At 45.3% G+C, this 144,179-nt stretch overlaps 2 protein-coding genes, 1 long non-coding RNA gene and 1 pseudogene across 3 annotated transcripts; 1 reads left to right on the top strand and 3 right to left on the bottom strand.

Annotated features, from left to right (window-relative positions):
• Positions 1 to 56,262: 56,262 nt before the first annotated feature.
• Positions 56,263 to 62,405, bottom strand: MYC (MYC proto-oncogene, bHLH transcription factor). Its single transcript, XM_037802974.1, has 3 exons — positions 62,061 to 62,405; positions 59,631 to 60,402; positions 56,263 to 58,531 (listed from the first exon to the last, which is right to left on the bottom strand). Exons 2-3 carry the CDS (start codon positions 60,388 to 60,390, stop codon positions 57,969 to 57,971), a joined length of 1,323 nt encoding a protein of 440 aa, XP_037658902.1. The 5' UTR covers positions 60,391 to 60,402; positions 62,061 to 62,405; the 3' UTR covers positions 56,263 to 57,968.
• Positions 62,406 to 76,162: 13,757 nt separating this feature from the next.
• Positions 76,163 to 77,275, bottom strand: LOC119508900 (transcription factor Sp1-like). Its single transcript, XM_037802614.1, has one exon. The coding sequence runs from the start codon at positions 77,273 to 77,275 to the stop codon at positions 76,163 to 76,165; it is 1,113 nt and encodes a 370-aa protein (XP_037658542.1).
• Positions 77,276 to 86,786: 9,511 nt separating this feature from the next.
• Positions 86,787 to 117,364, top strand: LOC119509115. The gene is made up of 3 exons (XR_005211626.1): positions 86,787 to 86,910; positions 114,345 to 115,074; positions 115,905 to 117,364. It is a non-coding gene; the product is annotated as an uncharacterized LOC119509115 (long non-coding RNA).
• On the bottom strand, positions 110,880 to 112,250 carry LOC119509113 (annotated as a pseudogene).
• Positions 117,365 to 144,179: the final 26,815 nt, after the last annotated feature.

Genomic DNA, 144,179 nt, shown 5'->3' with positions numbered 1-144,179 from the left:
GTTACCCACACAAGGCCCCCTCTCCTGTTTCTGCTGGGTTTGGGGGCGACAACATCTAAGTTTTAAGAAGCCAGAGGCGAGGCAGGAAGCAAACCTGGGGTGACTGCCTCCCAGTGCCCTGCTGGGAGCTGTGCCGAGCTGAGAGGGTGGGACCCCAACCAGCTCTGTGGGAGGCTCCAAGCCCCCAGAGGGCAAGAACCCCATCCGGCTTATCTCTGAGCTCCCTGGGACCCCAAGAACAATGCCTTGGACATAATAAGCACACCCTAAATTTGTTGATCTGAACTCAAGTTTCCTCATCTGTCAATTGCAGATAATAATCCCCACTTCACAGCTTTGTTTTCAGACTAAAATGCAAATATTATTTTCACTCACTCACTCACTCAGCAAATGAATGCTGTGCCAACACAGGATGTAACAGACAAGGTGGACAAAATGCCCTGCCCTCAGGACCTTATTTCCTATGGGGGTTGGGGTGGGGAGATGATAGAAAAGCAGACTGATGTTAGACAGTGGTAGACACTAAAGAGGACTCTGAGGGTTGGGGCAGAAAAGTGATGTTTTAGACGGAGAAGCCTCAGGGGAAGGAAGCTTTGGGGTGAAGACCTGAAGGTGGGGAGGCCTGGGGAAGAGGGGACAGCAGTCACTGTAGAACAGTAAGGAGACCAGTGTGGCCAGAGCAGAATGACATGAGGGCAGAGCCAGGGTCTGGGGCCACAGCCATCTCCCGCAGGGTGCGGGGGGACGTAGGGCCCTGTGGAACCGTCCCCAGTGAGATGAGGAGCCACAGGGGGCTGTGAGCAGAGGAGTGTTGTGATCTGCCCCAGAATCCTCAGCTGCCATGACAACTTAACCAACAACAGGCAAACGTGCACAAGGATCATTTATAATAATTTGATCTCCCCCAAGAAAGCCGAGATTGACATTGAAGAGCAAAAGCCAGGGAAAGTCAGGTGCAAGCTGTGACTTCATGAACGAAATGGCTTTGAGGAACAGGGCTTTCTGTGAGTTTACTCATTTAATCCTCTCCTCGACCCTGTAACACAGGGACTGTTATTATTCCCATTTTACAGGTGGGGAAACTGAGGCAGGGAGTCGAAGGTCCCGCAGTTAGAGGGGAGATGTGCGCCAGGCAGTCTGGCATTACCATGAGATGTTAGCAGAGGACCCAGGATCAGTGACGGTGAAGGAAAGACCTGATGGCCGCTGTCACTGTCACCTGAGATGGCTGAAACAGAGCTGAATTTGGGGATCCGCTCGGCCCCCATGACCGGAAGGCAAACAGAGTGTGCACACCTTTCTCTAGATCCTAAATCAGGGTGAGAGCACAATGCAGGGCAGAGGCCTGGACCTTTTCCTCCCTGTTGGAGCCTGGTTATCAATCTTCCACCTCCACCGATTTCTTTTCATGTCTAAAACAAGCTTATGATGCAGAAAGTAAAGCTGTGAACCCTTTCTCTGTAGCTTGAACCCTTTCTCTGTAGCTCACATCACCCTAGGATAACTGCTATTGTAATTTTCCCCTTTTCTCTCTCCATCTCTATCCAGAAATTAATTCAAAGCCAGAGGCTTGGAGTAATGAAATGTAAAATTCTCAGCCAAATTCAGCCACTGCCCTGCCTTTGCAGGGTGGGGAAGCTGGAGGTGGGGGGAGAGAAATTGTGGGTGAGAATAAAGAGCAATTCACTATAGGGAGGAGAATTTTCATTTCCTGAGTATCTGGGAGATATCAGACCCAGAGTTAACAAAATGATCTGGTCTGTGCACTCTGACCTGGGTTCCAGTCCCGACTCAAGTCAGTTGACCTCTCTGAGCCTCAGTCTTCCCCATCTGTAAAATGGGGTTGAGAATGATTCCCACTGCACAAGGCATGGTAAGCAGTACATGAAGTAATGGAAGGGCGTGGCCTAGGGCTCACACAGTGTGCTCTCATGGACTATGAGCTGTGGTTACTAGTTATTAGTAATCATAACATTATTACTACTATTCAATCCCCACAACCACCCAGAGGCAGGTATTTGTGTGTCTGTTCACAGGTGAGCAACTGAGATGCACAGCCCCATCTCCTCCTACACTCCACCCCCCAACACTGTCCGTCAACACTGAGTCAACCTCCCTCCAAGAAGCCCCTCCAGCCCCCCCAAAGGACCCTCAGGTGCCCCTCCCCCACCTCCGGAGCCTTCCCTTGACTTCACCCAGCCCCCACGTCACCTGTCCTTCTCTCCAAGGCCCACTCCCTCACCACCTGCAAGGTCCTCTGTCTGGGTCCCCAAAACAGACATGGGGGGGTCTCAGAGAGAGTCCCAAGCTTTCCTCACCTTCGCAGCTGCAAGCCCAGCACACAAGACACTGTCAATGATGGGTGATTGAAACTCATTGTCCAATTGCCGTATTAACATGTAAAGAATTAATATTTTTATTGACATGAGTTAATGCAGGAAACATTCTTAAAACTGGCACACAATCAGAGCTTAACATCTAAATTATGCTATTTTGCCACAGCTGTGAATACTATTAAATGACATGAGACTATATTATAACCAAATTAATGCTACATTATCATTAGTGTCCTTTACTCTCACACTGCGTCTCTCAAAGACAAGGACAGATCTCTCCAACTACAAAATCCACAGTTCCTCTTTTTTATTCTCCTAGAGAGCCTGGCAGGTCCCAGATACACCTTAGTATCAAATCACATTTGTTTAATACAACAATGTCCCCAAACCCAATTAAGCTCATATTTTCAGCTTCTATAGCACCCAGTGAGCTGCCCTGATTGCATTTATCCCCACAATACTCAGAAAGCTATGGGGGGTGCTGCACAAAATGGGGTGGGCCATTTTTCATTCCGTAGCTGACTGGTTTGTTTCCTCAAGCAATTTTGCCCTGGTGGCTCACTGTCAAAGCAGGGAAATCGAAAAATCCCATTGGTTCCCCTGATGGAAATCAGCCATGGCCAAACACCCGAGAGAGCAGAAGTCAGCGACCGACCGGAAGCGGGGCCATGCCATGACAGCTGACCCACACGTTACAGCCGGTGTTGACCAGCAGGATGCCAGGGGACCGCTTCCTCCAAAACAGAAATGGAAAGGAAAACAGCAATCTAAAAGCCGGAAAATGATTACTTTTGCAGGCACACACCACCTATCCCTAAAGCACATGAGGGGCTGAAGAAACTTTTCAGAATGGCATTATGTGCAAACCGTTCTAAGGCGGAAAAAAATAACCATTAATGCCCTGTGGTGGGAGGCGCTGTCTCAGTCAATAATCACCTCGGCGTGGCAGCCAGGACATCCACGACATCTGGGCTGCAGGAGCCTGTGCGATGGGTGAGACACACACAGCCCGGCGCTGCAAACTGCTGGCCCGGAGGCCACATCAGGCCCACAGGTGTGTTCTGTTTGACCTCGGAGTGTTCTTAGGAATCTGATGTGGAGCATTTGATCATCAGGAGAGTTTGCATTTTAAAAAGTAGATTTCTGACTTATTTGAAACTGGAAGCTCTGGGGCACTGGACCTACCTTCTGGCGTGGGGCAACAGGGGCTGGACTCAAAGAGCAGCCACCCCCTGGAGAGGGGACTCTGTGTCTTGCCAGTCCCTGCCACTTCCCACTGTATTCTCTCAGGCCACCTGGTGCCTCCGTGGGAGCTGCTCATCCCCGGCAACTGAGTGAGGGACGCATGGTGGCAGCATAACAACGGGGTGCACACGGTGACACCTCGGGTGCCTGGGAGGGAATGGCACTGACACATCCCTCAGCTGGGGGGCCTGAATGCTTCCCAGAGGTGACCCCTAAGCAGGGCCATAAAACACAAGTAGGCACAGGTTAGAAGAAGAAGTGGGAAAAGGGACTGAACCCTGAACCATTTCCCCAGCTGGCTGCTGCTCCCACAGCCTAAGACATGGGAGCTTGGGGAAGGCAGACCCCCATCCTCCAAACTTCTGCCCCCATGAGCCATCTTTGACGAGTCACATCATTCCAAACTTTCAGAATCATTCAAACCCCATATTCGCCTTCTTGCCATATAACCCCTGCCTCTGAACTGACAACCTCACTCCTGACCTAGGCCAGTGACATCCCCAGAAAGCATGTCTTTAGGGTGGGTGAGGAGTGAGTTCTTAACCCAGCTCCCCCTTTCCTTCACCAATGCAATAAATACTTGCCGAAGCCTTTATGCACCAGGTACTCCAGGCCAGTGATGGGAAGCCATTAAAAGCTCTTAAGACACTGGGTTTCAGGAGCTAGCTTGCAATTTCAGAACCTTGCTCCAGCTGGGAGGGGAGCAAGACGGGAGCCAGGAGACAGGAGATTCTGCCCAGGGCAAGGCCAAGCTCAGAGGAGCTGGAGCCCAGAGGAGGGGCCTGAAGCAATGTCAGGTCTTCCTGGGGCCTGGCTCTCCGGAGGCTGCACCGTCAGGGCTCAGGAAGCCCGCGGCTGTAAAACGGGGACAGCCCTACTGCAGCACGGTGATGTGACGTTCAAGTGGTGGCTGCCAGGACAATGTCCATACTTTACAACTGGAAAAACTGTAATTCTTCTCTCCCCTTTTGTTCAGAGCTCCACTCTTCAAAGCCCTTTGCTTTTCTTTTTGAATGGAATAACTATGCAAGGAATGTCTACCTAATTGAGAGAGCATGTATGGAATGTCCAGAGTAATGACAGAGATAGATACCGCTTTGGGCCAACCTCAAAGGGAGGCCACTGAGGGTGGGGAGAGGACAGGAGACGGCTCCAGTCAGCCCAGAACTCGAGACAGGCACAAAGGCCGCAGGGCAGCCTCCACGCCCGGCTCCGGCTCCCATCCCATCCCATCCCATCACATCCCATCCCGGGAGGCCACCTCCCGCCATTTGTTCTGCAAGCAGATGTGACGTAAGAGGAAACCTCCCTCAAGGGCTGCCGCCTCCAAATGCAAACCAGGCTCAGATTTGAACGCCCAGGTTTAGCATGGACCAAATGCAATCATTTGTTTTGTAAAAAGTGAGGGACCATGTGGGTGGGTAGGATCTCTTTTTAAAATCTTTTAAGTGGGAAGATTGGCTGAAGTGACCTCAAGGCTATGGAACAAACCTTGTCACAATAATTGCCGGAAGGAGGCTGTATCTTCTACAGCAGCTCTCCTATAAATTCCAGAGGACTTTCCACACAGATGACCTTTTCTTTTTCCTATTTCCTTTGGAAAAAAAATGGAAAAAGCCAAGCATCCAGTAAGAAGCTAGCCGATGCACTCTCACTGCATTAACTAGAATGTTCTGCAGAGATTCCAGGCTGGTGAGTGCAGATCTTTCTGCAGTGCCACTCTACTCTCATCCCTGCCCCTGCTCAAAACCTTCAACAGCTCCCTATTGCTGGCAGCATCAAGTCCAAGCTCTTCTAAAAGGTTACAAGACCCCTCGGCTACCTCTCCAATTCCACAGCCAACCATGACCTTGAAACCCTCAAACTTCACCCTCCAAGCATAAGTCCCTTCTATTGCCAAAATAAATCTGGAATTCACACTCTTCACTCCCTCTCCAGTTCCATAGCCAGAGCCCAGGGTCACCAGACTCCTACATTACACCCTCCTAATGGGCCTCCTGCTTCTATGGTTGTCCCAGCCAATCCATCCTCTACCCTGACAAAAGAGCACTCACATCAGGCTGCGACCCATTTGGACCCCCAAAGGCTCCAAGTGGCTCATAAGGTGACCTGAGAGCCAACCCTGGACCTTGTCCTGTGCCCTCTTCCCTGGAGGTTCCCTCCCTGCCAGCCACAAGCCTCTCAAAGCTACTGCTTTGTCAGGTGTTTTTTTGCTTGGCTGATACTCTGCATACCCCAAACTCTTCCCTGTTTCAGTACCTTCACATGGGCTGTCCCGAATGGCCCATATATCCTGCCCTCGAACTTTTTTTTTTTTTTTGAGAAATTTAAAGAACCTCGAATTTACAACCATAAATAAATAGTCTGTCATGAGTGCTCCCTTTTGCTTTTCTTTTCCACATAATTTCACAGTTGTAGGTATTGTGTGTGCGGCTATATTCGTCTTTAAAGTAGCATTACAGATACAGAGCCCAGGTCCAGTCCCCTCCTGCTTCCCAGATTATCAGAAGTTTGACAGAGATCCTTCAAGTTTTATAACATTCACATACATCTCTAACTATCCTTAAGTAGCAAATCTAGCATGTGAATTCTCAGCTTTACCTAGGAGTGGGGCAGCTGGGTCAGAGGGCACAAGGTTTCGATTTTCCTCCCAAGCTACGATGAGCTTGCAAGCTCACTAGCTGAGTCAAAGGAGCTCCTCTGCCACTCAGTCCCGGAATGCTGGAGTCACATATCACATGTCCTATTTGTACAAAATCTTCATACACAAAAAATGTATCCCTTGGAAACAACCCAAATGTCCTGTAACTGGAGCACGGATAAGCAAACTGGTATAGCCATACAATAGATTACTACTCGGCCATAAAAACAACCAAAGGCTGATGCGGCGATGACCTGAAAGAATCTCAAGTGCATCATGCTTAGAGAAAGAAGCCAGACTCAAAAGGCCACATGCTGTAGGCTTTCATTCATAAGACAGTCTAAAAAAAGGCAAAACTATAAGAACAGAAAACAAATTAGTGGTTGGTAGAAGCTGGGGGGGGTGTCACTATAAAGGAGCAGGAGGGAATTTGAGGAAATGATGTAAACATACTGTATCTTAATTCTGGTGATTACATAGCTATGTTACATAGCTGTACACATTTTCCAAAACTCAGCATTATATATTAAAAAGAGTGAATTTTACTGTATGTAAATTATGCTTTCGTAAATCTGACTTTATTAGTAAATTTCAGAATCTTTTCACATTTATCCTCCATCTTGCTTTCCCCTTTTGAGTCCTGCTCGTTCATACCTGGTACTCCCTTTGCCATGGGGTTGTTTGTCTCTTTGTTATCAACTTTTGGGAATTCTTTATATATTTCTTTATATATTCCAGACAATACTACTTTGTCATGCATCATACGTATAGCAAATGTCTTCTGGTTCTTTTATTTGGCTTTTAACGTTAGTACAGCTTCTGTTGCTTAGATGCATTTTTTTCTTTTGATTAATAGTCGTATTGATCAATGCTGTCCTCTCTGGGGCATTGCTCCTTCTCTAGCTACCTTCTGCCAAATCATGTCACACTCACAGGGCAATTCCCCAGGATTTCAGTGTTAATCCCCACCCCCATCCCACATAAATCATTCTCTCACATTATTTTATTTCATATAAGCTCTATTCTTTCATATGCCTTACAACATTATTCTATGTTTTTTGTGTGCCCGTATTTTTTTTAATGTTTAGCTCCCCCACTAAAAGATAATCTCCTTAAGAAATGGTACCCTATCTGTTCTGGTCACTACTGAATATCCGTGTCCTAGGATTAGAGCTGGGCACACAGAAGGCATCCACAAATATGTGCAAAATAAATGAGAGTGAAGAAAAAACTACACAGATGTTTATGATGTAGATAAAGAAGTGTCTAAGAGTAGACATAAATGTTCATGACATTAATATACTGACAGTAACAAGCACCACATTCTCACCAGAAGACTGGGCTTCAATGCAAATTTCATAAGCTGCAAAATTTATCTAAAACTGCAAAAATATTGAGATGTTATGAATGCAATAAGGCCTGGGTTTTATCCAAAGAGGGAATTCAATTGAAAAATTGAAAATTTAACATATAAACAGTGTATTATGAAGCTAAGTATCCAAATCAAAGGAATGAGTAAGTACAGGCATACCTGTATATTCATAATAAAGTGAATATTTCAATAAAGCAAGTCACATGAATTTTTTGGTTTCCCAGTACATATAAAATTCATGCTCAATAAAACTGAATTTTTAAAAAAAAGTCATGCTTACACTATACTGTAGTCTAGTAAGTGTGCAATAGCATTATGTCTTAAAAAAACAATGTGCATAACTTAATTAAACATGTGACAGAGACACAAAGTGAGCACACGCTGTTGGAAAAATGGCACCGATATATGCTAGACGCGGGGTTGCCACAAACCTTCAATTTGTAAAAAGCGCATTATCTGCAAAGCACAATAAATCGATGCACAATAAAATGAGGTTTGCCTGTAAACAATGGAACAGTCACTGAACAGAAATATTATCTACCCAATAGGAACAATACGGTCAAAGTATATGTAATAGTATGCGAGAATGTTTATAACCTAACGGTAATTAGGAAAAAATACATACACTAGGATTACAACTATTTTTAAAAAGCAACAACAAAAAGACTAGACAGCGGTTGTATTTAACTGAAAAAATACTTATTCTTTTATAGATTTTCCCCAGGTTTTTAAAGAAAAGTTAGTATTTCTTTTGTTGGAGGAAAGATCCTTTGAATTTCCCAGTCGTAGCCCAGTCCACCTAGGGCCTGGAACCCCCAACCTTTTTCCTGAAGTACCTCCTCCAAGCAGTCTTGGTCATCTTTCTAAATGTAAACTCTGCGAAGTTGCTCCTTGCTTACGGTCCTTGAAAAGCGCCCGAGAGCTTGCAGGGCTGGGTTGAAATCACTTTTGCCTCGTCCTTAAGGCTTTGCAGAGCTCCTCCCCCCGGCCTCGCCCACCTCCGGGGCACCCCCCGCCACAGCGCAGGGTTCGCCCTGCACACGGTCCTGCCACGTCTGCACTCCTGGCCCCACTGTCCCCGGTTGGCAGCAACTTTGCTGAGACCAGAGACCCCCTATCATGCTACTCGGCCTTGGGCAAGGCTTTTCCGCCTCTCCTAGCAGTTTCCATCATTAACGTACCTCTCTCCCCCTCGGGGAGCTTCTAGAAGACATGGTTGGTTTTTTAACCATTTCAGAATCCCCTGTGTCTGGCACTCACTCACTTATTCATTCACCGAATGCCTACCTAGGGCAGTGCTGTCCAATAGAAATATAATGCAAGCATGGGTATAATTTTAGACTTCCTAGTAGCCATGTTAAAAAAAAGTTAAAAGAAATGGGTGAAATTAATTTTAATAATATACTCGTATTTAATCCAATATATTAAAAATATTATCATGCAATATTAATCGGCATTAAAGAAGTTGTTGATGAGATAGTTTGCATTCCTTTTTTTCCATACTACGCCTTCAAAATCTGGAGTGTGATTTGCATTTTCCATCCTTCTAAATTTGGGCATTATCTGGGCATATCCACCACTGCTGCCCTGGGCCAGGGAGACCTCAGTGCTAGACTCTGCTGGTAGCTCCTGGGGAGGGTTGAGATGGGGTTTCCCTTGCAGCCCCTGAGGGCTAGGCTGGGTGTTGAGGGTGGGATGCAGGCCAGGGGGTTGGGTGGGAGGGAGAGAGGCTGCCCTGGGCAGGTGGTCTGGTTGGCTGGGAGGAGGTAGGAGAGGGCTGGGGCATGGACTCGCAGGCGTAGGGGGCTGCCTGCCTGGAGGTGAGCTGCCTTTTGCTCCAGGGCTGGCCCTGAAGAGCTTCCCCAACTCTAGGGAGGATGGCATCTGGCCCTGTTTTGGTCTCCTCTCAGTTCAAGAGCATGACTGAGAGTTTTAAAGGCTAAATCACATCAAACCACTCTCCTGCTAAAAACCCTTCAGTGGCTCCCCATTTAGCCGCCCTGGGCTCCGCCTCCCACGACTCCCACCGGGCTCCGGCCACTCCCGTCTAGGCTTCTGCCGGCTGATCCTCCATTTCACCGCCCTCCCCGGCCCCAGGCCTTACCCAGGCGGTTCCCAGGGCCTGAACCACCCTTCCCCCAGGCTAGCTCCTTCCCCGTCTGCAAGGCTGCTCAAAAGCCAGCTCCTCAAGGGGACCTGCCCTGATCAAGCAACAGAACACAGCAGCCACCCAGCTCTCCAGGCCATTGACCTCGCGCTGCACCCCCATCCCCCACAGAACTTATTATTATTATTTAATATACTACATACGATCTTATTTATTATGGCTGCCATTCACATCTGTCTGCCCCAGCTACAACTGCAGCTCCGCAAGGACAGAAGTCTGCCTTTTTGGGTTCCTTTCTGTATCCCCAACACCTAGAAGAGTGCCTGGCACAGCACAGACACAATAAATAATCATTGAGTAAATGAAGGAATAAACGAGTGAATGGCTGTAAACCCTGGGCCTTACGAAGCTTACAATGTCATGGGAGGAGGCAGATATATGGCATATTGGATAATAAGTACTATAGAGAAAAATAAAACACAGGAAGGGGAATGAGAGAAAAGGGATTGCAGTTTTATGAAGCAGCCACCAAAGGAAAATAGTAACAATAATAAATATACCAACACCCACTTTCATAGTAACTTCCCCATGCCAGGCCCTTATGGAGCACCTGAGCCTATCAAAAGAGGGGCACCAGGGCCGCTCCGCACCGCAGTTGGTGTCATTTTTGTCTGTAGTGCCTGTCTGTTCCCCAACTGCCTCTGGGTCCCTCTGGGGACCTCGAGAATGGGGGCTCCACCAGGGCAGGGATTTTTGTCTTTTTTGCCTGGCACACAGCAAGTGCTCCATAGATGAATGAATCAATCAATCAATTTTGAACAACCATAGCAAACACAGGAAAATGTCAGAGCCAAGTAACCAGGGAAACAGAGTACTGAAGAATAATAAATAATAAAAATGGCTTTTATGGCTTGGGTGCTTCCTTGGCGCTAAGTGCTTTACAGCATCCCCAGGAGGAGGAAAGTAATCTCATCCTTGCTTGCAGCTGAGGAAAGAGAAGGATGGGGAGCTGAAGCAACCCAGAGGCCTCAACAGCACAGTCTCACACCCAAGAGTCCTGCCCTCTGAGCCCTGTCCTTCCCAAGACCTGTTTCTGCAGCTCTCTTGCTTGTTTTTTTTCATGCTTATATTAGCCAGCATTTCTTCCGGATGCTTGCAAAGAACCCTGTGGCAGGGAGCTAGTCACTGCCATCTTATAATCGATATAGCCAGAATACTACCTCTACCCCTTAAAATGTATTCAGAAACCACTAACTCTATGCAGCCACAGGAAGTAATAAAAAATAGTAATTGTGACAGTAATAATATCAAACTAACTTTTATCGAATGCCACTAGGAACCCAGGCACTCTGCTAAATACCCCTGTTCATCCTCATTTTATAGATGAGGAAACCAAGGCTGACAGAGGTGAAGTAACCCCAACCCACCCTGCCAGCTCCCACAGGTGTCCCCAGATGCCTTTTGCTACTGTCTGGTTTCTCTGTCTTCAATGTTCTTTCCTTCGGGGCAACCCTTCACTTCCCACCATGTCCAAGCTGCTTCATATTTAAAAAGACAATGAACATACACCCAGCAGCTGCTGGTTTCCTTGAAGACAAAGCAGTTCTGGACAGCCACCTGATCCAACAAAGCACCAGGCTGACGGACGCACAGGTTATGTGAAGAAGACTATGGCAGGGACCTGCTCTTGAGAAGTTCATGGTCAACTAGGGAAAAGAGGCTGGTAAACTAATGCTGGGGCTCAGATCACCCACCAAGCACCAGCAAAACCACACCCCATATACCCCCAAAAAGGGAGGAGGAGGAGAAAAAGAAAGCTAATTCCAAATCCTGCAATTAAGAAAATGTAGAATGAGTCCGTTTCAACATCATGTAAGGCTTGGGTTTCATGATCCGGCATTGTTTTTGTTTTTAATAACAGGATTGGGGGAGAGTGCCACCACAATCATTGTATAGGATCTCTATGGGACCTGAATGCACTCAGAATGGCTGGGAGCGGGGGTGCAGGGATGTGATCGTTTGCAAAAGAAAAAGCCCTACCTTTCATCTTCTGTGAACACTGATATTAATTAAATCCTGGAAAAGGGCCTGGAGTGGTTTTGGTCAGCTTTGCCTCAATGTGGCGGTTTGCAAATCGCCATGCAGGCCGCACCCAGACCCAGCTCCCGCTCTCACGGTGGCTCCAGCCCGGGCCACAGAAAAACCCTCTCTCAGACCCCCAGCCCCAGGTTTCCCAGCCCTGCAGCCCGCCCCCCCTCAGGCATCTCCCTCCCACCGTCTGCAGCCTGCTCCATCCAGCGGAAGCGGCCCACAGGCGGAGAAGCGTGTGCTGCCTTCAGGCAAGATGGCCGGGTTTCTGTTTGTGCCTGAGGTGGGAAGGACAAGGGACGTGCTCAAACCTCCAGCTCAAGGCCAAGGGGCATCCTTGGCTTGTTCTTCATTTCTCTCCTTTAACTTCCAACTCCTAGGCCCCGGAGTTCCAAATCCTGGCTCTGCCCATCCCTGGCTGTGTGACCTTGGGAGGTTTTTAGCATCTCTGAACTGTGGACTCCTCACCGGCATAACAAGGATAATAATAATAATCCTATTTTATTGTATTGTTGGGAGATGAAATAGGATACAGAACCCATCCTGGCCCACAGCAATGGGATTACAGGGAACATAAATTAGGAATGGGCCTGCATGATAAAGGAACTCACTGTTATTACAGGTGCTAGTATTTTTATTATCACTATTGTTATTACTGTTTTCAGGGCCTCAGATTACATGGGGCCAGAAGAACAGAAGAAACCAAGGAAGCTCTGACCAAAGGACCCGTTTCGGCAATATTTTCCTATAAGGCCTAGAAACTTCCAATGTTTCCAAGGAAAGGGGTGGAAGAGACTGCCAATGGGATCCGTCACTGGTTAAACTTATTTCACACGTTGTTGCTCTTCCAACCCAGGAACTGTGTACATAAAGGGGTGGCGGGGAGCGACGGTCCTGCCCTTCTAAAGAGATCCCAAACCAGCACCAGGAGAAAATAAGCCATGAATAGCACCATGTCCACAGACAAATTGAAAGAAAATCCGAAATAAGAAGCCTGAGCACTCAGAAGGGCCATCCGACATCGAAAACACACACAGTGACACACAACCACACACAGGCCCCAGGCTTCCACTCCACGGAGCACAGACCGGCCAGCAATGACCCGAAGTCCTCAGCTTCCCTGGGAAATGGTTACTCTGCCCTCGGTCTGAGCAAATTCAGAGCCACACACACGAGGAAGATAGGCAAGACCGTCTAGGGGGCTCCTTAGCCGAGGCTGATGGAGAACACTGTCCATCTCGGGCAGGCAGAAGGCCATGTGCTTTGGTAAAGCCAGTTCCAGAAGCCTGCCTGTTTGCCACTCAGGAGAAAAAAATCTTAAGTACAGGGAATGGGTGCAGACGGTGAGAATTCACGAGGTTTGGGACCAGCACCCACACAAACCAGCTTGGGTCAGATAGTCCAGAACTGAGAAAAAGAACTCCCTCTTTCCAACCCAGAAAAAGCTCTGGCAGCAACAGAAGGAGCAAAACAGTAGGGGGAAGGGAGGAGGGGGCGAAGAGAGGAAAGGATGCATAAGAGAAGGGGAAATCAATCGGAAATAGAAGCTGATTTCTTTCTTTTACTTTTCAGGAGAAGCCAGTTTTATGCAAAACGCTGCATTCAAAGCACGGAAACCAATAATGACAACAAAAGCCACCTTAGCCAAGCAAAACAACAATGTGACCGCATTACAAATCCCCTCTGGGAGTTCAAGGGGTCCAGCACTAGATCCCACCCGACCCTTTCCATCACCAAAGCCGTGCGTGGAATTCCAGCCAGGCCCACGTGCCAAGTCAGACCACGAGGCAGGTCCTCACCTCCAAGGAGTAGCTTCCATCTCATAGCACAGACCAGGCCACGAGGCTTTTCCCAGCCACCGATCCTCTGTTTGTCCTTCTGTTGCTTCCATCAAGGATTCCCCTTAACTCTTTCGGTAAGTGAAAACTCAGGGCTCCAAGAACCGATGCAGCTCCCTCTCCACGCATTAGAGCTTTAGAAGGATTCGCTGTGACCACAGGACTGTGTCAAGTGAACAAGTCTCAACTTGTCACCCCCAGTATGCAAAACAGGCCTGCAACATCCTATAACAACAGCACAGCAGACGCAGTCCTCGCGTCCACAAGGCCCCCGCCCACCCCCCACACACAAACACACCTTTCTCCATAGTTTCACCATGGTTTTCCAGTAGCCCCAATTCCCAGGGTTGCAGGGGCTGCCAGCCACTCTCTGGAAAACATAAGACCAGAAAGTAAACACCAAAACCTCACCCTCTTGGCCCTAAACCTTCACAAGTGATTTCCTCTCTTTGCTCATCTTCTAGAAGGGCCTGAAGTCAGGGGCTCCAGGGAAAAGAAAAAGAATACTCCATGCCTGCAAACTATCGGAAAAATCCATGATGTATCCACACACAGACACATGCAGCCTCATGGCCGCGCTTCCTGAAAGTCTACACCCAGACCACAAACGCTGGCATAAATAAGAGCACATTAGCCAAGGGAGGGCAAATCTAATGAAATCAACAACCCATCCAAAAGAAATGACCACGATAAGGGTGTCCGGACACCAAGCAAACCAATAAATGCAAAAGCAGAGAAAGTTTCAAAAAACAGAGTTGCTGAGTTTTCGGAAATCGCCTTCACCCAGTCCTGGTTGGGGTTTGGGGGGAGGGGGGAGATGGTCAAAGGATGGAAGGAGGATACTAAGGTTCACAGACCTCTAGTTTGGCAAAGGGGCCTCCAAACCACATCAGCCACCCCAAATCTGCACTGATTGGGAGTACCTATTTTTGGAGATTAGCTAATATCCCTTTGATCAAGTGCATAAATCCAGAATTATCTCCATGCATGGATCATATGGTGTCTCGCCCCTCTCCGCTCCCCACCCCCCTCACCAGACGCCCAAACTCGCTGCCAGTCGGGGATCTGGTGATGAGGAACGTGCGCGGTTAACACACACACATCAGAAGCGAAAGTCCCTTTCCTCTGTCCAGCTCCCCACTGCGCATCCCTACGAGCAAGGCCAAGGCTCGCGAGTTTCCAGAAAGGACAAAATTCTAACTTACTGGAGGGTGGATCCAGCCGCGTCTCCAAAGGTCACCGGGGCCGCGGACATCCTTTCCGTTTGCAAATCCACTAGGGGTCGGCCGAGGGGTGCCGGGGACCACCGTGTTCCCCCGGCTCCTCGCCAGTCTTCCTCGTCCAGGCCGCCCCGAGCCCGCCCGGCCCGCGGGCCCATGTGCTCGGCGGCCGCACGCGCTCTGCCCGGCGGAGCGCGGGGCTGGCGGGCGGCCCGTGACGTCACGGCGGCTCGCGCTCCGGGCCGCGGGGTGGGGTGGGGGGGGAATGGGGGAAGCGCGCGCCGCCCGGCCGGCCGCGTGCGTCCCGGTTCCCCGCGAGCCCGGCCCTCCCCCGCGTCGGGTGCGCTCGGCCCGCCGCTCCGCGCGCCCCTCTGGTCGCTGCCCCGGCGGCGCCGGGCACGGAACCGCGGAGGGCAGCGCGCAAAAGCGGGCCCGAAGCCGGGCCGCCACCGCAGCGGGCCCAGATGGCGCGGGGAGGCGCGCTCCGCCTCGGGCTGGGCTTTCCAGCTGCGATCGCGCCGGGCGGGACGCAGCCGGAGAGAACCCCTTCCCCACCCCGCCCCCCGCCGCCCCGGTAATGCCAGCTCGAGTGAGCGCGCCGCTTTCCGCAGTCCTGCTCTGCCCACATCCCTACCCTTCCTCCTTCCCTACCCCACCTCCACCCCCCAGCGTCCTGGATGCAGGGAATCCTCCCACTGCCAGATGGGGAAAGCAAGTCAGGTGAAATAGAAGGAAGGACCAAGATGCGATGAGATGAGCGCACTTCGCGCGGAAGACCCCTGGTTTAGCTCCATTCCCAGTCATCTGAGCGCTTACTTGACGCTTGGGTACCACCCAGCATCCGCGGGCCTGATGAGGGGCGCACGCACCTTCCCGCCGCCTTCCAAGTTCCCCGTTGTCCCCAAGGGCTGAGATTGGCAAACCCGTCCGGAAGGCCGGCTGTCTGCCCTGCTCCCTCTGATCGGGCAGAGTTGACCCACACAGTGTATTAAACCAGTCGCTTGAATACCCAGTAGTCCCAACAAAGAAACGAAATGGAACGCCGGGCTCCTGCGTGGGGTGTGCTTGTCTTGTCGCTACACACGCCGAACCCGTGCAAGGAGCTGCCTCGGTTTCAGATCAAGTAACATCTGCTGAGTACTTACACCGAGCCAGGCACCCTGCTAGGTGGCTGGGGTTGAAGATGCGCTAGATACAGACCCCCGAAGGTCACAGTCTGGTGAAGGGTTGGACACCCAAATGGATGATTTCGAAGTTAGGGAAGGGAAGCCGCCCTCCTCTCCCCCACCCGGTAACCCTGCATCCCATACCATTTCAACTCATGGGGGGTGGGGGGAGATTTTGTCCCTTCCCTCTTGCATCATGTTCAATTTCATCTCTTCCAATGGCTTCTGACCTCTGTGAAAAAGAAAAAAAAAAAAACAAAATCTTCAGCTGATGGTCCTGTTACCATGTACTTCACATATTCTAGACTCACAGAGCACCTGTTCTGTGCCGGCTCCCTGGCAGGGGCTGGAAGGCAGGTCTCTGGGCTTCAGTTGTTACCTACATTTTGGAATTTAAAATAATTTTTCAAGAAAACATACAAAGAAAAACTATATCCTAATATCCCTGTCCACTCAAAATGAATTCTCAACTACATTTTGGTATATCTGCTTCCAGTTTTATTTTGTTTTGTTTTTTAAGAAAAATCTTCTTGCAAAAATTATATAATGAATGGACATTGTAAAGACTTCAAACAATGTAGAAAAAAAGTACAGAAGTGAAAAGAAAAGAAAAACAAATTCTACCAACCAGAAATGACCTTCATGACCATTAGATAAATCATAGACAATATATACATATACATGGATGAATTCAGGATTGACAGAGATATTGTAAGAAATACATTTATTTTTAAATGCTGACAAATTTGTAGTTAACCAACTTACAGCTGCTATTTTTAAATTTAAGGTATTTTGGTAGAAGAAAAAGAAGCTAACCTGAAGCTGAAGGAATTGTTGAAAATTAAGTAAATATTTATTTGCCACATGAGAGATATTGTTTCTAAAGTAATCGTGCAAAGGTTCAGAAAGGAGATGAAAAACAAGAAGAGAATGATGAAACGGTGTTTTATTTTTAGAGGACTCCATTTTAGAGAGTAAACAACTCCTTGCTGGGAAAGTTGATATTAGCCCTCTCACATTTCCTCTCACTGTTTTTACATTGGCACTTTCATTCTGTAACTAACTCCTATGGTTTTTTACTGTTGGATCTATACTCAAACAATTTCATGCTCACTACCTGTCTTTTGCTTCTCTGCATCTGCTTCCATAACTATGAAATTCATTCATTCATGTATCAAATGTGGAGCTTCTGTTATGTGCCAGTCACTATACTAGATCTCAGGGCTGCTGAGGAATAAGACAGGCAAGGTTTCTGCTCTCAGGGGGCTTCCATTCTAGTAGAAGGAGGCAGGAAAATAAGTGAAAGAGCGAGGTAGTTTCATCAGTAATAAACGCTGGTAAGACAGGAAATCTGGGTAAAGAGCTAGAGGGGGCTGGGGCAAAGGGGAATGAACTCTAGACAACCCGAGCTACAAGAAGCAGCCAGCCATGCAGAGCCCAGAGAGAGTGTGCCAGGCAGAGCGAAGAGTCAGGGCAAAGGCCTCGAGGCTCATGAAAACAAGATCATCAGTCATCCGACAAAGGCTTATTGAATCAGGCAGGCAAACAGTTGCAATCATCATTTTCTATTGGATCAGGAATCACGTGTCTCGAGCTCACCGTTGTATCCCCAGGACGCACTCAGGGAGTGTATGCAGAACCCACGAGGGAGTCAACAAACAGACAACCTGGATCTTGTGATAGCACAACAAGAGGAGAGAGGCGCCAGGTGTGGCTGAAGCACAAGGGGAGGCATATGCTTGGCAAAAGCCAAGAAGGCTTCTCGGAGGAGAGTCTCAGCTGAAACCTGCATAGGTTGGAGTTGGCCAGTTTGACAAAAAGGAGAATGTGGGCATTTGGGCAAAGAGAACAGCAGTGCAAATATTGAGTTTGACAAAGTGTAGGCAATTCAGTATGACTGCAGTATAAAAGCCCTGTTGGAAAAGTGGACAGGACGGAGAAGGATAGAGCAGACTCAGGGAGGCCCTGAATTCCATGCTAAATAATTGAGCCTTTGTCCTGACGAGTGTAGGAAGCCACAGAAGACCTCTGAGCAGGACTGGAACACAAAGCTGTCTTGCTTGCTAAAAAGATCACGCTGACTGCAGTGCAAAGAAAGGATACCAGTGGAACCTGATAAGAAGCAAAGAGACTGATTAGGAGGTGGCAGCAGAAATCCTGGTGAGAAGCAGTAGGGGCCTGGACCAGAGTGATGGCCCTGAGAACAAAGAAGAAGCGATGTACACAAGGGGCATTTAGGAGAGTAAACCCATCAGCTAGATGAGACTGGGGGGAGAGAGGGAGGAACTGAGGATGCTTTCCAGGTTTTTGATTTCAGCAATTGGTGGGTTGGTGGCACTCTCATTGAGATGGGAACCCAGGCCAGGGAAGCAGGTATGAGTAGGGAATGGGATGCCTTGACGTGGACTGGTTGCATTGGCCAAACCTTTGGGCCTTTGCAGTGAAGCCCAGCAGGCAGGTAGCTATAGGTATTCCATGTTCATGGCAGGGGTCTTGGCTTGGATATATAAATCTAGCAGCCATCAGCATCTAGACAGTGATTGTTGCTTTGAGCTGTAATAAACCCACCCAGGTGGGGTGTATATGTTGACTGACGAGGTCAAGGATCAAACTCTGAAGAATGAACATTTATGGGGCAGACAGAGGCAGAGGCTCTTTCCATCCAGAATGTTCTCTGAAATCTATGGTGTGAGGGTTAGTCCTCTACTTTCTGTCTGACTTCATGGGTCTTAGTAGAAGTTATGACAAGTCCCACAACTTGCTGAGGCTCTAAACCTCAGAGTTCTCTTCTTCCAAAGGTTTATCCAAGGATTAGGTTCTGTGGTTTCTTCATACTCACTGTCATTGCCCCAGCAAAGGCTTTCTTCCCCCCTTTCTGGTTTCCACAACAACCTCATTCCTCTGCTTTTGTTTCAACACCCTCTGAATGTACTCTCCAGATTTACCTTAGGAAGACTCAGATTTCCGTCTTCCCATCGTAGCTGCCCTAGCTCCCCAGTATCTAACAGTCCCATCTCATTAACCTTCTCTCCTAGAATATCTTCCCTCCAACCTCTCCATCTTAAGGGCTCAGTTGTCTTCTCTGTCCATTGCAGCTCAACACATCTCGTCTCTTTCATGAGAACTTTCCAGAAAACTCTAGGCTACATCTCCTTCCCTCTCTAGGTCTTGTGATCAGTTGGCACCAGGCCCCATCTGGCAAATTCCCTCTTCAGTCTCTGAAAAGCCCTTGGGCAGAGAGTGTGTTAAAACCTTCAGTCATGAAGTCACACAGGCTGGCTGAGGCCCAGAAAGATCACTGGTCTTGGCTAAGTCAACTAGTCAACAAGGAGCAGAATCAAAACCTGACACCTAGTCATCTGTATCCTTATAACGCAGCTACCCTCCACCCCCCCCCATACCCAAAGTGAAATGAAGCCAGGCCTCATTGTGTTTTCAGGCAGCAGACACGAAGAAAGCTGGATCTCAATGAATTCACCATTCCTAGAACTTCACTGACCCTCACTAGCCTTCCACTATCCCAATATGGGGCACTGGAAAGAACATGTGGTTTGATATCCGACAGACCTTAGTTTGAATCTAGACGTTACTATGTGGACCTGGGCAAGTTACTTAACCAAAGTTTCAGATTAAAAAAAAACAAAACAAAACAAAAAAACAAACCTGTTTTATTTTGGAATAATTTTAGATTTACACAAAAGTTGCAAAGCTGACGCAGAGAGTTCCCATATACCCCTTATCCTGTTTCCCCTAATGTTAGCATCTTACGTGACCATGGCACATGGGTCAAAACTAAGAAACCAGCATTGGTATGTTACTACTAACTAAACTCCAGGCTTCATCGATATATCACCAGTTTCTCCATTCATGTCCTTTTTCTGTTCATTATTTTTTATTAGTAACATGACATTCCATCATAAGTTTGTATATTTTACTTAATTGTTACCTTATTACTGGAAAGTCAGCACCATGAAGTCTATTGGGCTACTACTAGGAAAGTTTAAACAATCCTAAGACAAAGACAGAAGAAAGATTTATATTTTTCATTAACCAGGAGTCTGGAGACTACTTGATATTGGTTCAATGGCTCAAGATAGAGCAATGTATCTGTGATTTTCTTGGCCTTTTCTTTGTAGCCGTCAGGTGACTGTTGCAGCCTGTGCGCATCACATACTTGGCCAAAGCAGGAAAAAGTGAAAGGAGCAGCATCAGCCAAGTCTGACCCTTTCTACAGGAACAGCAAAAGTCTTCCCAGAAGCCCTTGGTGGGCATCAAGTCTTATTGGCTGAACAGTGTCATGTGGTCTCTGCTAGCTGCAAGTGAAGCTGGGATAGCCGGTATCAGCTTTTCTGAGCTCTGTATCAAAGGCAGGAGGGGAGGAAAGTGATTAGGGAGTGGGGCTGTGTTATTCAATGAACAGTGCCTGCCTCGGCCTGAGTTGAGATTTCTGTTTGAAGAGCATCTTGAATGAAAGACCTGTGTATCTCCTTCTAGTTATTTTACTAGTTTCCTCTTTTACATCTAAGCTTCTTAATACATCTGAAATTTAGCCTCATTAGATTATGGAATGCTAGAAAATTTTTTCTCAGAGAGAACGGGAACCTCACTTGTGCCTTGAATATGAAAATGCAGAGAAAATCCTACAAAACAGTCTGAATGCTCAGGTTCAGAAGTCTATGCTGAAAAGCTGTCTCCCTGATCTTACCTGCCGCTTGAGGAGAACTTAGAGAGATGTGTTGCCTAATTTCATCCTGGACAGGGAATTTAGCATCTTTGGCCAGAGTGGATGGCTCGTGGATCCTAAGTTGTAGGCTCTACTTCCTACACACAGGAATTTCTGTTGTATAGCTGCAGCTCAGCTCCCACCCATCGACCAAGTCAGCTACCGTCCACACAAGTGATGTTCTTCAAAGGAGATACTGGGTTTGAGATAGGGAAGAAGACTCCAATAAACAGAGATGATAGCTGGGGGAAAATTAGCTACCAATTATCGAACACCTAATCTCAATCAGATACACTGCTAGATGCTTTACATGTTAGGAAAAAAAAATCCCTGCTAAGAATATAGGACGCAAGCATGAGTTTTGTGCCTGAGAGAGCTGAGCTGGGATCTGCAGTGACCCTTTACCAGTTATCTGATTTGGGTCAAGTCTTGGTCTCAGTTTCCTCCTCTGAACAATGAAACCTACTTCAAGACTTGTTTGTGGGATAAGCTAAGATAAACTCAGGGAGGACTGCTCTGTCCATCCGATGTAGTGTGAGGCCTGTAGCACTTATACGTTCTTGATGGCACATCTTGATATTTTTAAATTAATTAATTTATTTATGGCCTAGCGCTATTCCCATTTCTCCACTGGAGTGAGAGTTTCCAGAAAGGAGACACACTGACTGCCTTGTTCATCTCTGTGTCCCCAGCAGCTATCACATAGCAGGTCCTCAATAAAATTTATTAAATATTGTTGGACTGAGGGCTGGGGTATGGCACATAGTAAGTGCTCAATAAATGTTAATTCCCTTCTACTCTTATTCCAGGAATTAGGCAGTGGTTGTTGTGGAATAAGCCCCATACCCATCCTAATTCCAGCTTTGCTAGTGCAGAGCTGTGTGACTTTAGTAATGTGACTTTACTTTCCCTCTCTGTGTCTCTGTTTTCTCATCTGCTTAATGAGAGTATCCAGGGAGCTGGCCATTTCTAGCACTCAGGGTCAGCCACTATGTGATTCTCGGTGAGTTGCAGCATTTTTACATAAGATGCAGCATCTTACCTTTTCCTGCCAGAGGGAAGAGGGCCCCTAATAGAGGATCAGATACAGGGTACCTGGCTTAGGTAAACAACTGCCAATGACCAGACTGTCAGAGCTAAAAGAGACCTCAGAAATTTTCCAACCATCCCTTGGTTTGTTCAGGGGCTCTGCCAAAAGTCACATGGCTAGTTACAGGCCAAGCCAGGACAAGGACTAGTTTTCTTAACCACCCATGTCTCTTTCTTCTACTGCATATCTCTCCAGGGCACATCCTGACTTTTTTGGACATACGTCTTCTCTTTACCTTTCCACTGGGTCTCAACCTAGTTGTGCCAGTTTGAATGTATTGTGTCCTCCAAACGCCATTATCTTTGATGTAATCTTGTGTGGGCAGGCATAATCAGTGTTGATTAGATTGTAATTCTTTGAGTGTTTCCATGGAGATGTGCCCCACCCAACTGTGGGTAATGACTCTGATTGGATAATTTCCATGGAGGTGTAACCCCACCCATTCAGGGTGGGTCTAAATTCAATCACTGGAGCCATATAAAGGAGCTGACAAACAGAAGGAACTCAGTGCAGCTGTGAGTGATGTGTTGAAGAGGAGCTACAGCCAAGAGGGATGCTTTGAAGAAAGCACAGGAGCTGCAGATGAGAGACAGTTTGAAGATGGCCATTGAAAGCAGACTCTTGCTCCGGAGAAGCTGAGAGAGGACAAATATCCCAAGTGCAACTAAGAGTGACATTTTTGAGGAACTGCAGCCTAGAGACGAAAGTGCTGGGAGAAAGCCATTTTGAAACCAGAACTTTGGAGCAGTTGCCAGCCACGTGCCTTCCCGGCTAACAGAGGTTTTCCGGAACCATTGGCCATTCTCCAGTGAAGGTACCCTTTGTTGATGGACACTTTATGGCCTTAAGACTATAACTGTGTAACCAAATAAACCCCCTTTTATAAAAGCCAATCCATCTCTGGTAGTTTGTATTCTGGCAGCATTAGCAAACTAGAACACTAGTTTAAATGCATAGATATTTCTCTGTTTTGGAAAAAAAATGTGGGTACTACCATGTACACAGTTAAGGGAACTTAGATGAATGGTCTTGTATTACTCTCGTGACTTCATTCATGAGTAAACATTAACTGATCCTTTCTGGGCACGTGTGTCTCTTCCCACCAAGTTTCCCTGGCTGCTTGTCTGGCCCTGAATCCTGGGGTTACCATCTTTTTGTCTTTCTTGGTTCCTCTATAATGTATGAATTCCTATATCTAGACCCAATTGTCTCTCAGGCTGAAGGGGTCCTATAGAATTTTCCTTATAGTGTCCTAGGTCTTTGTACTTGAGTCACAGGTCAAAACTGTACCTGGCAACTACATGTCTTTCCAAATTTGCTGAATGCAAGAAATCAATGTTGCATAGTCACAGCCCTGAATTGGCAGCCAAAATGGTCGGGTCCAGCTCTGCTTCTGCCATTCGCCAGGTACGTGATCATAAATATGTTATTGAACGCTCAGAGCCTCGATTTGCTTATGTAAACAAGGGGAAGAATAACATCTACTTCACAGGGTTATAAAGAGAACTGATGAGGCTTTGATTGTAGGTGTGTGGTACAATGTTTGGCACATAGTAAGAGCTCGTTAAGCATTTGTTAAGAATTATCAATCATTAACCCCTTGACTTGTACCCATCTGTACCAGTGCCTCCTAGGTGTCATTTATAAACGAACAGAACAAAACCAAGAGAGGTAATGGTCCAAGGCAGGTGCTCAGATGGCAGGGGATGCCCTCCTCCAGGCAGTCATCCAGGGCTCTAGGCTGACAGATCCTAGATCATGCATTCTCAACATGTAGCTTCCAAGCTGCCGGGGGCAGTCACGTTCCAATCAGCCTAAAGAGGGAATGGGCATGGATGATTGAGCATGAGGTAGGGGTGGAGGGTTATAGGACAGTCCTAGAAGAGGTTCCTGTCACATCTCTCTACATTCCTATTGCCAGAACTCAGTGACCTGGAGGAAATGGACTGGGTACACAGCTGGTGGTCTCTGACACATTCCAATCAACTCCATTCTACCCCTATCTAACTCTCTTCGTCTGTCCTTACATTTGAAGTTTTTTTCCTAACAGTTTATATATTGTAGCAGTTCACTGCAAATTCTCTTGTTTTCTTCACGGTAAGCGAGAAGGGGAGAAACCAGTTATTGAGCATGAATTATGTGTCAGTGTATTAGCTTTTGCTGCAGCAACAAACAGCCCCCACATTTCAGTGGTTAACAATAACCAACATTTACTTTCTTGCTTATAGATGTGAGGTTTGACTGTGGCTCCATGTGCCCATTCCTGGGTGTGAAGTGACAGATGAGCCCCTCTCTGGGACATGTGTTCTCACAGCAGAATTCAAGAGCAGGGGAGACACTTCCAAACTCACATGTGTATTTAAAGATTCTGCTCAGACCTGGCATACATTAAACCCACACACTGACCATTAGCCAAAGTAATTAACATGGATAAGCCCCAAGTCAATGGGGCACAGAAGTATATTCTACCTATCGGCAAGCACAGCAAAAACGAGGAAGAAATGAATAATGGTGTACAAACAGTACAATCTATCAATCCATCATAACCACACACCAAATTGAAGACATACAAATATTATTTCATGAATCCCAATTTTGCATATGAGAAAACGGGTGTCAGAGAGACCAAAATTTGCCCAAGTTATCACAGCTGGTAAGTGACAGGGTCAAAATTTGAATCAAAAGCGCATGTTCTTTTCCTTTCCCTCTTTTAATAGAGGCAAATCACTAGAAGACTTGCTTATAACAGGGATTTAATGTTTCTTTGTTTGTGAGTTTGTTTTTCTTTCCAGACACCAGACAAAAATATGTCTGAGAGTCATTACATTCTCACCTCCATTTCCCCCACCTTCTCCAGGTATGTCTGCATTTCTGGTTTCCCCAATGAATGCAACAAGATGACATCACATGTTTGAGACAACCATCTCCCACATGAAGCCATAGCAGACACCTGCAGGCTTTGACTCTCTAGGAGGCCTTGTGCCTTATATGAACCACCAGTATAGCATCAGTTTTGTCTGTCTAATTTTCTGTTTCCATTTATAACAATGATGGTTCTTAACCAGTTTTTTAATTTGTTTAGGGTGGGCAGGTGGGTCATGCATCCTTTTAGGCAAATAATGAAAACTATGAAGTCTCCACTTTAGAAAAATGCACTTAGGCACACATGCACCACCATGTGCCCACAATTTCATGAGTCTGCAGATTCTCCATTAACAACATCTGCCATGGTGGGGACCGATTTTGCACTTCTGCATCTCCAACACTTGGCACAGAGCCTCGAAGCCAAAACAGGTCTTCAGCACATGCTGGTTCAATAAATGAGTGGGTGAAATAAAGGAGAAATTATCACTGAATTTACATAGAGCTTATTATGAGTCAGGTACTGTTTTAAGTGGTTTGTTTGTTTGTTTGTTTGCTTTTGTGGGTTACCACATTGAATTCTCACAACACAAGGTGTAAACACTTGTTATCCCCATTTTACAGAAGAGCAAACTGACACACAGAAAAGCTTCAGTATTTGTTCAGGGTTACTCAGCTAATAAGAGAGTCCATAATTATAACCACTGCATTGTGAGGAAAATGAGGCAAAACATTTTATAAAGGTGTTGTTTTTTTTTTTCTCCCTTAGATTCAGTTGATATGTTTTGAGGGCCTACTAGATATCAAGCACTGGTATTTCCAAAGGTCTAATTAGAGAATGATACCCCTTTTCCTCTTGCATTCTAGCTAATCCAAGCCAGACAGAAGATCTTATGAGCTTTGCCCCATTTTGAGGTCCAGGTGGACCAATTCTTGATCTAGAACCAGAAGCAAAGTGTATCCCTGTAAGTGACCAAGATTAATGAGACTCACTTTTCCTCTTTTTTTTTTTAATGCCCTGACACTAACCCTGAATATCACAAGCTGGTTGGACTGGCCCAGCAGGTATAAAGCCTTTGATATCTTGATCAGCTCACCTAGATTAAACAGAACCATGCACCCATTTATCATTGGTCAAACACAAAGAAGCTGATTGCTTTTCAATTGTCATCATGGAATTTCCTGGCTACTGGGAAACTTACAGGTAATAAAAACAGTATTTGTGGTTAGAAGTGCAAGGAAAAGGCTCCAGACCAAGAAACCAGTCATGTGGATTCGCTTCTGCTATGTATTGAATTAGATGCTTGCCTCCCTGCCAATGTCTCAGTTTCTCATAAGTGAAACAGGAGGACTGCACAGGATAATCTCTAGAGATCTTTAAAACTCTAATAGCTTTTCTCTGTGCTTCTATTTAGCATGGAGCTTCAGCTTCAGTCAAAAGTTGTAGAGAAACAGGTGAGAAATTGACTTTTCTTTCTTGGAATTCATTCATTCAACAAATATGTATTGAGCAACTACTATGTGCCAGGCCAGGTTTTAGGCACTGTGGATGTCACAGTAGAGAAAACAGACGAACATTCCTGCCTTCATGGAACTTATTCTCCATTGGTGGGAAGCAGACAATAAAGTCAAGTTATATCATATATGAGAAGGTGATGAATACTACAGAGGACAGTTGGGAAGGGAAATGGGGGCCATGTATCATGGATACTACAGAGAAAATGAAGCGCAGGGTAGGAGGTCTTGCAAAACTAAATAGGTAGGTCAAGTAAGACCTTACCAAGAGACTTTTAGGAGGTGAGGGAGTGAGTCAGGCAAACATCTGGTGGAAGAATGTTTCAGGCAGAACAAAGAGTGAGTACAAAGGCCCTGAGGTGGGAGCACGCCCAGCCTGTTCCAGGAGCAGCAAAGAGTCCAGTGTAAGAGATAGAGAATGATCAAGAGAGAGTAGGAGTCAAAATCAAGGAGGTAATGGAATGCTGCATTGTATAGGGCCAGCAGGCAACATCAGGGACCTTGGCCTTGTGTTATGAGTAAGGAGGAAACCTTTGAACGGTTATGAGCAAGGAGCAATATGCTGTGACTTAGCTTTTCAAAGGGTGCCCCTGGCTGCTCTGTGAATGTGGAAGCAGCCCTGCAGACATCTTAACTTGGACCAGAGAGGAGGATGGAGATAGAGGTGGTAAGAAGTGGCCAGATTTTGGAGGTTTTACATATAATTTTATGTATGCACATGACTCACAAAAGCATTCTCTTTATTAAAAAAAAAAATGAAACGTTACAGCTCAGGCTACGGTTCCGTCAACCATCTTTCCTCTAGATTAAATAAGCATGTTGCAGTTCAGGTTCTTGGGAAACAGACACTGATATGCAGATTTAGATGCAGGAGATTTATTGGGACTTGCCCTTGGGAACAACAGCCACATCAGAGCCCTAGGTGACCCCACAGGAGCTCTGCAGCTGAGAATGTCTTTCAGAGAGGCTTAGAGTTGAGACAAGGTGAGCTTTCCTTGGCACCCCTGTTTTGAGCAGTCATTGGGTGTGGTTGCCCCTGGGGAGGCCACATAACTTTGGAGGGATGATTGGAACAGAGCACCACTGCTTCCATTACAAATCTCCTACTCCCCAAAGGCAGCCATTGAATCCATTTGGATTGTATCTTTCCCTCCATTTTAAAAAAGAATTAATATATATATTGTGACATATTAATAACATATATATTAATTATTTATTAAATGGTGGGAAAGATACAATCCAAATGGATGACAATGTGCCAGGAAAGTCCCCTAGACCAAATGCCAATAAAGGAAATGCCTAAAGAAAATATATAGCCTAGTTGTATGTGTGTATTTTATTGTATTATTATAATGGTCTTTTCACTCAGTGTTTTACAACTGATCTCTTTGTGCTCTACAATATGTCTTAGAGAGCCATCATAAGGTCATCTAGATTTAACTCATTCTCCCCTCTCCCCTGTCCCTTCCCCACCCCCAGGCGAATGGCCCTGGTCCTATGCTACAAGTAGAACTGCACACAATTGAGATTTTGAAGGTTAAAAATATTGGCCACTTCATGTGGCTCAACCCAAAACCAATTTGCCTGAGGTAGAATTCATACCATCCCAGCAAAACGGGAGCTAGAAATGCAAGACGAGTTTTAGAAAAACAAAGTTGTATTTCTTGCACAGTAGATGGTTTGGGGACTGAGATTTACATCTCTGTCATGTCGGGTCTCATCCCGGAATGTTCAGCATCTATGTGGAATTCACTTTTGCAACTTGGTGGCTAATCTCCAACCTGAGAATTAGGATCAGTAAGGCACTGGCGTCCCAGGATGAGGGAGACTCTTGACAGTCACTGCTGATTCAGAATATTTTAACTTCTGTGGACAGATTTAGGGTTGTCAGCGGAAGGTGGAATCTTGCTCTTTGTAACTGTAGCATGATATTCTAGATCATCTAGAATATCACACTTTATTTAACCATTGTTTTGGGATGAATAGTTAGGTTGCATCCATGTTTTTCCTATTATTCATGATGTTGCAATGAACATCTGTGTGCAAATGTATGAGGTTATCTTTAGGAAAGGTTTTTTTTTCTTTTATTTTCACCTATGTACCTCTTTAGTTTCACATCTGTGCCAGTTTGAATGTATTATGTCCCCCAGAAAAAGCCATATTCTTTGATTCAGTCTTGTGGGGTAGACGTTTTGGTGCTGATTAGATTCGCATGGAAATCACCCAATTGTAGGTGATAACTCTGATGAGATATTTCCATGGAGGCGTGGCCCCACCCATTCAGGGAGGGCCTTGATCAGTGGAGCCATATAAATGAGCTGACGGACAGAGGGAACTCATTGTGCAGCTGTGAGTGACATTTTGAAGAGGAGCTACAGTCAAGAGGGACGCTTTGAAGAAAGCTCAGGAGCTGCAGATGACAGACATTTTGAAGATGGCCGTTGAAAGCAGACTTTTGCTCCAGAGAAGCTAAGAGAGGAAAAACACTCCAAGAGCAACTAAGAGTGACATTTTTGAGGAACTGCAGCCTAAAGAGGAACATCCTGGGAGAAAGCCATTTTGAAACCAGAACTTTGGAGCAGATGCCAGCCACGTGCCTTCGCAGCTAACAGAGGTTTTCCGGACACCACTGGCCATCCTCCAGTGAAGGTACCCGAATGTTGATAACTTACATTGGACATTTTATGGTCTTAAGACTGTAACTGTGTAACCAAATAAACCCCGTTTATAAAAGCCAATCCATTTCTCGTGTTTTGCATTCCGGCAGCATTAGCAAACTAGAACAACATCATTTTAATTAAGAAAAATTTTAAAAATACAGAAAACAATTTTCATAGAATGTCATGGAGATTCATTAATTATTAACAGTTTGCCATATTTGCCTACTTTTTATGGCTAAGCCAATTCGTAGTAAGCTAAAGGTATTATATTTCTTTTGCCCTTAACTATGTTAGCATATGTCTCCCCAAAACAAGGACATTCTCTTTATAACCACAATATCATTTCTGCATCTACAAACATTAACCAATAATTTCATATTCCACTTTTGCTTATTGTATCCAAATATCTTTTATAGCTATTTTTTTAAAAGCACATCCAATCAAGGTCAAGCACATTAGTCTCTTTTAATCTCTAACAGTTTTGCCTAGCTTCTTTCTTTAATGACCTTGACTTTTTGAAGAGATCAGAAGACCACTTATCGCATAGAATACCCTATATTCTAGATTTGCCTTGTTTGTGTGCTGTCTTTCTATAGCAACAGCCCTACCAATTCAGCCTCTGGATTTGGTATGTGTAAATCAACTCAGTACCTGTCAAAATGACATTTAAGCTGGATAGATTAACTGGCAACTGCACAACTTAACTTTCAGTCCAGTGGTTCTCTACTGGGGGCAATTTTACCCCCCAGGGGACATTTGGTAATGTCTGGGGGCAATTTTGGTTGTCACGGCTGGAAAGGGGGGTGTTACTGGCATTTAGTGGTAGAGGTTTGGGGTGCACCTAAACATCCCGCAATGCACAGGACAGTCCCCCACGACAAATAATGATCCAGCCCCAAGTGTCAATAGTGCCTAGGCTGAGAAGCCCTGTTCCAGTCTACCACTCTGCTATCACCTTGCTACATGACCTTGGGCATGAACCATCTGCTCTCTGAGCCTTTTTGCGAGTCCCTTCCAGCCCCAACTCAATTGGACAGAGGCAAGTTCTGCTTCACTCCTGGCATCTCTGCAGCCAGGTCTGACTTGTCAAACCCACGCAGGACTATCCCATGCCAGAACCTCCTGTTTGACTGACAGTAGGTCAGGTTCACATCCTGTCTTATCATTAACATCCTCTTTCACACACTGTAGACAAACTATTTTGGGGCCAAGCCATACAGTTTGGTTTGGAAAGACCCAGCCACCAGACAAAGGGGCTGTGGCTAAACAATGCCACACAGTATTGTCTGTCTCCGGAGAGTCTCATGACTGACCAAATAAGTGGGTTACAAACTGGCAAAAGAAGAGAGTAATCGGGAAGGCAAACTGTCAGGACAGATTTTCATATAACTACAAAAATCAGGTGACTACTACTTCATATTAAATGACAAAAGCCAACCACAAAATGAAATGTGCACGAAGCTCATGACAACATAAAGAGCACAGAGGAAAATAACATTTATTTGACATCTCCTAAGTTCCACGCACTGCATATATTATTCTTTAATTTCAGCTTTCTAACAACTCTGTGAGGATGGACTATTATCTTAGTTTTGCACATCGGGGAGCGGAGGCTCGGAGACATGAAGGGACTTGCCCCAAATCAAGTAGATAACACGTGGCTGAGCCAGGGATCAGACCAAGGAGATGAGGATGTGGAATCAAGGCTAGATAAGCTCATGGTGCTGGATTGAGGTGGGGTTGAAGGGAGGGCAGAGAAGATGAGAGCAGATAGGGCTGCCAAGGTGAGATCTGATGAGGTCAGGGAATCATTTTGCCATTGGTTTCATCGGCTTCTTTCAGCAGAAGCAGATTTGCCTTGTGGATTATGGTTTTTAATGTTCTTTCAAACTTATAAGCAACTGTTTAGCTGCTACTGAGCTGGCAAGATGTAAAGGCTTTTGGTGTCCAGAGATGAATATACCACCAGTTTTGGCCTGAAGGAACTCCCAGTTAGCTGAACCTTGTATAGGCTCTGTGCTTCATTGCTAGGGTTACTACAGGCCCTTTACGGGAAGGTGGCCAGGGGGTGAAAGAGGCCATGAGAGTGGGCGAGGCTCTGGCATCATCTCCGAGTGGACAGTCCAGAAGTAAAGATTCAGACAGGAAATGCCTCAGGCCATTCTCCCTGCTTAGTCCTACAGGTTATTTAGAATTCTTGAAAGAAAGGGCTTTTTGACAGCTAAAATGATGAGTGGTCAAGTAAGCAAAGATGGACATTCCTGTTAGGATGCTCCCTGGGGAAGATAAAGGACAAAACGTAAGGCTCCCTCTCATCTGAACAGCATTCAACACTTTCTGAGCATCTCTTCCTACATCTAATCATGGTAGCCAACCTCCAGGATGGTCCCCAATTATCCTCACCTCCTGGCATTTGTACCCTTGTGCGGTACCCTCCCACGCTGAGCAGGGTTGTCCTGTGCAACCAATAGGACATTGCAGAATTGATGAGGTGTGACTTCGAGACCAGGTCTTAAAAACTATTGTGGCTTCCACTTTGCTTCCTTTTGCATTACTGGGTCTGGGAGAAGCCTGACGCCATGTCATGAAGACGCTCAGTGGTCCTATGGAGAGGTCCTCGTGGCCAGGAATCAAGATCTATCACTAATAGCCAGCAACAATTTTAAGGTGACTGCAGCTGTGGACCACAGTTGCAACTTCTTGAAAGATCCTGAGCCAAACCACTCAGCTAAGCTATTCCTAAAATCTCAACCCGCACTTTTTTTTTTCTTTTTGACCTCTATGTCTCTTGCCTCTCTTTTTAAAATTAAAAAAAAAAATTTTTAATTAGAGAAGTTGTGGGTTACTGAACAGTCATGCATAAAATACATGATTCCCAGACCCTTTTTGAGATCATAAATGTTTATTGCTCTTTTAAGCCCCTAAGTGTTGGGGATGATTTGTCATACAGCAATAGGTAACTAATACAGTAATCTCAAAATTATTTTCAGCTTTTCAAAAACAAGACAATTTAAGCTAGTAGGTTGCTCTTTATTGTTTTAATTTATTGCATTGTTTTATTTTATTTCATGATTATAAGTTATGCCTACTTGTTGCAACTAATTTGGAAAATTCCAAAAAGTATAACAAAGGAAAAAAAAAAAAACTGCCTGGAATCTACAATGCAGAGACAACCACTGTGACAAATATGTCCTTATAGGCTTTCAAATACACACAAACACACATTTAAAAATTTTACTTATTTTTTATTAATTCAGTAATTATCAGGCAGAACATGCACAAGGTGAACATTTCAAACAATACCAGAAGATATTCAGTGAAAGAGTAATATCTCACAGATCCCCAGATCCACTTCTTAGAACCAACAACTGTATTCAGGTTCTTGGATAGCTAACCATAGGCCCTTGCCTATGTAATAATATCACCTATGTGATACATTTCTCACCTAACAAATGGAGGTCTGTTCTATTGTTTAAATGCCTACATGGATTTGTCATAATTACTCCATATAGACAGATGTTAGGTTCTTTCAAATTTTTCAATATTATAAACAATGGCTCAGGGAACAACTTTGGGCGTCTATCATTTTGTATACTTGTCTGAGCATTTCCTTTCGATAAATTTCTAGAAGTGGAATTTCTGGGCTCAGGTATATGAATTTTTAAATTCCTTCATCAACAGTAAGTGAAAGATGCTGGATATTACTATCTTCATTTTACTGAGGAAATGGACACTCAGAGAGGTTAAGTGACTTGTCCCAAGTTGCAGCTTTTTCATGGTGGGGTTGGCACCCCAAGCTACGTTTTGGGACTGGAAGTCTCACTGCTGTCCCTGCTATAGCAACAGGCTTAGAGAGGGAGAGCCACAAGACCAAGGGCCTCAAAGAAGAGCTAAGGACCTCTCAGTCTCTCAAGCCAGGGCTGCATTCTTGCTCCCTCCTCTGAGTTAGGGGCCAGGAGAGGCCTGACAGTCCCGGTTGTAATTAGAAAATGAAAGCACAGAAGAAGGTGGAGCTCCTAGAGTCTCAAGAATGGGAAGATAGAGTGGAATCAATAGCTGCTGGGGAATGCCCAGATTCCAATATCAAGAAATAGTGAAGGATGCCTTCTGAAATCAAACCCAGTCCAAATTATTATTCTTTTCGATTTTCTGTTACTACGTATCATCACAGCCGTGGTGCCTTCCCGATTGCTTGTTGGGTCTCTGGAGTTGAACACAGAGACAGAGGTGGGACTTTCCTACTGCTGCTAGCCAGGTGGGGAGTTGAATCCAGGCTACTGCCTACCCCATGGGCAGTTTCAAGGGTGCTCTTTTATCCTCAAGGAAAAGAATATAAGTCTCCAATTCTCTCCCATCTCTTTTTCACTCCCTTTGAGAGGTCGTGTAGTTTCATGGAAAGAACATGGGTTTTAGAGTAAGAGAGTGCTGGGTTAAAATCCCGATATGATGTTGGAGTTGACTGAGTTGTAGAGGGATATTGGAGATAGCACCTAAAACTTGAGCCTTAGTTTTCTCAGCTGTAAAATGGGAATATGAGTACCCATCTCTCAGGTTCCTGTGAAGAGTTTATGAGATCGTGTACATAGTCTTAACATAGGACAGGTAAGTGTCTAGAAATTGCAACTTTTTCTTTTTCCTTCTATTCCTGAAGGAGATCTTAGTAACCAGGTTATATTCTATGGAAAATTTCATTTCCAGGTGTTCTGAGGATTGTTAGCTTTTTCTAGGCTTAAATGAGGCAATACAAATAAAGTAATTATACTTTTCATATTCACATATGTGCCAACTTCCCACATACACCCACTCACTCAAACTCACACCCACTCACCCCACACACATGTAGTAACCAGGCTAGACTTCCCTCAATAACCTGCCCAAGCACCAGGGCCCTGTAGACTTATCTGAACAAATGATTTAGGTAATCATAACTGGAAGTCAAACACTGTGTGTAAGCGGTAATTAAAGCTATCCCCCTAAGACAGCCCATAAAGCATAGGTTTTACCAAAGACAGGATCAGAGAGCGTTTATGTGCACCTCGTGCCGTGGGCCGATAACAAATGGTCATGTTCACCAGGCACAACGCTGAGGAAAACTTGACCAGACTCTGAATGAGCCTCATAAGCAGAAACTTGGTCCACTTTCTGCCTTCTGCTAGCAGGCTTTCATCCAGAACTCCACACACTGTGGCTTTGTTTGGGCCTTGCTGAGCGTTCTAGTGAGCTTTCCACCAAGCACCGTGTCCTGCAGTATTTCTTAATATCAACATCGAACTTGGAAGCTCACACTTAGACGGGCTCTGTTCTCTTCTGGGAAAACGGCTGCATGTTAGAATACACGTTGTGGTTGCTGGAGGTCGCGGTGACCACCTCCTGCGGCCAGTGCGTGGACTGAGAGAGGTTAGCGCCACTTGACCACGATGGCCCCCAATGTTGGGGTCCCAGGGAGGGCTCCAGAGGCTGGGGCCAGCTGTATGGTTGCCTGGGAGCCCCTTCCTCAGAAGGCCCCTCACTTGGTTTAATCTTAGCGGTCTTGAAATTCTTAAGAATATTTGAACAAGAGGCCCCACATTTGCATTTTTTTAAAAAAAGCAGTTTTATTGAGGTAAATATCACCTACCATACCACATTTGCATTTTCCCTTGGACCCCACAAATTATATAGCCGGCCTCTTAACACCTCTGGGCCTTGGTACATGCTGTTCCCTGCCTGGAACACCTTCCTCACCTCACCTGCCTGAGGTTTTCTCCTCTCCCTCCCTCCCTCTCTTCCTCTCTCCTTACTCTTTCCCTTCAACCCTCCTTTCCTCCCTCCTCCCTTCCCTTCCCTCTGTCTTCTTTCTAGAAATACTTGCTGGGTTCCTGCTTTGGACTCTACCCCAGGCCAGGGGCCAGGCACACTGAGCTCAGCAAGGCCGACGCAGCCCATGTCCTCCTGGAGTGCACAGGCTGGTGAATGAGCAGATCAACAAAATCAAAAGGAAACTGGAAAAAAAAAAAAATCAATGACAAATTGTGGTCATTGCTATGAAGGAAACATATAGGGTGCTGAAAAGGAATTGTAGTGGGGCCAGGGGCCAGTAAGGGAGGTCAGGGAGGTCGAGGCGCCCCCCCAAGCATCCTTTACCCTTCACGCTCAGGCCGGCTGTTCACTCCCCCGTTGAGTTCAGTCCGTGCCTCCTTCCTTGTTCCTTTCTCTATTACAGCACCGGCCACACTCAGTGGCAATTATATGCAGACTTGTCTGTCTCCCCTCCTGGAGCACCAGCTACGTTGCTTAAGGGCCCAGACCCATGTCTTAAGCACTTTTGTCTCCCCAGACTCTTTGTGGGTGTTTGATAAGCACTGAATGAATGTCAGCATGCTTTGATCCTCTGCGCTAGTGGTTCTTAACAAACTGAGGGGGGCGGGGGGCTGGAACAGGAGGTGGCCACAGTTTTGCCCACCAGGGGACAGTTGGAAGTGAGTGGAGATACTTTTGATCATCACAGTGTGGGTGGCAGGTTGCTATGGGCATCTAATAGGCAGAGATCAGGGGTCCCAATAAACATCCTGCAGTGCACAGACAGCCCCCTGCAACAGAGTTATCCAGCCCAAAATACCAATACCAATAGTGTCAAAACCGACAAACCCTGTTCTGCACCCCATGCACCACTCAAAATGATATGCAGGGATATGTATATATTTTAATATGAACTGATATAGTCCATCCTCTACTTTCCAGCAGGACCATGCCGAAGAGGTTCTTCTTTAGAAAGGTGCTCAGAGGACAGTTCCATAGAAGCCTTTGGGACCCACTGCAGGGTCTCCCTGGATTTCTGTACTCTCTGTCCTCACTGCAGTTACACAAGCTAACATTGTTAGCTGCCATAGTCAGCACTTCACAGCCATGAGTTTTTTCTCTTATCCAGCCCTTTCTCCCCAGCTTCCTTCTGATCTAAGTTTATCCTGATGCAGCTGAAATCTATTTCCTCAACAGTGGATATTTCTGAGCTTATCAGGGTGCATGTCCTGTCACCCAGGAAAATGATTGAGCAAGTTCAAGAGCAAATAGCTACTCAAGGGATTTTGGGTTGAGGAAGGAAAAAACTAAAATTTAGTAAGAGCACTTACTAAGGGTGAAGCACTTTTCCCAAAATAATCCTTAACACAACGCTTCAAGGGAGGTAGTATTACTACCCCCTGCCGCTTCTAAAAAGAAGAAACCAAGGCCCAGTAATTCGTGCGAGATCACACAGCATCTAAGTGGTCATACTGGGATTGAAGCTTTCTGATATCAATGCCTGAGCTTGTTCTATGACTAATATTCACAAGCTATGTTGCTTATAATATTTTTATTATTTTACTTCCCCTCATTTCAAAATGGACATGAGGTACCTTATGGATATCTATTACAATAAGATAAAAATAAATAAAGAAATGAGGATAAGGAAAATAAAGAAAGAGAAGATTATGATAAGAAAAATGAAATGAAGTCAAGTACAAGATTTGTAGAGAAAATAAGTGTCATGAAGTCTTGTATGCTTGCTACAGATGGACTGGAATTCGACTCTGAGCTTCCTAGTAGTCAAGGCAAAGAGGGAACTATCATCATTTATTTGTTCATAATGCTTGAAGAGTTTAAAATAAAATAAAATAAATATATTAAAATTAAGGTTATAATCTCTGTTGCCAAAGAAAAATGCTATTCTTAGCACTGAGACAGGAGAGAAATTTCTCCCAAGGATTCTTATAGAGATGACTATGAGGAACTGATGGTCTTAATGGATATTCCTACTGTCTATCATGTGACCGAGGGCAAGATCTTATTTAGATGGGAATAATATTAATACCCTTGGGGAGCAAAATGGTAATGTGATCTGTTGATTAACTGAGGGTTGAATTAAATTGCAGTTGTCAAACAGACAACATATGTGGTATCACTCAAGGCTGTGGTGATGAACAATGCCCAAATCCCAGTGGCTGACAACCACAAGGGTTATTTCTTAAGCATATGCAGTATATGCCTGTCAGGCATTAGCTGACTGGTCCTGCTCTGGGTCATTCTCAGCAAAAGTCTGGCCAGGGAGGCTCTATCTCCATGCTACCAGGATTGCCACGCAGGGAAACAGGGACTTAGTGACTTGCACAATGGATCTTAAAACTTGTGCCCAGAGTGGCGCCTGTCATTTCCACTCACATTTCATTGGCCAAAGCAGATCATGTGACCACACCAACTCGGAGTAGGGAAGTTAATCTGACCATGTGCCCAGAAGGAGGAAGAACTGAGCCAATTTGGTGAACAGAACTGATGACTATATCAATGGAGTAATTAAAACAAAACAAAACAAAACATGATGTATTAGTTATCTACTGCTGTGTAACAAACCATTCCAAAACTGGCAGAAATTTATTATCTCAGTTTCCACTGGCCAGGAATCTGGGCTCACCTGATCTGGTGGTTCTGGCTCAGAGTCTCTCGCAAGGCTGTGCTCACAGTGTGGGTCAGAGCCAAGTTCACTTCGGGACTTGCCTGGGGGACAATCCTTTTCCAAGATCATGCTCATGGCTGTTGGCCATGAACCAACATGACTGTTGACTGGAGATACCGGTTCCTCGCTGTGTGGACCTCTCCACAATGCTGCTTCAATGGCATGGCAGCTGGCTTCCACCAGAATGAGAAAGTTCCCAAGATGGAAGCCACAGTCTTTTGTGACGTAACTCAGAAGTGGTGTCCCATCAACTTAAAGGCAAGTCACTAGGTCCAGCCCACACTGAAGGGGAGGGGGTTACACAGGATGTTGGTAACATTGGGGTCCCCTGGGGCCATCTTGGAGCTGCCCTCCACAATGGGATATGATGTCAGACACACCTAGTGCCAAACCCCATCCTTCTTCCCACTTATGGGATGACCTTGAGCAGGTACTTCAGTCTGCTCGAGTGTCTTCACACATAAAAGGGTGGTGGTAATAATAGCATCAGGTGGATGATTTAATTTAACCTAAAATAATACATATGGACATGTCTGGTCTGGCTGGTAGTAAACACTCACTAAGCATCTGTTTCTTGTTTGTTGTCTCTCTCCTCCTCTTTCCCTTCTCTTGACCCTATGCAGACCTTTTAATATATTAGAAGATGACATTCTTTTTTTAATGTAAAGGACTTTGCAAAGCTGTTGGATAACAGCTCTTGGATGTACACCCCATTCCATTACAAGTCTCAGGGTCAGAGAAAACTTAATGCACCATCTAATCTATCTACTGCTCTGATGTGTGACTTACCCTTCTTTTTATTTTTTCTACTGGCCTGGTCCTCTGCCCAGCCAACCAGGGTATTCTCTGGAACAGGGTATCGTAGACAAAGATGGGAGCCTCGGTGCTTTCTTTAGTTCTGTTTTTTCACCCTTTCCTCACAGCTCAGCTCTCAGCCACTTCTGCCTAAATCTTCTCTGTGTACTTTTGGGTTGGCTGCCATGAAGTAGCAAAGTTTAATCACCAATGGCTTCCTTCTTGTCATTAGCTTGTGATGCTGTCCTTGGCTTCTCATCCAAAGCAGAACCAATGTTCTGAATAATTAGCTGGAGATCACGCAGTCTGCGGTGGTCACTGCTCTATCCCCAGAGTTTGACAGCCAGGAGGCCGGAGTCAGAAAACACGTGGGGCTTGGGGTGGGGCTGTCCCTTGGCAATCCCCATTGTCGCTCTTCTTTTATGTGGCTAATGGTTATTTTCCCAGCTTATATAAAACGCTATCCTCATACAGTGTCAAAGCCCTTTTTCCAACCAAACTGCCTTTAACATGTCCATTTTATATTGGAAATATTAAAGCTACAGGAGACCATGGAAATGTTAAAGGAAAATGAAAGAGAAGACATGCCGTACTTTTCTAATTAGAACATATTTATAATCCCTCTCATTCATTTATCCATTCATTCAACACATGTTGCTTTGTTGAGCATCTTCTGTACGCCAAGCAGTAGGCAAGTTCTCAGGGTACAGTGGTGAACAAGAAGAAAGACATGATATTTATCTGCAAGGAATTTACAGTCTGAGAAAGGCCACTAGTTCAAAGAAGTCTATTTCTTTGACATGAAGAATCAGGTGGGAGTGGAGTTCAGGTCTCCTGATGCCCAACAGCTCAAACTTGTAGTAGGCTTTAGTCTAGGCTTCCTTAGCTTCATTACCCCCCAGTTAATTCTATTTTCTGCTTTCAGATAACAAAGATTTTAAACACAGTCAAATCTGAAATCAGTTCCCTCAAGCAAGAAGAAAGGATGGAAGAGTTGACATTCATCCTAGGTGCAGGGATGCAAAGATGAATACATCTGGCCTTTGTTCTTGGGGAGCTTGCAGTCTGGACGAGACAATTGTGATTCAGGGTGGGCAGTGCAAAGATAGAGGTGGGCTGTAGCTCGGAGTTTTCCAAACCAGGGTCCTGATACCAGTATGAAAACATGACATAAGTTTAGGTGGTGTTCCAACATTGTTAATAGTAAGGGTTATGTCAATTACTTTTAATGAGTATGAGAAAAAAATGCAACCATCACCTCAACCCTATGTTAAATGTTTCCATTTTCATTCATTCATTGAATAAATATGTATTGCACACCACTGTTTCCTGGCACTGTTCTAGCCTTTGGGTTTCCAGGAGTGAATGAAAAGCTGAAAATCTCTGCCCTCATAGATTTTTTTTTTTTTTGGCTTTTTTTTTTTTAATTAAATTCAGTTTTATTGAAATACATTCACACACCATACAATCATCCATGATATACAATCCACTGTCCACAGTATGATAACATAGTTATGCGTTCATCACCACAATCTATCTCTGAACATTTTCCTTACAGAATAAAAAATAAAAGTGAAAAAAGAACACCCAAATCATCCCCCCATCCCACCCCATTTGCTCTTTAGTTTTTATCCCCATTCCTCCACTCATCCATGTACTAGATAAAGGGGGTGTGATCCACAAGGTCTTCACAATCACACTGTCACCCCTTGTAATCTACATTATTATATAATTGTTTTCAGGAGTCCAGACTGCTGGGTTGGAGTTTGGTAGTTTCAGGTATTTACTTCTAGCTATTCCAATACATTAAAGCCTAAGAGGTGTTATCTATATAGTGCATAAGAATGTCCACCAGAGTGACCTCTCGACTCCATTTGGAATCTCTCAGCCACTGAAACTATTTCATCTCATTTTGCATCCCCCTTTTGGTCAAGAAGATACTCTCAGTCCCACGATGCCGGGTCCACATTCATCCCCAAGAGTCATACTCTGCGTTGCCAGGGAGATTTACACCCCTGGGAGTCAGGTCTGACGTAGGGGGGAGGGCAGCATGCCCTCATAGATTTTATATTTACATTTTAATAGTGAGATGATTTAAAGAAAGAATTCCACAGATATAAAGAGGTAGGAGAGTGTAGCAGACAGTCTAGAGCCAGCTTTGCCACTTTCTTGATGGGTGACCTCTGGCCACTTTCTCAGCCTCCTTGAGCCTCAGTTTCATCATCTGCAAAATAGGGATAATATTTGTGACAGTTTGGATTTATTATGTCCCCCAAAACGCCATCAACTTTGATGCAATCAAGTGTGGGCAGAAGTATTAGTGTTGATTAGATTGTAATTCTTTGACTGAGTGTTTCCATGGAGATGTGACTCAATCAACTGTGGGCAAGACCTTTGACTGGATAGTTTCCATGGAGGTGCTACCCCACCCATTCAGGGTGGGTCTAAATTAAATTACTGGAACCATATAAAACAGCTGACAAACAGAAGGAGCTCAGAGCAGCTGCAGCTAAGAGAGGACAAAATGCCCCAAGAGCAACATTTTGGAGAATGCCATTTTGAAATGCCACCTGGGAGCAAATGGATGCCAGCCACATGCCTTCCGAGCTAACAGAGGTTTTCCGGATGCCAATGGCCTTTCTCCAGTGAAGGTGCCCTGTTGTAGATGCCTTACCTTGGACACTTAATGACCTTAAGACTGTAACGTTGTAAACAAATAAACCCCCTTTATAAAAGCCAATCCATTTCTGATGTTTTGCAACAGGGCAGCGTTAACAAACTGGAACAATACTAAAGAGGCTTGTTATGACCACTGCATGAGTTGATAGTGTGTAATGCACACTGTGCTTGGAACACAAGCACCATATGAGTATTTGGCAATTTTTAAAAAAATACACAATAAATATTGTGAAGGTGAAGCAGGTGCTCCAGTGACTCAAGTCTGGGAGGCACAGCCTAGGTAGGGCCCCTTGGCAAGCACCTGGAAACTGAAGATGCAAGTTTCTCAGGCTCCACTCTAGACTGGAGCAAGGTTCAGGAATCTGTATTTTCACAAGCCAGCGTGCCACCCTGGGGACTCCCCTGAAGGTGAGCAAGCCATTGTGGGCTGCTTTAGGATTCAGACGAGGAGTCCCTAGACCCGCCTAGGGTGGTGTGGGGAAAATGCCTTCCTGGACACTGTGGTGCCCAGGCTGAATCCTGGAGGACAACCCAACAGGCAAACAGCTGGGTTTGGAGGCGGGAGTCAGGCCAAGGGGACAGCAGGTGCAGAGGCAGGAGAGAACAGGCTTGTTCAGGAGAACGTGAGAGGTGTCCCCTGACTAGGCTGTCCGGTATGCGAGGTTGTTATGGACTCTGATTGAGGAGATGCTACAGCTTGTCCTCAGCACCCTGAGCATGCTGAATCAAGTTTAGTGGAAACCTGCCAAGGAGGAGCCTTTTGAAATTTCGGGCAGTTTGCATTTTAGGGCGTAAGCATTGCATCCGGAAGCCCAAAGTAGCTGCTGTGAGAAAAACAGATTCTCTGAGGATCTTTGATCAAGATCTGCAGGCAGTCAGTGGGTTGGTGCCCTTGTAGCCCTACCCCCACCCCCCAAGTGATTTTGGAGGAGAAGGGAAATGAGAGGGGTCTGTTTGGCTTAATTCCTTAAAGAAAATGACAGATCATACCCAATGGTCTGACAGGTTTTCAGGAAGCTCGGCTGGGAATTAGCTCTTAGGAAAAGTATTTCTGAGGGTCCCTTTCACAGGCCTGGCCTAAGGAAAAGCACTCTGGAAACCGAAGGACCTGCTTCAAATTTTGCCTCCACCTTCACCTACCTTGGGCAAACCACCGAGTTGCTCTAGACCACTGCACAATGAGAATTGTGCAAAGAATCAGAAAGATAATGTGTGTGTGTAGTGTTTAGTACACCTCGACACAGCAAAAACTCATGAAATGATAACATGTTAATTTTTTTTTAAATCGGAAAGTGAAGGGGCATCTTGAAACTAAAGAAAGAGGAAGCAATGGGCAGTGCTAGCAATGAGGAACCTTTTTACTTGGGACTTCTGGAGAAAAAAAATAGGAAGGGTGTGTGGCTAAGAGAGGATATTTGACTAAGGGTGAGAGTTGAGTTCAGCTTTTTGGGGCACCCGAGTCGCCTTACCCCCTAAAAGCATGAATGGGGTGAGTGAGCTGGAAATGGGAAGGGAGGGGGGGCCCTGACCTCAGAGATGCCTGCACGTGGGCACACGCACACACACGTGCACGCGCACATGCAGCTCCCTTCCCCCTGAACTGCCTGTCAGCTGGTCATTTGTGTCTGGGAGGCAGGAGGAAAGAGAAAAGGGGTTTGGTAGTGGCGGGAAGAGAGCTGTGAAGAAAAGGGAAGGAAGGGAGCTTGGGAGGGTTTCGCCGTGCAGTCCTCGGAGGCCTAGGAGTAGAGAGAAAACTGGCTTAAAGTGACCCGAGGTCGTGGTTCCCCTCTGTCAGGTCTGCCCTTGTGTGCAGGTCCCGCCAGGATTTTGGGGGGCCGACTGCATCCACTCCCCAGTTCAGCCACGGTGAGGGGAGTCGGTCTCTGCTCGCCTCCAGCCCCCGAGGGGTTTCCCATTGTGGGAGAAACACGGAACCCAGGCCGTCTTCCACTCCGCAGGGCACCGTGCTAACCGAAATGCGTGCAAATCTGAATGGCATCCTGGCTCTCCAGGGCTCTGTGCAAAGCAAGGACTGCCCACAGCCACGTGCGTGCACACAACACACACATGAAAACAGCTTCTAATGAAGAAAAAATTAATGAAGTAAGGTGAGAAGCAGGAGACTTAGAGGATGCAGACTCGAGTGGGGTTAATCTGGAAGGATTTACGGCTTTAAGTGAGTTCTGATCAGATTTTTGAAAGATGGAAAGAACAAAGGCTGTCAGAAAAGTCACAGATGGGCATCTTGGGTAGGTACCGCTGTTATTTCTTTATTTTTTTTCAGGTTTCCGGTACAGACTTCACTGCTTACTTGCTCTGAGATCTATTTCCCTGTGTTTAAGTTTCCCCATCTGTGAAATGGAGATGGTAATTGGGATGATGATGCATCATGGTTTGCCTGGGAGGCCCATACCTGATTATTTCTTTTTCAATTTTTTATTTTTTATTAAAGAAGTTGTAGGCTTACAGAAAAATCATGTATAAAATACAGGGTTCCCATATACCACCCTATTATTAACATGTTGCACAAGTGTGGTTACTTTGTTGCAACTGATGAAAGAACTTTTCTATAATTGTGCTATTAACTGTAGTCTACATTTATTTTAGGGTTTGCTGTGATATACAGTACTATGGATTTTTTTAAATTCTAGTAACATACATATAAACCTAAAATTTCCCTTTAAACCACATTCAAATATATAATTCAGTGCTATTAGTTATGTTCACAATGTTGTGCTACCATCACCACCATCCATCACCAAACCTGTTACATCATCCCAATAAAAACTCCATACAGTTTAAGCATTAATTCCCCATTCCCTACTGCTACCCTGGCCCCTGGTATCTGCTATTCCAGTTTCTGACTCTGTGAATTTGTTTATTCTAATTATTTTATATCAGTGAGATCACATCATAATTGTCCTTTTGTGTCTGGCTTGTTTCACTCAACATCATGTCTTCAGGGTTCACCCATGTTGTTGCATGTATCAGAACTTCATTCCTTTTTATGGCTGAATAATATTCCATTGTATGGATATACCATATTTTGTTTATCCATTCATCAGGTGGTGGACGCTTGGGTTGCTTCCACCATCTGGCAGCTGTGAATAATGCCACTGTGAATATCAGTGTGCAAATATCTGTTTGAGCCCATGCTTTCAATTATTTTGGTATAAACCCAGTAGTGGGATTGCCAGGCCACATGGTAGCTCTATACTGAGCTTTCTGAGGAACCACCAGACTGTCTTCCACAGCAGCTGTCCAATTTACAACCCCACCAGCGGTGTACAAGTGTTCCTATTTCTCAGCATCCTCTCCAACACTTGTGATTTTCTGTTCTGTAAATGGTAGCCATTCTAGTGGATGTCATATCTGATAATTAATAGCAGCCCTCTTCATTCTCAGAGGTGTCTTGGTTTGTACTTAAAATGTTGGGATTGTTTTTTTTTTATTTTATTCTATTTTACTTTTCCAAGATAAGATTGTAAGATTATAATAAATAAGGTTTTTTTTTTTTTTAATAAGTAAGCTTTTTAACTGGCAATTTCCCTGAAGATTCTGGGACCCAGCTTTCCTACCCCCTGGAGCTTTTTCTGATTGAGAACCATCTGAACGGCATGTCTCTGAGATCATTTCCAGGCAATTTGGCCTAGGATTTGAGAGTGAGGCCTCAGGAGTGGACCTGGGGTTATATGTCAGCCCACCACCTATCAGCTGTGGAATCTGGGCAATTCATTTAATACACTCCCCCACCCCTACTCCAAACCCCAGTTTTCTCATGAATGTAATGGAGATAATGGTGCATTATCTACAAGATTGTTGAGATGATTAAATGGTATACGTAAAACCTTCGGCACTTTACCTTTCACAAAATAACAATTTTTAAAATGGTGGTTAGAACCATCTAAGAAGTGTTCTTGAACTGTGCAGAGTTTATTTGGGTTTGAGATGAGGAAGCACTTCTAGACAGTAAGGATTGAGATGCTAGAGGGTGCAGCCCATCTGCTGTCGGCTGAGCTGGTAGGGCTGAATTCCAGTACAAATTGTCTCTAGATGTAGATAATCAAAGAACAAAATATGCAGCTGATAAGATGATGAGGCATGCCTCAGAAGATGTATTGCCAGGATTTGATCATATTTGTACCTTGTTATGACTTTCAATATTACCGTCCCTTTGCTTTTTTTTTTTTTTTTTTTTAAGTTGTTGTCATCTTGTACCACAGCAAGGTAGCATGATATTGTGGAGAAAACTTGAATGCTCCATCACTCAAACATTTTTAGTTGGAAGAAACAGAAGCTCCTATTGGCCAATTTAGACCTAAAAGGAATTTGTTAGAAGGACACTGGGGATTCCCAGAACTGATGGCTGGCCAGAAACTAGGGTGAATACGGGCACGGCCCAGGCAATGCCAAGTGTCTAGAGAGCTAGACAACACAGTCTCTCCAGGGATTGGCACCAGAAAGAATGTGCTTGTATCATTATGTTCTGCCCTTGGATCACTCCAGTTAAGACTCAAAGTCCTGGCAGATGAGTGGGAAAATGGGGACAAAAATTAGATGAAGAGTAGGGTGGGATGGAGGGGATGGAAAGAGCTAGGGGCTCTTTGCTTTTATTTTTATTTTGGAGTAAGGAAAAGGTTCAAAAATTGATTCTGGTGCCTACCCCACCTCCATGGTTGCTAACATGACCACAGACATAGGGGACTGGTGGTTTGATGGGTTGAGCCCTCTACCATAAGTTTTACCCTTGGGAAGACGGTTGCTGCAAAGGAGAGGCTAGGCCTCCCTGTATTTGTGCCTAAGAGTCTCCTCCTGAATGCCTCTTTGTTGCTCAGATGTGGCCCTCTCTCTCTGGCTAAGCCAACTTGAAAGGTGAAATCACTGCTCTCCCCCCTACGTGGGATCAGACACCCAGGGAAGTGAATCTCCCTGGCAACGTGGAATATGACTCCCGGGGAGGAATGTAGACCCGGCATCGTGGGATGGAGAACATCTTCTTGACCAAAAGGGGGATGTGAAAGGAAATGAAATAAGCTTCAGTGGCAGAGAGATTCCAAAACGAGCCGAGAGATCACTCTGGTGGGCACTCTTACGCACACTTTAGACAACCTTTTTTAGGTTCTAAAGAATTGGGGTAGCTGGTGGTGGATACCTGAAACTATTAAACTACAACCCAGAACCCATGAATCTCGAAGACAGTTGTATAAAAATGTAGCTTATGAGGGGTGACAGTGGGATTGGGAATGCCATAAGGACCAAACTCCACTTTGTCTAGTTTATGGATCGATGTGTAGAAAAGTAGGGGAAGCAAACAAACAGACAAAGGTACCTAGTGTTCTTTTTTACTTCAATTGCTCTTTTTCACTCTAATTATTATTCTTGTTATTTTTGTGTGTGTGCTAATGAAGGTGTCAGGGATTGATTTAGGTGATGAATGTACAACTATGTAATGGTACTGTAAACAATCGAAAGTACAATTTGTTTTGTATGACTGCGTGGTATGTGAATATATCTCAATAAAATGATGATAAAAAAAAAATTGATTCTGGTGATGAATGCACAACTGTATGATGGTGCTGTGAATAAGTGATTGTACACTGTGGATGACTGTAGGGTGTGTGAATATATCTCAAAGTATATTAAAAAAAGTAAATGAACAATGGGAGGAGGAGGGGAATAGGATGTTTTGGATGTTCTTTTTCATTTTAATTTTTATTTTATTTTTTGGAGTAATGAAAATGTTCAAAGCTTGATTGTGGTGATGAAAGGGCAACTGTATGACGATACTATGAAACACTGATTGTACACTTTGAATGATTGTGTGTTATGTGATTACATCTCAATAAAATTGGAAAAAAAAAAAAAAGGAGTCAAAGACCTGGGAGAGAGAGTCTGCTTAGCCTCCTTGTGAACCTCCACGGGGAGAGGCGGGCACAGCACTCCCTCGGGCCTCCCCAGACCACTCCCGTTGGGTAAGAGGAAGTTCCAAAAGGAGATGATGCTCCATGATCCCAAGAAGAAGAAAAGATGCTGAGCAGCTCTCAGGGCACAGACCTCACTACGGGTGGACAAGAGGAGCCCGAGCTGTTGTCCCGGCCTGCGGCTGGGTGCCCTGGGGACAGCCCTCCCCCATCGGGCCTTGGCTATTTCATCTGTGAAATGAGGTGGGCAGCTCCCATGGTATCAGGGGCCTTTCCAGGTGCAACGTTCCTGACCCTTGGCAGTGCCCACAGCTCTCATCTCCCCTTTCCCTGTGTCCATGTGTTTTAACTTCCAGTCCTCCCCATCTCTGGTCGCAGATGGAGAAGAAATCAGGGAGCAGTTCCTGAAGAGAGGCTGGCTGGTAAGGGGCCTGTGGGCCACCTCCCAGGGGCCAGCGTGGGCAGCGTCCCCTGACCATTTTTCAAATTTATTGTGGAAAAGGTGGCAGTCTCGGTGCCTGGGAGGGAGATTTGTGAGGTGAGGGAAATGACAGGCTGGTTTGTTAGGAAGGGAGAGAGGGGCCAGCCAGGCTCCTGAGGAAACAACCCGTGGCTCCCTGTCTGGCCGGCATAAATGGCGCTGCGTGTCACAGGGCTGAGGAGCAAAGCCGTGGTTTGTGTCCTCTCTACTCTTCACACTGTGGTGCTGTTAGACCTCAGAGAGGCTCCCACACCTCATGAAAAGCATCTGTGGGTCTTCTTCTGGGAGCTTTCCAGGGTCACACTAGGTGCTTTGTTAAAAATTCAAAGCAGCTGAAATGGCCTTTAAAATGTTAGGCTGGCACAAGCCATTATGATTTTTGAGTCTTCAGAACCTTCTGGAGCATCTTAGGCATCTGATGTGCAGGTAAGGGATCAGGCCACGAGTCAAAGCAGACCTGGGCATGAATTCCATCTCTTCTCCTTCTACACTGGGGGTGGGGGGCCTTGGGCAATTTACTTTATTTCTCTGAGTCTTTTTTCTCATCTGCAAATAATGTCTTAGTTTGCTAAGACTGCAGTAACAAAGGACCACAAACAGGTTGGCTTAAAACAACAGAGATCGATTGTCTCACAGTTTTTGGAGGCTGGAAGTCCAAAATCTATAGGGGATACTCCTTTGCTTCTTCCTAGATTTTGGTGGCTTGCTGGCAATCCTTGGACTTTAATCTTCACTCCAGTCATCACGTGACATTCTTCCCTTTCCATGTTTGTCTGTCTGTATCCAATTCTCCCCTTCTTACAAGGACCCCAGCCATACTGGAGTAGGGCCTACCTTAACCCAGTTTGGCCTTGTCTCAACTAATAACATCTTCAAAGACCCTATTTCCAAATAAGGTCACATTTACAGGATGGGGGCTAAAGACTGGAACACATCTTTTGGGGGGACACAACTTAACCCATAACGTATGGGCGTCATACTATTCTCTCTTCCTCTGGTTGTCACGAAGATTCAATGGGAAATGCATGTGAAGTGCTTCGCACAGTCCTCAACACACAGAAAACACTCAATGAGTGCTAGTGTTGCTGTTATTACTTTCATCACTGTTGTTACGTCCCCATTGGAAAGACCTCAAAGTTGGCGATCACCTAGCCTGGGTGTACTGACTCATGTTACAGACAAGGAAACTGAGGCCTGGAGGGATAAAATGACAGTGTAGGAAATCTACTGTCCTGGCACTTAGTCTCTTGATTTCCCACTCGACCGCAGTCTGCTGGGATGGTGCCACCACGATGGCACTCTACGACCAGAGGATCCAGGCAAACATGGTGGGAACGGCACCTTTGCCACTGTAGTCTGTACTTAGGGCAACAGTCCAAATCCCTTCACGTGGGCCCTGGGTCATCTGGCCTGCAGCCCACCCCTTGCTCTTTCTGTTCCTTCCATGATGTTTTGCTCTTGGTTTCCCGAGCTTGTCTTGCTTTCTCCCATAGCAGGGTTCCAGAGTATTCGGCTTGATGAATTCATACCCATCCTCCAGGACTTGGCTGTAAATCTTCCCCAGCCCCTAGGCTGTCAGACGCCCCCACAACACTTTGAGCTTCCTCATTGCACTACTTTACACCCTTGAATTTATTTAGTTAATTATTTGTGTAAATACATGTTCGGTGTCACCCTTCTCCATTAGACTGTAACCTCCAGCAGGGCACTGTGGAAACAGTTTCTTACCCACTGGAGTCTCTTTGTAGGTAGGAAGCACCCACTACACACTTGTTGACTGGGGCAGTCCGGGGATCAGAGTAAGACTTAGGAGGGACTTCAGAACTGGTCCAGGTTGGAAGGTCCTTCCCAATGGCAAATTGTCCCTAGGTTAGGAGATCATCCTGGATTTGGGTAAGGTAAGGTATGGAAACAAATTCTGTGTATCACAGCAGACCTGAAATCTTGACCCAGTTCAGCAGAAAACAAGTGGAGAAATCTCAGGAAGATTGTTTCTTCTTTCTTTTCTAGGGGCTTCATCTGGAAGGCTTAGACTAAGGTTGTCTCTAACTGTGCACTTTGTGCTCTATGTCACAACCCATGCAGCACAGCAGATGCAGACGCCTCTGGACATGAGCTTCTTGCCAATATCTTTTCAGGCCATGACTATCATCAGCACATCAGCACACTGACTGCATTTATTCAGCAACATTCACTGAGCCCCTTCTATGTGTCCAGCCTGGGCTAAGCATTAGAGATATCAAGACGTATAATGAAAGCATCTCCAATTCCAATGGGGAAGCTAGGGGAGGAAATAGGCTATTTCAACGTGTCCTGGTAAACTGCTGGAAGCCAAGAAGCTCAGTGAGATGGAAGCAGAAAGGTGTAGGGTTCAATCCCTGCGCTGACCTTGGACCGCTTACTCGACAACTTTAAATCTCAGTGCCCAGAAGTGTAAAATGAGGTTATAAAAGATTTAAGTGTAAACACTTCACAGGGACCTTGTGAGCCAAAACCAAGCAGGTGGAGAGCCTGGTGAGTGGTAAGCTTGCCACAGCAGTTAACTCTTATTAGCTGTTGTGAAAGAGTGAAGCATGGAGGGCTTCCCTGAAGAGGCACCATTCAAACCGAGACAGGAGGGCGGTGAATGAAAACCATTCAGGCAGATGGGAGAATGTGCTGGCATTTCAGAGAAGATGCAAATTGCTTCAATAAGATGATAGACTAAATGAGAGGGGGCTGATAGAGCAGGAGGCCAGGACAGACAGGTAAGCCGTGGACAGATCAGGAACAGATACTAATGCATTAGAGCTTTATCCTCAGAGCAGGAGTGAAATGATCTGTCATTTTTCAACTACCCCTGCTCTGCCTTTGAGAAGACCAGATTAGAGGCAGGGAGGAGCTACTGCAGAGAAAGTTACAGAAGAGACCCAGGCAGAAGAGGACGGTGGGCAGGGAGAGGATAGTGGCAGTGAGCAGGGAGACAGGCAGACCAAGCTGAGAAGTATTTAGGGAGTAAAAATCTAAAGGACTTGGTGCTGGATTAGAAATGGAGGGTGAAGAAGGGCAAGAAGGAAAGGACATTCTTATTTATTGAACTTGTGCTGGACCATCTTTCATTTAATTCTCTCAAAAGCCGTGGCCGTGAGGTGTGAATCCCACGTGCTGTCTGCCACCCCTGAAAATGAATGAAGTCGGGCTCAGAGAGGCAAGGTTATTTGCCTTTGGTCACACAGCTAGTGGGTAGCACAGCTGGCTCAAAACTTCAGAAGCTACCCACCTTCAGCTTGAAAATCAGTTCTTAAAACTATTCGTTCATCCCAATCATTTGCAGAATTTTAAAAAACTGTGGGATCCTAGGTCCCTCCCTCTGGAGATTCTGGGTTTGTAACCCTGAGGTGAACTCTGAGGTGAACTCGGCAACTGTGTAAAATGATCTTCCTCAAGTGGTTCTGAAAACCAATCAAGTTTCTTAAAACATCTGGGGTTCTCCCATGCAGCTCTCAGAGTTTCGTACCACAATTGTCTGGTGAGTCAAGCCAGAGAACATCTATTCCTTTCTGCGTGCAAATCTTTCCCTTTTGGAAATTGTCTTTCCCTGGCCTCACGGGCCAGTCTCTATCTGCCACAGAAGTGGCTGAGAACCAAGCTGATCAGCTGGTCTCTGATTGGCTCCCGGAGGCTTGTGACCCCAGGAGACCTATTGGAATCCTGCTGAGACTTTAACCCATGGGGCAGGGGGTGGGGAGCTCTCTTTCCTTGGGGAGCTTTTGTAATCCTACAGCTGCTGATGGCCATCTTCATCCTGGGTGGGAACAACCGACCTGAGATGAAGAGATGGAGAGAATCCCGAAGCCGTTTTCAAGACTGTAGATCCAGTCACTAAACTTTTGCAGGAATACACTAATATATTCCTCTGTGTGTGTGTGTGCCCATTTGAGCTGGTTTCCTGACACTTGTACTCTAGAGAGCCTGACTGATAGACTGCCTGGAATGAATTAGGTGGACATCAGAATGGGAATGAAATGGGTGTGAGCTGAGCACAGAGCGTAGGGTTGAATGGGGTGGCAAAGACAAATAATAACCTGGAAGAAGGAACTTTAAATATATGGCAAAATTCATTCATTCATTCATACACTCTGGCCTTCAGTATACAATAATAATTGGGAAAGACACAGTCCTTGACCTCAAGGAGCTTAGAGTCTAGTAGCAAGGGAGAAAGAGAATGAGGAGGTTGTTTCCACACAGATGACATGTCCTGTGATAGCAGAGTGCCATGACAGCCTACAAGAGGGAGACCTGGCCCCTCCTTTGCAGCCACTGTTCACTGCCTTAAGCTGTGACCTGAAGATCAAGGGGTACAGTTAGGTGACGCATTCTGGGGACAGCGGCCCTGGGATAGAGGCAGGAAGGAATGTGGCTCCAGGGAGAGGTAGGAGTGAAAGCAAAGTCCTGGAGATGAGAAAGAGCCTGGCTCACCTGGCCCATTCTGGAAACTCCAAGTAGATGCAGGAGGCCAGGCTGCAGAGTTCCCAGGGGAAATGCTAGAGCTGAGGCTGGGGTGGGGGGGTTGGGGGTGGGTGGGAGATGGGGAAAACAGGGCTTTGAGAATTGTGAAAAGAGCTTGGGGCTCTATCCTAAGGGTGCAGCAAAGTTTTTAATCTAGGGACCCGCCCCAAAGTATTTAAAACCAAATGGCAAATACAGCATTTCTAGAAGCTTTGAGTTCAGACATTACTCACAAGGAAACAGTAAAGATTGAAGTGTCAAGGTTTCTCTCCTCCCATCCCCTCCCTTTCCCTCTTCTCCCCACCCCCCTTCTCTTCCCTCCCCTTCTCATTAAACTGAGTACAGAGAATGGACTCTACTTTCCCATGTTTGTATTTCTAGAGGCCAGAACACATTCCACCGCAGCCTGCTCTCCAGCCTCGTGGGGGCTCTTCACTTTGCCTTTCTCTTCCTCCCTCTTTGCCTCCCTCCCTCCCATCATGGTGGAAAGGATGACTTTCCTCTCCCTCACGGCCAATTCCTTCACTTATGCTCAGGGATCTGGCCCCTCTCACTTCAGTTCAGTTACATTCCACTCCTGAGTTCCAGGAAATGTGCTTGGCATTGGACGGACAAAGAGAGAAGCTGCCTCAAGGAGACCACCTGCGGCTACGTCAACCCATCTCCAGGGTCTTCGATTCTCCCACTTATCCACATGTAAAGGGATCATCTCGACGATCTTTAAAATCCAGATCAAATCAAGCAAGTCAAGCCAAATAAAAAACCTGAACTTCATTTGATTTAGCCTTCTTTTACTGTCTCTTTCCTTCTCTTCACAGCTAAGCTTCTCGAAAGGTTGTCCAGAAGCTTTTTTTCCCACTTTCCCTCTTATTTCCTTTTGATGCCCGCCATATCAGTAAATGATATGGCTCTTTATTCAGCAGTTCGTCAAATAATTGAGTCGCTATTTATGCTATATATTTATATTGGTACTGAGGATTCATTGTTCATTGAAGGTGGTCTGATGGAAGGGCAATTAACCTCAAACTTTGAACTTGTTAAAACCTAGCTTCCTGTACCCCATCTCCCAAGATTGGGATGGGGAATGTGTGTTTGCATTTCTAATGAACTCATAGGTGATGCTGGTCCAGGGATTACACTTTGGGGACTCCTGGAAAACGGATTGTAGGAGAGCAGGGTTCTGGGAGAATTATTTAGGAACCTATTTCAGGTGATGGACTTAAGGAAGAGAGTGAGGGAGAGGGTGGCTCCTGGATGGATGGGGCTGCCATCCCAACAGGGAGGAGATGTGGCCAACAAGATGGCTTCCGTATTGCTGAGTCCAGTGGACCTTCTCCACTCATGCCGCTGCATCTCTCTGCTGCTTTCGATATGCTTCTGATGGACTGGTTCCTCCCCCAAATATGCTGGTTTGGCTGTATTATATCCCCCAAAATGCCATGTTCTTTGATGCAATCTTGTGGGGGCAGATGTATTAGTGTTGATTAGGTTGGAACGTTTTGATTGAGTGTATCCATGGAGATGTGACTCAATCAACTATGGGCAAGACCTTTGATTGGATAATTTCCGTGGAGATGTTACTCCACCCATTCAGGGTGGGTCTTAATTAAATCACTGGAGCCATATAAAAGAGCTGACAAACAGAAGGAACTCAATACAGCTGAGAGACACATTTTGAAGACTGCTGTTGAAGGCTGACGCTGACATTTTGGAGAATGCCATTTTGAAACACAACCTGGGAGCAAGCAGACCGTCAGCCACGTACCTTCCCAGCTAACAGAGTTTTCCGTACGCCAATGGCCTTTCTCCAGTGAAGGCACCCTGTTTTTGATGCCTTACCTTGGACACTTTATGGCCTTAAGACTTGTATCTTTGTAACTAAACAAACCCTTTTTTATGAAAGCCCAACCATGTCTGGTGTTTTGCAAAACAGCAGCATTAGCAAACCGGAGCACCCAGCTTCCGTAACATTGCTTTCTCCTAGTTTTTCTCCATCTCGCTGATGACTATCTTGGCTTTGGCTTCTCCTGTGTATCCTTGGATCCCTCCTTGATTTCACTGTCCCTAGAAGACTTCAGCAGCTCCCACCTGCCACATGGTGAGTACTATAAAAATTTAAATAACTTATAGTTTAACTGCCTGTGGGATCTTATCTCCTTATCTCTTCCCACCTCTAGGGCAATGTGGGCACATAGTAGGCACTCAATAAATATTTATGAACAAATGAATAATTCCTGCTTTCTCCATTTTGCCTGTTCAGTGAAAGCAGACCAGTTACTCAATCTCTCAATGTTTTAATCCTCTCATTTGTAAAATGGAGATTAGAAATAGAATTTACCTCATGAGAGTTGCTTTGGGGATGAAATAAGATAATGTATGTGAAGTGTTTAGCCCATAGTAAACCTTAATTACTATTTTTTTTTGTTGCTTCTTGTGTGACTTTGGGCGAGTTATTTAACTTGTTGAGGAAACTTTCATATTGTCACACTCAACAATTGTTCTCCAGCTGGGCTATTGGGAGGGTCACTGGAGATGTAGGGTCTGGCCCACAATGCGTAATAAATGTTAATTCTGTGTCCCCAAGCCTTCCCCTTCCCGACCCCTAGAAACCCCGACTACACTGGTGCATTTTATCCCTTAAGGGGCTGACAGGGTGACAATAGGAAGAAAGTGTTGGGGATTGTGGCTGACCTCCCTGGCTTTGTTTAAAAATAAAGAACATTCCTTTTAACCTCAGAAAATCTACATCCCGTTAACACTTGTTCCCCTCAACTGCGCCTTCCTAAAGCGCTTAGAGTAGACTAATATTGAATGAAATAAAATTAAGAACAAAGTACAAAATCAACTCGGACTCATTTAGAGTCACCTCAAGCCTGTCTGACAAAGCAAGTGCTCCTGGATGTTTCCTCTAAGTTTGCAGTTAATCTAAATTCTCCCCAAAAAGAGCTGAAACAAAAAAGGATAATTGCTACGGCTTTAGTGGTGGGTGGTAGAGTCTTCTCAGTTTTATTTTTTTAAAATGGGTTCCTGTTTTCGCCCCGTTGCCTTTGTTTCTACTCTTCTCCTTTGAAATAGGCCTATAGTGGTCTATATAACCTTAAACTGAGGAGGCTTTTGCAATGCTATCTAGTGCATTTATAGATGGAGGGGTCAGGGTTGGGGACCATTCAGGATTTTCTTGCCTAAGGATGATTTATTGTTGGAAAGAAATGCTTTAGGAGGTCTAGAAAGTACACTAAAAAATAATTATTGACTGAGTCAATTATAAGAGACTGCACAGAAATCTTGGAAAACCCCCAGACTCAACATTTTTTTGTCCTTTTTCCCAAGCTTTGCACTATAGATGTGTCCAAATGGCCAGCAGAGACCTCTAGTTATACATCCAAGCTGTGCAAGCCCACATATTGGGCAGGGATTGTGAAAACTTTGTTTGCTTTAGACTTTGTTTTTATGTTGATCTCCTTTGCTGCTTCAAAATGGCAGCATAATATATAACACTTCCTTCCTCTTTATATATTCCATCCCTTAACAAAAAGCACCCCAGGAATCCCCTGGGGTAGTCAATTCCTGGACAGTGTCATGGGTAAAAGGCGCAGATGGCATCAGTTTACTCCTTCCTGCCCTGTCTATTCCGACCAAATTGCATGCTTTACCCCTCCATCTCCAATTCTTGATTACTGTCATCTACAAAATAGATTGCACAATGCCCAAGACCCTTGGGACTCTCTGGATTGGCTATGAGGGCCAATTTGTGCTGGAGTCAAGATCAGCCTGGGTTTCTGGTAAGGAGTTGGCATCTGTCCTATTTCCAGCCCATTCCCTGGCTGCATAAAGCTAAGAGGGGCCTAATAGGTAGCTGGAATGTTTCCCTCCGGTTCCCACAGCCAAGCTCTGCATCCCTAAAGTCATTTCCTGATAATTTGGAATGGGGGATTGTTTTCCTAGCAAGGAACACTCTCTCCCCTTCTACCGGCTTGCCTGGATTTAGGGATTCAAACTAACCCCTTCCCTCCTCCCAAGTGAGTCACCCCAAGGCTGCATGCCAGAGCAGGGCCACAAAGGGACAAAGAGTGAACAATTTAGGCTGCCTCTGTTTTTGTAACACTTTGAACTGCTCAACTTCTGTGGATTGTATCTCTCTTTGAACTAAGGATATAGGGTGTAACCGCTTGAAGTTAGTAGGGTAGGATTTAGGACCCCAAAAAGCATCAAGAAAAAGACATGAAGGGGTTGAATAGATTATTCTAAGGTGTCAGAAACAAAGACAGTTATTATTTATTGACCTATAGGCAGTGAATTAAGTCTCAAAGAAACTACAGGGATTTGAAGATCAACTGTGAGAATGAGACAATGAGGTAATCAGAGCAGCGATATGGTAGTTTCTAATGTATGTAGTCAACGCTCTAGTTTCTGGTTTGGGCAGTGGGTACTCAGAAGCTTATAATTTAGAACACACACATTCAAAAATGCTTTTCATGGACCAATCAGGAACATGCGTCGTGTTATCTGTAGAGAAGTTGGGAGAAAGGAAGCTGGAGTTTGTAGTTTCCAAAATAATGAGTCACATGGCAAAGAGTAGGTATGTTTTATTTTATGATGTGAACAGTAGCATTTCCAAATTGGCTCCTTCCCAGGAACAACTGGTGAATCTCATTTAACAAACAGCTAAGGCAGGAATGAATGAGCTGTGGGCTTCTCGAGGTGAAAGGTAAAAATAAGCCATGAACAACAAAGTAAGGAACAAAACCAAACAGACAGAAAACAGTGGGACTGATGCCTGACCAGGACTAAATGTTCAAAGTTAAGGTACAAAATCCACTGGATTAGTGAATTCTGCTTTCACGAGCGTTCCACTTATTGCTACTGACCTGTCTGAGGGCAGTCTTGTAGCATGGGCTCAGGGCTCTGACTCTTCAGGTTAGAACCCTGGTTCTACTCTTTGCTATCTGTTAACTTTGGGCAACTGGATTAGTGTCTTGGTATCCCAACGTGTAATATGGGGAAATCAGCAGTACCTCTTTCATAGCATTGCCCGGCTTAATAAAATGGTTAGAACAGTGCCTGGTACATAGGATTTGCTGTTATTACTAGTCAAGTTTATCAGGCCCAAGGACCAAAAGTATTCTTGATCTCACCAAGTCAGACACCCGATGAACAAGTGTTAAGTGTTTTCCAACAAACATAGGACCTTTAACCCCTCTGAGCTTCAGGGTTAATAGTAACATCCCTTCCAGAGCTGCTAGGAGGTCTGGCACCTAGTAGTAGCAAGTAAGCAACAAAATGTAAAAATTTCTCCCCTTCCCCAGCAACTCTTTTGCTGGACAGAATTCCTTGGGTTTGAAAGGAGCAGGGGACTGCCATGGGTTAACTAAACTGAAGGGGCTTCCAGCTCCATCTTCCTCTCCACCCCCTAGGCTTTATCTCCCTTTGTATACTTTACAAACATTATCTTCAACCTATTCTATCTGCCTTCCCTACCTCTAACCTTCTCACCAGTCTCCTGCCTGCCCTTTCATTCTTTTAAGTATCAACTCTGGCCCTTATCTCAAATCTCCAGGAAGCATCTTATAACCCTGAGAACTTAAAGACCTTAAGGCCCTCAGACTCTTTTGAACAAAGAGTTTTTCTTAAAATAACTTCTTTTGCCATCTTTGTAAGCCCACCCCCTTAAGGGTCCAAATTCTGTTAATTTGTAATTCATGAAAAGAAAATTGTAAACAAAACAAAACAAAAACAGAAAACACTCACAACTTAAGATTTGGCTCAATTATATATTTGCCAGGTATTTAGTTTTTCTAAAAACAATAGAAAAAAAATCAACTTTAAAAAGGAAAACGTACTTAAATAAAAAGAATTACGGTTTATAATACATGGTTTGAAATCTCATATAACTGCTATAAACGTTTTATTAAATTTATTTACATTTAATGGCCATATTTACACAGGAAAATTGGGTAAACTTTTAGGATTTTTTTTTAAAAACAATTCTTAAATACAAACCTGTTAAAGAAAAAAAAAAAAAAAAAAAGACAGCAAGCATAAAAAAAATTTTTATGCCCAAAGTCCCATTTGAGGCAGTTTACATTATGGCTAAACCTTTCAGTCCCAAGACCCAGCCAAGGTTGTGAGGTTGCACTTGACCATGCATTTGAAATAATTTCATAGGTAATGAATTGTCGCAGTTCTCTTAAGAAGGAACCTGTTTCCTTACTTTCCCTTAGTAACAAGTGAGAATTGATGAGCAATTCCAGTTCCCCCCCTCCAATAGCTCAACTTAGGCACCAGAGTTCCGTAGCTGTTCCAGTTTGTGTTTCAACTGTTCTCGCCGTTTCCGCAGCAAGTCCTTTTCTGAAATGAGCTTCTGCTCCTCTGCTTGGACCGACAGAATGTAGCCTGTGGCTTTTTTAAGGATGACTACCTTGGGGGCCTTCTCGTTGTTTTCCAACTCTGGGATCTGGTCACGCAGGGCAAAAAAGCTCCGTTTCAGCTCGTTTCTCCTCTGGCGCTCTAAGACGTTGTGTGTCCGCCTCTTGTCGTTCTCCTCCGTGTCCGAAGACCTGGGGCTGGCGCATTTGCGGTTGTTGCTGATCTGTTTCAGGACTCTGCCGCTGTCCAACTTAGGCCTCTTGGCGGCGGGAAAGTCCTTCCTGGTGGAGGGCGGGGCCGCGTAGTTGTGTTGGTGGGTGGAGACGTGGCATCTCTTGAGGACCAGCGGGCTGTGAGGGGGCTTGCCGGGGCCTCCGGAGGAGGGGGACCCCGATTCCGACCTTTTGGTAGGGGGCTGCCTCTTTTCCACCGAAACGACATCGATTTCCTCCTCATCCTCTTGTTCCTCCTCTTTAAGAAAGGAAAGAGATACAGTCGGGTTAGCAGTGTTTCCTTAAAGCCCATCAGTGACCAGATATGGTATAAATGATGTTAGAAAGAATCCCGGGATCTCCAAGACGGAGGAAGTTATCCCCAAAGAGGATCGAACTAGGGAAGCCTCCCTTCTCTTCTCGCCACACAGGCAGTCTCAGAAAGGGAGGAGAATGGCAGCTGGGGTTAGGACACAGACAAGAAAATTACAATTTACCAGGATGCAGTGGTGATGCCAATTCTTACCTAAGACTTAATAAGGCTTTGGACACACCCAAAGCAGAGCACATTCCCAAGCACCTCCTATTTTTAAGGGACTTTACCAAGAGCGCTTCAGGTGTTGTAAATGATAGCTGCAAGTCTCTTGGTATGTTTTAGCAACTCTCTCTGTTACTGGAAGTGCAAAAAGAGAAAAAAAAAACAAACAAAAAATCTCTTGCAGCCTTGCCAAAAGTCCTGAGGAGGTGAGGGAAAAGAAGTCCAATTCTGGCAAGAATTTGCTTTTAAGTGTTCAAAATAGGCTGAAAAGATCCCAACTCCTCAACCCATTCATTCACCTTTAATGCGCTTTCACTAGTTCGCAACACCCAGGCAGGAAGGAGGTTTTTCAGTCCTCTTTCTGCTGCCCCTCTTTATTTCTTTTAGATTCCTAATCCATTAAATTCCAACTTCTCAGAAGTTAAGGGAAGAGGGAGGCAAATCCATTCACCCTCCCAGAGCACAATCCCCTCCACCCTCATTCACATACCCCCCCCCCAAAGGGCAATTAAAATGCTTAAGAGAGGTAAGAGGGAGTGGATTGAGTTGCAAGATAAGCCAGAAGATTTAAAAACCCAAATGAAATTCCTAAGGGGTGGGAGGTATGGGGTGGGGGAGGGTGCGCTGGCAACTAGGGCGGTCTGCCGGGAAGGGATGGGAGGGAAAAGAAAAGCCCAGGACTCCAGAGATAAAAAGCCCCCAGATCCTTCCAGATCTGCAATTTTTTCTTTCAAATAGAAAAGCTGAAAGAGCCGCCGATGAGAATAGCTAGATATCCAGCCGCCCCGCCCTTTGACAGGTCCGAAGGGGCCCAGCTTACCAGAGTCGCTGCTGGTGGTGGGGGGTGTCTCCTCGTGGAGCGCCAGGGGTTCGGGGCTGGCCCGGGGGGAGGACTCGGCCGAGGAGAGCAGAGAGTCCGAGGACGGAGAGAAGGCGGTGGAGTCGGGCGAGGAGCAGGGCTTGGGCGAGCTGCTGTCGTTGAGCGGGTAGGGGAAGACCACCGAGGGGTCGATGCACTCGGAGGCCGCGGCGCTCAGGTCCTGCAGGTACAGGCTGGAGGTGGAGCAGCCGCCGTGCCCCCGGGCGGGGCTCGGGCTCGTGCTGTCTTTACGCGCAGCCTGGTAGGAGGCCAGCTTCTCCGAGACCAGCTTGGCGGCGGCCGAGAAGCCGCTCCACATACAGTCCTGGATGATGATGTTTTTGATGAAGGTCTCGTCGTCCGGGTCGCAGATGAAGCTCTGGTTCACCATGTCTCCCCCCAGCAGCTCGGACACCATCTCCAGCTGGTCGGCGGTGGAAAAGCTGCCGCCGCCGCCGCCGTCGTCTCCCCCGGGGGAGAAGGACGCGAAGGCAAGATTGTAGGAGGGCGAGCAGAGCCCGGAGCGGCGGCTCGGGGACAGGGGCGGGGTGGGCAGCAGCTCGAATTTCTTCCAGATATCCTCGCTGGGCGCCGGCGGCTGCAGCTCGCTCTGCTGCTGCTGGTGGTAGAAGTTCTCCTCTTCATCGCAGTAGAAATACGGCTGCACCGAGTCGTAGTCGAGGTCATAGTTCCTGTTGGTGAAGCTGACGTTGAGGGGCATCGCAGCAGCCTGCTGAAGGGGGCACACAAAGCGGGGGACCAGTCTTGAGTTATGGGGGCTTTGGTTGGTGCCGAAGCCCGGGCAGAGCGCAGTGTGCCCCCAAACCGAACTACTTCCCTTCCAACACCGTCTCCCCAAAAGGGGCCCGGGGTGGGGAGAAAGACCAAAAAACGAAAAAAAAAAAAAAAAAAAAAAAAAAAAAAATAATAAGAAAAAAACAATCCACTTTCATCCCTTCTGGGCAACCCCTCAGTATTTCGGACACGCACTTGTCGAACGAGCTGCTGAGTGCCCACCGAGCTCCGTCCCCCCGGGCGCCCGGAGCGCGAAGCCCGGGAATCGGCCCCGCAGCCTCCTAAGAGTCGGAATCGGCCTTGGCCTCCTTAGGAGGCGGCGATTGGGAATACAATCTGCAAAGTTTTGCGCCACCTGAAGGAAGAAGCCTAGAGGCGCCGTGGCGCAGGCGGCTGTGCGCGGCCCCCTCCCGTGCCCGGGCCCCTGCGCGCCTCACCCGTTCCCACTCGCGCCGGCGCCGGCGCTCCTCCCAGCTTCCCCTCTCCGCCTCTTCCATCTCCACCCCCAGCGCGCCCCCTTCCTTCTTTTGCCGGCTTTTCTTCGTCTCTTGCGGGCTGGAGGGGCGAGCTCAGCCGCGGGCTTCAACACCCCCCCGCCCCCCCATAAAATAAAAAGGGGGCTGTTAACAGGGCACCTCCCTTCAACACCCAATACGGCAACGCAACTGTGCCAGAGACCCGGCTGCGATTCCGCGCCGCGAGTCGGTCTTCTCCTCACCCCGCCGAAGGTAGCAGCTGTTCTGGAAATGCCGGGAGCCCCGCTCCCCTCCGCCCCTCCGCATCGCAGGGGCGCGGGGACACCAGCGGGCGGCGGCGGGGAAGCCACCAAGGCTGGGTGCGGAGATTCGCCCTGGTTTTCCCAAAGTCAACGACTCCAGGAGAGACGGACACATCCCTGCCCCAGACTTCCCTTTCCTTCCCCTGCGTCAGGACCTCTCAAGATAAAGATTTTTTATTTCTACTCTCTCTCTCTTTTTTTTTTTTAAAGCCAAATGCCAACTTCTGAAAAGGAGCAGGGGGCAAGACGGAAATGCCGCGGGAATCGGCGGGCGGGACGCGCCGCAGTGTCTGTCCCCGGCTGTCAGAAATGCCGTAAGCCGAAATTTAAATGCCCTCCCCGAGACCGGGAAAAAGTCGGCGGCTGCGGTGCTTTCTCGCTAACACACGCAATATGTAATTCTTACTCCAGGGAGCTCAAGATGCAAAGGGCTTTCTGCCCACCTCGAAGCGAAGAACCCCCACACCCCAACTCCCACCAAAAAAAGCAATTAATACAATAAAGCAGGAATGCCCGACCGGCCCGTGTCAGCGTAAATATACACAGGCCAAAATCTTTAAGGCTGGTTTCAGAAACGCACCGCCGTTTTCCACTGCCGTTCCTCCTCCCATCTTGACATGTCACTCTCCCCGGATCCAGTTCTGGTTCGCCCCCCACCCACCCGGACCTACCACAACTCCTCAAGAGAAAAGTGTCAATAGCGCAGAAATGGCAAAAAAGAGCCCCCAATTCGTGCATTCGACTCCTCACGGCATTAAAGCGGTAGAGGAAATAAATTAAAATTTATTTCAATTTATCAAATCGATTCGGATGCTTACCGGATTTTCCACTATCCGAAGGTAATCCAGCGTCCAAAAAGGCGGCGAGGAGCGCCTTTCAGCCGGAGCGGGTCGTGGGCAGCAGCGGGGAGAAGCGTCTCCCAAGATAGGCGGAATCGCTTCCCCGCGCCCTAGAACCTCCGTCCTCGCTCGGGTATTGTAAGTTCCAGTGCAAAGTGCCCGCCCGCTACAACGGGCAAAGTTTCGTGGATGCCGCGGGGGCTGCGGGCCGCGGGTGGGGGGTCGGTAGGAGGGGTGGGGTGAGAGCGGCTGGGCCGGAGGCGAGCCTCCCTTGTCACTCCGGATCTCCCTTTCTTGGGCTCTCGGAGCGCGGATCTGCTCGTTCTGCCCTTCCTACCCTCGCGGGCCCGCCCGCTCGCTCCCTCTGCCTCTCGCTGGAATTACTACACAGCGACAGTCAGGATAAAGCCCGAAACCCTGCTTTTATACGGCTATGCAGGATCCCTCCCTCCGGTCTACTTTCCCGCCAAGCCTCAGAGAAGCCCTGCCCTTCTCCAGGCAGGAGGGGAGCCGGGCGGCGGTCGGGGAACGGCGGCGGCGGCGAGAAACCCAAATCTGGGGTCTTCGGCCGCGCAGACCCTTTTTTTTAAAGGGCCGGTGGGCGGAGATTCGCCAGGGAGGATTTCACTTTTTTTCTTTGCCTTCCCCACCCTCAGCTTTAAGAACTGAGGGTGGGGACGGGGGGTGGGGGTTGGTGCCTCCCGGGAGGGAGGGACGGGGGAGGAGACTCAGACCTCACAGCCTCGCACTCCAGTGCTCGAAGCTGTCGGCGATGTAAACAGAGTAAGCATGAATTACCTCCCCGCGCCTACCAGTTTCTTACGCTCCGGCTCAAACCCTCTCCCTTTCTCTGTTGCTCCTCTGGCGCAGCGCTCACTTTGACAAACCGCATACTTGTCCTGCGTGCTTAAATCACCGCGGTGGGAACAGCTGAGCCTCAGAACACAGCGAATACACCGCGTACCCACGGCCACACTACGCACGTCTCGGGCGAGCGGGCGCCTCCCTAAGGCTGGGGAAAGGGCAGCGTTTTGAAAATAAGTCAGATGAAAAGAGGAGGAATGAAGGGGGTATTTATGTGCGCGCGCTCCAGGGTCGGGTGGGAGGGGAACGGGACGGGCTTGTAGTTGGGATTAAATCCAATAGGTATAGGTACAGAAAAGGTGCCTGGAACGATTACAATAACGCAGCATCGCATTGCCACGTATACTTGGAGAGCGCGTAATAAATACTTATTACATTTTTAGGGGGTGTAATGTGCATACACTATCTCGATTGGTCACCTCCCTCCTAGAATGAATCCCCGGTTTGTTGCCAAAAAAGCAGAACACCCCGCCCCGCCCGCGCGTACTCCCAAGGGGACCCGGGCGGGAGCTGGCTGTACCTCCAGGACGCGGTAATCCCTCAGATCTGCGTGTCCTGGAGCTGGACGAACAGAAGAAAGCTGTTGTGGGTGAGAGCCGCGGGGGACCCTCCCCCGCCTGCTTTCTGCCAGTCGGCACCCCTATCCCACCCTCGCGCCTCCCACACGGAGTTCCCAATTCCGCCGCCAGGTTTCAGAAAGAGACAAATCCTCTTTGCGCCCCGTGGCGCGGGTTTGCACCACTTGAGCTCCCGGGTTTGGGGAAATCAAAGGCGCTAGACGAGAGAATATGGTAGGGGGTGGGGGAGGGAGGGGACGGGGGCGGGGAAGCCGCAAGACTCGACTCCCCAGAAAGGGGGATGGGGGAGAGGGCGAGCTTGCGGACCTTGAGGGAAGAGGGAGGAATTGGCTGAGACCCGGGTGAAGAAAACCGTTAACTCTTTCCTCCCCAGACAAGCCGTTCGTTTAATTCCTTTCCGGGTCTTGCTTCCCTTTATTATTGGAATCCTGGTAATGCACAAAAATGCGTCGATTCGGATCAAAGGAGGGAGGAGTATTACTTCGGTGGCTTTTTTGGGGGGTGGTGGTGGTGGTCCTTGAGTTTATTAAAAATTGGCTGCATTTCAGGCATTAATTTTCTACTTCACTGACTCTAAATTTTATCTGAATACCATAGTGAAAGTGCATTCTATATAATCCGAATACCTGTATACACATTCCATGTACAGGTCCATCCAGCATGTCGCCCAACCCACACGACGCATGATTTGTTGGTTCCTTGAATGAATCTACATTTAATATAGAATGCATATTCCCTTGGGATTTGCTATTTGGCATTATACCAAGGCATCATAAACAAAGACAGTCATTCCATCGGTGGTCCCTTACCCGAAGATATTTTAAGTAAACTTTTTTCATCCACTTAAAAAAAAAAAATCGGGGTTGGGGTTGGGGCGCGGGTATAGCGTGCCCACATGTTCGAGATGTTCTTAACCATTGGGTTTGCAGCGTCTAATTGTTAAACGGTAGTAAATTTCCCCAAATCAGGCGCCCAGCACCATTCAGCTTTAAGGATTACAAATTACCCCAGACTCTAGGCCTTTGCCGAAAACGCGACCAATCCCTAGGTGCGGTTTTGCTGAGAGGCGTCCTTTCCCCGTCCCCACCCCCGCCCCCTTGGAGGGGCTGCACCGCCGCCTGGGTTTGCGAAAGTAACGTAAGTGTGCCCTCTGCTGGCAGCTGGGACCACCGCGCCCGGATCTCAGCCGAGGGCGGGGGACGGGCAGGGGGCAGGGGCGTCCGGAGCAGGCTTTCCGAGGGGCGAAGGAAGAGGCGTTTCCTTACAGCCAATTTCCAGTCGCCTCCCGACGATTCCTTCAGGCCGACTGCAGGGGGGCTGGAGAAGATGAATTACCGGAGGAAAAAGTGGTTCAGAGGCGGCTCTTCACCCGCCTAAGCGGTGGTGGGGAAAATGAAGCCATCACAACTTATTGACAGTGAACATCACCCTCTGGAGAACCGATGCTATTTATGAGAAACGTGGAATAATTAACAAGTACACACACTAAAAAATTTCCAACAAAGCCCTGAAACAGAAAAACAAACTATGAGCCGCATGACTAAGAAACACAAGAGAGCGTCTACCCACCAAAATTTAAAGCCAGACTCTGGATTCAGGGGGGAGGGGAAGCGCCATGAAAGGTATTTGGTTTTGCTTATTTGTATTTTTTAAATTGTTGGTGAACAATCGCAAGATATTTTGGTGGTGAGGAGGGACTTTTGAGATAGCAGAGGAAAATGTATAAGAAATCATTTTATGTAAGTTTGAATAGCCAAAGGCTAGGGAAATGTGACAGGATTTCACATAGCTGGTGCCCGTTTCAGGTGTGAATAGTTCCTGTAGGGTTTTAGGGTGAGGCTCACATCCCTTGCTCTGTCTTCAGGAAGTGGGGAAGAGGAGGGGCCTTCCTGGAACAGGGCTCTTGGGATTTTAGGCACTTTGGGTGCTGCTGGGCTGGTTGCTGAATACACAGAGGCAAAAAAAAAAAAGCAAAAAACCAAGAGTAGGTTTAGCTTGACCTCAGAGAATTAGGATTTTGAGTTTACTAAAGATGGCAGATGTGTCATGTCTTAAGGTGTCCCTCCCAGGTTAAGCCTCTGTCCCGAGTGTGAATCTTTAGCTTCCGGACTCAACCTCACTCTCCCCCAGGCTGGTCACAGAACCCGCAGTGTTACTTTCAAGGAACAACTTGGAGCTATTTTGCATCACCAGATAAGGTAGGGGCCACCCCCATTTTACAGATGAGGAAATGGAAAGTTAGATCTCAGCAAGGTTAGGGGAGTCAGTTGTCTTTCTTTCCATAATTTTAAAGAAACTTTGACCTAGGATCAATGTTGACTGAGTTGAGAAATGGCCAAAGTGATACATATTCATGATTAAAAAAAGGAAAACAGAAAAAAAAAACCGATTAAGAAATTAAGAGTTTCTAATTTCTCCCGCTCGGAGATAGCTGCTGGAAAATATTTTACGGAGAAATTTTAAGTTGATACCCTTGGTCTTTCTACTCCAAATGTTCCCTTTGGAAGTTGCTGAGAGATGGCTTCTCACTGAACGTTCCTGGTTTGCTGCCCTCGGGCCACTGTAAAGTGCTCCCTCTTTGTTTGTGTGCGGCTGGGAAGAGGGTCAGGACTTTTTGGAAGAGGCAAGTCTTCCGACTGACTGGCAGCTCTGTTATCATCCATGAGGTTAGGACTTCAGGTAAACAGTCTGATAGGATTGCTTCATGAAAGAGAACATTCTGTCACTGCAGGGAACATTCTTTCCTACAGGTTGGTGCAAATAAGAATCATTGATTCTCATAACTGCATATTCTCATAATAGTACTGCCACTTTTATATTGGGGGAGGGGGTGGGGAGTGCAGAAAGAATGAGCAATTTGACCAAACTGTCTCTTTTTTTTCCAGAGACACAAAAGGAGAGAGTCAGAATGTGTGACTTATATAAAATAGTGCCAGTTTCCCTCTCACCTTATTTGAATATCTCTTCCCCCACCTCTCATAAAGTTTCCTTCTGAGCTGATCATCTGCAGATAAGAGGAATTACTAATATGGAAAGAAACAGGACCCTAGTGATCAAAAAGCTAGCTCCAACTTGGGGGTGAAATAGAAAACTCCTCAGGATGGCTGGGCTGTAATTTCAATGATCCCTTCAGATCATCGAAGGCCTGTCAAGGACACTCAAACTAATGGGAGTGCAGCCAGGGAAGAGAGTGATAAATACCATCTGCAGCAGAAAGATCGTTTTTGAAAGAATGGCTGTTAGATTAAAACCCAAGCTAGCCAGGGAATGCTAAAGGAAGAGAAGGCCTCTCAGGCATTTTAATGCCAACCATGACTATACACAAGGTGTAGACACTAAGCCAATGACTCATGTGCAACATGTCCTGATGGGATGAATGAAGTACAGCTCTTTAGCAGACAAGACAAAAAATCAGCATCATTAATAAATAGGAACGATGAAAAAGGCAATGAGTACAATCTTCGGACATTTAAAAAAATGCATTTTCTTTGTCGTCCGCCCCCTCTTCCTTGCTTCTAGCATACTGTATAAATGAAAGGAGCTGAAAAGGAAAAAAAAATTAGTAGATTTTTTTTTAAGCATATAACACTGGAGCTTGTATTTCCTGTGTTGGTTTGAGAACATTCAGATTTTTGTTCTTTCCCACTGGCTTCTAGACCTCGGGTCCTGCCAAAGGGTCCTAGGCTGGACCTAGAAAGCCCCAGACTCATCTCCAGTGTGGTCTTCTTTTATTTCTTAGTCCTACGCTGTGTTCCTGTTTTCCTTTGTAGCCACCAGAGGAGACAAATGGTGCTTTTGTTTAACCTCTTCAAAGGCTTGGGGCATTGTTCCGTAGGTGCCAAACCCAACCAGTCACTTCCACACTTTGGCTCACTGGGCTTATCTTTGTGATGGTCCTTTTGAGCAACATCTGCCTCCAGGATGGAGGTTGGAGGTGGAGGTGACTGCAGAGGAGACTCGCTGAGGGAAACTTTTGCTTTTCCACCTCGGTCCAGCATTTGGAAATCAAAGGGAGTAGGAGCCTGTTCATTTTTTGGAGCGGCAGAGATGCCAAACCATGGATTCTGCCTTTCTTTCCAAAGCCACCTCCCTGAGAGTAGCTCGCCCTGTGTGCATCTCATTGTTAAATAGTCTCTTCCCTCCAAAACCTCTTGTAAATAGATTTCATTATAGGGAAAGCTTTGTTGAAGGTACCCCGTGACCTCCAGTCACCAAAGTCAGTGGTCTCTTTACTTTTCCCTCTTGACTTTGCTGCTGTAGGGGAAACTGATGATGTCTGGAAATGAGCTCTCTTTCTTAATTTTTTTTTTATTTCAACAGTTTTATTCATGCACCATACAGTCCATCCTAAGTGTACAGCCAGTGGCTCTTGGTATAATTACATAGTTATGCATTCACACTACAGTCAATATGAGAACATTCTCATTTCTTCTGAAACAAACAAACAAACACACACCCCATGCTCCTTATATCCTATATTATTGACATTTAGCTTTGGTATAGTACCTTTGTTACAATTCATGAAAGAATATTACAATGTTACTGTTAACTATAGCCCTTAGTTTGCATTAATTGTATTTTTTTCCCCATATACCATCCTATTATTAACACCTTGTAATAGTGACGTACATTTCTTCTAGTTCATGTAAGAACTTTCTTATGTGTACAATTAACCACTGACATTGTCCACTCTAAGTTTTAAGTTGTCCAGTCCCCATTTCCTTCTGGTGTCATACACGACCATGGCCTTCCTCTCTTGATCATACTCACACTCAGCTTTGTTGCTTACACTCACAGTATTGTGCCACCATCATACAGTAGTGTGCTATCCAAGAAAAGAACTCTCTTTTGATTCCTGTAAATCAGTAGTTCTCAACTGGGGGTGATTTTGTCCCCTAGGTGACATTTGGCAATGTCTGGAGACAATTTTGGTTGTCAGAATGGTAGTGGGGAAGGTGCTGCTCTTGGCACCTGTGCTGGTTTGGATGTATTATGTCCCTCAGAAAAATCCATATTCTTTAATGCAATCTTGTGGGGGCAGATGGATTAGTGTGGATTAGGTTGGAACCTATTTGTTCAGTATTTCCATGGAGATGTGGCCCCGCCCATTCAACGTGGGCCTTGATTAGTTTACTAAAGCACTCACTATATAAGCTCAGACAGAAGGAGCGAGCTTGCTACAGCCAAGAGGGACACTTTGAAGAACGCACAGGAGTGGAGAGAGGAGCTGCAATTTAGAGACATTTTGAAGACAGCCATTGAAAGAGACTTTTGCTCTGGAGAAGCCAAGAGAGGACAAAACCCCCCAAGAGCAACAACTTTGAAGAATGCACAGGAGCTGAGAGAGAAGCTGGAACACAGTCCGGGATCAGCAGATGCCAGCCACGTGCCTTCCCAGCTAGCCGAGGTTTTCTGGACGCCATTGGCCATCCTCCAGTGAAGGTACCTGATTGATGATGTGTTACTTTGGACACTTTATGGACTTAAGACTGCAACTGTGTAACCAAATAACCCCCTTTTATAAAAGCCAATCCATTTCTGGTGTTTTGCATTCTGGCAGCATTGGCAAACCGGAACAGCACCTATTGGGCAGAGGCCAGGGATGCTGCACAGCATTCTACAATGTGCAGGGCAGCTCCTGCAACAGAGAGTTACCCATCTCAGAATGTCAGTAGTGCTCAGGTTGAGAACCCCTGCCCTAACTCCACCTTCTGACAGTATTTCCATGGATCCAGCTCATTCTTCTCGTCCTCTTTTCGGCCCTTTCATCTTTTTATCCACTGCAAGCAGTTGCTAGAATAGTCCTATAGTAGATTGTTGATAGCCACTGGCCTCCCCTTCTCCATTCCACCCTGGGCAATGATTACTTTTCCTCTTTATTTAAAATCCTTTGGTGGCCCCACTGCCTAAAAACAAGCCTCCCCCCCGCCCCGCCCCCCATGAATTGGGCCCCAGCTCCTCATGCATCTGGCCTCCAACCTTTTCTTACCCATTTCCCACCAACACTGCCCTCCCAAGGAACAGGTATATTTATAGCCACTTCCAAGTAACCTGTAAGTTCCCAGCTCCGCATGGTTGTTCACGTATCTCCCCCAGGCTTTCTGCTTCTTTGTTTGTCTAAGAACTGCCCTTTCCTCAAGATGGATCTGAGATCCCATTTCTCTCTGGAGCCTTCCCTCCCTGCCTTAGCATATTATAGAATTCTATGAATTTGGAGCTGGAAGGAGCTTTGGAGATCTTCTAAACACTAAGTTGAATAGTGTCTTCTCGAAATCCATGTCCACCTGGAACCTGGGAATGTGCCCTCATTTGGAAATAGGGTCTTTGCAGGTGTCATCAAGTTAAGGTGAGGTCATTCTGGGCCCAAAATCCATGATGACTGGAGTCCTTTTAAGAAGAGGGAAGTTCAGACACATGGCTACACAGGGAGAGCACCACGAGATGACAGAACAGATGCATCTACAAGCCGAGGAAACCCAAGGATGGCTGGCAGCCTCCAAAAGCTAGAAAGAGGCAGGAAAGGATCCTCCCCTACCTCTGAGGGAGAGCACGGCCCTGCCAACACCTTGATTTCAGATGTCTATCCTCCAGATCTGTGAGAGAATAAGTATCTGTTGTTTGGAGATACCATGTTTGTTGTACTGTGTTGCAGCAGCCCCAAGAAGCTAAGACACTCTAATTAAGCTCTTCTAAAACATCCACATTTGTTTTCAGAGTTGGTATCAGGAGATCTCTGGTGAAAATGGGCTAACTGTGGCCTTTTCTAGCTACCATAGAAGGGGCTCCCCTTTCTCCCTTCTCCGAGACTGTACGCCCCAAAGTCAGGAGTCTTGCCCATAGTAAAATGCCCAATTAATCCTTTCAGAAAGAGTGAATAAAGGTATGCAATCCACAGGGTAAGAGTATTTTCTGCATAGACTTTTGCTAATGACTTCTTAGTTATAAGAATCAAGTATATGAGCAGGGGCTCTGGGATCAGTTTGTCTGGCGGCCTTTTCTCTCATGACCACTTGCTAAAATTGGCAAGTCACATCAACTCTCTGAATTTTACTTTTCTCATCTATAAAATGGAACTGCCATAACTATAGCATTTATGTTATTAGAGGTGTTGGAAGAATTAAATGAGATAATGCATGTACAGAGGTTAATAGAGCCTAGCACCTGGGTCATAGTCAGTAAGTTAGCAATTGTTAGTATGGGCCCCTGCGTTAGCAGAAAATTGTGTATTGAGCTATTTTAAATTTAGTGTGTCGTTATTTCACTGTGTTCCACAGAGAGTTCTGTGACATGTATGTTCTCGATCACTTCATCAAATGTGAAAAATTCTGGACTAATACAAACTGGCCATTGGACAGGTGAGGAAGGGAGGTCAGAATCACAAAGAGACTGTCTAATGTTTGGTGATGGATTCCTAAGCCATCTCCCAGGCTCTTGAAGGACTTACTTGTTCCAAGGATATGCCATTTTATAGACCATCCATCTGGAAAGGGCAAAACTCTGGAAGCTCTGTAAGGCAGACATTTGCCTTGTTCCTATTTAATACAAATCAAGCAAATATGTTGGGATTTCCTCCTTTAACTGAGTTCATAAGCTGTCTGGTGCCTGACCATAAGGGTGTGTCCTGGAAAGCCAAGGCACAAGGTGGCACCTTGGTTCTTGGCTGGACAAGGAATCTGGACTCTGCCTCTGTTTTCTCGCCCTGGTGAGCTTCCCTGGGCATTGGAAAAATCTTTTCCTCCAGAGCGTAGACTAGCATGCATGTTAAGAAATGCTTTCTGGTTTCTAACCCACATTCTCTCGCAACACATTTTAGATCAGGAGTTGTAAACACAGATGCTTACAGGATCCTGGCAGAAAATGGAAATGGGAGTGCTGGGGACTGTGACAAACTGGAGAACATTCACCTGTGCAAAGTTGGCAGTGGCTTCTCAGCACTGTGGGTTGTTGCCTGTGGGAATGTCTGCCCATTGGTGGCACCTCTTCCAGTTTTTCTAGGAAAGGTGGACATCCAGGTTTTAAAATGACGGCAACTATATAAAAAATATTATGGGCAAGCAAGACAGAACTGGCCCTCAAGTTGCCTTCTGAGATCTCCACCTGAAGACTTCAGCAATCTACGTGTGCTCCCATGGGATCTTTTCCTGGTGATTTTCTTCTTCCCTCAAGAGAATTAACTGCTCTCTCATTCTTTTGTGACAGCAAATCTAACAGTTTATCACTTTCATGGGTTCTAATGTCTGACTCTTTGGCCAGAAGCTGCTGGGGTCAAGGCTGATTGTGTTGTATTCACCTTCACTTCTGCCAGGAAGGCCGCCGTGTTGCACAACCCTAAGGGGCACTATTCAGGGTCCATAATCTTACAGCCCAGCTTGACTACTGGCACATGGGAAGACTTAAATAAATGTTTATTGGATGCATGATATCAGAGGGAGCTTCCAAGCTAGCTCAGTCCAGTTTTAATCAAAAGAGAGAGAATCTTCGAGAATTTCTTCTTCCACAGTTCCAGTGATGGGTGGAACCTGGTTCAGTTGTCCCTGATGACCTGGCTAGGCTCTGAGGTGGTTGGAATGAGAGGAATGAAGACGGGAGCCAGCCCCAGATGGGTAGAATTGGACTTGTTGACCTAAAAACAATTTCAATGAAATGAAATCCAAACCAAATTTCAATAGCAGCTCAAAACAGCACCCCCTGCAGGTCCCCCGAGGGAGGAGTGGAAATTCGGTGAAAAGAACTGGGCTAGGGAGACTCTCATAGCCTCCAAGCTTTCACACTGAAAGTGATGACCCATTAGTGGGTCAGGAAATCAGTTCAATAGGTTGTGATAAGCATTTTCACAAAATAGAATAGCATAGGCATATATTAAATAATAATGTAATATAATAATTATATTACAGAGTAAGTGTTGCTTTGTGAATCATGTGTATATACATGTATGTGGGTATGAACTTGGTCATGATGTGAAATACATTTCTGGGAGTTAAATAATGTTAGAAAAGCACCACGTTAGCTCATTAAGCCTCCACCATTGTCTTATGAGGTGTAGATTAACAGATTAATATCCCATTCTACAGATGAGAGAATTGAGGCTCAAACTCAGCTAGTGAGTTGTAGAGAGGGATTTGGCACCTGAATCCTTTTGATTCCATAACCTGGGCTGAATCTGCTTTTCCACAAGCCCCAGTAAACCCTGGCGCCAGTTGTATGCTATTTCTCTGCTGCTGACCAGGGCAAGTTTCCTCTGGAAAATGCTGGAAGAGTTAAAACAGAGGATTCTATCTCTCACTCCCACTCTTTGCTTAGGGCATATTGCTAAGGGGTCAAAGACAACATAGGGATTAAAACAACGGATACAGATAAATGTACAAGTCTTTTCCCTCTGAGGAGCTTGGTAAAGCGCTCTCTCTCTCTCACGGAAAGTTTTCTAAAACAGATTAGTGATATTTGTGCTTGTGAAATTGACTTTTATCTTGGTGAGGGGATGAGGGCAGAGGAAGAGGCAGTGGTGGAACAGGGGAAAGAACACCAGCTTAGCAGTCCTACTAGCCTGGGCTCAAATTCTGACACTGCCCTTTACTGGGTGGGGAGCCTTGGGGAAATTGCTTAACCCAGCTGGGCCTCAGTTTCCCCACCTGTAGAAATGATGACAATAACTGCCCCTCAGAGATGTGGTTTGTAGAGCCCTTTGCAAAGCATAAGACACGTGGCAAATGCTCCAAAAAATGACAGCTGTTTCGTTGTCGTTATGGTTAGCAGTATTCTGTTTCTCAGAGCTTCTTGTTTCCTCGTTTTTTCTATTGGAATTTTTTTGCCCACCTCTGGGGCTTATGCAAGGATTCTATGAGAAGGTGTCTGGCAAGGTGCAAGCCTCAGTGGGCATCTCATGTCTGCATATAGTAGTATTTATTATCGATTGTAAAACAGAGGCTCGGTGACTGCTCATCACTTTGTGCTTGCGTAACCACGTGCCCACTGTACCCGGTCTCCAGTCTCCAGTCAGCTGGGACATCGATGGCTTTGCAGACCCTCGCCTGCTGCCCGTGGGCCATCTTGGCATTCTTTCCCGTCATCCTAGTCGTTTTCTGCATCTCTGCAGGCTGGCGTGGGGGGTGGGAAATAGACTCTGGAACCCAGCCCGGGGACTTTGCAGCCCCAACAAAGAATATTTTTAAAGGGTTGATTTGGTAATAAGCAGAGGGGAATTCCAGGGATAAATAATAATTCAAACAAGGAATGCCATCTGCTTCCTTGGTGAAGCATTAGTGCATAATTGCAGGCGTAATTTCCTTCCCATTTCTTACCCTTTACCTTTAAACTCCTTAAATAATGACACTGACTCCTCTCCGACCTGAATGTTTGGGTGGGAGGAGAAGCATGGGGTGTCCAGCTTGGATGTTGGCTGCAGACAGTTTGCCATAAAACTAAAATAATTAATTGTAATGCATTAGAGGATTAAACACTAAATAAGAGCATATTGAAGTTCTGGCCAGTATATCCGAACATTGTGCTGGAAATTAATAAAAGCTGGCTTCATTGGAGATATAAAATTGTAAATTAAATTTAGTCTTTGAACAAAGCATCTGTTATAGGGCTCTCTAATTAGATTAGGAATTGAAAACCATTCACCCCAAATCCCTCTGCACACCTCCCTACCCTTACTTTGGCATCAGCAAAAATGTTTTGGGATTCTTTATGTATATATTTCTTCTGCCTCTCTTTGTAGCTTGGATAAATTCCAAAGGAGGCAGTGACGGGTAAACCTGGGTTTAGGGAGGGTGGAGGGTTTGGGGTGAGGAGGTGTGGGGGCCGTTTTGGGAATCATGGCTACAGTATTTAGGATAGAAGGAGCAAACAAACTTAAGGAGCAATTCGTGTCTGCTGACATGTTGGTTCAATTGCAGGTTTTGACCCTGGCAGTGTTTATTACATTTAAAATAGGTGCCAGCACTTAAAAATCTGAATTTCTGCCTTTTCTTGAAAAGCCAGTTTTGTCAACCCTGGACCTGCATTCCTGTGTGGATGGAGGGGAGAGGCAACAGCTGCTTTGGAAGGGTTGGAGACTTTCCTGTGTGCCGCAGTCTCCACCACTCCCTATGCTGGGCCCACTCAACTCACGTCACTGTCCAGCACCTCCCTGGTGCCTGGAAGCATTTGAGTTTATGAGCCCTGACTTATGAAATTTCCTGGCAGTATTATTCACTCATTGCTCTGATTCTAAGGCCAAATTCCATTCTCAGAAGGAGGTATTTAATAAATATTCACTGAATAATGATGATACCAGCTTTCATTAAGCACATACCATGTGTCCATGTGTCTAGTTCTGTTGTTTTTTGTAAATAACAACTTTTCTGAGAAAAAATACATACATCATACAATTCACCCAACAAAATATACAATTAAATGGTTTTTAGTATATGCACAGATATGTGCAGCCAGCACCACCGTCTAATTTTAAAACGTCCACCAGCTCAAAAAAGAAACTCTCTACCCCTTAGTCACTTCCCATTCCCACCCCTCACCCCAGTCCCCAGCAACCTCCAATCTACTTCCTGTCTCTATGGATTTGCCTATTCTGGACATTTCTTATCAATGGAATCATACAATATATGGTCTTCCGTGACTGGCTTCTTCCACTTAACACATAATGTTTTCAAGTTTCATTTGTGTTGTAGCATGGATCAGTCCTTCCTTTCTTTAATGGCTGAATGATACTCCACTGTGTGGATATATCACATTTTATTTGTTCATTCATCAGTTGATGGAGATTTAGGTTGCTTCTACTTTTTGACTATTATGAATAATGCTGCTAAGGACATCATGCACAAGTTTTTATGTGGACATGCGCTTTCATTTCTCTTGGGCCTCTGTCTCTCTCTCTCTCTATCTCTCTATCTATACATATGTATATACACACACACTCTATGTTATGGTTACTCTATGTTTAACCATTTGAAGAACTGCCAAACTTTTCCAAAGTGGCTGCACCATTTTATTTTATTTTATTTTTTTTAAGAGAGGGAAAACATTATGAATGTATATATAGACTAAAAGCAGAGCATATGAATGCTTAATCTGGTGGGAAGCCAAGACAAAATCTTGATGTGTCACAACAAGGCTCAGCCATAGGGGAAATACAGCAATATAAAAAATGAACAAGGTGTTTTGGTCACAGAATGGTCTTCCTCCTCCCAGCCAACCCCTGCAAATGCATCTCTATATATCTATGTGTATATTATAGAATCTGTTTTCTGTTAAAAAGTATTTCAGTGATCATGTATATTTATCAAGGCATGGTGGCTTTAGCAAAGGGGTGTGGATCCATCATGGGGAGCTGAGAAGGGAAAGGCAGGAAGGGGATGTGGGGGTAAGAAATGTAAGAAGAAACAGTCTGGGGTCAAACAAATGTTCATCAAAGGGTGGCACCAACAGAATTTTCACTAATGTTTCCCAAGCAGGCACTGATGACATAGGTAGGTGCCAGGACCCCATCTCTTCTCTTGTATCCCTCTCCCAATTCTTCCCATCACCATGCATTTTAATGCCTCATGGCTCTTTCTCCCACATGTCTCTTGGACCCATGCTACCTTGTATCCCGGGGTTGATGGGTGTGGCCCATATGTCTCTAGGCCCGGGTGCCTGATCTCAGAAGCCATTGCCACTGATATTAATGGATTGCAGATCCGCCACTTGTGTGACAATGCCACTGTTGGCAAGGCGGGCAATACCCTCTGGACAGATGGCCTCTATGGCTACCATATTGGTGGTAATAAGTGCTGAAGGGGTGGCAGTGCCGCTGCCTTCTGAACCTACCCCACTGACCAGAGGCAAAGTGCGCATACTCAGGGCTACACCTGGGCCCCTCTTCTTATTCTGGTGGGTCTTGATACATTTTGACAGATGGTCACGCCTCATGAAGAGCTTTGGACATTCAGGACAGGCATATTTCTTCTCACCTGTGTGTGTGCATTTGTGCCTCTGTAGCTCATCAGAATGAGTGAAGCGTTTCCCACAGTACAACCAGGTACACATAAACGGCCTCTCGCCTGTGTGCCAGCGAAAGTGTGCCCATAGGTGTGACGTCTTGCCATATACTTTGCCACAACCTTGGATGTGACAAATGTGCTGTTTCTTTTTGCCTGGGTCCCCAGAGCCCCTTCCTTCACCATTTTTGCAATAGGGGCAGGTGCAGGCTTCCTGCCGAGTGCTCCAACCAGGTTGGGGTTGGGGATCCGGGCTGTTCTCTCCTTCCTCTGCACCTGCTGTGTCATCATGCATTCCATTGGCACCAGCCCCATGGAGGCCAAGCTGAGCTCCATGATCACCTGAGGCATTTGCTGTGGTCAAAGGCAGGCCTGGAAGCTGGTGCACCTGGATTCCTGAAGCACCCAATGCACTGAGGTTAATGGTCTGGAGGCCTGGCATGCAGGAGAGTTGAGCAGCATTTACAGGGACTGTGCCAGCAGGGAGGGCGGCAGCTGAGGCAATGGGCATAAGGGTGGAGTTGCTGTTGCTGGTCTGCCCCAAAGAAACACCCTGCCTTAGGGCCAAGGTGATTGTCTGGGCCTGTGGGTTCTGAACTTGGAGGTTCTGCAGCTGAAGCATCTGCCAACTGACCTGTCCATTGGGCCCCACTGTTGGTGTCTGGATGATGATGGGGCCAGAGTTTGGAACAGCCTGAAGCTGGAGGTTCTGGAGGGTTTCCTGGGAGATAGCTTGAGTTGAAAAGGTCTGCCCTGACAATGGTGGCTGAACCATTTTACATTCCCACCACTAGTGTGTGAGAGCTCCAATTTTTGCACATCCTTGTCAACACATGTTATTATCCTTTTGATTATAGCTACCCTAGTGGATGTAAATTAGTATCTCATTGTGGTTTTGATTTGTGTTTCCCTGATGGCTAATGATATAGAGCATCTTTTTATTGTGCTTGTTCTCATGTGCATTTGCCAGCCCTGTTGTAAGTGCTTAAGTGCAGTAATTGTGTACAACAACCTCGGGGAGGTAGGTATTCTTACTACCATGCTTTTCTTTTACATGCCAGGCTCAGGCTTTTAGTTGCAAGCTTTCTTTTCAGGGGATGAAATTGCTCCTTATTATCTACAAGGGAGTATTAGTTCCTGGTTCTGGATGGGGGATCATCTCAGAAGATGTGTCTGATGTATTGTTAGCATTCAATAGTCAATGACTCCGAAACTCCAATCGTGTTTTCCCTGACCCAGCCTTTGCATATGCTGTTTCCTCCGCCTGGCACCATCTTTCCTTGGCTAACTTTTATCCATTTTTTAGGTTCTCCAAGAAGCTTCCCTGACCCACCAAGGTAATTAGGATGCTCCTATTCTCTTTCACAGTATCTGTACTTGCCATCATAACATTCATCACTCTTATCTTACATTTTTTGGTCTTTCTTTATAAAACAAATATTTTGGTTTTATACATTTGTAAATATGCTATTCATGTACATTTATATCTGCCATTTTCATCCAACAGTGTATTATAAAAAATTGCCAGCATAATTAAAAACATAATTTTAAATGGCTACAAAATATTCTATGTAGTGATTTAAAAATAGCTCATTTAACCATTTCCTGCTTTGTTGTGATGTTTGAATTATTTCATTGCTTTGCTGTGGTAAATAACACTGATATGAACATCTTTGGGGGCATAATCCTTTTTTCTATATTCAGGATTATTTCCTTAGACTCCCAGAAGTGGAGTTATTGGGACAGAGGCATTTGTTAGTCCCTTGATAAATATTACGTAAGTGCTATAGGAAAGAAAATGTGGCAGTGATTTAGATTGCCCCAGGGAGAGATGAGGGTGCTGGCTTTACCAGACCCTGGTCAACAGTGGGTTTATTATCATTCTAAAAAGCATGGCTTTAATTTGCATTTCTTTCATTAATCGTGAGGATAAATCTAACAATTACCCAAACAATGGATGCTTATCTTAACTGATATGCCAATTAAATAAATAGATACTACATTATTGGAGCATTTCCCCAAAGGAGTCCAAGAAAGCCTGAATAAGAGTGTTAGTTGGTAAAGATAAGAAAATGATGTGGCCTACATGGCCTCAGTAAAACTGCTGATAATGGGATCTGCGGATAAGGCAGGACATGAGACTAGACTATTATTTTGTAAGCTTATTTTTCAGACCTTATCAGGAGAGGCCTGCTCCCCTGTAAATGACGGATACACCTGGCAGTGCCATAAAAAGATGTGTGTACAGCAGGTGGACAGTGAGACCTGCTGGTAAATGGCTCTGGCGTATTTGACATAGGACTTACCATGCAGATGCTCCCGGGGAAGAGCCTTAGTGAACACTGGCAGGTTAGGGGTTTTCAAGCATCTGACGTACTTAGCCATAAGGTCAGCACCAGAAGAAGTAGGTGGAACATTCAGTTGTTCATTCGTATGTTTGCAAATGGGGCAGTGTAGCGGATAAGAGAATGGAGGCCCTTGGGTTCAAAGCTTGGTGACCCTGCTCTTTGAATCTGGACTTCTCGAACTCTTGGCTCCCTTATATTTAAAATGGGATATTTAGAATAGGATCATAATGGTATTTACATCATAGAGTACTCGGGAGGAACAAATGAGATAATACATATAATGTGCTAATATTGCCTGGCACATAGAAAGTGCCCAATAAATGTTAGCTGTTCATATTTAGTCCTTCTTTCTTTCAACAAATATTTGCTTGTTCCTCTCACCCCCACCCCAATACATTGGTAAAAGAAATGTCTTAGATGAACCAGTAAAGGGATAAGAAAAAATTCTGAGGCTAAAGGTATTAGCTACAAAATTCTCTTGCTCTTGAAGCTCTCCTGTGAAATGTGCTTATGGGTCCGACTCTGTGAGGCAGAACTTTGTAACTTATCTAAGAGGTAGATAGAGATAGAGGAGGTGAAAGAAAGTGGATGCAAGGACCACTGGGGAAACAGAATGAGAAGCACCCAGAAGCCATGACTGCCTGACGTGGGTTGTGAATTGTGTTCCTTTTGGCTACCTAAGATAAATACAACACAACACAATACAACACAACACAACATGAACAACAGTTAGCTCCTCTCTTCTACTTAGGGTCAAAATGGGGTTCCCTATCCTATAAGGCTATGTTTACCCCTTGTCTCTGGGGAGTTGGTTATCCAATGTCGAGTAGACAGATCAGACCATAAAAAAAGGTGCAGAAATTAGTGGAGCATCTTCTGGGAAGAAATCATCTAAGTAGTATATCAGAACTCAGACAAAAGTTTCATGTCTCTGAAGTGAAACTTGGAGTAATTTTCTCTATGATTAAACAAAAATAGGAAAAGGGTTAAATGGGGGTCATTATGTTGTCAAAACACTTATCACCCCCAAATAAGACATTCTGTTAAGTAATATTTTAAAAATACCAGTGTTTGTAACTAAAATTGTCATACAAAGAGCTGCCCTCCAAGCAGCATGTGTTACTTGCCAACCTCTGCACCATTTTGATCCTTTCACCAGCAGTGTGTATGATCATTAGCATGCCCATTTTTTTTTATCATCATTTTATTGAGATATATTCACATACCACGCAGTCATACAAAACAAATTGTACTTTCGATTGTTTACAGTACCATTACATAGTTGCACATTCATCACCTAAATCAATCCCTGACACCTTCATTAGCACACACACAAAAATAACAAGAATAATAATTAGAGTGAAAAAGAGCAATTGAAGTAAAAAAGAACACTGGGTACCTTTGTCTGTTTGTTTGCTTCCCCTACTTTTCTACACATCCATCCATAAACTAGACAAAGTGGAGTTTGTTCCTTATGGCATTCCCAATCCCACTGTCACCCCTCATAAGCTACATTTTTATACAACTGTCTTCGAGATTCATGGGTTCTGGGTTGTAGTTTAATAGTTTCAGGTATCCACCACCAGCTACCCCAATTCTTTAGAACCTAAAAAAGGTTGTCTAAAGTGTGCGTAAGAGTGCCCACCAGAGTGATCTCTCGGCTCGTTTTGGAATCTCTCTGCCACTGAAGCTTATTTCATTTCCTTTCACATCCCCCTTTTGGTCAAGAAGATGTTCTCCATCCCACGATGCCGGGTCTACATTCCTCCCCGGGAGTCATATTCCACGTTGCCAGGGAGATTCACTTCCCTGGGTGTCTGATCCCACGTAGGGGGGAGGGCAGTGATTTCACCTTTCAAGTTGAGCATGCCCATTTTATAGATGAGAAAGCCGAGGCTGAGAGAAGTTATGATTTACCTAAAGACATATAGTTAAAGAGTCAGAACCTGGAATCCATGTAAGACAAGTTCCTCGTCCTCTGGGTGTTGTACGAGGGATTGGACAGTGGTCCCGGTCCCAGCTCTGCCCCATACCCTCTGCGAGCCCGTGGTCTGCTAAGTCAGCCTCTCTTCTGTAAAATAACAGGGCATGTTCTGCTGCCTCCCAATGTCTTTGTCAGGGTCAAGCGCAATACTGGGTAGAAAAATGCTTTAGATTCCTCATGTTTCCAATCAACATTGTAGACAGTCACTTCACCTTTCTGAGCTTCAGTTTTTGCATCTACACAATGAAGGCACTGGGCCAGCTGCACTAACCTCCATTCTAGCTCTGCAAGTGTCCGATTTTGCATGTACACACCTCTCCTGGTTCCTCAGTGGTGAGCTGGAGACACTGGCTCTCGGGCCGGATGGGAAACTGTGAATGCTTCCAGTTGAGCTTTGGAGTTGAATAATGTCAGTAATTTCAAAGCCTCATTATCTTGTTTCACTTCTAAATAACCGCAGTGCTTGGGGGTGGGGAGGCTGGAATAACCATGTTTAAATAGTTCCACTGGGGAAGGTGAAGGGAATTTGGAGATTTTAACTTAGAGCTGCGGTGACAAAGTTCTGCTTGGAGTTTTTCCCTGGGGCACCAAAGTCCCCATCAAGGATGTACCGTGTTTTGGAATTGAGTGTGTTATTAAGGGGGGGATGGGGTGGGTGCAGAAGCCGAGGATAACCCAGCAAGGGGTGGGGACCATCCACTGGAGGGCTGAAAATCCTGGGGTCCAACAGCCTGGTTCTAATCCCCAGTCTTTCACTTCGTAGCAGTGGGACCCTCCTGCTTGCTGACCTAAGCTTTCCATGCCTGGTTCTTGTAAATGTAAAGCAAGAATGGAGACCCCCTCCTACCTGGGGAGTCTTAAGAAAGAAAAGGGATGCTAAGCCTGAATTCTGGTGCATCATGAAATGTTGTCTAATACAGACTCCTCAGGGCATGGTCTGGTCCTTTTGGAGCCCAGGTGGGATTGGAAGTTGCTCTGGGCTGGCCTTTCCATCAGAGCCCATGTCTCGCTGAGCTTGAAATGTCTTGTTGCAAGAATTGTACCTCAGTTTTTTTCTTCTCTTGCAGTCAAGTCTAGACTGGGCAGAGGGAGAGAGATACCAGGCACTGCTTTATATACATTCCATCCTTATAACAACAGTCCGACATTGCGACTCTTTATAAAGGAGGAAATTGTGGTGTAGGGGGTATAATTTGGCAACGATTACAGAGCTTATTAAGTGGCAGAGCTGGGATTCAGACTATGTCTCCAAGGCTTGTGTTCTTCTGCAGATACCAGGAGTCCTAAGGAGAAGCTCTGATACCTGCCCAACTCTAAGCCTCTGCACTGCAAATGGCTGCAAAAAAAAAGATGGAGACACTTTCACTGAATTCTTGACCATTCAAAACTGCTCTAAGGTTCAAGGAGAGTGGAATCAAATGCTATTGCATGAAAGACTGTACCCTGAGTTCATGTTCCTTTCAACATAACTGTGCAGCATCTTCATCAAAGAGGTCATGGTTTATTTTCCCTCCCGTGGGTCTGAACCGGCCTTGTGTTATTGCAGTGGCCAATAAAATGAGATGGAGTTGATGGTGTTCCCGTTCCAAGGCTAGGCCTCAGGAAGCTTTGTGCACTTCTGCTTGTTCTTTACTGAGAATGAATTCTGGCTAGACCAGTGGGGATGAGAGATCCTGTGGAGCAAAGCCAAGGTGCCCCAGTCAAAAGCCAGTCAATCCCTAGAAGAGAACTGCCGAGTCATGCCACAGCACAAGTGAGCCCAGTCAAGACTAGAAGAACCACCCAGCTGAGCCCAGCCCGAATCATCTTCCCACAGAATTATGAGTTAAATCAATGGTTAAGTCACCACATTTTTTTTCCAAATAAAACTTTTATTTTGGAATGATTTTAGATTTATAGAAAAGTTGCAAAGATAGTACACCCAACCCCCCAGTTTCAATTTCCCCTAATGTTATCATCTTACATTATTGTGGTACACTTGTCAAAAGAAAGAAACCAACATTGGCTTATTACTACCAAATAAACTGCAGGCTTTATTTGGATTTCACCAGTTTTTTCCATTAATGTCTTTTTTTTTCTGTGCCAGGATGCAATCCAAGCTACCACAATGCATGAAGTTGTCAGTTTCCTTGGTCTGCTCTGGTTTGATAGTTTCTCAGTCTTCCTTGTTTTACAGCTTTGACAGTTTTAAGGCACACTGGTGAGGATTTTGTAGAATGCTCCTCAATTTGGGTTTGTGGGATGTTTTTTTCATGATTAGACTGGGGTTAGGGTTTTTTGGAAAACACCACAGATGATAAGTGCCCTTCTCATGACCTCATTTTAGGCCTGCATGATATTCACATGACATCACTGGGGATGCTGACCTTGACCTCTTGGTTAGGGTAGTATTTGATTTCTCCACAAAAAAAGTTATTTTCTAAGACACTACATTTGTGGGTGTTTAGTTCTGCAGTACTGGATACCTGTTATATACCACTTCCTCATCTGATTTATGCCACCTTAAATCTGGCTTTCCCAATTTATTTCTTGGACTGTTTCCAACTTTAATCTCTTGCCTCAATAATCCATTATAATCTTGTTTCCAGATCAATAAAGCTAAAGCACAGTTATAATTTCACTATTAAGTTCTAAGAATTTTTCTAGGTTTTGGTCAAATGTCCCTCCTTCATAAACCTTCCCTAACTCACTCTGTAAGCCCTATGGTATTCATTCTTTAATTCATGCATTCATTCATTTTACTGAGCACCATCTATGTGCCAGGCTATCTTCTGGGCCCTGGGCCAAAGAGCAAGATAAAATCCCTGCTCCCAAGAAACTTGCCAGTTAGGAGATACACAATAAACCCAGTAGTCAAATAATATTTTTTAAAATGTAACTCTGTTGTTCTCTGATAACTATGTTCTCATGCTAGAGGTATTAGATTGTAATCTCCCCACACACCTCGGCTAAACAATCAATCAAGAACTAGTTCTGCAATATTAATTGGACACATACTATGAATCAGGAATCGTGGCAGACATTTTCAACAGACTCTCACATGGCCCTCGGAATCACGGGAAGCAGGCATCAATGCATCCAATCCCTATGGATTGGACTATGAAACAGGAGCATAATTTTGTTAAACTATGAAACAGGAGCGTAATTCCAAATCCAGAAACTCTGAATCAGGAGGGGTGGCTTATTGGTAGCAGAGCTGGGACTCGAACCCAGGTTGATGCACGTCCAGCCTGGGGTTCTTCCCACTATGCTCCCCTGTCCTCTTCTCGGCTAACGGACAGCAGTGGCTGGCAGAACTCAGAGGCGAGAGGAAATATGCTAGTTCTGGGCTGGGGATGGGAGGCTGCAATAGCATCAACCCCAGAGTCAATCTTTCTCAGGGGTCTGAATGTGAGACCAATTGGTCTCCCCGAAATTGAGACTTCCTTGGAATGAAAGCAGTGCTCGCCAAACTTTCCCATTTGACTGAGACAAAGTTATTGTATCCATTTATTTACTATTTCCCTACTAGACTATATGCTCCGTGGTGGGAGAGACCTTGTCTGTCTTCTTCACTTCCAAATCTTGAGCACCAGGGGACCTAGTGATAGACAGCAAATAGTGAAAGGGGAACGATAATCTAATAAGAACAGATAAGTTATGGAGGGTAAACTTAATGTTATGGGAATGCTCAAGAACAACTATGGTTTGTTAATTTTTGGGGGTATGGTAGCAACAAGTTGGCAGCAATGTAGTTAAAAATGAACAAACAAACAAACAAACAAGCAAACAAACAAAAAACAAATCTTAAGCATCTAGAACAAGGCTTGCCACTTAGATGTGCTGGTTTGGATATATTATGTCCCCCAAGAGCCATGTTCTTTAATGCAGTCTTGTAGGAGAAGATTTGTTCGTCTGTGGATTAAGGTGGAAATGTTTGATTAAATTATTTCCATGGAGATGTGGACCCTGCCCATTCAGGGTGGGTCTTAATTAAATCACTGGAGTCCTATAAGAGAGCTCACAGGCAGAAGGAACTCAGAGCAGCTGGGAGAGTCTTTTGGAGAGACATTTGCTGATACTTTGAGATGCTTGGAGATGTTCGGAGATGCTAGTCCAGAGTTTGCTCCAGAGAAGCTAGGAGAGACAAGCCCAGAGACATTTTAGAGAAAGCCATTTTGAAACCAGAATGGCAACAGACCATCAAATGCCAGCCATATGCCTTCCCAGTTGACAGAAGTGTTCCGGACACCATTGGCCATCCTTCAGTGAAGGTATTGTCTTGGTGTCTTAGTTTGGACACTTTTAGGGTCTCCAAACTGTAAATTTGTAATCTAATAAATCCCCTTTATAAAAGCCAATCCATTTCTGGTATTTTGCATAATGGCAGCATTAGCAACCCAGAACAGTAGGCATTTAATAGATATCTTTGGAACAAATGAGGGAATACTGATTCAGGAAGGACCAAGGACTGAGAACAGTGGCACTTTTCACAGGAAACTTGATTGTGTTCTTCCCTTGTTCAAAATCCTACCTGGATACTCTAGCATGCATTGTTAATTAGGGCTCGTTCAGGGCCAAGCAATAGAAACCAGTATCTCATGAGCCTAAGCAAACAAAACAATATAAAACATATTTAAAAAACCCCCCTCAAAATGTATTGCTTACTCAACCCCATATTTCCTTCAGGCACATTTGGATCAAGGGGTTTGGTCAATCATCAAAACTCTGCCCTCTCCCTCTCTTGTACCTGCTTTCTTCTATGTTGCCTTTGTTCTCAGGCAGGATCTCCCCACATGGCAGTTTTTGGTTATGTGAGTCACAACATTCCCTTTTTTTTTTTTTTTTTTTTTTTTTTTGCCTTAAGCCAGTTGGAAGTGGATTTCTGTCACTTGGGCAAAATAAAAAGCACTGACAACTACTTTTGCACCTAATCAGAACCTGGCATGGTCCAGCTATAGGGAATGAATAAAGAAGATGCGATTTGAAGATGGGGAATCTGAATCCCTGCATTTTTCTGGATCCAGCTTTCTGATCCTCTTCCCACTAAACTTGAGTCCAGTCACTTATTAAGATCCATCCCTAGGCATTTCTCACCTAACAATATAAGCTCACATGATGGTTCCTTCTGTGGGAACCAAAAGATCTTACATGTTAAACACTCACTATGTTTTAAAGTAGCTGAATGTAGAATATCCCTTTTGCTCTGAGGATGACCCAGTCATAATGGTTTTGAAAAATAGATGTTATCAGCTTCTCTTAGAAGTGGAGGTGTGTAGTGGGGTTGTCCCTACATTTCCTTATCTACGAAATGAGGGCTGCAACAGTGATCTCCAGATTTCTCAGGGCTACCTAGAGCTTCTGAAGGTCACCAGCATCACCCACCTTTCAGGTGTCTCTACTTTGTGGTGGATGGTATTTTGCAATTGCTTTACGCCGTTGCTGCTCCCAGTAGGTGCATAAGGGAATTCAGTGGGTTATTTTTTACAGAGATGATGAATATTCAAGAATGGTGCCAAGAAAATTGGGTTATGTTGCACAGACCATGAGAGCCCACAAAATACCCAGGTGCTTCCACACGTCTCCTTGCCTCCCTTTCAGGAAGGTTGGGGCTAGTGATTGGTTCTGGCCAATGGACTGTGAGTGGCAGTGACCTGTGTTGCTTCCAGATCAGGCAGTTAGGAACATTGTGCCTCCCCCTTCTTTCTCCTTCCTTATGGGCTGACCTTGTGAATGAACTATTGAGTTAGTGGAACCAAGGATAGAAATTTGGATCCCTGAGTCACCAAAGAAAGTTGCACTAGAGGGTTGCTTGACTGGCAACAAACATTGCACAAGGAAGAGTCAAATCTTTATGTTAAGCCACTGAGATTTCAGGGTTTATTTATGACTGAAGCATAGTTTAGCCTATCCTAATACCAGCCTGCATTTCTTCTCCAGTAGATACCTAGGATGGTTGCTGGCCGAGATGTATTTCAACAAGAGTGTCGCACTGTATATGTTAATCTACTTTGAAATTCCCTGTCTTCAGGCTTTGCCTTGAATCCCCTTGGAGCAACACACCTGGCTTGAATCCCAGCTCTGCTACTGATTCACCAGGTAACCTTGGGCAAGTGGCTTTACCTCTTTGAGCCTCACTTTCTTTCATTGGAAAAATTGGTGAAAATGTTTGGCCTATTGGGAGATTCCCCCACTAACTGCCTCTGTAACTATCATAACTACCCATCTTTTCCAATCCACAATTTCCTCATCTGTAAAAAAGAGATAATAACATTCACTCTCTCCCAGAGTTGTTGTGAGGATTAAATTAGAAAATATAAAGACCCTAGCATGTGCTTGGTCCAAGGCAGCTACTTGGTGCACTTTATTCCCTTCCCACTGAGGTCTCCTGATTTTTCTTGTTCTTTATTCCTTTCTTTTTTCTCCTTTTCCAGTCCATACTCAGGTATAGCATATTGGTTCCTTTTTTTTTTTTAACTTTCCCTTCTTTTTTAAATCAACTGTATGAAAAAAAGTTAAAAAGAAAACAAACATACAATAAAAGAACATTTCAAAGAGACCATAACAAGGGAGTAAGAAAAAGACAACTAACCTAAGATAACTGCTTAACTTCCAACATGTTCCTACTTTACCTCAAGAAAGTTACCTAATATAGCAACATTTCTGTGAACTTGCTCCTACTATATTCATCAGAAATTAACAGACCATAGTCATTCCTGGGCATCCCCAGAACGTTAAATAGCTTATCTGTTCTTCTTGGATTATTGTTCCCCCTTCCTTAATTGCTCTCTATTGCTAGTTCCCCTACATTCTACATTATAAACCATTTGTTTTACATTTTTCAAAGTTCACATTAGTGGTAGCATATAATATTTCTCTTTTGTGCCTGGCTTATTTCGCTCAGCATTATGTCTTCAAGGTTCATCCATGTTGTCATATGTTTCACGAGATCGTTCCTTCTTACTGCCGCGTAGTATTCCATCGTGTGTATATACCACATTTTATTTATCCACTCATCTGTTGAAGGACATTTGGGTTGTTTCCATCTCTTGGCAATTGTGAATAATGCTGCTATGAACATTGGCGTGCAGATATCTGTTCGTGTCACTGCTTTCCGATCTTCTGGGTATATACCGAGAAGTGCAATCACTGGATCGAATGGTAACTCTATATCTAGTTTTCTAAGGAACTGCCAGACTGACTTCCAGAGTGGCTGAACCATTATACAGACCCACCAACAATGAATAAGAGTTCCAATTTCTCCACATCCCCTCCAGCATTTGTAGTTTCCTGTTTGTTTAATGGCAGCCATTCTAACCGGTGTTAGATGGTATCTCATTGTGGTCTTAATTTGCATCTCTCTAATAGCTAGTGAAGCTGAACATTTTTTCATGTGTTTCTTGGCCATTTGTATTTCCTCTTCAGAGAACTGTCTTTTCATATCTTTTGCCCATTTTATAATTGGGCTGTTTGTACTATTGTCATTGAGTTGTAGGATTTCTTTGTATATGCAAGATATCAGTCTTTTGTCAGATACATGGTTTCCAAAAATTTTTTCCCATTGAGTTGGCTGCCTCTTTACCTTTTTGAGAAATTCCTTTGAGGTGCAGAAACTTCTAAGCTTGAGGAGTTCCCATTTATCTATTTTCTCTTTTGTTGCTTGTGCTTTGGGTGTAAAGTCTAGGAAGTGGCTGCCTAATACAAGGTCTTGAAGATGTTTTCCTACATTATCTTCTAGGAGTTTTATGGTACTTTCTTTTATATTGAGATCTTTGGTCCATTTTGAGTTAATTTTTGTGTAGGGGGTGAGGTAGGGGTCCTCTTTCATTCTTTTGGATATGGATATCCAACTCTCCCAGCCCCATTTGTTGAAAAGACCATTATGACTCAGTTCAGTGACTTTGGGGGCCTTATCAAAGATCAGTCGGCCATAGATCTGAGGGTCTATCTCTGAATTCTCAATTCGATTCCTTTGATCTATATGTCTATCTTTGTGCCAGTACCATGCTGTTTTGGCAACTGTGGCTTTATAATAAGCTTCAAAGTCAGGGAGTGTAAGTCCTCCCACTTCGTTTTTCTTTTTTAGAGTGTCTTTAGCAATTTGAGGCATCTTCCCTTTCCAAATAAATTTGATAACTAGCTTTTCCAAGTCTGCAAAGTAGGTTGTTGGAATTTTGATTGGGATTGCATGGAATCTGTAGATGAGTTTGGGTAGAATTGACATCTTAATGACATTTAGCCTTCCTATCCATGAACATGGAATATTTTTCCATCTTTTAAGGTCCCCTTCTATTTCTTTTAGTAGAGTTATGTAGTTTTCTTTGTATAGGTCTTTTACATCTTTGGTTAAGTTTATTCCTAGGTACTTGATTTTTTTAGTTGCTATTGAAAATGGTATCTTTTTCTTGAGTGTCTCTTCAGTTTGTTCATTTCTAGCATATAGAAACATTACTGACTTATGTGCATTAATCTTGTATCCCGCTACTTTGCTAAATTTGTTTATTAGCTCTAGTAGCTGTATCGTCGATTTCTCAGGGTTTTCTAGATATAAGATCATATCATCTGCAAACAATGACAGTTTTACTTCTTCTTTTCCAATTTGGATGCCTTTTATTTCTTTGTCTTGCCGGATTGCCCTGGCTAGCACTTCCAGCACAATGTTGAATAACAGTGGTGACAGCGGGCATCCTTGTCTTGTTCCTGATCTTAGAGGGAAGGCTTTCAGTCTCTCACCATTGAGTACTATGCTGGCTGTGGGTTTTTCATATATGCTCTTTATCATGTTGAGGAAGTTTCCTTCAATTCCTACCTTTTGAAGTGTTTTTATCAAAAAGGGATGTTGGATTTTGTCAAATGCTTTTTCAGCATCTATTGAGATGATCAATTGATTTTTCCCTTTCGAGTTTTTAATGTGTTGTAATACATTGATTGTTTTTCTTATGTTGAACCATCCTTGCATGCCTGGAATGAACCCCACTTGGTCATGGTGTATGATTTTTTTAATGTGTCTTTGGATTCGATTTGCAAGTATTTTGTTGAGGATTTTTGCATGTATATTCATTAGGGAGATTGGCCGGTAGTTTTCCTTTTTTGTAGCATCTTTGCCTGGTTTTGGTATTAGATTGATGTTAGCTTCATAAAATGAGTTAGGTAGTGTTCCATTTTTTTCAACGTTTTGAAAGAGTTTGAGTAAGATTGGTGTCAGTTCTTTCTGGAAAGTTTGGTAGAATTCCCCTGTGAAGCCATCTGGCCCTGGGCATTTATTTGTGGGAAGATTTTTGATGACTGATTGGATCTCTTTGCTTGTGATGGGTTGGTTGAGGTCTTCTATTTCTTCTCTGGTCAGTCTAGGTTGTTCATATGTTTCCAGGAAATTGTCCATTTCTTCTACATTATCCAGTTTGTTGCCATACAGTTGTTCATAATATCCTCTTATAATTTTTTTAATTTCTTCAGGATCTGCAGTTATGTCACCTTTTTCATTCATTATTTTGTTTATATGGGTCTTCTCTCTTTTTGATTTTGTCAGTCTAGCTAGGGGCTTGTCAATCTTGTTGATCTTCTCAAAGAACCAACTTTTGGTGATATTTATCCTTTCTATTGTTTTTTTGTTCTCTATGTCATTTATTTCTGCTTTAATCCTTGTTATTTCTTTTCTTGTACTTGGTTTAGGATTGGTTTGCTGTTCATTTTCTAGCTTCTTCAGTTGATCCATTAGTTCTTTGATTTTGGCTCTTTCTTCCTTTTTAATATATGCGTTTAGTGCTATAAATTTCCCCCTTAGCACTGCTTTTGCTGCATCCCATAGGTTTTGGTATGTTGTGTTCTCATTTTCATTCGTCTCTATATATTTAGCAATTTCTCTTGCTATTTCTTCTTTAACCCACTGATTGTTTAGGAGTGTGTTGTTTAACCTCCAGGTATTTGTGAATTTTCTAAGTCTCTGATGGTTATTGACTTCTAATTGTATTCCATTGTGGTCAGAGAATGTGCTTTGAATAATTTCAATCTTTTTAAATTTATTGAGGCTTGTTTTATGTCCCAGCATATGATCTATTCTGGAGAAAGTTCCGTGAGCACTAGAAAAGTATGTGTATCCTGGTGATTTGGGATGTAATGTCCTGTAGATGTCTGTTAAATCTAATTCATTTATCAGATTGTTTAGGTTTTCAATTTCCTTATTGGTCTTCTGTCTGGTTGATCTATCTATAGGAGAGAGTGATGTGTTGAAGTCTCCCACAATTATTGTGGAAACATCGATTGCTTCCTTTAGTTTTGCCAATGTTTCTCTCATGTATTTTGTGGCACCTTGATTGGGTGCATAGACATTTACGATTGTTATTTCTTCTTGTTGAATTGCCCCTTTTATTAGTATGTAGTGGCCTTCTTTGTCTCTCAAAACATCCCTGCATTTGAAGTCTATTTTATCTGAGATTAATATTGCTACACCTGCTTTCTTTTGGCTGTAGCTTGCATGAAATATTTTTTTCCATCCTTTCACTTTCAGTTTCTTTGTGTCCCTGTGTCTAAGATGAGTCTCTTGTATGCAACATATTGATGGTTCATTTTTTTTGATCCATTCTGCGAATCTATATCTTTTAATTGGGGAGTTTAATCCATTTACATTCAACGTTAAAACCGTGAAGGCATTTCTTGAATCGGCCATCTTATCCTTTGGATTATGTTTGCCATATTTTTCCCTCTCTCTATTAATATCCTTTATTGTACCCATACCGAATCTCTTTAGTACTGAACCTTTCTCCAAGTCTCTCTGTCCTGTCTTTGTTTCTCTGTCTGTAGGGCTCCCTTTAGTATCTCCAGTAGGGCAGGTCTCTTGTTAGCAAATTCTCTCAGCATTTCTTTTTCTGTGAAAAATTTAAGCTCTCCCTCAAATTTGAAGGAGAGCTTTGCTGGATAAAGTATTCTTGGCTGGAAATTCCTCTCACTCAGAATTTTAAATATATCGTGCCACTGCCTTCTCGCCTCCATGGTGGCTGCTGAGTAGTCACTACTTAGTCTTATGCTGTTTCCTTTGTATGTGGTGAATTGCTTTTCTCTTGCTGCTTTCAGAACTTGCTCCTTCTCTTCTATGTTTGACAGTGTGATCAGTATATGTCTCGGAGTGGGTTTTTTTGGATTTATTCTATTTGGAGTTCGCTGAGCATTTATGATTTGTGTATTTATGTTGTTTAGAAGATTTGGGAAGTTTTCCCCAACAATTTCTTTGAATACTCTTGCTAGACCTTTACCCTTTTCTTCCCCTTCTGGGACACCAATGAGTCTTATATTCGGACGTTTCATATTATCTATCATATCCCTGAGGTCCATTTCGAGTTTTTCAATTTTTTTCCCCATTCTTTCTTTTATGCTTTCATTTTCCATTCTGTCATCTTCCAGGTCACTGATTCGTTGTTCAACTTCCTCTAGTCTTGTACTATGAGTGTCCAGAATCTTTTTAATTTGGTCAACAGTTTCTTTAATTTCCATAAGATCATCCATTTTTTTATTTAGTCTTGCAATGTCTTCTTTATGCTCTTCTAGGGTCTTCTTAATTTCCTTCATATCCCGTACTATGGTCTCATTGTTCATCTTTAGTTCTTTGAGTAGCTGCTCTAGGTGTGTCTCTTCTGGTCTTTTGATTTGGGTGCTTGGGCTTGGGTTATCAATATCGTCTGGTTTTTTCATATGCTTTATAATTTTCTGTTGTTTTTGGCCTCGTGGCATTTGCTGACCTTGATAGGGTTCTTTTAGGGTTTGTAGACCAGTTGAAGTCCTTATCTCTAATTTATCAGATCTACAGCTTCGTGGAGTACACTTTCTCTAACTAACCAGCAGGTGGCGTCCACGAGCCACCTGTTCTCCACAAGCCAGATCTCCCCTGCTTAGCCTTTTTGGTGAGTGGGGGAGTGAGTCTTGTGGGGTCCAATTGGTGTACCAAGCTTGCGTGTGTAGTTGGTTTTGCCTGCCCTGTATATGGGGCGTGTTTCTGGGCAGTCAGGGAGGGGGGGTGGCTCTAACAATCAAATCTCCCTGGTGATCCTAGAGTTTTAAAGCTGCTGCAATAGTCTAATCCTTCAGTTCAGTCCTGCCACAGTTTGTCTCTGCCACTGACCCACAAGTCCTTGGTATTGGCGTATGGCTCCTGAGACTTGCAAGTGGGCCCCTCTTCCAGGCTGTGCACCCCAGGTCCTCTGTGGAGGGATGACTGTGCTATGTCACAGGTGAGTGCCGTCCCCCCAGGGCAGTTCTGGGCTGCTGGGCTGTGTAGGGAGGCTCCCAGTCTGCTGAAATGATGGCTGAATGGGGCTTTGTTAATTCACACTGCTCTACCTTCCCAACTCTGGGACAATCAGCTGAGGTTGCAGGGAAGGCTAATGTCCACGCCCAGTTTTGTGGTGTGTGCCTGTTATTTGAAGCACTTCCGTCACACTGGGTTGTCTGGGGCAGGTCTGGGCTATGGGGCTGGTGATTGGCAGGGTTGTTTCCTGTCCACCAGGATGATGGCTGTGAGCGGACACCCCCCTTTTCTTGGCAAGTTGTGGTGTTTAGTGAATTTTCTCAGCCACTGGATTATTGCGTTTTGTCTCAGAGCTCTCTTAGTTCTGCTCTTGACTTAACCTGCCCAAATTGCAAGTCTTTGAAGCTTTCTGTATTGGGCTTCTTAGAGTAATTGTTTTAGAAAAAGAATAAAGGATAAAAAAAAAAAAAAAAGGGCCCTCCTCAGAGATCTAATGGGTTATTGAAATGCTAAGAGACAAAGCAACCAGGGCCATTAAGGAAAGGTCCACAGGGCAGAGAGATCAGCTTTTCTTCAGGATTTGCATATGCGCCTCAGGGCCTGAGCTCGGGCCTGAGCTCTGCCCTTCCCCCTTCTGTGTTCACCAGAACTCCAAAAATCCTCCGCTTTTATTTTGGAGTTTTTCGTGTTGTTTTTTTTCTATGCCTGTCTCCTCTCTGCTGGGCTGGCTGCTCTCAGATTCTCTGGTGTCTGGTCTCCGTCTATCTATGGTTGGAGTTTGGATCAGCAGAATGAGTTTCCGATAAGGGCTGCCACTGCAGTTCTCCCTTCTCCTTCCCGGAGCTGACAGCCCCTCCTCCCACGGGACTGAGCCTGGCAGGGAGGGGCGTGGGTCCCCTGGCCGCAAAAACTTACAGATTTTGCTGATCTCAGCAGTTCCACGTTTTCATGAGTGTTGTATGAAGTATGCCCAAAGTCAGATTGCTCTGTGGTGTCCAGTCTACGCAGTTCCTGGCTTTCTACCTACTTTCCTGGAGGAGTAACTAAAACATACAGCTCAGCAGTCTGCCATCTTGCTCCGCCTCCCTGGTTCCTTTTTAAGGAAACTTAGATCCTTGGGTGGTTGGTTTAGTGTCACTGGTAAAGAATAAACTTTCCAAAGTAGCTCTGAGTGAGTCTGCGTATGTGTGCGCATGCTCGTGTTCAAATTATTTACACCCTAGTTATGGAGAGGAAAACGGCCTCCGGAAGTGGAGGGCAAAGTTAAGTCCACACCTGAAGAACATACTTAACTACACTGATAAAGACTGGGGGACCTAATCACCTGTCTTGAAGAAAACTGAAACAGTTGCACTGATAAACAGACCAATTGAGAACAATTAAAATCTCAGTCATTCATCTGAAGCCAAACAAGAACAACTTCAGTGTGTTTGAAGGTGAGAAGTCATTTGAGCAGAGTCACAGAGAGTAGGACGCCTTGAGAGAGAGGAAATTTATAACAAGGTTTCACCAGGATGCTCCTCTCTATACAGAAGCAGGGAATGTCCAGAACGACACGTTTTGGATGTGAGTCCTATTTGTCCAGGTGCCAGGTAGGGTGGGGGACAGAAATGATTCAAAACAACCCCAGATAATGACAAATTGGGCTTGTGTACAGATTCTTTCTTTCTTTCCTTTTTGGTTATTTCTCTTGAAGTTTGTGGTCGTCCTTGGAGAGTATCTGTGATTGGCACCCCAGAAGGAAGAGTAGAAAGAGCCAATTGACTGTTCTCAAAACAAAACAAAACTCAACAAAGGCCCCTTTCTTCTTCAAGGACTGGTCCCAGGGAAAGTAAAAAGTGAGCCCACTTGGAATTACCTGACTGCAAAACAATGCCACTTTTATTAAAGGGAGTTAGTTTTTCACTCACCCAATTTAAACATGGCTCCATACGAATTGCCAAAGTCTTCGAAAAGGATAAGGCAGAGAAATTTAAGGCTGAAAGAAACATTTTTTTTTCTTTTTTGAGTGAACCAAAAATAGGGGTTTAGAAGGGAGCCACTCTTCTCAAATTATGTTAATAGTAAGATACATTGTTCAGATATCCACAGGCGAGCATGAGGCCTTGTTCAAGAGCATTTTCTCCAATGTTCTGAAAGGTTGTAGTTGCTTCGGTTCTCAGAATATTTTAAACCAGCTCTGATTTTTAACTCATCTAGAGCTGTTGTGCATTGTGTTGAGATGGGCAGCTTCTTTTTTTCTGGAAAAGGGACACCGCATTTGGAATCATGATGAGTGAGGATTTAATGTTGCGACATCATTGAAAAGGATCCTGTCTTGCCTGAGTGAGGAGAGCAAGGGATTTATTTTTTTTTCTCCAATTAAAGTTGAATATGAAGAATCTGCTATAACTTCTTCCAAGTTCTTTCATTCTGTATCTTAGGAAACCCCAGAATCTGATTACCCAAAAGGGGCACCAAAGGCTTATTCCAGAGAGCTCTTAGGAAATGCAAGGCATGAGCAGGGAAATCTCAGCAAAATGTGGCCACGGTTAACAAAACTGTAGAGTAGGCTTGTCCCCGTCCTCTGAAAATTCATACCCTCTCTGATTTTAAGTCAGGCAAATCTCCTTGGCCAAGAGAGCAGAGTGACTGGTCTTGGTGTAGCTTTTAACTTAGGTGTGTAGTAGATATTATTCTCATTTACAAAAGAAATAAGTAGGATTGAAGAAACCCAGATCCTTGTGAAAGAGATTGAAATTGTAGGCTCTTTGGAGGCAAAGACCATGTCTTGTTGCCCATTTCATCTTCTGTACCAAGCAAAGTAGGGTTCGGTAAATGACTGTTGAGGGGATAGAGATTAGATAGCATTGTCCCAAGCATAACCATATATCCTAAAAGCTGTTATGGGTTCATCCAGTGTAAAGAGGGGTGCAGACTGTGGTGTAGTCTTTCCTTTCCTAATGCCTCAAGGTGAACAAAAAGGCTATTTTCATCTTGAAATAATTTCATCACTCATCCCTATGGGGAAATAGCCTGGCGATATAAATAACCAAGGTCACGTGGGCGCAAGCGTGACACATTTTGCAGTCCTGGTCTCTGTGCTCTCCATTCTGGTTCCTTCACTCAGAGGGAGACCGGAAGCTAGGAGTATTTCATCCAGCCTCACTTCTTATACCTTAGAGGCCAGTATATGATTTGCATATCTCAAGAGCTCCAGACAAAATGACACCTATTCGTTGTTTATCTCCTGCCCTGTACATTGCCTCATATCACATGATAGAATAACATTAATCTGTGATTCAACCATTAATGCAGAATATATGTGTTCTCCTGGTATATATACCAAGCAAAATGTTTGTCATGGTGACACAAAGGTGAATGAAACATGGCTTTTAGCTCTCGAGATGCTCACAAACTAAAATGGGAGAAAGACTCATGTAGAAACCAGTACACTGCAATGTGTAATGTGAAGGGAGGTTAGAACCAGGGTGCAAGGTGGCCCACGGGTGTCTGCGATCAACCGGGGCCTCCGTGATTCTCTCCCGATTGCAGTGCCTCTTCCAAAGGTTGAGGGAATTGTTAAAAAGTGCCTGTTGAAAAGATATTGTTGAGAATGTTGCTCAATTCATATAACATTGTGCGTCCTCTTGAGGACAACCCTAGGGACAATTATCTATCCAGCTTCAGAATCAGGAATAATTGCTTTTCCTGAGAAGTGGTTCATTTTTGCATTATGGACACTTCATGAGACTGGATTGGGTTTCCCTTTTCATATTAGCTGCCGGTGAGCTTAGAACCAAAATTGTGGCCCACTCACAGCACATGTCAGAACTTTAAGGTATGTGTGTGTGTGTGCACAGTGAATACATAATATGTATATATAGTGTATATATGTAGTATGTACATAGTGTACAAAGACATATATAAACACATATATGGTCTCATTTCCAATTCTGTTCTAACCTATTACCCTTGTTTTTTATTTTTATTTTTCCTTCTCAGTTTTTTAATGTTATTTTCACTCCAGTTTTTTAATCTCCTCAAGTATTTCTGGCATAATTCAGGGCATAATAATAATTAAAAAAATGCAAACAAACACGTTACCTGTCACCAGAGGAGACTCCTGAGCTGACAAATGACTGAGCAGGGGTGAACTAGATAGTGGAGGAGGATGTTTCAGGCAGAATAAACAGCATATAAAAAACCAAAAGCTGTGAAATAGAGTTTACTTCTGGCTTCCATTTCAGTGTTACAAATGGGATTCATATAACAAAACATCTTTTTCCCCCTAACATTGTCTTCTAGTGCCACCCAAGTGCATTACAGGTGTTTCTAATGTTTTCCTTCAGGGGACGCGAACATGACTTGCAGAAGGTAATCAGAAAGTAGCTTCATTTGGTCCACCACCATTCCTTTAAGTTTATTCTGGGCTCTGTTAATTCCCTGGTCCTGGAAGAAGACTTGGGCAGTCCCCAGGACTTCACAGGGCCCAGGCCTACGAGGCCGGCCCCACACACCATTCTAGCCGTTCCCCCCAACACACCAATCTAAGGTGACTCCACACCAGGACTCTTTCCCCAGGAGGTCCACAGCTGGGCCATGGGAAACCCGCATTCTTTGCCCAACCCTCTGCGACTTTGCTTGCTCTGGGGGAAGCCAGCGGCCATGGCACAAAGATGCCCAAGCACCCATATGTAGAGGACATCTTGGGGAAGCACTGGCCTAAAGCCAGCGCTGACTCACCAGCCTTGTGAGCGAGTGCCTTGGAGTGGCTCCACCAGCCTCGGTCAAGCCCTGTGATGGCCACAGCCCCAGCCAGCAGATGACTGTAATGTCATGAAGTCCCAAGCTGGGATTGCCCAGGCAAGCCACTCCTGAAGTCCTCCCCCACAGAAACCATGAGAAAAAACCAGATGATTAAGGTTGTTTAAAGCCACTAAGTTTTGGGGTGATTCGCCATGCTGCCAAAGATAATTAACACTGTATTTGAAAGCAAGCTCCTCCCTCTGGGTGCGGGGACAGCTCTCTTCAAAGAAATCCTCTTCAGGCATCCTCTCTCAGTCTCCATGTTGTCCACGGGCTGGATGTCATCATCTCTGGGAGAGAGAACATTTGTGGGGTCATTTTTGGTCCTTACCAAGAGGACTGCCTGGAGGGAGCAACTGAGCCTAGAAGAGGAAAACTTGAGTGTTCTGGGTGGGACTGATCCTTTTCAGTTCGGTAAGAGGGATTTAAAACATTTACCTATAGAGCTTTGCCACCTATTTTGAATTGTTTTGCATTTTGTTCTAAGACCTTGTTTTAGAATACGCCTCAGCTTCCATTTTTTTACCTCCAGTTATGTTTTCTTTAGCCGACTTGAAAATCAATGGAACCAATGTCCTAGCTAGGACACCCCCCTCCTCCAAATCCTCAACGATACCATCTCTGTGAATTGGTTTTGGGAAAAATACTGCATTGCAGAGCATAATTGATTTAGTGTAACGACATTCCTACCACAGCCAGATTGGGTAGCCATGGCCTTGGAAAACTGAGAAACCCCAAAGAGTAGGAATATTCTTTGTAAAACAGAAGTCTGGAAACCTGCCCATGTTCTGGGCGGAAAAAAATAACAACAACCCCAAGCCCTTTCAGCCAAAGAACTCAAATATCTATTCAGGTTTGCATGAGTAAAATTCCAAAAAAGTCTTTTCTTAGACAGAGAGAGAGAGAGAGGGAGGGAGGGAGAGAGGATGAGGAACAGTCATTTTTCTAGCTCTGACTTAATTCTGCTAATAGGGAATTTATTACTAAGGGCCAGATAGTTTACTTAGCATCTAATCACAGACTTATTTCCACCCAGCATGGGCCTGGGATTCATTGGAGCATTTGGGGACCTAAGTCTAGTGACCACTACCCCTCTAATGCCCTGGGTGGCCCAACAGAACACGGGTGATCTTTCTTTGCCCAGTTCTTGTCCTCTGCGTGAGTCTGAGAATATCTGTCTACCAGAGAGGAAAATATCCGAGGCTTTGAAGTGTTGTAAATGCTTTATCTATTTGAGGTTTCATTATTATTTTGTGTTTTATATTTAGCAACGTTTTCTGGAAGAGGAGAAAAATGGCTTATGTGACATTCTAAAAACATTAAAAATCAAAAAACAAGCGAAGGCATGATAACTGTTAAGCAAGTTTCTGTTAATTGAATCATATCTCCCTATTGATTTGCATAAAAAATGATGATTGGTTTCCATGGGGAGAAGGGGTTTTCAATGAAGCAAACTCACCCTTAGAAGTGTAGAAAATCTTGCAGCAGCCATTTAAAATGCCAACAGAGGTCACAAATGTGAGTCTAACATGACAGTGGGCATACTGGGATTCCTTGAAGAAAGCTGTGTGTGTTGGGGGGGGTAGGGGGGAGTGCGGAGCTGCACATTTAGTTTGGCTGCCCTTCAGATATCAGGCGTTTCACATCTAAGAGAAGCAAAATCCTTCTGTTTTGTTTTATGGGAATAAGATCTTCCTGTTAAAGGAAGTAAATAGATACTTATCAGGCAGAGCTCAATTGGGAGAACAGAAGCTCTTATGGATTCCAGGGATTAAGGGTTTTCCTCTAGGGATTTACGGCCATATAGAATTGTTGAAAAAGCTGGGGCACAACTCCTTTCTACCACTGCTGATCTCAGCCTGAAGTGCCCAGAGGTTCTCATGAGCTCTAGTTCTCAAGAATGTTTGGGAAGTTCCCACCCAACATTCTCAGACTGCAGCAGGAAAGCGGTTGGTTCTCAGGAACTCACTGGGAAGCCACCGGCCACCGTGGATCTCGCAGGCCCGGCTGCAAGTGCCTCCTCGGTGCCTTCCGGACCTAGCGAGAGCCCTGGTCTTGGCAAACTGTCCCTGGGAACCCAGCAGTCAAGGGGATTCTGGGAAATGAGTCTTGCTCCTTCCTAGAAGGGAGGGGAGGGTGCTGGCGACAGACAGTGGCACACAAGGGGGAGCGAGCTGCCCGGGAGGGAGGTGAGCCTTGTCCCTGGAGCGCCTCGTCCCCTGTGCTGGCAGTACTCATGCTATCTAAGTGAACCCACCCGCAATTTGAGGAAGGAGGGTGGCATCATTCATCTTTTCAAGATTAGAAAAAAAAATAGATGATAAAAGTGAGGCTCAGAGAGATTGAATAAAGGTCCAAGATATGCAACTGGTATTAAGCCATGAGGATTCAAATTCAGGTATAAATAAGGGAAAATTCCATGTCCTTTTGGTATTTTTTATGAGTCAAGAAGGGGCTGAAACTTCAGCTGCATCAGAATCACCTGGAACCCTTTTAAAAAACATGGATTGTTGGGTCCTACTCCCAAGATTGGGATTCAGTAGCTCTGGGGAGGAGCCTGAGAATTTGCCTTTCCAACAAGTTCCCAGATGCTAAGATGCTAAGGCTGCTGGTCCAGGGACCAGGCTTTGAGAACTCTAGGGCTGGGAGGGGATCCTGTTCCTTATCTCAACCTACTGGTGCCCAGAGCTAGGCAGATCCTATAAAATACCAAATTTGCTTTCAATCTTTTTACTGCTGTTAAACATATGGTTACTATCAAGCAGCATTGAGGCCATGTTTGGATATGTGTGTGTGTGTGCACGCATGTGCACATATGATTTTGGGTGTGTGTGTATTTTAACCAGATAGCCTTAGCAGATAATCACAAAGCTCAATGAAAATGGATGTGCTCTTATTTCTAAGTGTCACCTTATTTGGAAGCCAAGGAGGGGTCCTGGTACTATGAGTATTTTCCTGATTGAGTTGGAATACCAAATTAAACGTTGAGTTGATGATTTATTTATTATTTCATTGTGAGTTTTAAAAAATCAGCATTTGATAAGTAGATGGCCCAAATCTTACTTTGGCATTCATGGAAGTAGCATTAGTCTTGATGAATTATTTGCTGATTCATTGAATATGTAATTTAATTCTACAGAAATTGCATGGCAATTTAGCACACATTAACGAGTGGATACTGTCTCGTAGCTTAATGAACGTGTTATCCTTTTAAAGTGGGAGAAACATTTAAAGAATTAACAATTGACTGGGAAGCGGCCTCTTTGGAAATTCAATGGACTCAACCCGCCTTTATGAACCTACTCAGGTACAGATGCACAGATTTCAAACACGCAGGTCAATAGCAGGGTGGCAGCTGCTCTCTCTCTTTGGAGAGAGTTAGAAAGACCTGAGTTGGAACCCTGGCCCTGCCTCAAATTAGCTAAGGATGCTGGGCTGGCACTTAACTTCTGGGGATCCTCACCTGTCAAATGGGGGATTCAAATTCAGGATTTTTGTGAATACTAAAGGAGATAATGAATGGATGTAAGGGTTCTGAAATGTATTCAATTCTCAGCAAATTGTATGATTATTAGAATCAGAACAATACTTATTTCTACTATTTATTTTATTTTATTTTATTTTTTTATCATCATTTTATTGAGATATATTCACATACCACGCAGTCATACAAAACAAATTGTACTTTCGATTGTTTACAGTACCATTACATAGTTGTACATTCATCACCAAAATCATCCCTGACACCTTCATTAGCACACACACAAAAATAACAAGAATAATAATTAGAGTGAAAAAGAGCAATTGAAGTAAAAAAGAACACTGAGTACCTTTGTCTGTTTGTTTGCTTCCCCTACTTTTCTACACATCCATCCATAAACTAGACAAAGTGGAGTTTGGTCCTTATGGCATTCCCAATCCCACTGTCACCCCTCATAAGCTACATTTTTATACAACTGTCTTTGAGATTCATGGGTTCTGGGTTGTAGTTTAATAGTTTCAGGTATCCACCACCAGCTACCCCAATTCTTTAGAACCTAAAAAAGGTTGTCTAAAGTGTGCGTAAGAGTGCCCACCAGAGTGATCTCTCGGCTCGTTTTGGAATCTCTCTGCCACTGAAGCTTATTTCATTTCCTTTCACATCCCCCTTTTGGTCAAGAAGATGTTCTCCATCCCACGATGCCGGGTCTACATTCCTCCCCGGGAGTCATATTCCACGTTGCCAGGGAGATTCACTTCCCTGGGTGTCTGATCCCACGTAGGGGGGAGGGCAGTGATTTCACCTTTCAAGTTGGCTTAGCCAGAGAGAGAGGGCCACATCTGAGCAACAAAGAGGCATTCAGGAGGAGACTCTTAGGCACAAATACAGGGAGGCCTAGCCTCTCCTTTGCAGCAGCCGTCTTCCCAAGGGTAAAACTTATGGTAGAGGGCTCAACCCATCAAACCACCAGTCCCCTATGTCTGTGGTCATGTTAGCAACCATGGAGGTGGGGTAGGCGAATACCCCTGCATTCTCCACAGGCTCCTCAAGGGGGCACTACATCTTTTTTTTTTTTTTCCTTGTTTGTCTTTTTTCTTTTCTTTTTTTTTTTTTTTTAACTTTCCCTTCTTTTTTCAAATCAACTGTATGAAAAAAAAAGTTAAAAAGAAAACAAACATACAATAAAAAAACATTTCAAAGAGACCATAGCAAGGGAGTAAGAAAAAGACAACTAACCTAAGATAACTGCTTAACTTCCAACATGTTCCTACTTTACCCCAAGAAAGTTACATAATATAGCAACATTTCAGTGAACTTGTTCCTACTACATCCATCAGAAATTAACAGACCATAGTCATTTCTGGGCATCCCCAGAACGTTAAATAGCTTATCTGTTCTTCTTGGATTATTGTTCCCCCTTCCTTAATTGCTCTCTACTGCTAGTTCCCCTACATTCTACATTATAAACCATTTGTTTTACATTTTTCAAAGTTCACATTAGTGGTAGCATATAATATTTCTCTTTTTGTGCCTGGCTTATTTCGCTCAGCATTATGTCTTCAAGGTTCATCCATGTTGTCATATGTTTCACCAGATCGTTCCTTCTTACTGCCGCGTAGTATTCCATCGTGTGTATATACCACATTTTATTTATCCACTCATCTGTTGAAGGACATTTGGGTTGTTTCCATCTCTTGGCAATTGTGAATAATGCTGCTATGAACATTGGCGTGCAGATATCTGTTCGTGTCACTGCTTTCCGATCTTCCGGGTATATACCGAGAAGTGCAATCGCTGGATCGAATGGTAGCTCTATATCTAGTTTTCTAAGGAACTGCCAGACTGACTTCCAGAGTGGCTGAACCATTATACAGTCCCACCAACAATGAATAAGAGTTCCAATTTCTCCACATCCCCTCCAGCATTTGTAGTTTCCTGTTTGTTTAATGGCAGCCATTCTAACCGGTGTTAGATGGTATCTCATTGTGGTCTTAATTTGCATCTCTCTAATAGCTAGTGAAGCTGAACATTTTTTCATGTGTTTCTTGGCCATTTGTATTTCCTCTTCAGAGAACTGTCTTTTCATATCTTTTGCCCATTTTATAATTGGGCTGTCTGTACTATTGTCATTGAGTTGTAGGATTTCTTTGTATATGCAAGATATCAGTCTTTTGTCAGATACATGGTTTCCAAAAATTTTTTCCCATTGAGTTGGCTGCCTCTTTACCTTTTTGAGAAATTCCTTTGAGGTGCAGAAACTTCTAAGCTTGAGGAGTTCCCATTTATCTATTTTCTCTTTTGTTGCTTGTGCTTTGGGTGTAAAGTCTAGGAAGTGGCCTCCTAATACAAGGTCTTGAAGATGTTTTCCTACATTATCTTCTAGGAGTTTTATGGTACTTTCTTTTATATTGAGATCTTTGGTCCATTTTGAGTTAATTTTTGTGTAGGGGGGTGAGGTAGGGGTCCTCTTTCATTCTTTTGGATATGGATATCCAACTCTCCCAGCCCCATTTGTTGAAAAGACCATTATGGCTCAGTTCGGTGACTTTGGGGGGCCTTATCAAAGATCAGTCGGCCATAGATCTGAGGGTCTATCTCTGAATTCTCAATTCGATTCCATTGATCTATATGTCTATCTTTGTGCCAGTACCATGCTGTTTTGGCAACTGTGGCTTTATAATAAGCTTCAAAGTCAGGGAGTGTAAGTCCTCCCACTTCGTTTTTCTTTTTTAGAGTGTCTTTAGCAATTCGAGGCATCTTCCCTTTCCAAATAAATTTGATAACTAGCTTTTCCAAGTCTGCAAAGTAGGTTGTTGGAATTTTGATTGGGATTGCATTGAATCTGTAGATGAGTTTGGGTAGAATTGACATCTTAATGACATTTAGCCTTCCTATCCATGAACATGGAATATTTTCCATCTTTTAAGGTCCCCTTCTATTTCTTTTAGTAGAGTTATGTAGTTTTCTTTGTATAGGTCTTTTACATCTTTGGTTAAGTTGATTCCTAGGTACTTGATTTTTTTAGTTGCTATTGAAAATGGTATCTTTTTCTTGAGTGTCTCTTCAGTTTGTTCATTTCTAGCATATAGAAACATTACTGACTTATGTGCATTAATCTTGTATCCCGCTACTTTGCTAAATTTGTTTATTAGCTCTAGTAGGTGTATCGTTGATTTCGCAGGGTTTTCTAGATATAAGATCATATCATCTGCAAACAATGACAGTTTTACTTCTTCTTTTCCAATTTGGATGCCTTTTATTTCTTTGTCTTGCCGGATTGCCCTGGCTAGCACTTCCAGCACAATGTTGAATAACAGTGGTGACAGCGGGCATCCTTGTCTTGTTCCTGATCTTAGAGGGAAGGCTTTCAGTCTCTCACCATTGAGTACTATGCTGGCTGTGGGTTTTTCATATATGCTCTTTATCATGTTGAGGAAGTTTCCTTCAATTCCTACCTTTTGAAGTGTTTTTATCAAAAGGGATGTTGGATTTTGTCAAATGCTTTTTCAGCATCTATTGAGATGATCAATTGATTTTTCCCTTTCGAGTTTTTAATGTGTTGTAATACATTGATTGTTTTTCTTATGTTGAACCATCCTTGCATGCCTGGAATGAACCCCACTTGGTCATGGTGTATGATTTTTTTAATGTGTCTTTGGATTCGATTTGCAAGTATTTTGTTGAGGATTTTTGCATCTATATTCATTAGGGAGATTGGCCGGTAGTTTTCCTTTTTTGTAGCATCTTTGCCTGGTTTTGGTATTAGATTGATGTTAGCTTCATAAAATGAGTTAGGTAGTGTTCCATTTTTTTCAATGTTTTGAAAGAGTTTGAGTAAGATTGGTGTCAGTTCTTTCTGGAAAGTTTGGTAGAATTCCCCTGTGAAGCCATCTGGCCCTGGGCATTTATTTGTGGGAAGATTTTTGATGACTGATTGGATCTCTTTGCTTGTGATGGGTTGGTTGAGGTCTTCTATTTCTTCTCTGGTCAGTCTAGGTTGTTCATATGTTTCCAGGAAATTGTCCATTTCTTCTACATTATCCAGTTTGTTGCCATACAGTGTTCATAATATCCTCTTATAATTTTTTTAATTTCTTCAGGATCTGCAGTTATGTCACCTTTTTCATTCATTATTTTGTTTATATGGGTCTTCTCTCTTTTTGATTTTGTCAGTCTAGCTAGGGGCTTGTCAATCTTGTTGATCTTCTCAAAGAACCAACTTTGGTGATATTTATCCTTTCTATTGTTTTTTTGTTCTCTATGTCATTTATTTCTGCTTTAATCCTTGTTATTTCTTTTCTTGTACTTGGTTTAGGATTGGTTTGCTGTTCATTTTCTAGCTTCTTCAGTTGATCCATTAGTTCTTTGATTTTGGCTCTTTCTTCCTTTTTAATATATGCGTTTAGTGCTATAAATTTCCCCCTTAGCACTGCTTTTGCTGCATCCCATAGGTTTTGGTATGTTGTGTTCTCATTTTCATTCGTCTCTATATATTTAGCAATTTCTCTTGCTATTTCTTCTTTAACCCACTGATTGTTTAGGAGTGTGTTGTTTAACCTCCAGGTATTTGTGAATTTTCTAAGTCTCTGATGGTTATTGACTTCTAATTGTATTCCATTGTGGTCAGAGAATGTGCTTTGAATAATTTCAATCTTTTTAAATTTATTGAGGCTTGTTTTATGTCCCAGCATATGATCTATTCTGGAGAAAGTTCCGTGAGCACTAGAAAAGTATGTGTATCCTGGTGATTTGGGATGTAATGTCCTGTAGATGTCTGTTAAATCTAATTCATTTATCAGATTGTTTAGGTTTTCAAATTCCTTATTGGTCTTCTGTCTGGTTGATCTATCTATAGGAGAGAGTGATGTGTTGAAGTCTCCCACAATTATTGTGGAAACATCGATTGCTTCCTTTAGTTTTGCCAATGTTTCTCTCATGTATTTTGTGGCACCTTGATTGGGTGCATAGACATTTACGATTGTTATTTCTTCTTGCTGAATTGCCCCTTTTATTAGTATGTAGTGGCCTTCTTTGTCTCTCAAAACATCCCTGCATTTGAAGTCTATTTTATCTGAGATTAATATTGCTACACCTGCTTTCTTTTGGCTGTAGCTTGCATGAAATATTTTTTTCCATCCTTTCACTTTCAGTTTCTTTGTGTCCCTGTGTCTAAGATGAGTCTCTTGTATGCAACATATTGATGGTTCATTTTTTTTGATCCATTCTGCGAATCTATATCTTTTAATTGGGGAGTTTAATCCATTTACATTCAACGTTAAAACCGTGAAGGCATTTCTTGAATCGGCCATCTTATCCTTTGGATTATGTTTGCCATATTTTTCCCTCTCTCTATTAATATCCTTTATTGTACCCATACCGAATCTCTTTAGTACTGAACCTTTCTCCAAGTCTCTCTGTCCTGTCTTTGTTTCTCTGTCTGTAGGGCTCCCTTTAGTATCTCCAGTAGGGCTGGTCTCTTGTTAGCAAATTCTCTCAGCATTTCTTTGTCTGTGAAAAATTTAAGCTCTCCCTCAAATTTGAAGGAGAGCTTTGCTGGATAAAGTATTCTTGGCTGGAAATTCCTCTCACTCAGAATTTTAAATATATCGTGCCACTGCCTTCTCGCCTCCATGGTGGCTGCTGAGTAGTCACTACTTAGTCTTATGCTGTTTCCTTTGTATGTGGTGAATTGCTTTTCTCTTGCTGCTTTCAGAACTTGCTCCTTCTCTTCTATGTTTGACAGTGTGATCAGTATATGTCTCGGAGTGGGTTTTTTTGGATTTATTCTATTTGGAGTTCGCTGAGCATTTATGATTTGTGTATTTATGTTGTTTAGAAGATTTGGGAAGTTTTCCCCAACAATTTCTTTGAATACTCTTCCTAGACCTTTATCCTTTTCTTCCCCTTCTGGGACACCAATGAGTCTTATATTCGGACGTTTCATATTATCTATCATATCCCTGAGGTCCATTTCGAGTTTTTCAATTTTTTTCCCCATTCTTTCTTTTATGCTTTCATTTTCCATTCTGTCATCTTCCAGGTCACTGATTCGTTGTTCAACTTCCTCTAGTCTTGTACTATGAGTGTCCAGAATCTTTTTAATTTGGTCAACAGTTTCTTTAATTTCCATAAGATCATCCATTTTTTTATTTAGTCTTGCAATGTCTTCTTTATGCTCTTCTAGGGTCTTCTTGATTTCCTTCATATCCCGTACTATGGTCTCATTGTTCATCTTTAGTTCTTTGAGTAGCTACTCTAGGTGTGTCTCTTCTGGTCTTTTGATTTGGGTGCTTGGGCTTGGGTTATCCATATCGTCTGGTTTTTTCATATGCTTTATAATTTTCTGTTGTTTTTGGCCTCGTGGCATTTGCTGACCTTGATAGGGTTCTTTTAGGGTTTGTAGACCAGTTGAAGTCCTTATCTCTAATTTATCAGATCTACAGCTTCGTGGAGTACACTTTCTCTAACTAACCAGCAGGTGGCGTCCACGAGCCACCTGTTCTCCACAAGCCAGATCTCCCCTGCTTAGCCTTTTTGGTGAGTGGGGGAGTGAGTCTTGTGGGGCCCAATTGGTGTACCGAGCTTGCGTGTGTAGTTGGTGTTGCCTGCCCTGTATGTGGGGCGTGTTTCTGGGCAGTCGGGGAGGGGGGGTGGCCCTAACAGTCAAATCTCCCTGATGATCCTAGAGTTTTGAAGCTACTGCAATAGTCTAATCCTTCAGTTCAGTCCTGCCACAGTTTGTCTCTGCCACTGACCCACAAGTCTTTGGTATTGGCGTATGGCTCCTGAGACTTGCAAGTGGGCCCCTCTTCCAGGCTGTGCACCCCGGGTCCTCTGTTGAGGGATGACTGTGCTATGTCACAGGTGAGTGCCGTCCCCCCAGGGCAGTTCTGGGCTGCTGGGCTGTGTTGGGAGGCTCCCAGTCTGCTCAAATGATGGCTGAATGGGGCTCTGTTAATTCACACTGCTCCCCCTTCCCAGCTCTGGGACATTCAGCTGAGGTTGCAGGGAAGGCTAATGTCCACGCCCAGTTTTGTGGTGTGTGCCTGTTATTTGAAGCACTTCCGTCACACTGGGTTGTCTGGGGCAGCTCTGGGCTATGGGGCTGGCGATGGGCAGGAGTGTTTCCTGTCCACCAGGATGGTGGCTGTGAGCGGACACCCCCCTTTTCTTGGGAAGTTGTGTTGTTTAGTGAATTTTCTCAGCCACTGGATTATTGCCTTTTGTCTCAGAGCTCTCTTAGTTCTGCTCTTGACTTGACGTGCCCAAATTTCAATTCTTTGAAGCTTTCTGTATTGAGCTTCTTAGAGTAATTGTTTTAGAAAAAGCAAAAAGGATTTAAAAAAAAAAAAACAAAAAAAAAAACGGCCCTCCTCAGAGATCTAATGGGTTATTGAAATGCTAATAGACAAAGCAACCAGGGCCATTAAGGAAAGGTGTACAGGGCAGAGAGATCAGCCTTGCTTCGGGATTTGCATATGCGCCTCAAGGCCTGATCTCCGCCCTTCCCCTTTCTGTGTTCACCAGAACTCCAAAAATCCTCTGCTTTTATTTTGGAGTTTTTCGTGTTGTTTTTTTTCTATGCCTGTCTCCTCTCTGCTGGGCTGGCTGCTCTCAGAGTCTCTGGTGTCTGGTCTCAGTCTATCTATGGTTGGAGTTTGAATCAGTAGAATGAGTTTCCCATAAGAGCAGCCACTGCAATTCTCCCTTCTCCTTCCTGGAGCTGACAGCCCCTCCTCCCCCGGGACTGAGCCTGGCAGGGAGGGGCGCGGGTCCCCTGGCCGCAAAAACTTACAGATTTCGCTGATCTCAGCAGTTCCACGTTTTCATGAGTGTTGTATGAAGTATGCCCAAAGACAGATTGCTCTGTGGTGTCCAGTCCACGCAGTTCCTGGCTTTTTACCTACTTTCCTGGAGGAGTAACTAAAACATACAGCTCACCAGTCTGCCATCTTGCCCCGCCTCCACTTCACTGCCTCTACTATTTATTTTAATGTCAATTCCTTCCTTCTTTCCTTCCTCTTCCTTCCCAACTTCTCTCTTTCTCTCCTTCCCTTCCTTCCCTCCCTCTGTCCTTCCTCCCTCTTTTCCTTCCTGTCCTCCTTCCTTCCCTCCCTCCTTCTCTCCTCCCTTCCTCCCTTCTTTCCTCTATTCATTCATTCAATAAACATTTCTTCTAGGAAACTGAGATGACCCATCTTCTTTCTTTTTTTTTAAATTTTTATTCATTTTTTAAATCAATTTTATTTACACATACTCCAAATCCAATAAACATACACCTTCCCTTCCCCTTCACTTCACTCCCAGTAACTTCTAATCTACTTTCTGCCTCTGTGTACTTGTTATTTCTAGACTTCTTTTATAACTGACATTGTACAATATCTGTCCTTATGTGTCTTGTTTATTTCACCGTGCATAATGTTTTCAAGGTTATTCCATGTTGCAGCATGTCTCAGAAAATTATTCTTTTTTATGGCTCAGTAGTATTCTTGTGTATATGTACCACATTTTGTTTCTCCATTTATTTGTTGATGGACATGGGTTGTTTCTACCTCGTGTCTATTTGGAATAATGCTGCTGTAAACTCTGATGTATTAAGTATCTTTTTGAGACCCTATTTTCACTTATTTTGTGTATAAACCTATAAGTAGAATTTCTGGGTCACATGGTTATTATTTTTTTTTTAAGGCTTAAAATGGATTTTAATAAGTTGATGCTGCATTACTGCTCCATTTCTCAGAAAAACTCCAAATTTAAGGTATCAGAGACAAATCAAACATGATACACCAAAAAAAAAATGCACAGCATAACTACCTAAGTTAGGCAAGGCTAAGAGCTACTGTCAGACTTTCAGCATACAGCAGCCCTGTTCCCAAGATTGTATTAAGAAAAGCTGTGAACAGCAACATCATAGACACAGAAAGAGTCATTCCTAGGCAGTCCTCACCCAAAAAAAAGATGGATGCAAGTTAGCACAAGATATTTTTAAAGATATACTAAAATGAAAACCTATGAGAAAACTTCTTTAGGACATGAAAGGATAATATATGGGATGTAACAGAACCATATGTATGCTGTCTGCGATCTCTGCGGACATTTGCCTGAATTCTGATCTGGGAGTGAATGGAATAATGGGGCTAAGATCGCTGGGTAACATTTGGTTTTTGTGGTATGTGTGTCAGTGTCTCAGGTTGGGGGACAGGGGGTATAAGGATATGAAAGCAAACAGAACAGGATGGACAAAGAATGGAATGATCAAGATTAATGGGACTCTAACTGGATCCATTTTTGTGATGGTTTCCCCCCAGGCCCTCAACATCAATAACATTTGAGACTTCAGAAATTCACCACATAGAACTGATCTGTTAAATGATATACCACACTGAACTGATCTGTTAAATACCACCCTCCCTTCCTTGCCCTAGGTCTCCCTAGAGTAGTACAGAAAGGGAAAACCTAACTATCGGGAGGAATCCCTAACACTCTTCCAGGGTAGAATTCTGCCTAGTCCAAATGGGTCCTTCTTTTCAGGGTTTTGGGAAACTAGACACTGCAACTTGATTAGTATTGGCGATGTTTGTTTGGAGCAAATTCAGCTCCAGGAGCTGCACCGTTGAATGCAGGAGGGGTTCCACCAATTGCCCAATTCCTTCCATTGTAGCAGCTTGGCCAAAGCCCTCAGTTGTTGGTGGGGTCAATCCCAAGGTTCCATCTGGCATCATAGAGGCTGGTCCTGGAGGAGCCAGAGTACCAGCTGGCACAGGAGCAGGGAATATGGCACCTCTGTTGTTTATGCCCATAGCACCTCCCATAGCCACCTGGCCCATCCGTATCTCCTGCTCTCTCGCATCAGGGAAGGTTCCCTTGAATCCTTCCTGCTGTCGTCGCATCATTTCCTCCTGTTGCCCTCGCATCTCTTCCTCATGGCGCCTGCGCGCCTCCTCCTGCCTGAGCTCCAGTTGCTTTTGGTTTTGCACCTCTTGGTTGCGCAGCTCCTCCATCCTCCGAAGTTCTTCTTGGCGCCTCATCAAATCCTGCCCCATTAGCATGACCTGGTGCTCATGGTGAGCAGCCTCCATCTCCATTTCCAGCTTCTCACGAGCTTCCTTGATGTTGCGGTCCACTTGGCCCTGCTGCTGCTTCTCTATCTCAGTGAGTGCCTTCCAGCGCATGGCATAGTCATACTCAAAAGAGCCAGGCTGTGCAAATCTGCGTGGCTGTTTTCGCTCCTTGGGAAACTGCTGGTTCTTTATAAACAGTTTCTCTGGAAGTCCCTCTTCATCATCTGACTGGTCCATGGGCTCCACAGTCACAGGTCGAGGAAATGTGGTTAGCAGGAAGGAGCCTTCACTGCATCTGTCCAGAGCTTTCCGAGCAGCTGGCTTCCCTGAGAACTCAACAGAGCCTTTTCCTGAGGGCCTTCCTCGATCATCCACAATGACTACAGCCCTCTCCACCTGACCAAACACAGAAAAGGCCTCCTCCAGCAATTTGTTGGACACATACTGAGGAAGGTTTCTGACTGTAAGGGATGCATTATGGCAGGCAAAGCGCACACGCAGCTGCTTTCCAGGGAGTGGCATGTTGTCGACCTCCACTTTGGCGATCTCTGCTAGGGTTCATGTTTCCAAGCGGATAAAGCCAAAGCCTTTATCTTTATGAATGAAGACCTCGCCTGCTTTCCCATAGTTTTCAAATAGTTTCCTCATTTCCTCCTCAGTGATGTCAGGAGGAAGATTGCCCACAGAGACAGCTACACTGGGTGAAAGTCTTTTCTCCTGGTTTCCTAAAATTCTTCAGGTCAATAGTTGGGCCTTCATTTTGGCTGCTGGCCTGTTGCCCATTTGCAGGTATAGGTGGGTGGTGATGCTGATGAGGCTTCCTTGGAGTACGGTTTTGCTTCTCCAGGTTAAAGGTTTTATTGCTCTGCATTTCTGCACCTCAGCTTCTATTGGAGAAGGCAACCAAGTGTCTCCCATGTCCCCTCTAACCTGTACTTCTCCTCTACTGACTGTTCTTCCCTCAGAGTAACAGCAACACTACACGACCTTTACCGTCCCGAGAAATAAAAGCTCATATGGTTATTTATACTTAACTTTTTGAAGAATGAGGGACTGCCATATTGCTTTCTACAGTGGCTGCACCATTTTACATTCCCACCAACAATGCACTAGAGTTCCAATTCCTCTGCATCTTTTCTAACTCTTATTTTATGTTTAATTTTTAAATTTTAGTAACAGTCATCCTAGTAAGTGAGTTTGAAGCAGTATCTCATTGTGGTTTTGATTTGCATTTCCCTAATGGCTTATAATGTTGAGCATCTTTTCATATGCTTAGTGGCCATTTGTATATCTTCTCTGGAAAAATACCTATTCAAATCCTTGACCCATTTTTAAATTGGGTTATCTTTTTTGTTGTTGCACTGTAAAAGTTCCTTATATATTTTGTGTATTCAAACCTTATCTGATATATAGTTTGCAACTATTTTCTCCCATTTTGTAGGTTGTCTTTTCAGTTTCTTGATAATGTCCCTTAATATGCAAAAGTTGTTAATTTTGATAAAGTCAAATTTATCTATTGCTTCTTTTGTTGTTCACGCTTTTGGTGTCGTATCTGATACCATTACCGAATCCCAGATCAGGAATATTTGTCCCTATGTTATTTTCTAAGAGTTTTATAGTTTTAGCTCTTATATTTAGGTCCTGGATCCATTGATGACCCATTTTCTGTCTGGAAGGTCTGGCCACTCTGAATCACTCAACCATCCCCCAGACATGCGGCTCCTCCCCCCACCTCCATGCACCTCCACTGCATTGTCCTTTCGTGTCAAACTCCTCTCCAACTCAAGGTGCAGCCCAGGCATCACCCCTCTGGGAACCCTGCCCCAGTCGCCTCCACCTTTGCAGAGCTCAGGGCTCTCACCTGTGCCCCTTCTGCCTTGGTGCCTACTACCCCTTGTGCTCAAATTGCCCAGACTCATGTCTGTATCCTCCAAATGCCAGAAGCTTCTTGAGAAAATGACTGTGGTTTTCATCTCTGTGCCCTTAGTGCCTGGCTCAGGGATAATTATTTTGTGTATAAATTAATCAGTGCTGCCTCTGGTGCACATAGCAACTATTAATTTTGTGACTTGAGGGCACTAGGGCTCAGCTGAGGTCTAAGGTGTCCAGCGTGAGGTGAACAAGGCCCCTAGAGCACAAAATTTAAGGTGGTGCTCACTCCAGAATTCCCACTGGGTACTTGGAATTATTGGCAAACTTCTGGCATTCCATCTACACTCATCACAAATGAGTGTTTTTAATTGGCATTGGGGCTCTTTAATTTCAATGTTAATGTCTTCATTCACATATTCCAAGAGCTAGCATTGGATTTTCCAGCCACTTGACATTTCTGAGATAACACATGGTTCATCCACTGCTCCAGGTTTGATGAGTGCTATTACATGCCAAGCATGTAGCATGCGAGCCACCGGTGTGCAAGGAGGGGAGTGACAGACCCCTCTCCTCCAGCTCCACTCCCATCTCACCTCAGGAGGAGCTCCTGTGGAGATGGGGATGGGGTGGGGGAGAACACGCATAAAGAATTGTGCATAAATGGCTATAATACGTGTTGCAAGAATGGTGCAAAGTGCTATAGATTTGGAGATGACATCTGGTTGGGAGCATAGACAGACCTTAAGAAAGAGGAGGTGTTCAACTAATAATGCCTCATGTGGTGGATGTTGTTGGTGCTTACCCAGATCCCCTTGACTGGGCCAGCTGCTGAGATGGCCGCTGCTATAGCTGAGCTCTGTGCCCTTCTCTGCCATCAAGAACCCCCTTTCCCTGAGATGCTTGTGAGGTTAGGTCCCTTCCCCAAGGGTAGCTCATGGCCAATGGCTGATCTATGCCTTGCCTCAAGATGAGGCAGCTCTGTAGTTCCATTCACATTCTAGAACTCCCTATGGGATCATGCTGAGGCCAGGCTGCAATCACCACTATGCTTTGCTCTGCCCCTGCCCTCTCTCTCTCCCCTTCTCTCTTGCAGGTTTCCCCCAGGAGCCCATTCCCAGTAAACCACCTCCACAAGAATCCCCACTGTGATGGATTGAACTGTTCAAGTCCCAGCCTCCAGTCCTGTGAAAGTGATCCTGTTTGGACATAGGATCTGTGAAGGTGTCATTAGTCAGGATGAGGCCACGCTAGATTAGGGTGTGTCCCAATCCAGTATGACTGGTGTCCTTATAAGGAGAAGAAATTTGGACCCAGAGGGACAGAGAGAAGATGGCCATGTGACAGTAGCAGAGACTGAGTCATGCCATGGATGGCCAGTAAGCCACCGCCAAAACCCTGCAGACTTCAGAAGAAGTGTGGTCCTGTCAACACCTATATTTTGGACTTCTAGGCTCCAAAATAATGAGACAAAACATTGCTGTTGTTTTAAGCCATCCAGTTTCTTATGGTAGCCCCAGCAGAAGAATATACCTGTCCTGGGTTCTGCTTCTAGAGAATCAGGCTTAGGACAAAAATTGAACACCTTCATTCATGGCCATAGTCCCAATACTAATAATAGCCCAGTGTTAGGAGCTTTGCATTTATCACCTTATTTCATTCTTCTAACACTGCAAGTTATTATTCCCATTTTGCAGATGAGGAAATGGAAGATCAGAGAGATCCGGTGCCGTCCCAATTTCTCAAGGTCGGACCCAGGGTGTCTGCCTTCCCATCCCACCAGAGAAGGCGGCGCTCGGCATTCTTCCATTCTTCAACCCCTCCAGGTCTCGAGAGCTGCAGCACAAGGAGCGCTGCTTGAGGGTTCAGGACTGCGGGATGCTCTGGGTTCTGAGTCAGGGGCTTTGGTGGGAAGAGGGCAGAGTGGGGAATCAGGCAGCCTGGGTTTTGGACCTGGGCCAGTGCCATAGTGGTGATGCGCTGTTCCCTCTCTGAGCCCCAGATCTTTCTTTCATCCACGAGATGGGCTGGACAGCTCCCTCATGGTGCTGTCGGGAGCATTCTGTGAGAAGGCGCCTTTGCTATCCCAGCAGCTGGCAGCAGCAGTGAGTTCATGCTGCTATCAGCCCATCTGATGGTAGAGGCAGAGCAGTGCCCGAAGTGCCTGGGATGTCAGGGGCACTGGTGGGCAGGGATGTGAGCTCTGTTCCTGGGGCAGAGGCAGTTCTAAGATTGAACGAGAGAACAAGGTGAAGTTTTCCTCCCTGTCATGAAAATGTAGTTGCTCAGGGCTGGCCTGGTGGCTCTGTCGTGATACTCCAAAATCCTCAACATGGGCTCCCCCTTCAGGGTCCGAGATTACTGCCCGAGCTCCAACCATCACATCTGCATAAGAGCCAGCAGGAGGGGCTGAGAGATGGGACATTTCCTGGAAGATACACCACTTCCATTTACATGTCTTTGGGCAGAACTTAGTTTTATAGTCACCCCTTGCCTCAAGGGAGGCTGGAAAACTGGGGTTGTGTTATTGAAAGAAAGGGGGCAGGTATCAGTCCCCACTTCAGTGGACAGTCTGGGGCATAGATGGTGGTCACTGTGCTCATTATGTATCTACCGCATGTACTAATCACCTTCTTTTATTTTCACATTCACCCAGGAGACAGGCACTATTAGCCGTGTGCCCATTGTGCAGATGAGAAGGCTCAAGGGCAGGTTCAGATTGGATCCCCGGCAGACCAGCTCTGGGGGCCACACGTCTAACCACCAAACAGCACCACAGGGTCCAGAAGTGGCTAAACCTGGCTTTGGCTCATAGATTTGCTCTTTATGACCCGTGTGGCCTGGGGCCAGCTCCTTTGCTTCCCAAGGTCTCAGTGTCCTCACCGTAAAACGGGCTGATGCCCTTCCTGACTACAAGGTACCTGGGCCAACCTCCTGGGAGAGCTCCATCAGCTGGGGGTGCCAGGATGAAGACCCACCGTGATTTCTCTTGTTGGCTGTGGGGCTCTGGGTCCTAAACGGGTAGAGACAGAGAAGCTGTGATTCCCGACCGCCGACTCCATGAGACAAGGTTGACCGCATGAAAGGCTATTTTTTGGGTGACCCTCAGGACGCAGTACATTCCCCTTATTGCATAGTCTCCTATCCTGACAAAGTGTCACAGTAACTGGGGGGATTGCTTTGCTTTTCTGCCCTACTTGGCAGGAATAATGTGGCAGATGAGGACAGCAGAAAGCAAAAAATCTGGAAGTTTGCTCTGGAGGAAGATTTACTGGGTCTGTAGAAAGACTTGGCTGCTGGAGGAGATGGAGGCGGTTTCTCACTAACTCCCCATTTCCCTGCTGCCGACCACTTCTCTAAGAACCACAAGCAGAAAATCTCTGTTACTCTTTGTCCGTAACAAGACGACAAGAGTCCAGCGAGCCCTGGACGGAAGTGGTGGCCGTGTGGCGTGGCTTCCATGCAGCTTTGAGTCCAGTGTTCTGTGCCTGGTGGAGGCTCAGGGGCTAATTTCCGTACCCAAGTGAGCCCTCTGGGCACGTGTGGGTGAAAGCTTTCTCCAGAGCGGCTGCCAGAGACGTTGTGCACAGAGCAGTCGCCACAAAGTGGGTCAGCAGGTCAATCCGGCTTTTTATATGCGGGCCAGGCTGCCTACATTTACATTTAGGGTCAGCTGTAGGGCAGAAAAAGATTGGGGCGAAAGGAATCCATTTGGAACCTTTCTGTGCTGCTGCCAACTACTTCGTGAACAGGCTGTTCATTATTTATAGATCACACAACTGGGTTTTGTACAGTAACCTTATTTAGGCATATAAATAAGCAAGGGATAAGAGAGGAGAACCAAGAGCATTGTTTTTTTTGTTTGTTTGTTTTGTTTAGTTTGTTTGTTTTTTTCCCTCCTGAAGTGAAAGGTAGATGACGCGATTCTACATTTGAGGACTCTTGGTTGGCATATCATCCAGATCACATGAATTAGAAGATTTAATCCCTATTCATGTGGGCATTAAAAACACTGTTTGCTCTTTAAATTTATCTTCTGGATGTTTAAAATATATTCTATTGCAATCTTGCAGCATAAATTCTGAATAATGATATTATTAACCATTTATTAAATGCTTAGCTACTGTGCTAAGGAACACGCACGATCTCATTCAGTTCTTGCCACCAAAGTATAAAAGGCATCTTTTTCAATTCCCATTTTACAGATGAGAAAATTGAGGCACAGAGAGATTCAACAACTTCTGAAGCTCCTTTAGTTAATAAGTAGGGAAGCCGGGGATTGAACCCAAGCTTTCCTTTGCCAGAGTCCACAAAGAGTCCACGCTGGACTGAGTGATGGGGGCATCTGCAGCTGGGTGGCAGGAAGTCATTTCCTGCTCTAGAAGCGACAGGTGAAAGGAGGCAAGGGAGCTGACCCCAGCTGGGAGCCCCCTGAGCAGGTGCTGGGTCCTCTGCTTACATGATCTCATTCTGTGTTCTGAACAAATGTGTAGATGTTGATCCACCTCTGGGCATTTCTAGAACCTCTTTCTAAATCGAAAGTGTACTTTGAATTTTCTTAACTGAAGCTTTAAAAGACTATGGCAGCTTTTCTAGCATCTAGGCTCAGACAGTACTGAAAAATAAGTTGGTTCATTCCTGTGTTTACATCAAGAATCTTTTTGAGCACCTACTGTGTTCAGTAGCTTTGTCAGTGATCAAAAGCAGAACAAGCCTTCTCCCTTCAGGGGATTGCATCCTGGGGGGTGGGGAAGACAGATAATCAGCAATAAACACAATAAATTAGTAGAGTATGTAGTGATAAGCACTATATGAAAAAAATCAAGAAGGTTACGAGGGGTCAGAAGTGTTGGTGGTGGGGCACCGTAGGGAATAGCCCTTTGAATATGGCATTTGAGTGGAGATTTGAAGGAGGCGATGGGATGACTGTGGGGGACAGCTGGGGTCAGCTGGGGAGGAGCACTCCAAGGAGAGGGAGCAGCCCATCAAAGGACGTAAGAGAGGAGCTTGCCTGGTGGTTTCCAGGAGCAGCCGGGAGGTCGGTGTGGCTGGAGCCGAGAGAGTGAGGGGAGAAAATGGGAGAGGCAGCCAGAGAGGAGATGGGGTCATTCAAAGAACTGTGGCTTTTACTCTGAGTATGGGGCATAGGAAGATGTCGAATGATTTGAACAAGAAAGTGATATAATACACTTTTAGTGACCAGTTACTATTTGCCAACATTGGGAACAGCTGGATCAAAGAAACAATCCTGTAATAGGTCATCGTTTTCCCAGGAGAGAGAGATGCAAGCCAGTAATTACAGTAGAGCATGAGAAGAGCTGTAACAGGTAGGAAATGGTGAAACTCAGCGTGGTAGGCGGCCTCCAAGATGTCTCTCTGTTAGACTCACCTCCTCTCATTCCGGTTCTTACTCACATTGAATGGGGCTGACCCATGTAACCAACGAGCTGTCATGGAAATGATGGTACAAGACTACAAGGCTAGGTCATAAAAACCTTGGTGGCTTCCAACTTGCTTTTGGGGCTTGCTCCCTCCAGGGGAAGCCAGCTGCCCTGAAGACACTCAAGCAGCTCTACAGAGAGGCTGACATGGAGAGGGACTGAGGTCTCCTTCCAATGGGACCCATTTGCAGACCCTACGGCTCCAGTCACCCTTCAGATGGCTGCAGTCTTGTGGGAGATCCTGAGCCAGAACCATCCAGCCAAGCTGCTCCCAACTCCCTTGACCCACAGAAACGGCCAGATAGAAAATGTTTATTGTTGTTTTAACTCAAGTTTTGAGTTATTTGTTACACAGCAATAGACAACTGAAACACTCAGGGATCCAGTTTGGAGACGATAGTCAGGAAAGGCTTCCTGGAGTAGGTGACAGTTGAGCTATGTCTTGAAGGATGAACAGGAGTAAGAGTCAGTGTGTCAGAGAGAGTGTTGAGGTTGTAGGGCCTTTGCAGCAGACAGAGCAATCTGTACAAGGGGATATTGCTCGGTTAGGGATAGAAAACTTAAATGCCAACCGGGGCCAGGCAAATTATGTGAGTGAGGGAGGCAGACAGTTTATGGGTGTGGCACACCGTGAGGGGAGGAGCTAGTGAAAAGCGGAGAGCCTGAGAGCCTGTGCAGGGAGAAGCCACCCCTTAGCTCCGCTGACTGCTGCCATGCCAGAATGGAGGCTCCAAATCGCCAGATCTTCCAGTGTGCCAAGAGAAGCCAGAAATTATATTTTAATGTAAAATGAAATTTTCTGAAGGTGGCCAATCCAAACCTATTGGTGGTTAAATCCCGCCCCGCACCCATCACCCCCCTTGCAGCCCGTCATTCAGGAGCTCACTGGGTTTGGGGGAAACTTGAGCTTCACTCCTGTGCTCACCGTAAACTTTGCCCTCTGCCTCCTTGTCAGTCTGAGTCCCATGTGATCCATGCAATGATTAACTGCCTCCATGATTTCCTAAATGGTGATAAATAATGCTGAAGCTCCACCGAGCTCCAACCAGAGAAAAGTAAGTCAGTATTAACTGGTGCTATGGAATTCCTATGCAAAGCCCCATATACCCTAATATTGTTAGGTGTCAAAGCAAAATTGCCAGTACATATGGTGGCTGGATACCATGGGCAGTCAACCCTGGGTGCATTTCTGAAGCACGATGCACACCGATAGAGGCCGCTAGCTCTTGTGACTTCTCAAAACCCTGGGCCATCAGAGTGTCTATGTCTTAGGGGGAGAGCTCGGGGAGCTTCTGTGTCAGGCGTGGGACTGTGCACTGTACTCACGGCAGCTCATTTAGTCCTTGCAGCAGCCCTCAGAGATTGGGGCTATCGTTATTCCCATTTTACAGATGGAGAAACTGATCCTGAGACGTTTACTGACCTGTTCAAGGTCTTGCAGCCAATATGAGGCAGGGCAGAAATCACTCCTGGATCTGTTCAAGGCCCATGGTCTTACCTTCTCTCCTTTGATTTGCCCCCTGGCATCAAAAGGCAGAAAGCAGTGGAATCTCCGAGTTTTTGCATTAGAAGATCTCAGGGGTGACCAACTGGCTGGAAGGGTGAAGCCGTGTTTGCTTGACAAGCACAGCTGTTGCTTTTCTCAGAATGAAGTGATTCCTCTTCCTCTCCCCCCAGCCTCGTCACCCCTTGGTGACACCCTTGGCAGGGGCCCAGTTGTGAAAGGATTCCAAAGCCAGCCCCGGCCCACCGACTTGTTCCACCACCAGAATCAGGCATGCCATCTGCACTGAGCTGGTGAGCTAAAGTTGGGGGAGTGAGATGAGTTCTTTCCCTGTTGGACCATGCCCCCCGATTTGTGGTGGGAGCTGGCATAAAGGAGAGGAAACCCTGGGTTTTGGAGCCTGGGAAATGTGGGTTTCAAATCTCTTGCTTGCTGTGTGTGCTCAGATAAATTGCATAACCTTTCTGAGCTTCAGTCTCCTCTTCTGTTATCAGAGGGCAAGAACACATAACTTACTGAGCCACAGTAGCCATTCCACAATGCCTCACAGAATGACTGAATGGGGGAATGAGTGAGTAGGTAGGGAGGATTTTGTAGAGCAGATGGGACCTGACATCTTGCTGGAGGATTTAAATATGTCGAGAAGAGGAAGGAGGGAATTGCAGGTGGGGAAACAGTATCAGCAGTAGCGTGGTGGCAAGAATGCCAGGTTTGGGGGATAGCAACAAGGCCAGGAGGGTTTCTCGGGTATGAGCAGATGGCCCAGGAGATACTGATCCCGATTCCCTTAGGGACCAACCCTGCGCTAGGTGGTGATGCTAACAGTTCCTTTAACAGGCTCTTTCACCTCCCATCTCAAAGCACTTTGCAAGAGTTAATTAAATCTCCAAACTCCTACTGAGGTATTATTTATCCACCTTTTGTAGAGAAGGAAATTGAGGCACAAAGAGAAGTGATTTGCCCAGGGCAGTGCTGAGACGGCTCATTCCCACCCCAGTTCCAGAATTGCCAAAACCCTGCTTTAGGAAAAGCAGGAAAAAAAAAAAAAAAAAGAAAAATTAGGCATCTTTGCCTTCCTCCCTCCTCCACTCCCATATGCAAAAGAAAGAGCAATGAGGACCAAAAATGCAAGTCATTATAAAAGAATATCTCTTACCTAGAATTTTAAAGAAGAGTTCCCTGGTTTTATGGGACTCTTGAGGGCAAAGTGGTTGGGAAAATTGTTCAGTTGAGTGCTTCCTGGATAGGATATAGTTTTAAAATCTGTGTTTCCTATTTCTCACCTGCACAATGGGAACCCTACCTCATCGAGCAGGTTAGGATTAAATGAGCATACAACACTCATCTCAGGGCCGGGACCCCAGGCAGCACTTGATAAGAAGGGGATCATGATGTGTGTTTCAGTAGGGCCAGCAGGAAGCCACTTCCAATGGGTTTACAGACATTTCCACTTGAGTGTCTTCCCATCACCTCGATTCATTTATTTGACCCATATTTCTTGCCCTCTGGGCCCTATGCCCGGTTGTGGGAGTGCAGCAGTGGACAAGGCAGATGAGGGCTTCAGTTTCTTGTTCTCCCTTTGCTTACAGTCTAGGTAAGGAGCCAGTCATTAAATAATTCCATAAATAACACTCCACCGGGATGAGTGTTTCTAGGATCAATGGATACACGATGCTCTGAGAGGGTATGTGAGAAGGGGTCCTCTAGGTCAGGAGGTCAGACAGGGCTCCTTGGGGGGAGGGATGGCCTAGTGGCATCTACAGGGTGAAGTGGTGAAGGAGGGAGGGAAAAGGGTATGAGACAGGGAAACACCCCCACCTCTCAAGTCCCTTGGAAGGAAAGGCTGGCAGGCACTGGGAGGAGAGAGGGGTCTTCATGGAGAGCCCTGGAGGCACGGGAGTCAGGTGACATTAAATCAGTCCTCAGATTCAATCCAGTTGGACAAGGGGCCCAGGGAATGAGCTAGACCTGTCTAGTGGCCATGGTGAAGACCTTGGCTGGAGAAGTTGAGAACTGCTTCCAAGAGGTGGCTTGGGCTTCTTTTATTCAAAAGCCAGCAAAAGTTATTGAGTGTCTATCAAGTGCCAAGGAGCCAGCTAAACCCCCTGGTGAAGGAGAAGGTTCATGCTATGTAAATGAAGCAGGAGGCAGGTGAATAGGGGAGATGAAGGTTCAGAGTTTGATAGTGGGAGAAACAAATGAGGGTCATCTATCTCTCGTGTCTGCCTTGGGGGCACCTTGGAGGACGGGCATGTCAGCAGGAGTGAGGTGTACCTGCTGACACTGATGTAGTTGAATAGTTATACTTCATAATGATGTCACCAACAGTGCCTGGCGTTGGTTCAGCCCTTGGTTTAGAAGGCATAGGCATTCACTAGTTGGATTGTCATCATAGTTCTGGAAAGAGGCAGAACGTTACCCACAGTTTAAACAATGAAATCAAAGGTCAAGAAAAATAAATACTTGAACGATTTGGTTTTTATGAGATGTAATGCCCTTGTCAGTGGTACACTGGAAGACTGGCTTCTGGATCCATCCATTTGGAATTTGGGTCCTGACCCTTGACCCTCCTTGGGGTTTCTGAAACCTCACAGCCCAAGATCAGAGTCTGGTGCCCTCGTCAGATCCCTGACAGGAGCTGCCGGTGGCCGATCTCGTTCTCTGCCAGCTCACCCAGAACAGATGGTGTTTACCTCTATCCCCTGATACAATCTTAGAATAGCAAAGATGCATTTCTTTACAAAATATCCTGGAAAGTAGGGTGACCAAATGATAGATCATCAAAGCCGGGACCCTTTTGAGCACGAATCGCACAAGGACATCAGGTACCCCTGGCACCAGCCTGGCAAGCGGCCCCACGTACCCACCCTGCCTGTGAGTTAGACTCCTCCCTAATTGCATCCAATTCCTCCTTCCACCCTCACTGTTTTTCTGAATCATTTATGCCTTTGATTCTTGGACAATCACTGCCCGGGCCCCACTGTTCCCAGAGCTGGACGGCCAGGGCTGAAGGACTCACGGCTCTGTCTCTGGAGAGACCCTCGGTAAGTGTGGAGCAGCTGCCCCAGGACAGCGGGCACGAACCCTCGGGGCGCTTTCATCTGCCGTCTTCGAAGCTGTTGATGAGTGATGGGAATCATTGGAGACAGTGTTCCTAGAGTGCCAGGCCAGGTCTCCTCTGCCTTCCACAACATATGTGGCACGTGGGGTGTTCAGGAAACTGGCTGCGTCCACGGAGCACGCGGGAAGCCAGTTCCTCCTGCAATAGCGGCGTCCAGCTAGGAATTCCCTGGGGGTCCCCCTCCTTGAAATGCCTTTTTCCCATTCACTCTTCCTTTGTTTCTTCTGACTTGTTGTAACGCTTATCACATTAGCAATTTGTTAATTATTTGCAAGTATTGGGTTAATACTGGTCTGTCCAGAAGGTGGGGGTTTGTCCCCAGTGCCTAACAAGGGGCTGAGCTTGTGAAAAATTCAGTAAATATTTACTTACTGACTACTTGGCTTAAGCCCAAAGCAATGGGCTGCCTCTCAGGAGAAGCCGGGAGAAGTGAACTTCCTGGCTAATGGGGTGCAGGCGGGGATTGGAGAGTTCATTGGTAAGGTGCTCACTATCCAGGACAGCCCAGCTTAGGAGAAGGAATGAAAGGCCGCCTCCTCCAGGAAGCCTTTTCTGACTCCCCAAGCAAGGGGTGGTGATGCTCCCCTGAGCCCCAGTGACGGCCCATCCCCTCTGCCATCTGCCCTGTGTAACGTCAGGTCTTGGCCCTATACCAGCTGAGCTGAGAGCTGGAACAGGAGTGGAGTTTCCTTCAGGGACTGGACGGAGGCCCTATTTCCAGGATTCTAGATGTCCCAGTGAAAAGTGCCAGAGGTGTGTGCAGCTCAAATCAGCTGACTTGAGTGGCGCTCCCGCCACACTCACTCACTGGCAAGGTCCAGCTTGTATTTCCCAACTCTTTCCACTTTGGGACAGGTGATGGTTGCTAAATCTGTGGCAGGACTGTCCCTGCTGAGCAGCCCTGGATGGAGCTTATGTGGGGGGAGGCCTTTGAAGAGCCCTCCTGACTCTGTCACTGGTAGAGGGTTGGGGGAGGGTGAAGGGTTGGATCCCCTCAGGCCAGAGGAGGAGAGACCCTACAGCTGCAGTTGCAGGCTCTGGCATCCGGCGGGGGCCGACCAGCCCGCGTCCCAGGCCGCCATCTTGCATCTCCAATGACACTCAACCTGAAGGGACCCTGCAGCCCAGTGCCCAGGTGCAGATCCACCTCCACCTCCTGCTAGCTGTGTGGCTGCAAGAAGTGACGTAATCTTCCTTTTTAGTATCCTCATCTGCACACTAGGATGATAATAGCAACCACCTCACAGGGTGCTTATGAGGAGCAAATTGTTTACAGTACATAAAGCCCTCATGGCGGTTCCTGTCACCAAGTATTAGCCCATCACGCCCTATGTTCTCTTGTACCTTTGTACTTCCCTGCTCCCAGACTCCACCTGCCCCAACCTACCTCTCCTCTAGGCATAACCCAATCACCTCCTTCATTCATGTATTCAATAAACCTTATTGGGTACCTACTACTTGTCAGAAATTGGTCAACACACACACGAAACAAATAGAGAAAATCTCTGCTCTTAAGAAACCTACAGTTCAGTGGGGCAGACAAAATAGGAATGTAGATAATTTAAATAAAATAGAAAATACTAAATTCCCTAAGAGAGAGGTACAGAGAAATAGAAAGGGTTAGTACTTTCAGCAAGGGAGAGCCTGGGAGGCTGCCTGGAAGAGGTTGTCATTTAAATTGGGTTGGAAAAGACGGGTAATATAATAATAATACTACAATTATAATATGACACAACAAAATACTGTAATAATAATTGTTGCTCCCGCTTTTTTGAGCATTTGCTATGTGCCTTGTACTTTGTGTTTTTCATGGTTTATCTCTCTGTGGCAATCCTAAGAGGAGGGCACTAAGAGGAAGGCACTCTCATTATCTTCCCCATGCAGATGAAGGAACTGGGGCTTAAACCGGGTAAGTTGCCTGTGTACACTGTCACAGCTATTAGGTGAGGTTTGATCCTAGGCTGTCTGGACCTGGAGCCTGCACACTTAACTTGCCCACTGAACCCCACTGCCAAGGCCCGGGCCTCTCTGTCGTGGAGCCCTCGCCCTGCGGACCCTCCAGGCTTCCCCCTCCCAGGGCTGTTCCCCTCGGGAGTGCACGGCCCGCGTGGTGCCTTGTAAGGAGCAGCCTCTGTTGATCATCCTAACCCTGTGTCATGGTTGAATTGTGTCCCCTAAAAGACATGGTGACGTCCTCACCCCGGCACCATGAACGTAACCTTATTTAGGAAAAGGGTCTCGGCAGTTGTGGTTAAGATGCGATCACAGTGAATTAGTGAATTAATGCGATCAATAATCCAATGACTGGTGTCCTTACGAGAAGAGGATGAGGAGAGAGATGGGGAGAGGCCATGTGGGGACCAAGGCAGAGAGTGGGGTGAGGCATCTACAAGCCAAGGAAGGCCAGGGATGGCTGCAAACGGCAGAAGCTGGGAGAGGGAAGGAAGGATCCGCCCGGAAAAATCTCTGGCCCTGCTGACACCTGGATTTTGGACTTCAGCCTCCAGCACTGTGCGAGAATAAATTTCTGTTGTTTCAAGCCACCTGGTTTGTGGTCTTTTGTTACAGCAGCCCCAGGAATCTTGAAGACCCTGTCTGGTCCTCCATAAATGTTTCTTAATTGAATAGCAATAATCTTTGTTACCGTGTACTAGCCAGGTGCTAGGCACTATTCTACGAGCTTTACATATGTTAATCCATTTGTCCCTCGCAGCCACCCTGTAAGGTGGGTATCATGATTATTCCTATTTTACAAAAGAGGAAACAGAGGCACAGAGATGCTAAACTCCTTGCCTAAGATTTTGCAGCCAGGAAGTAGAATGCCTGGTTAGGATTCCTGGGTGCCCTCCCCAGTTCTGCAATCCTGAGGATTTGCTTTTCATTCATTCATTCATTCATTCACTCAGTTAATTAACTAGTTTGTTTGTTTTTGCTACACCCATCTTCATTAGGGTGTTTCAGGCTGGGGTAGGGGTGCCCATAAATGACCAAGATGGTATCAAAGCAACTCAATCACCACATCTCAGGGACTGGTATGGAGACCTGGATTTCCTGGCTTTGAAAAGCACTGGGCTCCTTGGTCCTTGAAAGGACTTGAGAAGTGCCTGTATTTCACAGCTGCCCTCTCAGGCAGTTAGGCTGGCTGCCACTGGAGACTCTGTGTGTATCTACCGGAACAAGTCCACCGAAAGCTCTCAGGAGGCCAGGTTTGCTGTTACGGAGATTGATTCAGAAGACCCCAGTATAAAGTGCCCCTTTATCATTCCCTCATGAGACTGGAGCTGCTCTGAAGTCAGGGACCAGGTCCTCTCCACTGTGCCCGCTTCTGTCCCCTCCAGCGCCTGGCTGTGCTTTGTGCAGAGTAGGTGTGGCAAGCACATGAATGAAATGAAGAATGCTGACCCTTCAGAACTTGGTGGGACTCCTGCATTACAGCACCTCGTGGCTTGTATCCAGGATGCTTCCCTGCCTAGCTGTGGGACTTTGGGCCACTTTGTCCCTCTGGGTCTTGATATCCCCATCTGTACTCTGGGTTAACAACATTACCGACTGCCGTGAGGATTAAATGAGATGATACAGCATTTAGAACAGTACCTGGCATGAAGTAATCCAAGGGCGTTAACTATTATTGATATTATTAACACATAGTTTATACCATGGGAAGTTCTGGAGCCAAAGAGACCTGGCTTTGAATCCTGGCTCCTCTGATGCATCTCTGGTGAGTTATTATATCTCTCCCAGCCTTGATTTCTGCATCTGTAAAGTGGGGATATGTAGTTACTTTCTCCCCTAGAGAGTAGCTGGAGACAATGCAAGTCAAGCTCTTAGCTCAGGGCCCAGTGTGTAGCAAGCACCCAGGGAAGCTGGTAGCCTCGGTGTTCCCTGTGAGGATGATTATACTCTGGGACAACGTGTGAGCATCGGTGGCACAATCCTGATTTTGCACAGATTACAGCGGCAGCAAGGCTGGTCGGTGGTTAGCTCCAGGGCTGTCGTCCTCCCATAGAGCTCCACTCCCTACTGCCTCGAGCTGCCTAGAGAATAAACTGCAAAATAGAAACTGATGGGTCCCTTCCACCATGCCCTTCCACACTTTCCCAACCTGAGGCTTCTTGTCCTCGTCCAGGCTCCCAAGGTGTTTAGACCTTTGATTCTGCAAAGGCGACAGACCTTGCATTATAAAGCAGTCGCCCTCCTCCAAGCTCCGGCGGGACCTCCAGACTGCACCCGGCTGCCACCAGTGAGCCACTCCTTTCCTTTCTTGTCTCTGATGGCCCTACCGAGGTTTCTGTGTGACTTTTCCCTTCCGGGGGAAGCAAATCTGAGTGCAAGGATGCAGCTAAGGATGGTGCATTTTTATTCTTGTGTTGGCAACACTTGGTGCCCTAAAACTCAGGCCCTCAGGATGAAAAATGCCTCCTCCTGCTCTCCCCCATGCCTTCCCCAAACCACCCGGGCGGCAGAGCCTGCCCCTCTGCCCTGGACAGCTGCCTGCTCCCGGGGATGCTTTCTGAGGGTGGCAGCCTGTGCAGGCCAGCGGCTGGCCCTCCCCGGGTTTGAATAAAAAACCACAAGCCATAATACACATAAAATCCTAATGTGCCTTCAAAATTACCTCATCTTTTATTTAGAGGTTATTCCGCCCTTGTCTTCCTTTATTGCTCTTTATATGACTGAAGTGGGTGAGCTGCACCGAACGAGGCCATCTCGGGGCTGAGCGCGGGGAGTGTCTATGGCCTAACTCTGGCTCGGCAGCAAGGCCCCAGGAGTCCCTTCATTTCAGCCCCCCGTCCCTGAAGCCAGCTTGTTCCATTTGGAACCTGCTGTTTCCTTACTAGGTCTGTTTTTATCTTCCCCTTCCAAATGTGACTTTTTTTTTTGTATTTCTAAGTGCAAGGGAGTTGCCTTTCCAAGAAGCTGTGATTTTGGGGTGGGCTGAAAATACTGCTCTGACCGGGGCCAGGGCTCTGGCACTCCCAGGGCCAAGGTCGCTGCTCGGCCTTTCCAGTGGCCGTCCTCGTTCTTGGAGCTCGGGATCCCTGACATTTAAAGGCCAAGAAGAGCTGTAATTTTCCCCTAAGCTCGATTTGGAGAAGGGGGTGGGAAGGATCGGTGGATTGCTTTTTGCAGGCTGAGGCAGTGGTTCCCAGGCCTCAGCACAGGTAGGTATCACCTGGACAGCCTGCGGGAAGCCGGGCTGAGGTGCCACCCCCAGAGGTCCTGATGAGTGGGTCTGGGGTGGGGCCTGAGATTCTGCATTTCTAACAAGCTGCTGCTGGTGCTGTGGTCCCCACTGAGCACCCTTTGAGAAGCTCTGGGCTAGAGGAGTCAGCAAATAAAAGTGACAGCATTGTGTGTGGGTGTGTGTGCATAGGTGTGTGTGTGTGTGAGAGAGAGAGACAGAGATAGACAGAGTGAGAAAACACAAGCAGTGACTTCACTTTCCGGAGAAAGTTTATCACTTGCAGTGAAGATGGGCTTAAATTACAGTGAATTGGATTCTACATTTTAGAACTATGAGACCCTGAAACATAACAGTTAATGCAGCTTAGAGAGTTTCCTTCTATGGAGATTTCAAAGGGTTAGCTAAATACCAGACTTTAGAAACGCCTTTCATCTGGACCTGCTGCAAAGCAGGCTGGGTCCTCTTTGTTCACAAGTCTTTGCAATGAAAAAGATCTCTGGGGACATAACAGCCATCTCTCTTTAGCCAGTGCTGCAAAGTTGATTAGGACTCCAGACTCTGGGGTCCGACCAATGGAAGTTCATCTTTGTGTTCTTGGGTAAGTTAGAAAACCTCTCTGAGCCTCAGTTTCTTCAACTGTAGAATGGGATAATACTGGTACTAACCTCAGAAGGTGTTGCAAAGGTGAAATGAGATTTAATTTAAATTAAATGTATGTAAAACCTCTTAGCATAACACCTGAGACATTATTATTCTCAGCAAAGTATCACTGTTGTTATTGCAAGCATGTTCTCCTGACCTCCGAGCATCTTGAAGCTAGGGATTCCTTAGATTCAATGAGCACCTACTGAATACTCAACTATGTGCCAAGCTCTTTCATACTCATTATTTTATGTAATCATCAGAATTTGGGGATATGGGTGTTACTGTCTTATTTTACTGATGTGGAAACAGCTATTAGAAAGGTTAAGAAATTTGCCCTGGTTAGTTAGAAGTTGCAAAGCTCTTGCGAGTGGAGTGCCTGAGGTCAGAACTAATCTGACTGGTTGTCTCCCCTCCACCACCCAGCTTGGTTTGGGATTTGCTAGTGGCTTTGCCACTGGGGAGCTGTGTGATATTTGGCAATGTGCTCACTCTCTCTGACTCCTGTCACATAGGGAGTGAAAGGACTGGATTGTTCATGTTGAAGTGAAAGGCTCCTTGTGGGGCCTCTGATCATAATTGCTGGGGGCTTGGTAGGTGTTTAGCAAGTATTTTCATCGGATCCAACCAGATTCCATTCATGCCATCATTAATTCAATAATTCAACAAATACATATTGAGCATCTACCCTTATTGAGCACTATGGTAATTGCTGGAGATGTAGCAGTGAACAAAACAGAGAAAAGTCTCTTGCCTCCGTGAATTTACATTCTCCTTGGTGGGGGTTGGGGGAATAGGGTGGGTGGGTGGTGGTGGTGGTGACCATAAACATAGACCATGTAAACATATGAGCAAATCTTCAGGAAGAGGAAACAGCAGGAACACAGGTCCCAATTGAAGGTATGCTTGGAATGTTCCAGAAACGTCAAGGAGCCACCATGGCTGGAGTGACGTGAACCGGGACGAAGGTGCCACCAGTCCAGGACATGTAGGGCCTCGTGGATTATGGCCCAGACTTTGGCTTTTACTCTCAAGGGGGAGGCTGTTTATTTTAGTGTAGGTTTCCCCATCAGCATGTCCTGAGACTAGGATTTGAGGGCAAGTAGTTTTCTGGGGAGGAAGTAATTCCAGAAAGCATCAGAAGGGGCTTCAGAAGGGAAGTGAGGCAGAACAGGGAAAGAAGCCCATAAAAGTGTCTTATCAAGCTGGTCACCACTGCGGGTGACTGGAGCTCAGCTCTGCGGGGCATCCCTGGGCAAGTATGTAAGGAATGCCTCGGTTTTATCGCAGCCAAAGGCTGAGGAACCCGGGGACAAGGCTGGGGCATCTTTGCCTCTGCTACCCACTGGAGGGTTCTGAGCAAAGGAATGATGAGGAGAGTCGACTATTTAAACAGGTCACTTTGGAAGGTGTGCTAAGTAATAGATTGGGAGACGGGGAAGAAGCAGGGGAACAGCTGGAAAATTACTGCAATAAGCCAGATAATGATGGCTTGGACCAGGGGGCAGTGCTAGAGGTAGTAGGTTTGGCTCACATTTTGAATATGTTTTTCATGGACTATCTCTTTGTGGCAATCCTAAGAGGAAGGCACTGTCATTATCTTCCCTATGCAGATGAAGGAACTGAGGTTTAAAACAGATAAGTTCTTTGTGTACATTTTCACAGCTGTTAGGTGAGGAATTGGGGTTTGATCCTAGGCTGTCTGGACCTAGAGCCTGCACACTTACTTACCCACTGTATTAGTTAGGGTTCTCTAGGGAAACAGAATCAACAAGAGATATCTATAAATATAAGATTTATAGAAGTGTCTCATGAACCGTGGGTGTGCACGAGTCCAAATTCTGTAGGGCAGGCAGCAGACTGGCAACTCCAATGAAGATGTTCGATGAACTCCTCAGGGAGCAAACTGGCAACTTCGATGAACTCCTCAGGAAATGCTTTGCTGGTCAGCTGAAGAAGTGAAGGTTCTCTGTCTGTCTTGCTTAAAAGTCTTCAACTGATTGGATTAAATCCAGCTGATTGCATTCTATCATTATGGAAGACATGCCCTTCATTGACATAATCAGTCACAGCTGCAGCCAATTGACTGATGATTTAATAAACCAGCCTTCTGATTTATTAACCAGCCACAAATGTCCTTGCAGCAATGGTTAGGCCAGTGCTTGCTTGGCCAGACACCTGGGTACCATTACTTGGCCAAGTTGGCACATGAACCTAATGATCACACCCACCCAACCCCACTACCAAGGCTCTGGACTCTTTATGCCCGAGCCCTCACTCTGCGGAGAACCAGGAATTGCCCTGCGTGGTGCTTTGTAAGGAGCAGCCTCTGTCGACAATCTCAACCCTGTATCATGGGTTGAACCTCGTTCCAGTTCAAAACTCAGAGTTCTGAAGCATTAAAAACTGTGTCTACCAAAGCGTTAGATGGATTCATTCCTAATTTCGTTTCATTTTTTTACATGCCTGGAGTTGCAGTCTTGAATTCAAAACCTAAATATATGCAAACAGTATGCAAATCAGCCCATCTGTGCATTGAGTCCAAAAAAAAAATCTGTTAAGTCTTACTTTTTAGGAAGAAGCATCAAACACTTCTGACAATGAGACTCTACTGGCATGCTAAGATTGTAGAAGCTTCAGAATAATAAAGAAAAGTCTTGAATCTGAAACAGTCAACAGTTGGTTATCCAGGCAACGAGTTTAGAGATCTACTATAACTCAGTAGTTATTTGTGAAATGTGCTTGACTTGGAGGACATAATACTTCCCGAGCGGTAGGTACGTAATAAATGTTTATCAAATGGAATTGAATCTGCTGGTCAAAACCCCTCAGCATTTAAATCCTTAGTTGTGGAAAAGTTATCAGTGATGCCTATTGTAGGTTGCAGAAGATTTATTTGCCTAATCCTGCTCTGAAGTTACCAGTGTTTACTGCTTGCCTGCCCTGTGCCAGGGATTTATATTTAGTATTTAAATTAATTCCCATGGTCTCCAGCCTCTGTGATGACCCCCAATGATTCACGCCTCCTGGTATTTCCTAACTTGTGTAATCCCCTGCCACATCCTACTAGGGTGGGTCTATGTGGCTGGAGTGATGGTTTATCACTTCCAAGATGAAGTAATGAAAGACACTGCGGCTTCCATCTTTTTTGGAATCATCCACTCTGTGGGATGCCCCATGGTGAGGAGCCATCTGAGTCAGCTCAGAAATAGACCCTCCAGCTCAATCAGCCTTCAGGTGGTCTGCCTCGGATGACAGCTTGACTGCAATGTCACGTGTGACCCTGGGACAGAATGACCCACCTCAGCCATGCCCCAGATTCCTGATCTTCAGAAAATGTGTGAGATAAAGATGCTTGCTGTTTTAGACCACTGAATTGGGGTGTAATTTGTTACACAGCAATAGATAACTAATCCAATCTCTAGAATAATCCTTTGGAGGTAGGTATTGTTATCTATTTTATAGACGAGGAAACTAAAGCTCACAAGATTAAGTACAGGGGAACCATATAATTTATGGTTTAAACTGGGACACTCTTGAGCATGAAAGAGAAGCTCTTACTAATTACACTGGGACAGCAGGTGCAAACAAAAGCAGTCCCTGGTAGAGCACAAGGAGCAGCCACTTTAGTTAAGTGACTTCACTGGAGTCTCCCAGCCACCGAGTATCAGAGCCAGGACTGGTCTGAGGTTGCCCATTTCCAAAGTCTGCACCACCCACTCTACCAACTGCCTCCCTCACTACTTCCTAAGCATGTAATCAGAAGCAGAAGTTCAGAGGTAATAAATTGTACATATATACAGTGTAATTCCAATTTGGTAAAAAAATATGTATTATATATATGTACACACACACATATACATATATATGTACAGAAAAGACAGAAAGAAAATAAGGCTTAATGCTGTTTATTTTCTTCATTATCTCTTTGCATGTATTACTTTCATAATTGTGTAGAAACATATTTTTTAAAACAAAAATCTCTGCAAAATAATGAGTGAAGGGCTGCTGACCAAAGTTTGAGATGAGCTAGGAGCGTGTGTAGACTATAGGTAGGAATTCTGCAGTACAGAATTTGTCAAAGATGAGCCACAAACTAACTAAGCATCACTGTGAAACATCCATGCATTCTTCTCTGGTCAGGTCTGTATGGGCAAAACGAAACTGAAGGCAGAGAAATTTTCTGGAGAAACCAAGACAGGTAATTCTAGGTTGAAAAATACCACTACTCAGGTCTGTAACACACACAGTTGTCTGAGGACTTTAGGTGAATTAGACTCACTTTCTCTGTGTCTCTGTCCCCCCCACCCCCCCCATCCTTTTCCCTTCTTTCTTCCCTCCTTTTTTCTCCTTCCCATCCTTGCCCGGATCGGGGCAGCCGTGAGGTGGTGTCAGGAGCAGTCTCATAGAGGTGGTGTCTTTTGGGCAGAGGCTTGAAAGCTGAACATCCTGTATTCACCCAGGCACAGAGGAGAGGGCAGTCCGGGCCTAAGCAGAGGCGAAAGTGTGGAGGCTGGAGGGGGCCTGGCATGTTTGGGGAACCCAAGCAGTTTTTAGAAGGGCTGGGGTGAAAGTATGAACTAGCGCAGGGAAAATCAGGAGCAGAGCCACACCCAGAAAGGCCTTGTAAGGCCCAGGAAAAGGGCAGATATCAAGCAGAGTAGCGTTGTGCCCCCAGTCACGGCTGGGGCCGTAGGATGGACACGGGCTACTTCGTGTGGTCCTTGCCTCTCAAGTTGCCCCATATGCAGCCAGGAAGTGGTTTGAGGAGCACGATTTTGCCAAAGCTTGGTGGTACCGTAGTCACAGCTCCTCATCATCCTGTAGGGACCTCTCATCAGGGATGGAGCAAGCCTGGGGCCCCTGTTGCCTGAGAACTCCATGACCACATCTCTGCACCTGGGCACGGATCAGTACTGGCAGAGAAAGGGAAGGCTGCACCCCAGGAGCAGGAAATTGGGGCTTCCAGAGCATCTTACTCAGAGACTCTTGTTGCCTGGATGGCCAGGTACAAACCTCAGGCCCCTGGGGCACATTGTAAGGGCCACAGGCAATAGCAAGTAAAGAAGCTTATCTAAGGGTGCCAGGTACTGAGAAATGCTATAAAAATAAGGAGGGGGTGCAGAGAGATGGGGGCAGCTGTTTTAGATAGAGGGCAGGGAAGCCTGATGAGAAATGAGGAAGGGAGGAAGTGGGACATGAGGACATTAAGGCAGTGGCAGGAGCACAGGCCGTGAGGTGGGAACATGTCTGGTGAGCTTCAGAGATAGTGGGGTCAGTAAAGCTGCACTGGGGGGAAGGGGGTGAAACAAGGGGAGGGACGTGGCTCCAAGTATAGACAGTTTTGATGTGGGGAGTGATCTGATTGGGTTTGAGTTGACGAGGGTTATTCAGCCTCTGTATGGGGCACAGACTGGGGAGGGGCAGGATGGAAGTAGGGAGAGTCGGATCCAGGCAGCTTGGATGGGAGCAGGAGGCACGGAGGGTCAGAATGGGGATGTATTTTGAAGGATATCCAATAGATATGAAATGGCCTGTTTCATCCTGTAAATATTTATTGTACATATACCATGAGGATACAGAGATGAGACAATTTCCCCAAGGAGGGGGACTTTCATGGAGACAGACATCAAAACAGACCTTTCTAAGTCCCCCAAGAAACAATGAGTGCCCAGAGGGCACAGTGAGATCACCGGGAAAAGGCCAGAACCACTGAGCTTGAAGAATGAGTACGAGTTTGCTGAAGGGGTAGGAGGCAGACGAGAGAGAGAAAGAGTGTTCCCGGCAGAGGGATGGCCACTGCTGAGGCTCAGTTACGCGACCGGTGTCATCTTCCCTTCCGTGCAATCCACAAAGACTGGACCTGACTGCGGGTCCCTCTGTTCCAGCCAGTGCCTGGCTCCAGAAAGATTGTTTGTTGGAGAAAAACTAGTTGGGGAACTACAAGTCATCCTGTAATCTGGAACCAAAAACGTGATAAGGGTATGAAGTAGGGTTGTGACATGGTGTCTGTATAGGAGGGCCGGGTAAGGGGCAGTTGGGGAGGGTTGGGATGGAGGGGGCCTTGGGTTTGCACAGCCCTCTACAAAAGATTGGGAACAGGGCGTCGGTGCCCACTGCCCCCTCACTCACTCCTTAGCACCATCATTTAGCTTGGAGGTGAGTCTGGAGGGATAAAGGGTGGGCGGGGCAGTGCCAGTTTTGCTAAGGAGCTTGGCCCAGTGCAAAGGGGTTCCTGAAGGTGAGTGAGAGGGTCAGATGAGCCTTCTAGAGAGTTCCCTGTGGAGCATTGGGGAAGGTGGAGTGGGTGGGGCAAGTCAGCAGCCGAGGGAGAGAGGGCAAATGAACGGGCTGTTGCAAAAATGTACTATGATCTCCATAAAATGTAATTTGGATCTCATACCCAATTCTTGTCTCTTAGCCTCTGCCTGGGTCTTCAGGACAGGCGGCCCCCAGATTGCAGTGGAAAATTCAGGGAAGTGGAGGTTGGAGATAGGATGGGAAGCAAGTCCCAGGACTTGCGCCATCTCTTCCAGCAAGCACTGGAAGGAGGCCTCCGGAAGCCGCCTCCCAGCGGTCGCGCTGGGCTCTCTTGGCAGCTGCCCGAGGAATTAGCCCTGGGCGAGTTCCCCGGGTGAAAGGTGCAACCTGGGCACGGGCCAGTTTCCTTGTGAAGGCTGTTGCTCTCCCTCAGGCTCACCCCAGCTGCTGCTGAGTAATGTGCAGGCTGCAATCTGTCAGTGATGGAGCTCTTGCAACACCCCGTGTTGTGTGAGGCTCACAGGTAAACAGGCGGCCGATGCCCAGAGCTTTGCTCACCGCTGCTCTGGGGACGTCTTCCTCCACCTGGCCTCCGGGCTGTGCCTCCACCCTGTTCTCTGTCTTGCTCTCCTTGGCTGCCCTGTCCTTTCCTGGGAACCAGGTCAAGGGCCCCATCATAGGGCATGAATCAGGCCCCTGGAGGAGAAGGTGGGAGAGCTGCACGGAGGCCAAGTAGGATGGTTAATTGGATGATTTATCTGGTCAATATCCAATCTATTAAACTCTTCCAAGAAGTATGAGCCAGACTATGATGATGGGTCACCTTGTGGGAGAAATTTAGGTAAGCGGGAACCACATTTTGGTCAAGAATGACTCAGCTGATTTTTTCATTTTTTTAGAGGGGCATTTAATTTTGCACTGGAAAGTGACATCAGAGTGGTGAACGCTGGCTGTCATTTTGGCTGGTGGCACAGCAAGGCCATTTATCCCTTTAGCTGGCCCAGTATTTTCAGGGTGCCTGAATTTTTAAGGAAAATTCGCTTTGCTGAGGTGAAGCCTTTCCAATGGTTCATTTCAGGGACCGGACACCCCGTGAGCTGTTGCAAGCTGAGTCATGTCAAGTTGATTCCACAGACCCTTCCTAAGCATCTGCATACACCAGGCAGTGTAATAAATCCTAGGATTTTTGCAAAGACAAAGATTCAGTCCTTGCTCTCTCAGTCTAATTAGGGAATAAGATATAAACAAACAAACAAAAATAATAAGGCTCAAGTCACAGGGTAGGAAGGAATTCGTTCTGTTGGAGAAGGCCAGGAATCAAGGAGGGCTTCCTGGAGGGAGTGAAATCTTAGATAGGTCTGGGAGGATAAATAAGAATGAGTGTTCTCTGACTGGTCCACCACAAGTCTACGCAACTTTCAGGAAGCTCCTGAGAGGTGCTTCTCACGATGGTCCTAGCAGGCAGGCTTGGGGATGTGATCTGTGTGAGCCTGTAGTTACTGTGATGAGAAAGGCCAAAGTGAGAAATGGCTCACACTGATCAAACATGTGTAATCAAAAGACTTTACTGAGGCTTCATGGTGCTATTCAGCGTGTATTTTCCTTGAAATGCATCTTGAAAGACAGCAGCTTAAAAGAGTGACAAGATGAGATTCAGACATAACATTTCAAAAGGGGGAATAGGTATAGTTAAGCTAAATGAGGGGTGACAGAAGGGGAAAGTGTATCTCAAAAAAAAAGAATCGTCAAATGCCTCTGCCCTGTTGGATCTTATGGACGGCGAACTTTCTTAATGTCTGTTTGTATTTTGAGTGACTAAGAGTTCAAGGGCAAGTTCAAACACACAGACGCAGATAACGTTGGAGGAAACTCAAGATAGAATGTCTCTTTTCATGTAACACACTTTTCTCTAGAATTAAAAATATCCCTTGTTTCTAAAGGACACAGCAACCACTATTTAGTTCCTGAAGGATGTCCTTCAGCTCATCACAGCATTGGAAATGGCTTCAGAGGGAATTGTCCAACTGCATTTACCCGGCCAGGGAAGAAAGTGGAGATGATATTTATTTTTCAGTGAGGTAGGAGATGCCCCTGAGTGAAGTTTCTAGAAGCCAATATCAGGCATGAGAACAATAAACATTCATTTATCCAAAAATATTTATTGTGCCCCTACTATGTACCAGGCACTGTGTGTTGGCATGAATATTCTCATCCAGTAAATGAGGACACTCACATCTACTTTTAGGGCTGTGGTTTTTGTTATTGAGGTTAATACTTTTATTGTACTAAGTGCCAAGACTGAATGAATCATTCAGTCCTCCCAACAACTCTATGGGGTAGTTGCTAATATATCCCCCACTGTAGATAAGGAAACTGAGGCACAGAGAGATTAATAACATGACCAACGTCATGTGGTTAGGAAGGGATGGCACCAAGGTTTGATCAAGCAGTCTGTTCCCAACCCCAGGTGCCTGGTGCCTTCAGGACCTGCACTGTGCCTGGTATAATAATACTTAGGATTGTGTTTGATGAATGCTTCCAACAACAAATACTTAGGGAACATCTGCTATGTGCAGCCCTGCTCTAGGATTGGGGGTACAGCATCCAAGGAAATAAAGTTTCTGTCCTCAGGAAGCTTACATTCTAGCAGAGGAATTGATTAATTCAGGCATTATACATACTTATTGAGTACCTGCTATGTGCTAGGAATAGGACTCTGGAGTTACGACAATAGACAAAGGTTTGGTCCCTTATCTTTGCACAGTTTACAGGCTAGCCTTACCATAATATATAAAATAATGAATCATCCTTCTCCCATTGAATGGCTTAAGTGGGGATGTTGTTTTGGCTACTGAATACCATGAGTGTTGGTGCTTGCTTTAGGAAAACTGCATTGCTTAATTCGACATTAACAATATTGGTGATGTAAGCAATGACCATTCTGGTCTTTGCAACGAGAGACGGCTCCCAATGGTTGTGGCAGACTACCATGTCTCTTTCCAAACCCACTTCCTTTTCCTCCCGAGCGCACAGTTGGACTACATTTCCCAGCCTCCCTTTCAGCTGGGCAGGGCCTTGTGACTGAGCTCTGGCCATTGGCACTTGGGTGGTGTGAAGAATGCTACTTCCAGCCCGGGCCGGCTCTTGCACAAGCCTCCTCTCTCTCTTTGTCCCTGGCTGGATGCCGAGGGTCCCACAAAGGAAGGTCAGGCTCTAGGGTTTGGCATAATCTCATGTTAGAAGGAGACTTGGATCTTGAACTAGTGTGTTGAAGACCACCAGACTAGGGGACACACAACGAACTGAGATGTGAGTGAAACACAACTTTTGTGTTACCTCACTGGTCTGACATAACAATATCTGGAGACATTTTTGGTGTCACAACTAGGGGTGGGTCAGATGTGCTCCTGGCAAGAAGTGGGTAGAGGCCAGGGATAGTGCTTAACATTTCACAATGCACAGGACAGCCCACACAGCAAAGCATTACCTGACCCCAAATGTCAATGGTGTCACTGAAATTGTGTTCTGTCTTTCTTACAGCAGCTGGCATTATTACATACCTGAACCAGTACAATAGTGAGCTTCTGTGGTGGGATCACTCATTTACTCATTCAGCAAATTTTGAGCATCTGCTATATGCTCAACAACTCTTGTACACAAGCAGTGAACAAGACAGATAAACACCTTTAATCTCATGACAGTTGTGTGCTATAGGGAGGCAGGCAAGCAAGGACAACCCTCAAACAAGATGCGTAGTGTATCAGTGGTAGTGACTGTACAATAAAACAGGATCTGGGGGAGTGATGACAACATGATATTACCATGTAAATATTTTACTGAAATTCAACTCACTGTTGTACATAGCTCCTGGTGAGGATGACACCTTTATGTCTGTCTCCAGCCATGTCGTCTTCCCCTCAGCCTCAGACTTAGATATTTACCTGTGTCCTGGACATCTTTATCTGGATGTCCTCAGGCACCTCAAATTCCAGGTGTCCCAAACTGGATTCATGGCCTCCCTTCCTCTCTCCCAATTTGATCCTCTTAGTTAATCTTAGTAAATCCTAGGGCCACCCTCCATGCCATCCCTCACATTTAAGGTCAGCCTCCTTTCTTTCCTTATCATCACTGTCACAATCTTGCTGAATTTGATTCAAATTATTTTTTGAACTTTTTCCTTCCTCTATATCCCATCCTAGTCTGATCATCCCTCCCTTAGACAATTACTAGCCTCCAAGCTGGTGTGGCTGAAAAAGAAACAGGCTCAGAGACAGTAGGTCAATTTCCCAGGACACACAGCTGGTAAAGGTGATGCCTTGATCTAATCTAGGGTGGGAGGTTGTATTAGTTAGGGTTCTCTAGGGAAACAGAATCAAATCAATGAGAGGTGACTCAAGCAACTGTGGGTATGCACGAGTCCAAATTCTATAGAGCAGTCAGCAAACTGCCAACTCCAGGGAAGATGTCCAATGAACTCCTCAGGAAACGAACCGGCAACTTCAACGAACTCCTCAGGAAACGAACCGGCAACTTCGACGAACTCCTCAGGAAATGAACCGGGATCTTCGACGAACGTGTTTGATGAACTCCTCAGGAAACACTTCACTGGGCAGCCAAAGAAGAAGTGAAGGTCCTCTATCTGTCTCACTTGTAAGTATTCAACTGATTAATTGGATTAAATCCAGCCAATTGCATTCTCTCATTGTGGAAGACACACCCTTCGGTGAATCATCAGTCACAGCTGCAGTCAATTGACTGATGATTTAACAAACCAGGCTGTTGGTTTATTAACCAGCCACAAATGTCCTCACAGCAATTGTTAGGCCAGTGCTTGCTTGACTAGACAGCTGGGTACTATCACCCGGCCAAGTTGACACATGAACCTAACCATTACAGAGGTCTTAGGGAATCACAGTTAGAGAAGATAGAGCCTGATCCAAGACCTGAGGACCAGTAACAGTTAATTACGCAAAGGAAGAAGGGAAGGATGCTCCAGACAGGGGGACAAACTGAGCAAAATTGGTTAAGTGCAAAATTATAGCAGGAGTGGTAAGAAAGAGGCTAGAGTGGGAAAAGAGGCTCCAGGTTTAGAGGGCCTTGCATGTCATGATAAGAAGTTTGAATTTTTCTTTTAAAGGGCGTTGGAGGCAGGTGATGGAGAGGCACTGAATGATTTTAAGCTGACACTTGAATTTCCCTCTGTGCACAGGGGAGGCAAGCGTGGAGACAGGGAAACCAGGGTTGGCATGAGGATTGAGTGCGTTAAAGTTTGCCAAGTGCTTAGAACAGTGCCTGGCACAGTCACACTCTTTAAGGATTTGCTGTTATTATTATTGTTGCTGTTGTTGTTGTTATCAGTCAGAATGGTCTAAGTCAAAGCTTAGCAAATTTATTTCTGTACAGAGCCAGATGGGCTTTTCAAGCCATTCAGATCTCTTGCAACTATTCAGCTCTGCTGTTGTAGTGTGAAAGCAGCTGTAGTAGACAATGTGCAAATGAATGAGTGTGGCTGCATTCCAATAAATCTTTATTTACAAAATTATAGTCCATTGGCTGTAGTTTGTTTTTTTCTTTTTTTTTTTAAAGTAAAAAGATCACTGGGTGTATTTTTTTTTTTTTTTCCCCTGTTTTTCTATTCATCCATCCACACACTGGACAAAGGGGAGTGTGATCCACATGGCTTGCTTTCCCAATTGCATTGTCACCCCTCATATGCTACATTTTTATACAATCGTCTTCAAGATTCAAGGGTTCTGGGTTGTAGTTTGATAGTTTCAGGTATTTACTGCTAGTTATTCCAATTCATTAGAACCTAAAAAGTGTTGTCTATATTGTGCGTAAGAGTGCCCACCAGAGTGACCTCTCGGCTCCTTTTGGAATCTCTCAGCCACTGAAACTTATTTCATTTCATTTCACATCACCCTTTTGGTCAAGAAGATGTTCTCCATCCCACGATGTCTGGTCCAGACCATTGGCCGTAGTTTATGTAACCTCGGTGTAGGTTATGCTGTCATTAGAATCCCCAAACCTTAGTGGATTATAAGGATTTATAATATCTGTTATGATCAGTCAGAATGGGTAGGTGATGCTACATTACAAACAACTCCAAAACCTTAGCCATTTATAAAAACAAGGATTTAATTCTTGTTCACATTACATGTCCATTGCAGGTTGACTGGGGGTTCTGTTTCATGCCTTCTCACTCTTAGACCCCAAGCTGGTGAAGCAGCCACCATCTCAAATGTTTCTGGTCTCCAAGGGGGAGGGAGAGAGAACTTTTGAAGGTCTTGTAGTAGCAATTAGATGATCTTGCCCAGAAGTGACACACATCAACTCCACTCCCAACTCACCGGCAGGCACTGGGCACACAGACCTCCCCGGTCACAAGGGGACCAGGAAGTGTTTTCCTACCATATGCCCAGACGGCACAGAGCGAGATATGTTTGGAAAATATCACCGATGATTTTCACCTTAGTGTTGCCTACTACTCAGCTTTCATGTTCACATCACAACCTTTACCACATGGAAAAAGAGACAGGCTCTCAGTATAATTCCAAATTCCTAAAGAAGGGAATGATTGGGCTTAGCTTGGTTCAGAGGCCCATTGCTTGTCCATTTAACTGAGACAGAGGTAGGGTATCATTTTGTACAAATATGGTTGCTGGGAGCCCATCCTTTGGGTTGGGGAGTGTTGGGGAAAGTCAAGGGAGTTATTGTAAGTAGGCAAGTTACTCCAAAATTCGCATACCTTAGAAAGGTGGGGCGAAGAGTGGAAAGAGCCCCCCACGTCAATGAAAGCAAGGGGGACCGGGCACGAAGAAGTTGAGGCACAAGTCCTGGTTCTGTGGCTAACCAGATATGTGACCTGGGGAGAGCCATTGCAAATGCTTTCGGTGCCTCAGTTTCCTTGCCTGTGAAATGTATACCTTTAAAGTGGTAGACAAAAGCAGTACAAAATGAGGTGTGCCAGGATGTTCTGAGGATCGCGTGTGATAACGAATGTGAACATGCTTTGCAACTCCTCCTCTTGTCTTCATCACGGTGCAGTCTTGGCCATGTCATTTGCCATTTTTGAGCCTTAGTCTCCTCATCCTTAACACAGGATGAATGAAAAGATTTACCAGTCGGAAGCAGTAAGGATCAGATGTTATGGAAGCTGAACACTAAAGCACTAGGTCTGGCCATACCCCCTACAAATGATGGTTCTTGTTTCTACCATCCAGTATCAGTGGGATTTCAATCCATGGGTCTCATTGGCCTCCAAGGTTGATTAGACTGATCTGACCTGTTGAGTGTGTTTATTTTCTTGCTGCTGTTGACGCCCATGGCTTGTGAATATGTGATCTTCCAGAAACTGTGGCATGAACAGGGCTGATCTTCCAAACAAGAGGCCTTCTATGTGATGGAATGTTAGAGGGATGGTACCCCAACTTACACTCCCCATGGGCGTATTGCGATCCTCATCTTTGGGTCATATATCGTCTGTCCATTAAGGAATTGTTTGCAGAGGAAACTTGTGAAAGCAAACATTTAGTCCATCACTAGCTGGAAGCACATGAGATGTCTGATTACTGGGTATGGGACCGGACTCTGAAGGCATGGGATACAGGGCTAACATGGCCACACATTGGAAACTGGAATTACATGAGGAGATTTCAAAAGAACTCATGCTTGGGAACCATATGCTGAAATTCTGAATTAATTTTTCTAGAGCATGGCCTGGTTTGGAGGGTGTTTAAAAGCTCCCCAGATGATTCTAATGTGCAGCCGAAGTTGAGAACCACTGGCTGAGAGCGGAGGGTATCGTTAAGAGTCAGGCCTGTTTGGGGAACTGTGGTAGGGCCCAGGGCAACAAGGGAGCAGGTGAGGTGGCAGGGTCCCAGGAGGGGGGTGAAATGTGGAATAGGAGAGGAAGAACAGGGAGCAGGTGGGGAAGTCAATTATGCTCAGCCCAAATCTATGCATAAGAACTGTTGTGAAATTTGGTAGAGAGAAATGGTCATAAGGGAGGTGATGTCTATTTTTGCAGCACCCCAAAGAGGTGGTGTTAGTTGCTTTGTTTTGTAGATGAGGAAACTGAGAGTTTTAATAATGTTCCCAAAGTCGTACTCCCTGGAAGCTGGGGGTGCGGGTGGGGTGGCAGGATTTGAATCCAGGCAGTCTGACTCTTACATCTATCTGGCACTACGTCTCAGAGTCTTTTTAAGAGGGGTCCGTTATGGTGTACAGTCATGAAAAGCTAGTTTTCTCCTCCTGGCTTCACCACTGACCTTAGGCAAAACACTTCTCCCCTCAGGACCCCAGTTTCTTCATCCACAAAATGAGGGGTGCAATTAGGATAAAACTTTCACTCCTTTTCCACCTGCATCAGCTGGTAGCAAATACTAAAAGCTGATTCTAGTCCATTGATGATTCTGGCTGGCATATTTCAGCAGTGCATCTGGGCAGCGAAATGAACAAACAGGTCTGCTTGGCTGTCCTCTTTGCTGCCACTCTCCTTAATCTAATCCCCCTTCTCCCTCGTGGTCCGATCTTTTGGCTCACTGAGGACTGCTTTGTTTCTCAACCCATGTTTGTATCTTCCTCCATGGAACTTTTCCAGTGGCCACTGCCCGACCCGTTAGCAATATGGAATTCTCAGACTGATTGCTTCCAGCTCAACATTTGGTTGCTTTTAAATGTATTCACATCTTGTCATACTAGTTACTGCTACTGACACAAGCTCTGGAGTTTGTGTGTGTGTGTGTGTATGTGTGTGTTTGTGCCTGTGTGTCTTC

The sequence above is a fragment of the Choloepus didactylus genome, chromosome 14 (genome assembly GCF_015220235.1).
Source record: "Choloepus didactylus isolate mChoDid1 chromosome 14, mChoDid1.pri, whole genome shotgun sequence".
In the NCBI taxonomy this organism is placed as follows: Eukaryota; Metazoa; Chordata; class Mammalia; order Pilosa; family Megalonychidae; genus Choloepus; species Choloepus didactylus.
The sequence above is the reverse complement of the archived record's forward strand: the minus strand, read 5'-3'. Positions and strand labels throughout refer to the sequence as shown.

Coding starts and splice junctions, on each gene's coding strand:
- LOC119508900 (XM_037802614.1), bottom strand. CDS start 77,275: ATGGTTCAGCCACCATTGTCAGGGCAGACCTTTTCAACTCAAGCTATC.
- MYC (XM_037802974.1), bottom strand. CDS start 60,390: ATGCCCCTCAACGTCAGCTTCACCAACAGGAACTATGACCTCGACTAC. Junction 58,532..59,630: donor CACCACCAGCAGCGACTCTG/GTAAGCTGGGCC, acceptor CCTTTCTTAAAG/AGGAGGAACAAGAGGATGAG.